Source organism: Polyodon spathula, chromosome 19 (assembly GCF_017654505.1).
Source record: "Polyodon spathula isolate WHYD16114869_AA chromosome 19, ASM1765450v1, whole genome shotgun sequence".
NCBI lineage: Eukaryota > Metazoa > Chordata > Actinopteri > Acipenseriformes > Polyodontidae > Polyodon > Polyodon spathula.
In genome coordinates this window covers 24,528,840-24,631,092 of record NC_054552.1, presented here as the reverse complement: position 1 = coordinate 24,631,092, position 102,253 = coordinate 24,528,840, and the positions used below count along the sequence as shown (strand labels likewise).

General features: G+C 39.6%; 2 protein-coding genes across 2 annotated transcripts; one reads left to right on the top strand and one right to left on the bottom strand.

Moving 5' to 3' along the window:
* The first annotated feature begins 27,075 nt into the window (after nucleotides 1-27,075).
* Nucleotides 27,076-41,158, top strand: rag1 (recombination activating 1). The gene is made up of 3 exons (XM_041218319.1): nucleotides 27,076-27,164; nucleotides 33,388-34,769; nucleotides 39,417-41,158. Exons 2-3 carry the CDS (start codon nucleotides 33,407-33,409, stop codon nucleotides 41,156-41,158), a joined length of 3,105 nt encoding a protein of 1,034 aa, XP_041074253.1. The 5' UTR covers nucleotides 27,076-27,164; nucleotides 33,388-33,406.
* An 18,058-nt stretch (nucleotides 41,159-59,216) lies between these two features.
* rag2 (recombination activating gene 2) lies at nucleotides 59,217-68,623 on the bottom strand. The gene is made up of 2 exons (XM_041219339.1): nucleotides 68,528-68,623; nucleotides 59,217-60,951 (listed from the first exon to the last, which is right to left on the bottom strand). Exon 2 carries the CDS (start codon nucleotides 60,921-60,923, stop codon nucleotides 59,331-59,333), a length of 1,593 nt encoding a protein of 530 aa, XP_041075273.1. The 5' UTR covers nucleotides 60,924-60,951; nucleotides 68,528-68,623; the 3' UTR covers nucleotides 59,217-59,330.
* Nucleotides 68,624-102,253: the final 33,630 nt, after the last annotated feature.

The following is a 102,253-nucleotide window of genomic DNA, read 5'->3' as shown; positions in this document are numbered from 1 at the left end:
TTAAATTTATTTATCTTAAAAGAAAATTGTCCCAAAAATTCAAAAAACAAACAAAAAAGAAAAACCCTGCAACCCTGCTCTGAGCCTCCTGGAGGCACTATATCCCTCTTCTGACACCACGTGTGACAGGCTGGCGAGTGGACAGAGGCACAGAGACAGATAAAAATAATAGTTAAAAATAATAATACTTTTATTCACAATTAAACACAAAATAAAAGGGCACAGGGGCCAAAACAAAGATATAACACATATAACAAAGCAAAACTTACAAAAAAAGGTTTCCAGGCTGGGCAATGCCTTCACTGGACCAGAAGATTCACAAAACACAAAACAGCAAAGCAAAAAAAATAGTGAGCACAACCATCCACTTGCTTCCTCAGCTCCCTCCTCCCCCTAATGGGAAGCTGAAGCCTCGTGTCATGTCAGGTGGCTGGGTGCTGATTGATCGTTAATTACTCCAATCAACCCCAGCCACCTGAACACAATAAACCCAGGCAGGTAGGGGAATTTAACCCCATCCCTGCCAATCTATATAGCTCTGCTCTGCCACAAGCACATATACATTAACATGAAAAACTAATAAAATAGACTTTACGCAATAAACTTCTGTGTAACAAGTGTAGAAAGCTGTATGCACATATACAATTATAAAACATAAATAACTAGTTATAAAAATAGCATAAAACTAAAATATAACATAACTTATCCTGGATTTGGTCAGTCGTTTGGCGCAGGACAATCTAAAAAGGTCTCAGCACCGTCAACAGCAGCATTACAACCAAAATGCACATATTCGGATCTTTTGACTAGGAGACAATGTAATGCTACTTCTTCCTATATCAGAATCCAAACTGTATGCAAAATCTATAATAAAAACATTGTCAGTGTAAAAAAACAAGCTAGAAAATGCAACAGCCGTTTAAAGTGGTGATATCAAACACAAAAGCCCAAGTTAGGAAAAGCAACTGGGGCAACCTTGTCAAGCATCAAGCAAATGGCACAATTGGAAAGGTGCTGAGGCCCAACATTCACACAACTGTTGCTGCTAATTTGGCTTCTTCTTTTGATTGCTCCATTTTATCACTCCACTTTACATTGAAATGCTCATTCCCTTATCAGCTGGGTTGTAACCAGAATAAAGATGCTGACACACATATGTGCCAAGAAAAGTGCTCAACATAGACTGAAGTGTTCTTGGTTATCCTCACAAGTGCTACTATACAGAGAAAGACAAACAGGGAATGGGAGAGGCGTCATCATAGGCGCAGACAAGTATGCTTTGGGAAGACACACGGACAACATGCAGGTAAGGCACAGGTAGACAGGGCACACATGGACAGACTTTTAGCCCATACATATAACAATACGTGAAAGAGCATGAAACAATATATATCCAGCCATTAAGCTGATGAACAAGACCAATAATGGCAACGGGTGCAAGGGATAATGAGAATGCAAGGTAAGTATATGGGAAGTGACAGTTGATGGGGCAGGCATTGCAGATCCAGGGCTGGGGTGTTGGAGGTTTTTTTTTTTGGTTGTGCATTGTCAGTGTTTTTGTTGTAGATGTGACTTTTGAGGTGATAAGGAAATGGTCAGAATCCCCTTGAACTTGTACAAAGAGCATTTCAATGTCCTAACTTGGGCTTTTGTGTTTGATTTTACCACTTTAAACGGCTGTTGCATTTTTCTAACTTGTTTTACATTGATAATGTTTTTGTTATAGATATCACTTCTTTTTATTTCATCAAATAATAAAGCGAGGGAAAGCTATTCGAGAATGTGTATGGTAGACAGACAAGACAAGAGAGTAATAAGGAGAGTAATAAGTATTGAAAGTGTAAACATTGTATTGTTTTAGTTGCAAATGTACATCCATGAGTGGTGAAAACACTATTTTGGTAGGTATTGATATATTGATATTTACGTAGGTACAAAACAACAATGTTATGAATGGTTAAAAAGGTACATATGCATGTCAGTTCTAAAGGGTAGTATACTAACAAATTTTAATGCTGAAAAAAAACATTATTCTCCTTGTTATAGAGGTGTTATGAACTTATGCCAATATGAGGCATTTGTAAAGCATTTGATCTCTTCATAAAAGGCCATATTCATGTCCTTTGCATTTGATGGCCATGGTTTGTCTTCAATGAGTGCATCATTTGCATGCACCCATTTTCCAGTAGCACCCACAGCAAGAAGAGACACATAGTGTCCTGAGGTAACACCCTGTCTTTGGTGTATACTATTGCAAGATACTTGGTAGTTACAAGGGCAGTTCACAGTCCATAAGATGAACGTCCTCTCCAGGCATACGATCAAGCACGGCAGTCTGGATCTGGTTACAGGCATCTACGATAGGCATGACGCAGGTTCAGCCCTCGGGATGAAATAGCTAGGTGGCTATTTTTTTTTTTTAATTAGCAGTGGGAGATAACCACTTCAGCAAGAAGAGTAGAATCTGCCAGAACTGATGAATGCTGTATCTACAATAGATACTAATGAGAGCAAAAGAAATACAAAAGAAAAACAAGGGAAACGCAGATCTTTTCAAGAAAGCTGGGAGTCTTTGTATAAATGGATTTTATATTTTTAAATGCTGCAATAACAATTCTGCTTGTGAAGCAGCCACACTAATTTGACAGAACAGATGATTTATTTGCACTGAGAAGGACCTTATTTTCCCCCATTGGTGCTTGAGCCCCGCAGCACTCACAGAATCACCGCTTGTGCACCTATTATCCGTGAATTAAAGCCTCGTTGTCAAACAAACTGATTATCGCTCACCAATACTGTATTGGCAGAAGAAAAGTGTGTTTTTAAAAAAGTAATTTTGCCATGATAATGTAAACAACACCAAGCTACATACACCAAGCTGTTTATAAATAAGAACTCAACCTTATTCTGAATATTGTGTTATTATGTTTTAAGCAACATACTACGGTAGTGTTCATTATGGTATTTGCTTATTTATTAGTTTTAAAATGTTTAGTAAAATGTGACCTATTGTTTGACCTTATTAGTCCAACTGGTCCCCTTTGCTAATGACATCTTTAGTCAGGGTTGTAACCAAGTATAAATCTCCACATTTTTGTAAAATGACTTTACACTTACTTCTAAAGATGCAATGCTTCAGTAAATTCAAAAGATAAACTTCACATCCCGCGCAGATGGAGAACACAAACGTAAGACACCATTGCGTTTTTTACTGGACCAATCTAGGTAAAGCAGCAATGTGTCCCCCCACCTGGGATTGAACTCACAACCCTCCAATCTGGAGCACAGTGCTGCAAGTGTCTCATATACAGTGCCATAAAAAAGTATTTGCCCCCTGTCTGATCTGCATTTTTGTATATTTTTGACACTAAATGTTATCAGATCTTCAACCAAAATCTAATATTAGATAAACGGGACCTTGAGTGAACAAATAACACAAAATTGTGATACTTATTTCATTTATTTATTAAAGAAAGTTATGCAACACTGTGGCAATGTTGTCCCGCCCCTGTGTGTATTTTGTGTTGTATGTTACGTGTTGTGTGTTACTGTTGGTGTATGGTCGTTGGTACACAGAATATAAATAGGTCTGTGGAACATGAGTTGTTTAAAACGTATATTTGTATTTAGGCACAAGGATTGCACAGCACTTCACATGCAGGTAAAATGTAATAATATGCGAGCACGGGGAATTGGACTTTATTAATTCACAAGCAGTTGTACCGAGACTCCAATTGAATGATTGATTATGAATCGAGTCTCTGTACAGCTGCATAAAAGCAGCATGCTTTCACTCACTCGGGGTTGTGTGTTTGGTGAGTGGAGAACGGGAATGGAGACGGAGGTAATAATAATAATAGTTAAAATACAAGCTCACCGTGTTTTGTCTGTGTAGTACGTTTTGTTTGTCTTTTTGTTTTGGCTACGAGTGCCGTGTCCTGTGTCTTGTTTGTCTTTCAACCTTTTATTTTCTGTCTGTTTCATTATTAAATACTGAGCGAGAACAATCACTCAGCTTCACCAAACCCCACCTCTCTGTTGTTTATTTCCTGGATCTGGTCTGACGTCACCCACTGCAGCCGTCTTTGTGACAAACACCTCAATAACTGGTTCCAGTTATTGAGGTGTTCCTGTAGTTATTGTTCAGTCTCTCAGAGTGCCATGGAGGAATTTTGGCCCACTCCTTCATGCAGAACTGCTTCAACTCAATGACATTTGTGGGTTTTCGAGCATAAACTGCTTGTTTCAGGTCCTGCCACAACATCTCAATGGGGTTTAGGACTGGACTTTGACTTGGCCAAAACTTTAAATTTCTTGCTCTTCCACCATTCTGATGTAAGAACATAAGAACATAAGAAAGTTTACAAACGAGAGGAGGCCATTCGGCCCATCTTGCTCGTTTGGTTGTTAGTAGCTTATTGATCTCAGAATCTCATCAAGCAGCTTCTTGAGGGATCCCAGGGTGTCAGCTTCAACAACATTACTGGGGAGTTGATTCCAGACCCTCACAATTCTCTGTGTAAAAAAGTGCCTCCTATTTTCTGTTCTGTTCCCCTTTGTCTAATCTCCATTTGTGACCCCTGGTCCTTGTTTCTTTTTTCAGGCTGAAAAAGTCCCTTGGGTCGACACTGTCAATACCTTTTAGAATTTTGAATGCTTGAATTAGGTCGCCACGTAGTCTTCTTTGTTCAAGACTGAACAGATTCAATTCTTTTAGCCTGTCTGCATATGACATGCCTTTTAAGCCCGGAATAATTCTGGTCGCTCTTCTTTGCACTCTTTCTAGGGCAGCAATATCTTTTTTATAGCGAGGTGACCAGAACTGCACACAATATTCAAGATGAGGTCTTACTAGTGCATTGTACAGTTTTAACATTACTTCCCTTGATTTAAATTCAACACTTTTCACAATGTATCCGAGCATCTTGTTAGCCTTTTTTATAGCTTCCCCACATTGTCTAGATGAAGACATTTCTGAGTCAACAAAAACTCCTAGGTCTTTTTCATAGATTCCTTCTCCAATTTCAGTATCTCCCATATGATAGTTATACTGTACATTTTTATTTCCTGCGTGCAGTACCTTACACTTTTCTCTATTAAATGTCATTTGCCATGTGTCTGCCCAGTTCTGAATCTTGTCTAGATCATTTTGAATGACCTTTGCTGCTGCAACAGTGTTTGCCACTCCTCCTACTTTTGTGTCATCTGCAAATTTAACAAGTTTGCTTACTATACCAGAATCTAAATCATTAATGTAGATTAGGAATAGCAGAGGACCTAATACTGATCCCTGTGGTACACCGCTGGTTACCACACTCCATTCTGAGGTTTCTCCTCTAATCAGTACTTTCTGTTTTCTACATGTTAACCACTCCCTAATCCATGTACATGTGTTTCCTTGAATTCCAACTGCGTTCAGTTTGAGAATTAATCTTTTGTGCGGGACTTTGTCAAAAGCTTTCTGGAAATCTAAATAAACCATGTCATATGCATTGCAATTATTCATTGTCGATGTTGCATCCTCAAAAAAATCAAGCAAGTTAGTTAGGCACTATCTCCCTTTCCTAAAACCATGTTGACTGTCTCCCAGTACCCTGTTACCATATAGGTAATTTTCCATTTTGGATCTTATTATAGTTTCCATAAGTTTGCATATAATAGAAGTCAGGCTTACTGGTCTGTAGTTACCTGGTTCAGTTTTGTTTCCCTTTTTGTGGATCGGTATTACGTTTGCAATTTTCCAGTCTGTCGGTACCACCCCTGTGTCAAGAGACTGCTGCATGATCTTGGTTAGCGGTTTGTAAATTACTTCTTTCATTTCTTTGAGTACTACTGGGAGGATCTCATCCGGCCCAGGGGATTTGTTTATTTTAAGAGCTCCTAGTCCCTTTAACACTTCTGCCTCAGTTATGCTAAAGTTATTTAAAACTGGATAGGAACTGGATGACATGTGGGGCATGTTGTCAGTATCTTCCTTTGTAAAAACTTGTGAAAAGTAATCATTTAATATATTTGCTATTTTTTTTTTTCTTCATCTACGATTTTGCCATTTGTATCTCTTAAACATTTAACCTCATCTTTGAATGTTCTCTTGCTGTTGTAATATTGGAAAAACATTTTGGAATTGGTTTTAGCCCCCTTAGCAATGTTCATTTCTATTTCTCTCTTGGCCTTTCTAACTTCCTTTTTGACTTGCGTTTGCAGTTCTGTGTACTCTTTCTGTGTACTTTCTTTTTGGTCCTTTTTTAATGCTCTGTAAAGTGCCTTTTTTCGCTGAATATTTTTTTTAATTGATCTATTAAACCATTTTGGCAATTTAGTTTTACATTTAGATTTGTCTACTTTAGGGATGTAATTGTTTTGCGCCTCTAGTACTACATTTTTGAAGAACAGCCATCCTTTTTCTGTGGGTGTTTTCTCTATTTTACTCCAATCTACTTCTGTTAGTCTCTGTTTCATACCTTCATAGTTTGCTTTTCTAAAATTGTAAACCTTAGCTTTAGTCATTTCTTTGGGGGTTTTTAAAAAAATATTTCAAATGAGACCATGTTGTGGTCTGAGTTTGCTAGTGGTTCTCTGACCTCTGTTTTAGTTATTCTGTCTTCGTTATTTGAAAAGACTAAATCAAGGCATGCCTCCCCTCTAGTCGGTGCCTTGACAAATTGTGTTAGGAAGCAGTCATTTGTCATTTCCACCATTTCAATTTCATCTGTCGTGCTCCCCACCAGGTTTTCCCATTTTATATGGGGGAAGTTGAAATCCCCCATTAGTATGGCTTCTCCTTTGCTACACGCATTTCTAATGTCATTGTATAACAGATTATTTTGCTCACCGTCTGAATCTGGCGGTCTATAGCACGCTCCTATTATTATGCCCTTTGAATTTTTTTCCGGTATTCTGACCCATATTGATTTGGCTTTGTTTTCTTTGTCCAGGTTTAACACCTGGGCTTCAAGACTTTTACTTATGTATAGCGCTACCCCTCCTCTTCTGTCCTGCCTGTCTTTCCTATACAGTGTATACCCACAAATATTATATTCGTCCCCATCACTCTCAGACAACCAAGTTTCTGTAACACCTATCACATCATAGTTAGTTGTTAGTGCAGTAGCTTCAAGTTCGAGAATTTTGTTTCTGATACTTCTAGCTTTTAGACAAATACATTTAATGGTTGTCTTACCTGAGTTGTTGTCCTTATTTTGATGTGGTCTTCCTTCTGTTTTTTTGTTGATTTCTCCCCCCTTCCTTTCTAGTTTAAATGCTTCTGAACCTGCTTGAGGATCTTTTCTCCAAGTAGATTGTTTCCCTTTTTATTTAAGTGCAGTCCGTCCCGTCTATACAGATAGTCCTTGTTGTAGAATGTGGTCCAAGGATCAAGGTGGGTGAAGCCTTCCCGTGTGCACCACGTCTTCAGCCATGCGTTTAGATTAATTATTTCCAGCTGTCCATATGGTCCTTTGCAAGGTGCCGGTAGTACACCAGAAAATACCAGTTTTGGTCTTGTCTTTTAATTTTCTTTGTAGCTCTCTGAATTTGTTTTGCAGGGATTTTGGTCCGTCTCTTCCAATGTTGTTTTTACCGATGTGGACGACTACAACCGGATCATCTCCTGTTCGTTCTAGGAGCCTGTCCACGTTCTCAGTGATGTGCTTGACCGAGGCTCCCGGAAGGCAGCACACTGTTGTAGTAAGGGGGTCCAAACTGCGAATTGAACTTGCTGTGTTTCTCAATATGGAGTCCCCAACAATCATGACCTCCCTTCTTTTTGCTGTCCGGTCACCACTGTCAATATCAAAAGGGTCCTGGATGTTGTTCCTTTCGTTCTCGTTGTTGGTTCTGCTCATCAAAATTTTGAAGTGAACCTCAAATGAACTTCATCCTTAATTAAAAAAAGAAAAGTATTTAATTAATATGCAATTGACCATTAAAGCGTGTGTGATTAATGTGACCATTAAAGCAGCCATTAGACTCCCGTTTGAGATCATATTTCCTACGTATGTTGAATATTTCTTTTTAGACTTGGTAGTTTTAACATGTAATTAATATTTAAGCTTTTTTTAAGTGTATTAATATGTTAATTTCGCGGCGGCTGTGAAATAACGATGCAGACAAAGCGCTGTTCCCCCTAATATAGCCTAACTAGGCTCGGTCATTGGTCAATGAAGGTATCCCCTAATTAGCATGCTAGCCCCCCAATCCCCAACTAACTATACTCCCACCCAATTCCAGCTGTACACAGTCAGCACCCACGCACCAATCATCCTTACTAATTTACTACACAATACCAGGCATCTGACTATGTGTTTATCCTCTCCCTCCCCCCCCCCCCCCCCCCCCCCCCCGCTCCCAGTCTTTGATAGCCACCCCACTGCTACAATACTTTGGTATCATGCTATTTTTAAAAGAGTAGTTTAAAACAATGATGGTTAAAAATAAGTATTTCATTAATATGCAATTTGCCATTTACTGAAAGCTGCTCCTTCGCTGCTCTGACCTCACCCAAATTCCTGGGGGACATTACATTCTCTTTATCAGATCTTCCAAAACAGATCAGCTTCGTAAGGTTCAGTACGTTCAATTCTCAAAGATTGACTCTTTTCTCTGTCCTACTTCTGTGATAACCAAATACCTCGCCTCCAGGATTTCCTGTCTTCCTACAGATCCTCTTTTTATTGACTCCTCAAGAACAATTATTACAAGGCATTGTTTTTTCTCTTACCTCAACTTCCTCCTGACTCAGACTGGGCTATACTCAAGTCTCTACTCCTCTCACTCTTTCTGGATCGGAGCAGCCACATCCGCAGCACAAGCAGGAGTCAATCAGCACCTGATAAAAAACATGGGGCGCTGGTCCTCTTCAGCAGTCAAGTTGTGCATCAGATCCTCCCCTTCAGACATTGCAGCAGCTCAAAAGTCCTTTGTTAGGCACCCTCTACGCCAGGTCCACTAGAGGTTTCCTCCCAATAGGGGGGGGGGGGGGGGGGGGGGGGTTCCTCTCTATAGCGCAGATGGCCTCCAATCCATAGCCCGTCATACTAACCTCTCCATGTATTTTCTGTTCTTTACAGCTTTCTCTTATCTATGAGTGCGGCTCAGCGGTCTCTTCCCTATCTTCACGGTGCGGTGTTGCGGGGAGCTGGGGGTCCTTCTTTTGGGGGGGGGGGGGAATGAGTTGCCTCCTGCCCAAGTCACTAACATCCCTGGCAGTTCCTGGTCGGGTAGAGGGAGCCCCTCGCCACAACTATCCAGTCGCAGCTCATGCACTAGTCTCACCAAGGCCACAACCCTGCTATCCCATCTCCCTAGTTTCTTTTCAGGTCCGAGCACCTTTCTGCCCCTTTTGGTGGCCAAGACCCCACCTGCCGAGCCGGGCCTCGTCAAAGGGGGGTTCAATTTTCGTCTCTCCAACACGGACCCAAGACACTTTATCCTAACTCTCCACACCGCCCAGCTGCCAGCTACGCTGTCTTTTATGTCTCTCATCGAGAGTGTCTTTTATGTTTGTCTTGTCATTCTCCTTGTTTGGCCAGCAGCTAAGAGATGTCGCCTGGATAATGACCTGGACTGAGAGCTTTGTCTTTATTTGTTCTGTCTCTCATTCTCAATAGCCGCTCAGCACTGCGTATGCGGCCTGACCCGGTGAGACGTGAGAGTTCAGAGTGTTTTACATTGTATGTCTTGTCCAGCTATTTTCTTCTCAAGCTGTCCAGCTTTATGTCTCTAATTCCTTGTTACACAAGCACCCCCGTTCCTCAAATCAAACCCCTTTTATACTACTCTACTCAAGCCCTTGTAAGCAACCAGTGAATTATTTTTTAATTCAGAAAGCTAAAGTCAGTAGAGTGCTACACTTAAATCCAAGATGGCCACCCGGAAAAAAATGTAGCAGGATTTGGTACGCAAAAAGCATTTTTCTTTTTTTCTGTTTTAATTTTAGATTGTTTAAGTAAAAACTGATAATAATAACCTTTTTTTTTGTTTGTTGTTGAAATCTAAAATTTCATTTGACCACCCTACTCAAAGCAGACGGAGCATCATCAAAGTAATTTAAACTGAAAGTCAAACACTTAACAACCACAAATCATATAAATTAATGTTACTATATTAATAAAAATGTTTGCTTTTATTATTTATTAAATAAAAATTTATGGCATTCTGGTTTTATAATAACAGCGATATCCTGTGAACTTCAGAGCAACACATTGTTTTTATATAAGCAAATAATTAATGGTGAAATAATTATTAGCAGCATCATAAATAATGGATGGTCAGATAAGGCACAAAACCCGAAGATAACAAATGTCTAATAAATCTAAGAAACAATTTTCCTACCTCTTTGGTGTGTTCTCTAAACTCTTTATCACTGCTGTCACTGATGATACTGATTTCTGATATTGATCAGCTCAACCTCGCTGTCTGCGCTGTGTCTGCTGTAATCTTCGGGAACAATATTTCTAAATGTAAATACGCTGATTTTATCCACGCTAAGTAAATACAACCTTGATATTTGTTATTATACGATGAACGTCCCATAAAAACAGTTGCTATAAAAAAAAAAAGAAAATAATAAAAATAAATTGCGTACAAGGCGTTAGGCATGAACGCTGTCGGGAAGCATCCGCTTATTTAGGGTGGGCTCATTTTGGAAACGACAAAATCAATTAGCTTGTATTCTCTACTATTTCACTTTACTGTGATGACAATAAACAAATAAATTAAATAAATCATATAACATCACATTATTATGAAATATCCACACATCATGAATTACCACAACTCTTTCTTTTTTAATTATTATTATTACCGCATTAACAACAACTTGGTGTCTGAGAAACAGTACTTTAAACGACTATAATCATACAGTAAGCAGGGCCTCTACAGAGATTGCGATAAACAGATTCCCACACACGCCAGATTACTGTAAAGTTGCTTACTTTCAACTGACTATTCATTACTGAATATAAAAGCACACCCCTTTATAAACAATCCGACAAGGCGACCCTACAAAGGGTAAATGGAATGAAATGTCAATTTTACCAAACAGATCAGAGATAACTAAATAATTTTAGTCATTTGTTTTTTGTTGTAGTTTCATTATAGTTATTATTAACGAGTATGATTTATTTTTGTTATTAGACATTTTAAAAACAACACTGGCATTAACTCGGCAGAATCCAATAAAAGTGTCTCTAGCCATTTGCTAAAATCATGCCCACGTCAACTTGGTCGTTTGATTTATTAAAAAAAAAAAAAAAACAAGTTGATAATGAAAATTCATAAAACTTACCTCAGTTCAACTTGCACCACCACAGCTTGCTTCAAATATTGTGGTTCATGCTGCCCTGAAAGCAGCTGCATGAAGCGCAAGAAAAGGAGGAGCACTATGATTGCCTGAAAATTAGTTGTATCCAGTCAACAAATCACAATGTGTTTTTTTTTTTATTTAGCTGTCTTCAATTTTTTTAGCAGATGTTTTTGAAGGGGGGTATTTGCCCCCCCCCCCGCGCTAGTTACGCCACTGCATCTTTGCACAGGTAGGGGTATGGTCCGCTGCCAGCCAGAACTTGATCCCAAATTTGACAGGTTTGTTTGACGTGTATTTTGTCAACCGACACCGTTCTTTTGTTGGAAACAGCTGCTTGTCCATGCATTGTTTTATGTTTAGCTTGAAACAGGGAATGCTGATTTCAGTGAAGTTTTTACAAAGTCCTGCTGCCAATGCAAATGCAAAAATCTTGAAAAATTCTTGTAATAGTAACATTATAAGACAGCAAATTATATGCTCACGTAGACAGCCAGATGACAATTCTCCAAGGAATTGATAAAATTACAATAGAGATTTGGATAACACATTGCTAGACTTCAAGAGCAATATTTTATTGAAATACATACTGCTGTAAACTCAGCAGAGGTAGAGATAACAAACAGGCTTGTATACTGTTGGAAAACATGGAACGGGAATTGATTAGCAGTTTGCTATGCATGTGGACTGGCAGAGCTATACTGGTGTTCTTTTCTGAAAAGATACTAATATTGCAGATAGCAGACTGTTTGGTTCAAATTACATGTACTGCTAACAATTGACAGAGCCCTTGCGTCTACAAGCTTCTTGCCCAGCATTGACTGCAAGCTAACAAGATAACAATGGTATGGACCAGAAGGGGCCAGGCTTAAGACTTTTGGAATGCAAAGCATAAAGGGGCTAAAAGGCTCTCAGGGACTGCCGTTGGACCCAAAGGTTCTCAGGGAGAATAAGAGATAATGCCACTGGACTCAAAGGGTGTCCAGCAATATGGAGAAATATGAACAAGGAAGATGACAAAAACTAGATGTATGGACCTTTTGGGGCACCAGGGGTTTGAAGAATGCAGTTCAGAGGTCGTCACACAAGACTACACACACACACACATACACACTAAATGAAATACATATAGTATATGGTAACAGAATAATGTGTTGTACCTTTGCTATTGGTTAAATGTCAGAGAAAGAGGAGGTGGACCATCTATACAGAAGAGTATTTAATGTCATGCAAACATTGTAAGAACGAGTAATCTGTTTGTCTTGTACCTACGACCAGACTCCCTGCATATTTTAATAAACCTAACAACTGATTGAAGAAAATCAGTTCTTGAATCTACTTACTCACCATGCTCTTATTTAAGTTACATCATATACATACACAAAATAGCATATTGTAGGTTGAATTGACAAAAGCATGTATTGTAACACTCTGTCAAAATGACTGTTGTTGGTGGTTCTAGGTAGAAGTGCTTATACAGTACAATGAAAAAGTATTTGCCCCCTGTCTGGTTTTCTGCATTTTTGAATATTTTTGAAACTGAATGTTATCAGATCTTCAATCAAAATTTAATATTAGATAAAAGGGACCCTGAGTGAACAAATAACACAAAATTTTGATACTTCTTACATTTATTTATTAAAGAAAGCTATGCAACACTCAATTCTGGACTTTGACTAGGCCATTCCAAAACTTTAAATCTCTTGTTCTTCAACCATTCTGATGAAGACTTGCTTGTGTATTTTGGATCATTGTCTTGCTGCATGACCCAGCTACACTTTAGCTTCAGCTCAGGATGGATGGCCTGACATTCTCCTGTAGAATTCTCTGATACAGAGCAGAATTCATGGCACTCAGTGTAGTCGAGGGTATACGCAGGTAAATGGCATTTACCCACTTAGAATTTGGGAAAAATTTTGTTTACCCACTTCTCATATAAGGGATACAGAGTTTACTAACTTCTACTCTCCTGTGATGTGCAAATCCTGTGTTAAAGACAACGTATTTTAACAGCAAGCATCTGTGTTGTGTTCAGAGAATGTGAGCGGAGCGAAGCAGTGACAATTCCGTTCACCGCTCATAATAATATTCTCCACTCTGCTCCGCTCTTTCTTTCATTCCACTCAGCTCCCCTGCTCCAGACAAAATGGTATTAATAATAATAATAATAATAATAATAATAATAATAATAATAATTAAAAGTAATAAACTAGCTGTTTTTCCCGCATCGTGTTGCCAATTGCAGATGTATTGCACATTCAGAAAGGAATACCATTTATGTCCTTAATTGCATACCTTGACTCAAGTAAAAAAAACAGCTATGCAAAAAAGCCGACACAAGGTGCTCAGAGAAATTATCTAATTGAATTTGAAGATGCTTTCTCATTTTTATTTCATTTTCATTCTCAAACTTTGCATATGATTCGTATCAAATTCGCTTCATACTGGGGTTATTTGTATCCGAATATCTCATAGGGAGCTCAAAGCAACCCACAAACACATATGAGTGAGTTGACAGGGCTGACGGACCACCCTGTACTAGTGTATGAACTATCCTTAAAAGTGCAGAAAATATAAACTGTGTTCACAGCGCTGTATTCTGATATAAGAACATAAGAACATAAGAACATAAGAAAGTTTACAAACGAGAGGAGGCCATTCGGCCCATCTTGCTCGTTTGGTTGTTAGTAGCTTATTGATCCCAAAATCTCATCAAGCAGCTTCTTGAAGGATCCCAGGGTGTCAGCTTCAACAACATTACTGGGGAGTTGATTCCAGACCCTCACAATTCTCTGTGTAAAAAAGTGCCTCCTATTTTCTGTTCTGAATGCCCCTTTGTCTAACCTCCATTTGTGACCCCTGGTCCTTGTTTCTTTTTTCAGGCTGAAAAAGTCCCTTGGGTCGATACTGTCAATACCTTTTAGAATTTTGAATGCTTGAATTAGGTCGCTACGTAGTCTTCTTTGTTCAAGACTGAACAGATTCAATTCTTTTAGCCTGTCTGCATATGACATGCCTTTTAAGCCTGGAATAATTCTGGTCGCTCTTCTTTGCACTCTTTCTAGAGCAGCAATATCTTTTTATAGCGAGGTGACCAGAACTGCACACAATATTCAAGATGAGGTCTTACTAGTGCATTGTACAGTTCTAACATTACTTCCCTTGATTTAAATTCAACACTTTTCACAATGTATCCGAGCATCTTGTTAGCCTTTTTTATAGCTTCCCCACATTGTCTAGATGAAGACATTTCTGAGTCAACAAAAACTCCTAGGTCTTTTGAATAGATTATTTTTCCAATTTCAGTATCTCCCATATGATATTTATAATGCACATTTTTATTTCCTGCACGCAGTACCTTACACTTTTCTCTATTAAATGTCATTTGCCATGTGTCTTCCCAGTTCTGAATCTTGTCTAGATCATTTTGAATGACCTTTGCTGCTGCAACAGCGTTTGCCACTCCTTCTATTTTTGTGTCGTCTGCAAATTTAACAAGTTTGCTCACTATACCAGAATCTAAATCATTAACGTAGATTAGGAATAGCAGAGGACCTAATACTCCACTGGTTACCTTACTCCATTTTGAGGTTTCTCCTCTAATTAGTACTTTCTGTTTTCTACATGTTAACCACTCCCTAATCCATGTACATGTGTTTCCTTGAATCCCAGCTGCGTTCAGTTTGAGAATTAATCTTTTATGCGAGACTTAGAAACTTAGTTAGACACGATCTCCCTTTCCTAAAACCACGTTGACTGTCTCCCAGGAAACTGTTACCATATAGGTAGTTTTCCATTTTGGATCTTATTATAGTTTCCATAAGTTTGCATATAAGAGAAGTCAGGCTTATTGGTCTGTAGTTAACTGGTTCAGTTTTGTTTCCCTTTTTGTGGATTGGTATTATGTTTGCAATTTTCCAGTCTGTCGGTACAACCCCTGTCTCAAGTGACTGTTGCATGATCTTGGTTAGCGGTTTGTAAATAACTTCTTCCATTTCTTTGAGTCCCTTTAACACTTCTGCCTCATATGGTGTCTGTATCCTCCTTTGTAAATACTTGTGAAAAGTAATCATTTAATATATTTGCTATTTTTTTTTCTTCGTCTATGATTTTGCCATTTGTATCTCTTAGACATTTACCTCCTCTTTGAATGTTATCTTGCTGTTGTAATATTAGAAAAACATTTTGGAATCGGTTTTAGCCCCCTTAGCAATGTTCATTTATATCTCTATCTTGGCCTTTCTAACTTCCTTTTTAACTTGTGTTTGCACACTCTTTCTGTGTACTTTGATTTTGATCCCTTTTAAATGCTCTGTAAAGTGCTTTTTTCCGCTGAATATTTTTTTTAATTGATCTATTAAACCATCTTGGCCATTTTGTTTTAGATTTAGATTTGTCTACTTTTGGGATGTAATTGTTTTGCGCCTCTAGTACTACATTTAAAAAAAAAAAAAACTATAACAAACAGCCATCATTTTTCTGTGGATGTTTTCTCTATTTTACTCCAGTATACTTCTGTTAGTCTCTGTTTCATACCTTCTTAGCTTGCCTTTCTAAAATTGTAAACCTTAGCTTTAGCCATTACTTTTGGGGTTTTAAAAATGACTTCAAATGAGACCATGTTTGGTCTGAGTTTGTCAGTGGTTCTCGGACCTTTGTTTTAGTTATTCAGTCTTTGTTATTTGAAAAGACTAAATCAAGGCATGCCTCCCCTCTATTTGGTACCTTGACAAATTGCATTTCCATCATTTCAATTTCGTCAGTTGTGCTCCCCACCGGGTTTTCCAATTTTATAGTTGAAATCCCCCATTAGTATGGCTTCTCCTTTTCTTCATGTATTTCTAATGTCACTGTATAACAGATTATTTTGCTTGGCGTCTGAATTTAGTGGTCTATAGCATGGTGCTATTATTATGCCCTTTGAATTTTTTTCCGGTATTCTGACCCATATTGATTCTGCTTTATTTTCTTTGGCCATCCTCGTGCCTAAATACAAATATACATTTTAAACCACTCGTGTTACACACATCCATTTATATCCTGTGTACCAATGACTATCACCAACATTAACACACTACATACAACATAAAACAAAAATAAATAGCACAAGGGCGGGGCATTTTGCCACATATACCCACATATACCACATACCCCCCCCCCCCCCCCCCCACATACCACCCCCCCCCCCCCCCCCCCCCCCCCCCCCATGCAAAGCACACCTGGCCTCAACAGCCACCTCCCCCCTCAGTCCCAAACTCCCGGTCACCATTCTGGCCCCAGTTCCATCCCAGGAACAGAGGTAACAATAAGTTCATAGGAGGTGGCAGTGGTGGGAGGTCCTTCACCCACACCTTCTTCGTGGCTGGCAGCTCCCTGTTCCGGGGCTCCCACCACACTTTATCCAGCAGTGAAATTGCTGCAGGGGAGAGTGGTCCCCTGACCTCTCCCCCCTTCTTCATAGCCAGTAACTCCCTGTGGTGGGGCTCCAGCCACACTGACTCCAGCAGCGAAATTGCTGCAGGGGAAGGTGGTCTCCTGACCTCTCCCCCCTTCACAGCCGGCAGCTCCCTCTTATGGGACCCCAGCCACCAGAACTTCTGCAGCAAAATTACTGCAGGGGAAGGTGGTCTCCTGACCTCTCCCCCCCTCTTTATAGCCGGCAGCTCCCTCTGGTGGGGCTCTGGCCACACTGACCCCTGCGGCCAAGCACAGCTGACGACGACCCCTGTCGAAGCAGTTCCAGTGACCCCAGGTGAAGGCAGCAGCTGACCCTCGGGAGGCAAACTTGGGAGGGGAGCCACTGGCCATAGAGGCGGCAGCAGGAGCTCCACTTCTCCCTCGTACCCTGCAACCGGTGGTTCCACAGGCAATGCTGAGCAGCAGGCCACCCCAGGCAATGTGGAGCAGCAGGCCACCCCAGGCGATGCCAGGCAGACATCCTTGGGCGAAGCGAGGTAGGCATCCTTGGGCGAAGCGAGGCAGGCATCCTTGGACAAAGTGAGGCAGGCATCCTTGGGTGATGCGAGGCAGGCATCCTTGCGTGGTGTCGTGCAAGCATCCCCAAGAGTTGATGTGAATGCATCCTTGGGTGGTGTCGTGCAGGCATCCCCGACCGATGACTTCTGGTAAAGGGAGAGGCAGCTCCTGCTGCTCTGCTCCTGCCAGTGAAGGTGGCGGAGGCAGAACCAGCTCCTGCTGCTCTGCTCTTGACTGTGGAAGCGGTGGAGGTGGGAGCAACATGTAGTCTCCTGGCGACAGAAGTGGGAGCAGCGTGCAGTCTCCTGGCAACGGAGGTGGGAGCGGTGTGTAGTCTCCTGGCGACGTAGGTGGGAGTGGCGTGTAGTCTCCTGGCGATGGAGGTGGGAGCAGAAGGTAGTCTACCCTTGTTACAGGGGACTGGTGTGGCTCTCCCTCACTTGCAGGGGACTGGTGTGGCTCTCCCTCTTGCTCTGGAGATGGCAGCGGTGGGACCTCTCCCTCTGATGCTGGAGACAGCTCCTCTCCCTCTGGCTCTGGATGCGAAACCAGCAGGCATTCTTCCTCTGCTGGTGGAGATGGGAGCTGCAAGTAGTCTCCCTTCAGCCCAATGAGGGTGCTGGTTAGGCGTGGCTCTTCCTCCTTGGAATGCAACCTGCTGGGGCAGACCGATATCGGCAGCCAAGTAGTTGGTAACCACGGCTACCGGGTTCACATAGGGCACTGGGTAGTAGTGTTGTTCCCAGCATTCCCAACGTTCCCCATCTCTGGCCCACAGCAGGTCAACAACCTTTGGGAGGTCCTCCCCGTTCCACTCCGGGTCCGACACCCAGTCCAGCATCTCCTCAGAGGATGGGAAAGATTCTGTCTCCTCCCTCCTGTACTGTGGATTCTCCGAGGCCCCTCTCTTGGGCTGTGGACATTCGGACTCCTGCCCCTCAGGCTGTGGAGGTAAAACCAGCATGCATTCTCCCTCTACTGGTGGAGGTGGGAACAACTTGCAGACCCCCGTCTGGGTGATGGACATTCATAGTCCCCCCGACTGGGAGCTGGATGCTCACGGTCCCCCCGGAATCGAGAGTTAGAAAAGCGATGCCCCTGTTCGCAGAGGGGGCACACCAGTAACAGCTGGTTGTATCGCCCTGGGTTCCTAGCCTTCAGGCAGAACTCCTCTGTGTCCTCCTCCTGCTCTCGTTGCTGCCGCTTTCCTTCTCCTGCTTCTTCTCGCCATTTCTTTATTATTATTATTCCCCCCCCACAAAAAACCCAACAGTCCTTTTTTTAACTTATTTTTTTATGTATTTATGTATTTTAATATAATTCAATATTTTTCTTATATGTGCTGAGTTCTTCCTGCATTCTTCTCTCACCCAACGTAAAATACAAGCTTCAAAAGAAACTAAGAAAGCATTCTGCAGATCTGCTAGCCAGGGCCAGGAAGAAATGAACAAGATTGTGTTGATTAGATAAGGATGCCGGCCAAGTGGCTCAAGAAAGTGTGTCTGTTTTTCTAAATGGTCAGACTCTGATAAAATGGCTATCTCTCGCCCAGGTGTTAAATGTCTAAGTGGGTTAGAGAATGTCTTTGAATTAGCTTTGCCAGTTAGCAAACCTTTAAAATTTCTTTTGTGCCTTACAGTGTCATTTGGCACATACATGGTTAAGTCTGTAAAGAATAAGTTACAATTTAAAATGAACAAATAACCAAATATAATTTGTGTTACTCAGGCTTTGAGTAGACATATATAATAAGGTATGGAATTATTCATCTTTTTGTGGGCAACATGAATATGAAGGTTTTATAGAGACAGGAAGGAGCACAGTGGAGTTATTAATAAAATAGACTTTTATTAAGTTATCTTTTAAGAAGATATTTGGTGAACAGCCTTATTCAAGGCATGGACAAGAATTCTTTGAAGACCAAGGACACACCTTTTTCTAAGGACAACTGCCAATGAGGTTACATTTTGGGTCAATCCCAAATGATTGGCTGGTGTCTCAGAACACCTATTTTAAAAGAGTGGAAATCGAATGATTTCTGGGTCTTGATTTTTTCATCCATTCAAGATCTATTCTGGACCTATTCTTTGAGGAATCATCTATATATCTGGAGGCTACAGAAGATGTCTAGTTGGAGAAAACCTTCAACTTAAGAACTTCAATCTGCCTTGGATAAACTTTGAAATGAACTGCAACCAAAAGACAATATCTTTGAAGAGGATTAACTGCAATTGACTTTCTACATGGGATTTTAAAAGAAAAACTTCACACATTGATCTTGGAAATCTAACAATTTGCAACAAAACTCCAGGACTCTTAAATCAAGTTTTGCACATTAATGGATTCTTTTTACAACTGGACTTGCAAATCTTTGAAACATTCCTGCTCTTAAAACCTTTCTTCAAGCTCCACAAGGGTAACTATATAATTCTTAACCTATCAAGATTTGTCTATAGCTATTAGATTTAGAATATCTATTATGTGTTGTCTTTGCTTATCCATATGTGCTATATAATAGAACTCGTTAAAAATCATTATTTCTTACATTGTCTGTGGGTTTTTGTCTGAAACAAGGTGTACTTTTACTGAGAGTAAACATTCATGACTTAATTCTCAACATTTAAGATTAATTCTCAAACTGAACGCAGTAGGGATTCAAGGAAACACATGTACATGGATTAGGGAGTAGTTAACTTGTAGAAAACAGAAAGTACTGATTAGAGGAGAAACCTCAGAATGGAGTGTGGTAACCAGTGGTGTACCACAGGGATCAGTATTAGGTCCTCTGCTATTCCTAATCTACATTAATGATTTAGATTCTGGTATAGTAAGCAAACTTGTTAAATTTGCAGACAACACAAAAATAGGAGGAGTGGCAAACACTGTTGCAGCAGCAAAGGTCATTCAAAATGATCTAGACAAGATTCAGAACTGGGCAGACACATGGCCAATGACATTTAATAGAGAAAAGTGTAAGGTACTGCATGCAGGAAAATGTGCATTATAAATATCATATGGGAGATACTGAAATTGGAAAAATAATCTATGAAAAAGACCTAGGAGTTTTTGTTGACTCAGAAATGTCTTCATCTAGACAATGTGGGGAAGCTATAAAAAAGGCCAACAAGATGCTTGGATACATTGTGAAAAGTGTTGAATTTAAATCAAGGGAAGTAATGTTAAAACTGTACAATGCATTAGTAAGACCTCATCTTGAATATTGTGTTCATTTCTGGTCACCTTGCTATAAAAAAGATATTGCTGCTCTAGAAAGAGTGCAAAGAAGAGCGACCAGAATTATTCCGGGTTTAAAAGGCATGTCATATGCAGACAGGCTAAAAGAACTGAATCTGTTCGACCTGAAAAAAGAAACAAGGACCAGGGGTCAGAAATGGAAATTAGACAGAGGGGCATTCAGAACAGAAAATAGGAGGCACTTTTTTACACAGAGAATTGTGAGGGTCCGGAATCAACTCCCCAGTAATGTTGTTGAAGCTGACACTTGGGATCCTTTAAGAAGCTGCTTGATGAGATTCTGGGATCAATAAGCTACTAACAACCAAACGAGCAAGATGGGCCAAATGGTCTCCTCTCGTTTGTAACCTTTCTTATGTTCTTATGTTCTTAATCAATTCAAATTAAGCCAGAACTGTGAATTAATATTGGACTAATGTATTGCTGTAGTTTATAGCATAATTGGTGAACTATAGTGACTAAGTTCTTTAATAGTAATTTGTGAGGAAACCACGTTGTGATATGACCTTAGATGTAAAAATGTAAATATACATGACAGGTTCCAGCTCTGGTCTGCGTTTAGGGGGTGGTGGTAATCCCACGATCACACGACTTGTCATAAAGACGGCTGTAGTAGGTGACGTCAGACCAGAAACAGGGAGCAACAAAAAACAGGACAGACAGAGACGTGTTGTTTGGTGAAGCTGTGTGCTTGGTTGCGCTCGGCATTTAATAAACAAAATAAAAGACTTAAATAAAAACAGCATACGGCAGTTGATGCCAAAATAAAAGCAAACAAAATGGACTAACACTAAACAAAAAAAGTGGATGAATAGACAAACAAACAAACACAGTGAGACAAATCAATTATTTACTTTCTTTTTTTCTTCTCCACACCCGTTCTCCACTCTCTGAACAAACATGCTGCTTTGATACAGCTGTACTGAGACTCGATTGCTAATCAATCATTCAGTTGGCGTCTCGGTACACCTGCACATGAATTAATCTAGTGAATTTCCCGTGCTAACGTATTACATTTTACCTGCACGTGAAGTGCTGTGCAATCATAGTGCCTAAATACAAATATACATTTTAAACCACTCATGTTACACAGACCAATTTTTATCCAGTGTACCAAAGACTATACACCAAAATTAACACACTACATACAACATAAAACACAAATAAATAGCACAGGGGAGGGGCACTTTGCCACACCTTGTGATTAACACTCTGCTCACCCTGCTACAGACGAAATGGTATTAAAAAAGATATATAATAAGTAAATAAACTAAGCTGTTTTTCCCCCATTGTTTTGCCAGTTGCAGATGAAACGATGTAATGCATATTCAGAAAGGAATACCGCTGCCAAGAGGCTAGTAATTTTTATGGGATACTGCAGTCCATGTATAGTTCATGTATCAACTCACCGGTGGAATAAAGTAAAGTAAATATGACTGTGAAATCCCTATCAAGCACGTGATGGAGCTGTCGTGCTGACTCAACGTCAGCACTTTGGAAGAACTACAGCTCAATAATGGATGCTTTGGGGACTGTCAGGTGACATGCATGAAACTCTTGATACATGACGCGAGGCAACTTCGTTGTGTGGCAAAATGGAGCGCTTGGAGACAGCCTTCATGGCCTGTTTCTGGGATGCCGTCCTACACAGGTTCAAGATGACAAGTGAGCTGTTGCAGAAAAGCAACATTGATTTAAATACTGGAGTCTCTGCTGTCATTAGTGGTATCACTTCGGGATCAGTTTTCAGACTTTGAAAAGACTGCCATGGGTGTTAGAGGTGTGTGCCAAACTTATCAGCTCAACCTTCATTGGATAAGGAAATGGAAAGTATTTGCAGATGAAACTGGGGAGCATAAAGTCACAATTGAGGGGAACCACAAATTTCAAGTTCAGACTTTCAACCTTTCCAAACATGTTTGTTGCCTTGAGATTTTTCTTGACTCTACCTGTAACTAATTGTGAGGGTGAACGATCATTTTTGCAAATGGCAAGATTAAAAAATAAACCCAGAACAAGTATGTGTCAGAAACGCCTTAGTGCGCTTTCATTGACGACTATTGAGTCCGAACTTGTCAGAGAGCTGGACTTTGATGAAGTGGTGACTGAATTCTCAAGGAAGAAATCAAGAAAGAGGCCGATCTTCTAAGATAAGAGGCACATTTATTTATTATTACTTGCTGTTATGCTCGCTGCTGGTATGTATGAATTAATTACATTTATAGATGGTGTGCGGTTCATTTTTCATTGGCTGCTGTAGCCTACCAAACAATCAATTGAATTTTGTAACTGACATAGTTTTACATATATCTAGCTGAGGTTGAGTTGATAGGAGGGGTGGGAGGGTCCCATGATGCGTTCGTGCCCAGGAGCCCAGAATTTGTTAATCTGGCCCTGGTGAGTACAATATAAAAAAAAAAAAAAAAAAAAAAAAAAAAAAAACAGTATTAACAATAAAAAGTTTGTGGTAACAGGAAGAGGAATCGTGTATCTGGAACCTACTTACCAAAACAAACAAAGTGTATGTGGATATAGCAGGACGACAACTGGAGCTCCTGTTTAAACGAAAAGATAATTGTGACCTACCCTATCCAGAAATGGAAGATCCCTACTGGATTATCAGCAACGGAGAAAAACGCTGCAAACAAATAGTGAGTACACCTTCCCTTGTGCTATGTTGATATGATGTATTAAAACAATCTTTTGTGAAAGGACACTAAGTCTTGCAGTGGACACTTTTTATATTAAAAAAAAAAAAAAAAAAAAAAAAAAACAAGTTTATCATGGACTGTGTTAGTAGCGCGCAGTACCCCGTAAACCTAAAGGAGCCAGCGCTGGGTTAAACAAACAAGTTTAGTAATATATATATATATTTTTGAACTGCAGTGGCAGTACTGCACTGTGTATTATTTGGGTGATACCTGGAATAAATAACCAGTTTAATTAACTGCTAGAACCTTAAATCAGAGTCAGGAGTGAAGAAAGAAGCAGGTTGTGATTATAATTCATAGAAATAAAAACACTGCTACAAACTCAGTATGCTACACTGTTAAGGACTGTAGTTATTCAAAATAAAAGGAACACTGCAACCAATGCATTAAAGTAACAGAAATCACCGTGTGGTTCGTATATTTTATTTCAAAGATTGTGTAACAAACACCTGATAGGGGCAAAGGGCCCAGGACTAGAGTTGCTTTTGAGCTGGGTTCCACAAGAGGGCACTGTCCTGTAAAACAAAGGAAATAATAATTAAGATGAATGTGGAAAGTCATTACTGGAGTGCAGTGACTCCATGCTTAGTGTGTGTGTGAGTAGTATATCTTCTTCAGGTTCCCTGATTCCCTGCCTACTTACCTGTTGCATTCTGGGCCACTTCATTGTACAGAGGCATTCCAGTTACTGTGGTAAAAATACCAGTGTCACCCTCTCCCTACTGTTTGAAATATTGTTTAATAAAATGTACATTTGGTTCAGATTCTGACTCCTCTCTGTGTACATATATATATATATATATATATATATATATATATATATATATATATATATATATATATATATATACAGTACCAGTCAAAAAAGTACACTTGCTGGAAACTAGGTTTTTTTCATAATTGACAATGTTTTACGTCATATACGTTTCTGTAAATACTTGAAAATGAAAACACATGTTACAGTAAACAAAACAAAACATAAGGAGTATCAAAGCAATGTTCAAGAAAATTAAAAATTGTCTATAAATCTTGGATTCCTCAAAATAGCCACCTTTTGCCTTAATAATAGCTTCACAAACACGAGGCATTCGGCTACAAGTTTCAGCAGGAAATCACCTGTCTTCCTAGCTCTTCTGCAGCAATTCCCAAAGATGTAGGGCACTTGTGGGTAGCTTTGCTTTGACTCTTCTGTCCAGTTCGTCCCATACAAGTTCTGTGGGATTGAGGTCTGGAGACTGGGCGTGCCAGGCCATTAGATTGAGTTGTCCTTCACTTTCCTTCTTTACCAGATAGTTCTTGCACAACTTTGAGGTGTGTTTCGGGTCATTGTTGCTGAAGAATGAAAGACTGCCCAACTAGCCATAATCCTGATGGAATGACTTGCCTTTGAAGAATGCTATGATAGCCATGCTGGTTGAGCTTGCCATGGACTTGGTAAAGATCACCAACTCTGTCACCAGCAAAGCAGCCCCAGACCATAACAATGCCATGCTTGACAGTGGGAACCACACATGCAGAACTCATGCGCTCACCCTCTCTGCGTCTTACAAATACTCGGCGTTTGGACCCAAATATTCAAATTTTGACTCATCGGTCCATAAGACTGACTTCCACTCCTTAAACTTCCAGTTTCTGTGTTTTTTGGCCCAGGCAAGTCTCTTCCTCTTATTCTGCACTCTTAACAATGGTTTCTTTGCAGCAATTCTTCCAGTTAGGCAAGCTTCACGCAATCTCCTCTGAACAGTTGATGTTGAAACATCTATACTTCTAGTAGCATTTAGATGAGTTTGTATTTCAGGGGCAGTTAATCGCCGGTTTTGCAGACTTGTGACTCGAATGAACTTGTTCTCTGATTCTGAGGTCACCCTTGGCCTGTCTGACCTTCTTCGGTTCTCATGAGTGCCAGTTTCTTTAAATAGTTTGATGGTCTTGGCCACAGCAGTTACAGTCACTTGCAAAGTTCTTGCGATTTGTCTTAAAGATTGACCTTCATTTCTTAAAGTAATTACAGATTGTCTTTTTTCTTTATTTAACTGAGCGTATTTTGCCATTTTCTGCTTCCTTACATTCAGGAATGACAAACTTGTGCCTGTGGTACCTATATTTATGGTAATCATGGACCCTGACCTGTTAACAATAATTGGTGACAAAAGGTTAATTAGGTAACATGCTAGTTAACTCAGAGAACATCTAACAAAGACACTTTTATACTGAGGCCAGTGTTCTAACACCGTGTTATACACATTTCAGCCTTTAAACTGACTTGGCCTTCAGACTGAAATCTGCTTGCTTTGGGTGACCATTTCATTGAAAAAGACAAGATTTACATTTTCATTTAAAAACAAAATTTTTGAATGCAATTCAATTATGACTATCAGCTTATATAAGTGCATGTATCATATAATGAAATATTAAGTGTTTATAGACAAGTTTATACAGTTAAAAGCATAGATAATCATGAAAAACCTGGTTTCAAGCAGGTGTACTCAAACTTTTGTACTGGTATATATATATATATATATATATATATATATATATATATCATATATATATATAATATATATATATCACTTATCGTATTTATATGATGGTATACCATATAATTGTTATTTGTATTACACAAGAGACATGTTATGTCATACCATTGCTTATATCTATACATGTTATACGAAATTGTCACTACAGCACTGTATGTATGTATATATATATATATATATATATATATATATATATATATATATATATATATATATATATATTATATTTATATATTTAAATACTTACCGTTCTGCATAGCAAAAGCCAGACCGCTGGCTTGTGTATTGAACATGCCATGTCAGATCCTGTGTCCTGGAAAGCATCAATCTTAGTAAGGTAGGGTGTAACCAATACTTACTGCTATTAGAATTATAACCCTAACCCAATACTTACTGCTATTATAATTATAACCCTAACGCAAGTATTGTGAGGGCACATCCACCATAATAAATGTAAAGTGTGGTACAACTGTACAACTTTACTGCTTGAATACAGCAGGATAATTAAAATGAACCCATGGGAATAAATATAATTTTATTTTTTTATTTTTAAAGGGGTAAATTATTTTTGTAACTTTGCATGGTAAATCCCTTACATGGGATGAACATCTGGTACATTTGAAGTCTGTGTTCAACAGAATTAACAATGCAGGCCTTACCAACCCTGAGAAGTGTGCTTTGGCGAGGATGGAGACAAGGCATCTGGGCTATATCCTTGGGAATGGGGGTCCTCAACTGAAAGAGGAAGCAGCCCAATCTTACCCACCCCCAACTACAGAAAAATAAATGCAGCCTTTTCTGGGGTACCGGCGGTTTATTATCGTAGATGTTTCAAGCAGAGCGGCCGTATTGGCGGACTGAACCAAAAAGGAATCAAGATAAAAAAAGTCTGGAACAAGCAGGGAAAGGTTAGCATGCAAATGAGCCTGTGGGCAAATTAGTCTTATATTTGAGCTATAAGGCCACCAGTGTTGAATTGCCTGCTAGAATGGCCCCAAAACTAACCCACATTCTTTCTTTGAACACCTGTTTGGGGCACATTTCTTAAAGCGACAACAACAGTAAAGGAGCAGGTGAGGGTGTTATCAGTCTTATCTTGGATTGTGGGCAAGCCAGCAGAGGCTCAGGTGCGGTAGCATGCGTTGGTATTTGTGTGTGTGTGTGTGTGTGTGTGTGTGTGCGTATATATATATATATATATATATATATATATATATATATATATATATATATATTTATATCCCTCCAACGCTCCATCAGGTACACTCTCTTTACTGCAGTACACAGAGTGGAAGTTACCACAAGCTCCCCAAGCCTTGTGCACTCATGCAGAGCCTGCTTTGACAGCAGATGTGAGGAGTTCTTAATAGACAGAAAAACAAGGTAAGAAAACAGAATAGTGTTGTTGTAATAGTAAGTGACTATGTGGAAGTATGCAATGTTTATGACAAAAAAGAACTGAACAAAATAACTGGAAGAGCTTGTAAAGCATATCATTATGCAGGGACTGAATGGAAACCAAGAACATGGTAAGAGCTGCCTGTTTATTATTATTATTATTATGTATTTAAATTGTTTAAATCACTATTAAACAGTGGAAGGTTGACTATGTAAAAACGTGCACTATGTTTAACTATATTACTTTGTGATATCATGGGTTTTCAGGTGTCTATTTAGCCTGTGTATTTTTCTCCTAAAAGCCATGTCATGAGGGCAATACCTGAACAGAACAGACTGAACTATTGCTATTGGGTTAATACAATACCTGTACAGAATAGAATGAACTGTTGCTATTGGGTTAATACAATACCTGAACAGAACAGACTGAACTATTGCTATTGGGTTAATACTATGGCATTACCAAGCTTTCAAAACAATTGGGATAACACATAATCATTATTTACAAAATCTTGTCTCGTTACTTATTAAAAACTGTATCTTTGCTGTACTACTTTGTAGTGTGAAAGCTAGGGTGGCTGCACTGGAAGAATGTCTTGGGTTCGATTCCCAGGCGGGGTTTATATTGCAAACTTTAAAAAAAAATATAATGAATTTTATTTATGTGTAACAAACACATTTTTTATGTGAAAAAATGTAGTTGATATACACTTTGTTTATTTCTTAGCCCACACCCTTATTTCGATACGCTTTTATTGTAAAAACACAAGCCAAGTTAGTAGAAACAATTGGGGCGGTTTTACAGTTGTGCCTATTTGCTTTGTGCTGGGCAAGGTTGCCCCAGTGGTTTCTTGAAACTTGGCTTGTGTTTTTGACATCACCACTTTAAATGGCTGGGCACTTTTGATAACTTGGCATTTTTTCCACATTTCCAACGTGTTTTTGTTTCAGATTATAATAGTCTATAATGTGATATTTTAATATTTATAATGCAATATTTAGTAACAATTGTAAGTCACCCTGGATGAGGGTGTGGGCTAAGAAATAAATAAATAAATAAATAAATAAATAATAATAATACAGACTCCAAGCATGACCAGCCTAGTACCACCTGAGCATACATACTGTTCATTCTAAAACGGGCCTAGGTGTGATGGAGAACTCAAAAATCTAATAATCTTATCAAGACACTGTCTTGCATTTTAAAATATAGGCTTTTCATTTTCTTTTTAGTACAATTATAAATCTTGATTGACGAAATGGACAGGTGATTTCACATGACCTGGCCTGCCTGTATGAAAAGAAAAGAAAAACAAATACATTTTGTATGAAAAACATTGCTTAAGCCAGTAAACACTGAGATAATTTGATTAAATAAGTTTGAATCTGAACGTTTTAGACAAAGAAATAAAGGACACGTGCTAGAAAAGTTTTATAACACTACTTAGTTTAGTTTGAGACCCCTGGTCCTTGTTTCTTTTTTCAAGTCGTGTAGTCTTCTTTGTTCAAGACTGAACAGATTCAGTTCTTTTAGCCTGTCTACATATGACATGCCTTTTAAACCCGGAATAATTCTGGTCTCTCTTCTTTGCACTCTTTCTAAAGCAGCAATATCTTTTTTGTAGCATGGTGACCAGAATGGAGCACAATATTCTGGATGAGGTCTTATAAATGCACTGTACAGATTTAACAGTACTTCCCTTGATTTAAATTCAACACTTGTCACAATATATCCAAGCATCTTGTTGACCTTTTTTATAGCTTCCACACATTGTCTAGATGAAGACATTTTTGAGTCAACATAAACTCCTAGGTCTTTTTCATAGATTCTTTCTTCAATTTCAGTATCTCAATATTATATTTATAATGCACATTTTTATAGCCTGCGTGCAGTAGCTTATACTTGTCTCTATTAAATGTCATTGCCATGTGTCTGCCCAGTTCTGAATCTTGTCTAGATCATTTTGAATGACCTTTGCTGCTTGCAGCATTGTTTGCCACTCCTGCTATTTTTGTGTCATCTGCAAATTTAACAAGTATGCTTACTATACTAGAATCTAAATCATTAATGTAGATTAGGAATAGCAGAGGACCTAGTACTAATCCCTGTGGTACAACACTGGTTACCTCAACCATTTTGAGGTTTCTCCTCTAATCAGCACATGTTAACCACTCCCTAATCGATGTACATGCATTTCCTTAAATCCCTACTGCGTTCAGTTTGAGTATTAATCATATGTTTTGCAATTATCCATTGTCGATGTTGCATCCTTAAAAAATTCAAGTATTTTAGTTAGACACAATTTCTCCTTCCTAAAACCATGCTGGCTGTTACCATATAGGTAATTTTCCATTTTGGATCTTATTATATTTTCCATAAGTTTACATATAATAGAAGTCAGACTTATTGGTCTGTAGTTACCTGGTTTGGTTTTGTTTCCCTTTTTTTGTGCATCGGTATTACGTTTGCAATTCTCCAGTCTGTTGGTACAACCCCTGTGTCAAGAGACTGTTACATGAACTTGGTTTGTGGTTTGAAAATAACTTTTTTCATTCCTTTGAGTACTATTGAGATGATCTCATCCGGCCCAGGGGATTTGTTTATTTCAAGAGCTCCTAGTCCCTTTAACACTTCTGCCTTGGTTATGCTACAGTTATTTAAAACTGGATAGGAACAGGTTGACATGTGGGGCATGTTATCGGTATCTTCCTTTGTAAAAACTTGTGAAAAGTAATCATTTAATGTATTTGCTATTTTTTTTCTTCATCTATGATTTTGCCATTTGTATCTCTTAGACATTTAACCTACAATAATATACAATAAAATACAATCAAATATTAAAAAAAAAACATCCAAAAACAAAGATGAAAAAAACAACATTAACAAAACTCTAAAATAGGCAGTTCCAATATACAAAAAGGCCTCTGCGTAAAGATGCGTTTTAAACTCTGATTTAGGTGCATTTATTGAGTCAGCATTATGGATTTCAATTGGAAGATTGTTCCATAATACAGGTGCATAATGATCAAAAGCTCTTCCACCACAAGAGCTGCATTTTTCATACATTCCAGATTAATGGAACACAGATTATGATGTTTGAACTGCTGCTGATGCTACAGTTCAAACAAATATGATGTATCAGTGTTACACAATTTCACAATCTTTATGAAAGGAAAACTGCAAAATGGTTTTTCATTAGTTTTGTAACATTACAACAAAGCAGATTAATTTTTCTTAAAACATACCTATATACATGAAAAAAGTCGTCTTTGTTTAGCCATCAACTGTATCATTAATTCATTTTAGATTTGATATTCAGAGAATAAAAAACAAGCTGCAATCTTTTACAGCTAAAAAACAATTATTTATTATAAAAAACATGAAACACAATGTGTTTCAAGAATACATGTCTTCATCAGGTGTTAGTAAGTAAGGGTTTTATTAAAGGGTTACTAAAAGTTTTACTACTTTTGTGTCATTTTAAGCCCATGTTGGAAATCAAAGGTTTACCATAGTAAAGGTATGGCAAAGTGTATTAAAGCATGAAAGCATAGGTAAGTATTATAAAGACCAGAAAGGTATGGCTAAGCATATTAGTAAATATGGCAAACCAGGGTAAACTATGGTAAATACATAGTAGAACCACGGGAAAGGCATGGGAAACTAGTAAACAGAATGGTTTATTTGTTAAATAAAGGCCAAGAGAGAAATAGAAATGAACATTGCTAAAGAAGCTAAAACCAATTCCAAAATGTTTTTCCAATATTACAACAGCAAGAGAACATTCAAAGAGGAGATTAAATGTTTAAGAGATACAAATGGCAAAATCATAGAGGAAGAAAAAAAAATAGCAAATATGTTAAATGATTACTTTTCACAAGTTTTTACAAAGGAAGATACTGACAACATGCCCCACATGTCATCCAGTTCCTATCCAGTTTTAAATAACTTTAGCATAACTGAGGCAGAAGTGTTAAAGGGACTAGGAGCTCTTAAAATAAACAAATCCCCTGGGCCGGATGAGATCCTCCCAGTAGTACTCAAAGAAATGAAAGAAGTAATTTACAAACCGCTAACCAAGATCATGCAGCAGTCTCTTGACACAGGGGTATGACCGACAGACTGGAAAATTGCAAACGTAATACCGATCCACAAAAAGGGAAACAAAACTGAACCAGGTAACTACAGACCAGTAAGCCTGACTTCTATTATATGCAAACTTATGGAAACTATAATAAGATCCAAAATGGAAAATTACCTATATGGTAACAGGGTACTGGGAGACAGTCAACATGGTTTTAGGAAAGGGAGATCGTGCCTAACTAACTTGCTTGATTTTTTTGAGGATGCAACATCGATAATGGATAATTGCAAAGCATATGACATGGTTTATTTAGATTTCCAGAAAGCTTTTGACAAAGTCCCGCACAAAAGATTAATTCTCAAACTGAACGCAGTTGGGATTCAAGGAAACACATGTACATGGATTAGGGAGTGGTTAACATGTAGAAAACAGAAAGTACTGATTAGAGGAGAAACCTCAGAATGGAGTGTGGTAACCAGCGGTGTACCACAGGGATCAGTATTAGGTCCTCTGCTATTCCTAATCTACATTAATGATTTAGATTCTGGTATAGTAAGCAAACTTGTTAAATTTGCAGACGACACAAAAGTAGGAGGAGTGGCAAACACTGTTGCAGCAGCAAAGGTCATTCAAAATGATCTAGACAAGATTCAGAACTGGGCAGACACATGGCAAATGACATTTAATAGAGAAAAGTGTAAGGTACTGCACGCAGGAAATAAAAATGTACATTATAAATATCATATGGGAGATATTGAAATTGGAGAAGGAATCTATGAAAAAGACCTAGGAGTTTTTGTTGACTCAGAAATGTCTTCATCTAGGCAATGTGGGGAAGCTATAAAAAAGGCTAACAAGATACTCGGATACATTGTGAAAAGTGTTGAATTTAAATCAAGGGAAGTAATGTTAAAACTGTACAATGCACTTGTAAGACCTCATCTTGAATATTGTGTGCAGTTCTGGTCACCTCGCTATAAAAAAGATATTGCTGCTCTAGAAAGAGTGCAAAGAAGAGCGACCAGAATTATTCCGGGCTTAAAAGGCATGTCATATGCAGACAGGCTAAAAGAATTGAATCTGTTCAGTCTTGAACAAAGAAGACTACGTGGCGACATAATTCAAGCATTCAAAATTCTAAAAGGTATTGACAGTGTCGACGCAAGGGACTTTTTCAGCCTGAAAAAAGAAACAAGGACCAGGGGTCACAAATGGAGTTTAGAAAAAGGGGCATTCAGAACAGAAAATAGGAGACACTTTTTTACACAGAGAATTGTGAGGGTCTGGAATCAACTCCCCAGTAATGTTGTTGAAGCTGACACCCTGGGATCCTTCAAGAAGCTGCTTGATGAGATTTTGGGATCAATAAGCTACTAACAACCAAACGAGCAAGATGGGCCGAATGGCCTCCTCTCGTTTGTAAACTTTCTTATGTTCTTATGTTCTTAAACTATTTTCTCTACATTTCAATATACTTTGATTCTTTCTTAAATTCTTAAAAGGCTGGGCATAATAGAAACATGAAATATCTACTGAAATAGGCCACTTTTCGTTTTTAATTAGTTTTAAATTATTGTGTTCATGTAAATGCACTGAATGACTGTTTATCTATTTAGACCATGCTTCCTGCCTCTGTCACTGTTAGCCGTTGACCTGCCTCCAGTTTTGTGACAGTTTGGAATAAAAACACCCCACATTGTTATCATATTATAGTTTGGTGTAGACAGGAAATCGTGTGGTTTGTGTTTTTGCACTTTGTCCCTTACAAGAAGTTTTCCCTTTTAAAAAAATCTTAAAAACTATATACAAGACTACTAGTAATTTACTGCCTCCCAGTGCACAATAAAAACAGCTGCCCCTCCAATAAAACAAATGTATATTATAAAGTACAAAAAGAGGGACAGTACCACTCCTGTGCTGGGACTAGTAGTAAAAAAAGTGATTATGAAGACAATTGGTGTTTGGAGGAAACATCAAGACTAAAAATGTCCAACACTTTTAAACCTGAATAATTCAATGAGCCATTGTATACATACACAAGTGTCAGAAAGTTATTATTTCACATGAATGGTTTCTTGTAGTCAAAGCATATTCAACAGTCTTTTATCTTATTTAATTTTCAGGATTTGTTCAGTGGTTACAATGTCAGACACTCCTCTGCGCTCCATTCCTGCAGAGATCCAGCACCCCTACTCTAAGTTTTCTGACTGGAAGTTCAAACTCTTTCGGATTAAATCCTTTGAGAGCGCTCCTTTGGCCCAAGACAAAGAAAAACAGCCAGTAGAACAGACAGTATCACAGTCTCCAGAAGAAGCTGAGATGGCAGATGAGGAACCTCCCTCCGCTAGTGTTATGAAAGTTTGTTTAGGTGGGAAGTCGCTTGATAACAACCGAGTGGACCTGAAGATCATGGAGATTGAAATGCACATGATGCACTTAAGACGTCTATGTAGACTGTGTGGTGGTGCATTGAAAAGAGACAGGACCAACCTGGAGCATGAGGTCCAAGGTACTTTGGACGAGATGAGCCGAGAGGCACTGAAAAAGATGGGTTGTAAGGCCAGGGCCTGGCCAGAGGTCATATTGAAGGTTTTTAAGGTAGACGTGACTGGAGATCTGGAGACTGTCCACCCCATATTTTTCTGTCATGGTTGCTGTAAGGTCGCTATCAGAGGAGGTGGCTTCTGCTGCTTCTCTCGAACCCGAGTTCCCCAGTGGATGCCTCACTCTGCACAGTGCAGATTGTGCTTCCGGGTTGTGGGTTCTCTTAAAAGAAAGATCAAGCCCCAGGCCGCTCAGCTAGCCAAGAGAGCTAAAGTGGACCTGAAGGAAAACAGACTTCATCGATCCAATGCTCACAATCAAGCAAAATTCTGGCCCAAATCTCAAAGTCAAAGGAGCTTCTGGGTTAAGAAGATAACCCGCTGCAAGAAGGTTCACCTCAACTCCAAGCTCTTGGCAGTCGACTATCCTGTTGACTTTGTGCGGTCTGTCTCCTGCCAGGTCTGTAATCATTTGCTGGCCGACCCTGTCCAGTCCTCTTGCAAGCATCTCTTTTGCAGGACCTGTATCCTGAAGTACATCTGGGCTCTGGGAACGCACTGCCCTGCTTGTAGGGAACCCTGCATCCCGTCAGATTTGGTGACCCCAGCCAAAGCTTTCGTGAATGTTATTTACTCACTGGTGATCCGGTGTCCTTTCGAAGGCTGTAAGGAGCAGGTGAGGCTGGAAGACTATGGAACCCACACTCTCAGTCATCAAGAGGTCAAAGGCAGTGAAGTCTATTCACCCATCAATAAGGGGGGGCGCCCGAGGCAGCACCTCCTCTCTCTAACCCGAAGGGCCCAGAAACACAGACTGAAGGAGCTAAAGCACCAAGTGAAGGTCTTTGCAGATAAAGAGGAAGGAGGGGACATCAAGTCTGTCTGCCTAACACTCTTCCTACTGGCCCTGAGAGCTGGCAACGAGCACAGACAGGCTGATGAACTAGAGGCAATCATGCAAGGTGAAATAGCTAATTCAAAGTTTTTCTATAGCTGTTATTTGTAAAGTTGCAAAAATCTCTCTCTCTCTCTCTCTCTCTCTCTCTCTCTCTCTCTCTGAGTCAGCTGCCCTCAGTTTTTAAATCATCAGAAACCAGTATCTGTCTCTCATGTCCTGTAGTGGTCTCTCATTATTATTAATACAGTAACATTTTGGAAATGGTCTTTTTTTCAGAACACTGGGAAACATTACAAAGTACTTCAGAAACCATACAAACTTTTTTTTTAACATAATATTTAATTATTTTTTGTTAAGTATTTTTTAAAATTATTTTATTATTATTAAAATGCGTTATTCTTTGACCCAAGGGACCTTACAATACTTTCTTAATGTTTTGTTGAAAAATATTGATAGTTGACCATGATGGGAGTTACAATGCCTATAGGAAGTATTTACCTCCCTTGGACATTTTCACAGGTTGTTGTGTTTCAACCTGAAATCTTCATACATTTAAATAGGATTTTTTCCTTTGATTTATACAAACTACTCAACACTTTGAAGAGGCAAGATCATTTTTATTGTGAAATATTGGTTAATGAAAAATCAAAAAAATAAAAACTGAAATGTCTTGGTTAGATAACTATTCAGCTCCCCCCACCCCCCCCGTCAAGCAGTCAATACTTGGTAGAACCATCTTTGGCAGCAATTACAGCTGTGAGTCTTTTGGGGTAAGTCATAGCAAAGGGGGTGAATACTTATTTAATGAAGACTTTTCAGTTTTTTTTAAATTGATTTGTCGCCCCCCCCCCCCCCTATTTTTTCACACATTGAAAGTGTTGAGTAGGTTGTGTAAATCAAAGGGGGAAAAAAAAAATCCCATTTAAATGCATTAAGATTTCAGGTTGTAACACAACAAACTGGGAAAACGTCCAAGGAAGGTGAATACTTCTTGTAGGCACTGTATGAATCCCGAGCCGAAGGCGAGAGCCCTAACGAACTTGAATTTGTATTGATTTGTCGTGTACCTTTCCATTGAGTAAAGATTTCTCTAAATCCCTAACATTTTTTAAATAAAAAACAAGGATGACATACATACTGTATAAAGAGAAAAACAATGAGTTTTGATTTAGTAAACTTTTTTAAACCCCTATTTGTAATCTGGCCATTGCCTGAGAAATGAGTGTACAATGGTCTAAACTGCTTGTCATTGGAGCATCATTTGAGCTGACAGGGAGTGGATTGGCTGGTGTGGTAGTGACAGGAACAGGATTCACTGGATTGGTTGGATTTGAGTCTTGTTTGGAGGATCATGCCAAGGATAGTATTGTAGACCAATTGTTTTTTTGCTGAATATTTGCTGTCCAATAGCTGCAAATTGAGCTTTCATTATGGTGCCTGTTACAGATTTCTTTTGTCTCCAGACCAGCGTCCAATAGAAGTTGAACAGCTATATATATATTAAAACACATGAGACAGAATCAATATTGTAGTATAACTATGTTAAATAGTTTGGATTTACAGTGTTTGTGTCTTTCTTACAAGTTTCTCTGAAGCAGGCGGTGATGTATTTTCTCTCCACGCTGCCAAAACATTCTCCGCCCTTTGGACAATGAATACCCCTCTTAGTGACATCACATGAAAAAAAAAAAAAAACTATCAGGAAGTGAACGTCAGTCCCTCCCCTATCCAATGATATGTGTTTCAATCCTGTACTGCAAAGTATAGTGGCCCTATAAGTAATCAAAACAAAGTGTTTTTTGATTGTGGTTCCACGATCGCGGTACTAGAAGCCCACTTCAGTATGATCATGTTAACACTAGAACAACCACGTTTATAGACATACCATGACCGGTCAATTTGAAGGTCGTATTAAAAACAACATAATATTATAATGAAAGGACAAACAATTGAATATAAGTCTTAGTTTTATTCAGGAACGTCATATAAAGCATCTACACAACCAAAACAATGTATATAATCGGACATTTGAACAGAAATGTGTTTATATACAGATATAATACACAACACGCAACCTCAAAAAGTGGTAAAAAATGGAATAAACAAATCATATATGCATACAAAACTGTACAACTGAGATGATGTAAATAAGACAAGTTTTCAAACTGTTTGGAAACGAGTAGCTATCGCACTGATAAATCAATTAAATTGGCAGGGTATGGGATTTGTGGTTTATAATGTGTGATTAACAGTGGGCAATGGAGACCAATAAACTGCATTCCCAGAGTACATTACAATTGAGCTCTGAGAAAGTATGCGTTTGTACAAACATACTATAATCGAAATTACATGACTAAATAAACATTTGAACAGAATGGGCTTCAATTACAATCGTTTACAAAGTCTTAAGTGCTGGCACAAATCACACCTGTGCTTTTCAAAATATGCAGCGCACTTACCACAGACTCTCTTTGCCCAATTGGCACAGTTATTAACAGTAACCCAGGCTTCTGCACCAAATGCTCCAATGGCATATAGTAGTACAGTGAACACTTCTAATTACTCCAAGGGCATTTACCATGGTGGTGTCCAGTGTTGGTGTCCAGTCTACTTCACAGCCAGATTGTCGTTGTCTATCTTTGCTGCCACAGAATCGATGTTTGGTAAAATGTGCAGTAGTTCCAAACACTGCTTTGCTGTTTTGCATCTTAACAATCCATTTGCAATGTGTATTGGGGTAACTATTAATTTCTTAGAAAAACAAGTTTTATACTAACCAGACTGCTGACATACAACCTGGCACCGTGAGCTGTTAAGGCTGATTGATGAGATATCAGGAGGCTCGCTGAAGCAATAGAAATGTCAACAGACTGCTCACTTGATGTTGTCCGATGCATTTGTTGTTCTGTCTACAAACGAACCGCTCACTCACAGTTTTTTAGGGTATTTTTGTTGTCACCCATTGACATGCTTACTCGCTCAGCTATCTCATTCGCTAATGTACACGGTTACATGTAAATGCTGCATGCATGCACAACCAGACCATTTATAGATACATGTATTGTATTGTATTTTCAGTGCATGACAAACTACATTTTTAAGGAAAGGAAGCTTTTTTACATCCATTTCCAAGATTTCATGGACTTTTTTTCAAATTGATGATTTTCACATTTTACGTGACATCCATAACAAAATTGTAGCCTTAACTGCCTGTAGCTGTTTTTATTTCAATAACCACATTTATTTTAAACTATATAATTTACAATAATAATAAATGCAATAACTGACTCTATTGTCATTTAGCAGTTGGTTTAAACAATTTAACAACAAGGCTGGATTGTAAATAAATATAAAACTATAAAGAAAATCCACAAAAAAAGAAAACATGGTTTTTATGCTGGGTTTTAATAATAATAATAATAATAATAATAATAATAATAATAATAATAATAATAATAATAATAATAATAATAATAATCAGTAGCAGCATCAGTAGTCAACAAACTTAAATGAGATGGATTAAGTAATTGTATCAATTAAATATGCAATGAAAACCAAGATTAACTGAGATAAACAAATCTCAAGATTAATCACGATTCATTCTTTATTCGCTTGATAGCCCTAGTTTAAATGCATATAAATTCAGATTCCTTAATAAGTTCGATACACTACTGGCCTGATTTCAGTCATGGTATCATTTTATATGGCTGTTTGAGAGAATGAGTTAAAACCATATATGGTATATTAATCACAATGGCATGTTTTGGAAAATACACAATGAAAAACATGATTACCATATTCCTTCAAATTTAAGTATTTTTTAAACCATTTTAAGCTTCTCAAAAATATCCTGCATCTTACATTTTAGTACAGTAGTGATGAGTGTATTAAAATTGCCAACGAAAGACGTCACTGCCCGAATACACAAGCAGCAACGTGACTTACTGCCAAGAAAAGACAAACCAAAATATTACTGCCCAATCTCGAATCATCCATGATATAAAGGAAGCCATTTTCAAAAAAGCATAATTAGCTTCTGAGGAATTTCGACATGCAAAGCAATACCACAGTTCACAAAATTTGGTGGCAGATGGCGGCAAATGGCCTTCATATGCATAATTATTTATTTTACTATGTATTTATTTAGGTGGTTGCAGTGGCTCTCAAAAGAATTCACCCTCCTTGGACCACAATCTAATTGAGAATATGTGGAAAGAGTTGAAAATTGCTTTTCACCAAAGGTCCCCATCCAACTTGACAGAGCTTGAGTGATTTTGCTAAGAAGAATGGACAAAAATTGTAGTGTCCAGATGTGCAAAGCTGGTAGAGACTTATCCAAATAGACTCACGGTTGTAATTGCTGCCAAAGGTGCCAAAGGGGCTGAATACTTATGCAATCCAATTATTTTCTGTTTTGTATTTGTATTTTTGTAATTAATTTAGAACAATTTGTAGATTTTATTTTTCACTTTGACATTATGGACATTTTTGTGTTAATCAGTGGTAAAAACCCCTAATTAAATCCATTTTGATTCCATGTTGTAACACAATAAAATGTGGAAAAGTCCAAGGGGGGTGAATACTTTTGAGAGCCACTGTATATTACGGTAGAATACAATAATTATATTAATGCAAAATAATAATAGTGTGTGTTCCAAATGTGCGTATGTTTACTAAGTTGTAACATCTGTGCTTTACATTCTTTCTATAGGTAGAGGATCCGGATTGCACCCAGCTGTTTGTCTAGCCATTCGGGTGAACACCTTCCTGAGCTGCAGTCAGTACCATAAAATGTACAGGACAGTAAAAGCAACCAGCGGAAGGCAGATCTTTCAACCCTTGCATGCCCTTCGTAATGCAGAAAAGGTTTTGCTGCCAGGATACCACCCGTTTGAGTGGCAGCCAGCCCTGAAGAATGTCTCTAGCAGCACAGATGTGGGGATTATTGATGGGTTGTCAGGCTGGACAGTTTCTGTGGAGGACTCTCAAATGGACACTATTGCTCGCAGGTTCCGCTATGATGCTGCCTTGGTTTCAGCCTTAAAAGACCTAGAGGAGGACATCCTGGAAGGCATTAATGAGCAAGGACTGGACGAATTCTCCACAGAGGTCTTCTCAGTGGTGATCAAGGAATCATGTGATGGAATGGGCGATGTGAGTGAGAAACACGGAGGTGGACCATCGCTCCCAGAGAAAGCTATCCGCTTCTCCTTCACCATCATGTCTATTGCCACCAAGAACGAAGATGGAGAAAACATAAATGTCTTCCAGGAACACAAGCCAAACTCAGAGCTCTGCTGCAAACCCATGTGTTTGATGTTTGCAGATGAATCTGACCATGAGACACTGACAGCTATTCTGGGTCCAGTGCTGGCCGAACGGGAAGCCATGAAAGAGAGTCGCCTGATCCTGGAGATTGGTGGCCTGTCTAGGTCTTTTCGATTTATCTTTAGGGGCACAGGGTATGACGAGAAGCTGGTGAGGGATGTTGAAGGATTGGAGGCCTCAGGGTCAACCTATATCTGTACCCTTTGTGATGCCACCAGAGCCGAAGCTGCCCAGAATATGGTTCTTCACTCTGTCACCAGGAACCATGAGGAAAACCTAGATCGCTATGAGATATGGCGGTCCAATCCCTACTCAGAGTCAGTGGATGAACTCCGTGACAGAGTGAAGGGAGTTTCAGCTAAGCCCTTTATGGAAACCCAGCCTTCCATTGATGCCCTGCACTGTGACATTGGCAATGCCACAGAGTTCTACAAAATATTCCAGGATGAAATAGGGGAAGTCTACCAGAATTACAACCCTACCCACGAGGAGAGGAAAAGGTGGCAATCTGCCCTAGATAAACAGCTGAGGAAGAAGATGAACCTTAGACCTGTCATGAGGATGAATGGCAATTTTGCCCGCAAGTTGATGACTAAGGAGACAGTAGAAGCTGTTTGTGAGCTTGTCCCATCTCAAGAACGAAGAGAGGCCCTCAGGGAGCTTGTGCACCTGTACCTCCAAATGAAGCCTGTCTGGCGTGCCAACTGCCCAGCCAAAGAGTGCCCAGACTTGCTCTGCCGTTACAGCTTCAACTCACAGCGCTTTGCAGAGCTCCTCTCCACTACCTTCAAGTACAGATATGATGGAAAGATCACCAACTACCTCCACAAGACCTTGGCCCATGTGCCTGAGATCATTGAAAGGGAGGGTTCCATAGGCGCCTGGGCCAGTGAGGGCAATGAGTCCGGGAACAAGCTCTTCCGTCGGTTCCGGAAGATGAACGCCAGGCAGTCCAAGTGCTATGAGCTGGAGGACATTCTCAAGCATCACTGGCTTTATACTTCCAAGTACCTCCAAAAGTTTATGGAGGCACATAAGAACTCAGCCAAAGCCTTAGAGGCCACAATAAATCCTGTAGATACCCAGGATGATGCTATTAATCTGATAGACTCCTTGGAGATTTGATCAAGCCAAAACTATTTGAGAAAAGGGCTGTTCTACCTAGAAGTGTTTCACATCAGTCATCTACAGGTATCCTATGGGCTTGGAAGTTTGAAGGCAGAGTTCTTCAAATAGGCTATACCAGTCAGGTTAGAGGAAAACATTCTGAACTAATTCAGTTTTACTAGTGGAAGGGTTTGGTCCTGATTGAGCCAACCTGGTTGGTTTAACACTAGAAGGACCAGAGATATACCTAGAAGCCCTGCAGCAGTCTTTCTTGAGTATGTCACATAATCATTTGAACAACCAAAGTATATGTATATGAACATTTATTTTACAAATCAAAACAAGAAAATGTAAGTAATCATCTGAACAGACATTGGTTTACAACATACATATTAATAAAACTGAAATGATAGCAATACATTTTTTACTTTTCAACAGCAAAGACTTTATCAGATGAGAAAAAAGCAACTGAACAACATAGATATAAATAAATCTAAGCACACAGCATAAGAAGTTATAAAAAAGTCTAATTTATTTTTCTTTTTTTTGACAAAAGCATATTCCTTTACCTTGAGTCTAAGGCTGTTCACAATCAGCACAGATAATTGTGCTCCCCCTGCTGCCTTTCTGCACAGGGCACAGCTGTCAGAAGTTTTATTTTTATTGCACTTGCCAACCTGGCATTGGCGTCTCTTGCGGCTCTCAGCGGGGTTGCCAGCTTCAGCTGTGGGTACACGCTTGGCAGTCTCCCTCTGTTCCAAATGCTTCTTGCGAAGTTCCTGTGCTAACTGTAAAATATATTCTCTCCTTGCTATATTCTTCTCTGTGCATTCTTTGTAAAATACCCAGGAGTTGATGGCTGCTAGGTCCAATACATTGTAAAACACCTGAACAGGCCACCGTCGGGAGCCAGCTTTCACGGAATACTTCCATGCCATCTGATCCAAAACATCAACTCCATATTGTGTTGCGTAGTAAAACTCCACGGTCTCTGGTATTTATTTTCACTAGTCCCGATGCTAATTGACTGACCAAAGCAGTGCAGCTGGCAAGCAGAGATCCAACCTTTCAAAAGACTGATTGAAAACAATAGACTGTCAGTCATTCACTCAGGCAGAGAGTAGAGACTAATTTGATTACAGCTAAACACATTGCAGACTGGTAAATAAAAATAATAATACCATTCTGTATAATCAAAATACAATAGTTTTCTGCGTGGCAGTCAATATGACTGCTCCTGGGGCTTTTAGGTATAATGTAATATATCTCCTTTATTTCTGTACTCCCAGGTTTCATGCTTTATGAGAATATTTAATACATACGGCAGAAAGGTACACGAACGCGCAGCCCCATATGTATTACACGACTGGAGAAAATTACATTTTAAAACCAAAAAACTTCAATATGACTGCTGCAGGGCTTCTAGTGTTAAGTTGTTTGTAGAAAACATGGTGGAAATGGGCTATGTCTGTTATAGACTATTTTGGCCCATAATTTCTCTGACCACAATTAAAGAGTGTAAGTGAAATAAAAAAAACAAAAAAAAACAAAAAAAAAGATATGTTTGCACAAAGGTTATTTAGGTACAAAGAAGCCAGCTGGATATGGATTTTGTTTGGAAAATATGGTTAAATTGCATTTATTACAGACTGAGGCTATGATAGACCATTAGTATCAAAGACTTTTTAAAACTCTGAATTTTAATTATTGAATTTTATGTTCTTCCCAATCACAATTTCTGTTTTTATTTGGAAACTGTGATAGTTATCCTTTGGTAGACCAACTGTTGTTTTGTTTAGGAGAGTTAAGGTAAGGTCATAGAAAGGAAAATAGCTACATCAATTTTATTGTAATATGCCCTATTCACAGGCCCTCACCCATTTCGGGTTACTCTGATAACTCCGGTAGTTTTGTTTTTCAACTGTTTGAAAGCAGTTGAGCAAAGTTTAATATTAGTTGATTGTGTTTCATACTTGAGTTAATGAACAATTTATCTTGAAAGATGTTAACATTTTTGCTGGGATGGTAATTTAAAGAAAATTGTCACTAGAACATGTTTAAAACTAGTTTCATGGTTAAAATACATGTGTCTTGGTAATTTTTTTTTTAATAGATGTGAAAAAGGTTTGAATATCTATTTTGTTATTGTTGCACTACATTATTAACTTGAAGAATTTAGTCTAGTGCAGTGGTTTTCAAACTTGTTAGGCCTCGTACCCCTTTCCAAATAATCTAGTCTACTGCATACCCCCATCTGAGATAGGGTCAGAATATACCTGTGAAAACAGGAACAAATATGGACTTTTCTAATTACTAGCTTAAGTACTTACAAAACCTAGTATATAAATATATATATATATATATATATATATATATATATATATATATATATATATATATACGTGTGTATAATATATATAACGTCTCCGCCGGTTTTCAGCCATGGTGATCTGCAATAAGTGTTTTATACCGCCAAGTTTTTTTTGTTATTTTTTAAATTAATGAGTTGTAAGATACATTAGTTGAAACAGTATTCACTACTAATGTAATTTGGGCAAGAGCAGTAAAACACATTATTAACCAGCAAGTCACAAGGTATTTTGCTTTATTACAGCAGCTTAGATTCACTTGTGTACCAGTTTTCTGCGTATGGAAACCACATTTTCACAAAATTTCACTAGTAATGTTCAAAAACAGCATGAGTTCTTTACACGTAGCTATTACATATCAACCCCCATTTTTCCCATTCATTTGCATGACGTTGGGTAAAAAGCCTGGTTTACTTGAGTGAAATAAACTGAGCAAATGGAAACCTAAAAATACATGTTAGACATGCAGTCAATCAGGCAGTCAAAAATGACTTTTATCTAAATGCTTACATGTTAAAGTGTTTAGTGCAGTAGTCTGTTTGTGTTATCAGCTATAAGACAATTAAAGCTTGTTGATGTGCACTCGCTGTATGATATGAGCACACTCAATAGGTCTGGAGTAGGGAAACCAATTCTGAACACTTTTCCCAATCCCAGGAATTTGGGATTGATTTGTTTTTTTTAAATCCTGGTATTCCATTTTTGTAATAATAATAATAATATTGTGCTTTTGCTTTTATTAATAATTATCGGTGTGGAGATGTAGGGTAATGCACTCATACGACAATGCAGTTCTTCAGTGATTTAATTAATAATGAAATAAACACTTACAAGTATTGCAAGTAAAGATAACAGTCGTGTCGCGGCAGCTCCAGCTCAGAACAAGTGAGTGATTTCTCTGTCTAAGCAGGGCCGCCCAGCTGCCTGCTCAACTCAGTAATTCTGTTATTTAAAAATGTAATCGTAGATAAAACACTAAACTGATTAAACTACTAACACTGAATATTTATACTCCAGATTGTAAACTTACCTAGTAAATACAATACATTTTTAAAAGAAGCACCATCGTACAATGACAATCTGAGTTGTTTTTGTTTTTAGCCCACAGACTGCAGTCACCACTGCTCTGCTATTTAGATATGTAAATTAGCCATGTGTGCACTCAAACCTCAAGAACAGAAAGGAAAGGTACACCAGTACAGCTGCAGTTTTATTTGAAAGGAGATTCAACATTGTTGATTTGATTGCTAAGTTGAAAAGTACTGTCCAACATTACAGGTTTTTCTTGTGTACCCCCTGACGAGAGGTCGCTTACCCCAGTTTGAAAACCACTGGTCTAGTGGGTAGATATACATGTCCACTTAAGACAATGCAGCCTAGTTAGATTTTGCTATGCAATTGTTTTCTTTATTGGTGAAAGGAGAATCTTCTAGGGATTTGTAGTTAATCAGTGATATTCATAAAGAATTGTGGGCAAAAAGTGCAGGCCGTGTTATTGAGATATATCAGTTCAATGTCTGTTGTTTGTAGCTGTTTTTTTAATAGGTAGCATTATTGTATTTTAAGAAAACTATAACCCACTCAGAATCGTAAACACAGATTCAATTTTGATGCCTCAATTTTAAGAAATCACAGGGTTACTCTTATTTTGTAACTAAATAATAATTAATGGCTCGTCTTGAAATGCAGATTTAAAAATAGGCTGCTCTATTTACAAACGGTTTAATTCAAAGGTTGTTTCTTGGGAGAATACAAGATGGTGTGGCTTTTTTATTTCAATAATTCTGACCTCTTGTGTTAGCATCTGACAACTGACAGTTTTTCTGCTAGATACAGGTTTTTCTGTTAGATGCCTAGATACAAGTTTTACTATTTTCCATAAGGAACGTAACCGACTAACTTTTTTATTTTTTATTATCATGTAATATAACGTTACTTTGGTGACACTAGCGTTCGAGATCACAAAAGTAACTGTACCTTTGTTTCATGCATTCCCAGGTTTTACTTTGTTTATCATATAATACTAATTCATATGTTGAATTATATATCTCTCATTTAAAAATAGAATTGTTCATGTTTTTTAAATGATTAAGTTTATTCCTGTTAGATCGATACTACTGTGTATGTATATTTGGTTTCATTGTACTCTGTTTTAATGGGCAAAATGAACTGCACAAAAATGTGCAAACTGAAATGTTTTCACGTCATTAGTTTTTGTATTTCTTTAAAGAGCAAACTACCTCATAGTGCTGCAATAAGTATCATTGGAAAGGGACCTAGAGAGTTTTCTGAGTGCAACATAAAAGAAACCCATATGTTTTTTGGTCGATGATTAAAAGTGCTTAGATTGATTTGCAGTTAGTTAATTGAAAAACAATTGGTTGTACATTAAACAAACATAGTATTGTTTCTTATTTCTAAGTAGGTGGTTCAACCTACCAATCTTTCTCTACTGGAAATTCTTCTTCTTCTTCTTCTTCTTCTTATTATTAATAATCATAGTAGTCAAGCTGTGGTAACAGTATTATGTTCTCCTTAAAGATTTGACCAACCACTTCTAATTAATTACTTGAACAAATTAACACCTCAAATTAAGGAAAGAAAACAACAAAATCTTGAAAAATGTACTATGAACAACAATACCAGCATAAGTGGACTTTAGCAGAAGCCTCATATTTACACATTTTACTGCGCAGTCATGCTTTTGCAATGTTCTATGTACTGTCTTTATATATTTATTTACTTTTATATTTTAATTTAAAGTCAACCAAAAAATAAAATGTTGTGCACTGATGTTTTGCAGTTTTAAGTTAAAGTTTTTATTTTCAAAACCTATTTTATTGTAAGTTACTAGGTATTGCAATACAGGGCCCTATTACAGTTTTAACATGGGAGTTGCTATCCTGACTACTTCTCTTTGACTACCTTATTATACCTTCATGGTGGTTTCACAGATCTGCATCCCCTACATACTATGGCCATATTTAAAAATAAAAAAGCTTTAAATACTGTGTTTTAAAAGCTTTGTGAATACGGGCCACTGACTTTAATTGACTGGGTTACATGTGTTTTATTAAAACCTAATGTTATGTTTTATTATAATATTTGTATTATTATTATTATTATTATTATTATTATTATTATTTATTGCACTTTCATTTAAATTAGTAAATGATTTGATTCTTGAGTTTGACTAATCACTGTACATTTGTTCAATTATCCTGTACTGTTATGCGTTTTTACTATTTAATCTCATTCCTGTATTAATAAAATAAGTCAAACAAACTAACTGGTATATTCTGTTACAATAGATCCCTCTCAACATATCTGTATGAGTGGGTGTTTATAAATACAAACTATCCTCCATTCATTTTTCATCAGTATAGACTGCAATGGGAATAAACTCTCATAGTCTGAATAATTAAGGTTCTGTTAAGAACTTAAAGTTTACAAACGAGAGGAAGCCATTCGGCCCATCTTGCTCTTTTGGTTGTTAGTAGCTTATTGATCCCAGAATATCATCAAGCAGCTTCTTGAAGGATCCCAGGGTGTCAGCTTCAACAACATTACTGGGGAGTTGATTCCAGACCCTCACAATTATCTGTGTAAAAAAGTGTCTCCTATTTTCTGTTCTGAATGCCCCTTTGTCTAATCTCTATTTGTGACCCCTGGTCCTTGTTTCTTTTTTCAGGTCGAAAAAGTCCCTTGGGTCAACATTGTCAATACCTTTTAGAATTTTGAATGCTTGAATTAGGTCGCCGTGTAGTCTTCTTTGTTCAAGACAGAACAGATTCAATTCTTTTAGCCTTTCTGCATATGACATGCCTTTTAAGCCTGGAATAATTCTGGTCGCTCTTCTTTGCACTCTTTCTAGAGCAGCAATATCTTTGTTATAGCGAGGTGACCAGAACTGAACACAATATTCAAGATGAGGTCTTACTAGTGCATTGTACAGCTTTAACATTACTTCCCTTGATTTAAATTCAACACTTTTCACAATGTATCTGAGCATCTTGTTAGCCTTTTTTATAGCTTCCCCACATTGTCTAGATGAAGACATTTCTGAGTCAACAAAAACTCCTAGGTCTTTTTCATAGATTCCTTCTCCAATTTCAGTATCTCCCATATGATATTTATAATGTACATTTTTATTTCCTGCATGCAGTACCTTACACTTTTCTCTATTAAATGTCATTTGCCATGTGTCTGCCCAGTTCTGAATCTTGTCTAGATCATTTTGAATGACCTTTGCTGCTGCAACAGTGTTTGCCACTCCTCCTATTTTTGTGTCGTCTGCAAATTTAACAAGTTTGCTTACTATACCAGATTCTAAATCATTAATGTAGATTAGGAATAGCAGAGGACCTAATACTGATCCCTGTGGTACACCACTGGTTACCACACTCCATTCTGAGGTTTTTCCTCTAAACAGTATTTTCTGTTTTCTACATGTTAACCGCTCCCTAATCCATGTACATGTGTTTCCTTGAATCCCAACTGCGTTCAGTTTTGAGAATTAATCTTTTGTGCGGGACTTTGTCAAAAGCTTTCTGGAAATCTAAATAAACCATGTCATATGCTTTGCAATTATCCATTATCGATGTTGCATCCTCAAAAAAATCAAGCAAGTTAGTTAGACACGATCTCCCTTTCCTAAAACCATGTTGACTGTCTCCCAGGACCCTGTTACCATATAGGTAATTTTCCATTTTGGATCTTATTATAGTTTCCATAAGTTTGCATATAATAGAAGTCAGGCTTACTGGTCTGTAGTTACCTGGTTCAGTTTTGTTTCCCTTTTTGTGGATCGGTATTACGTTTGCAATTTTCCAGTCTGTCGGTACCACCCCTGTGTCAAGAGACTGTTGCATGATCTTGGTTAGCGGTTTGTAAATAACTTCTTTCATTTCTTTGATTACTATTGGGAGGATCTCATTCGGCCCAGGGGATTTGTTTATTTTAAGAGCTCCTAGTCCCTTTAACACTTCTGCCTCAGTTATGCTAAAGTTATTTAAAACTGGATAGGAACTGGATGACATGTGGGGCATGTTGTCAGTATCTTCCTTTGTAAAAACTTGTGAAAAGTAATCATTTAATATATTTGCTATTTTTTTTCTTCATTTACGATTTTGCCATTTGTATCTCTTAAACATTTGACCTCCTCTTTGAATGTTCTCTTGCTGTTGTAATATTGGAAAAACATTTTGGAATTGGTTTTAGCCCCCTTAGCAATGTTCATTTCTATTTCTCTCTTGGCCTTTCTAACTTCCTTTTTGACTCTATTAAATTGATCTATTAAACCATTTTGGCCATTTAGTTTTACATTTAGATTTGTCTATTTTAGGGATGTAATTGTTTTGTGCCTCTAGTACTACATTTCTGAAGAACAACCATCCTTTTTCTGTGGGTGTTTTCTCTATTTTACTCTAATCTACTTCCGTTAGTCTCTGTTTCATACCTTCATAGTTTGCCTTTCTAAAATTGTCAACCTTAGCTTTAGTCATTACTTTTGGGGTTTTAAAAATGACTTCAAATGAGACCATGCTGTGGTCTGAGTTTGCCAGTGGTTTTCTGACCTCTGTTTTAGTTATTCTGTCTTCGTTATTTGAAAAGACTAAATCAAGGCATGCCTCCCCTCTAGTCGGTGCCTTGACAAATTGTGTTAGGAAGCAGTCATTTTTCATTTCCACCATTTCTATTTCATCCTTCATGCTACACACCGGGTTTTCCCATTTTATATGGGGGAAGTTGAAATCCCCCATTAGTATGGCTTCTCCTTTGCTACACACATTTCTATTGTCATTGTATAACAGATTATTTTGCTCACCGTCTGAATCTGGCAGTTTATAGCATGCTCCTATTATTATGCCCTTTGAATTTTTGTCCGTTATTCTGACCCATATTGATTCGGCTTTATTTTCTTTGTCCAGGTTTAACCCCTGGGCTTCAAGACTGTTTCTTATGTATAGCGCTACCCCTCCTTCTCTTCTGTCCTGCCTGTCTTTCCTATACAGTGTATACCCACAAATATTATTTTCGTCCCCATCACTTTCAGACAACCAAGTTTCAGTAACACTGTGGCAAAGTGGTGAATACGTGCAGTTGAGTGCAGTGCAGAGTAGATAAATGACACAGACGATGATATACAGGTGCAAGGGTGTTTATTAAATGAATTCAATGTCCAGAGCCTTATAGCAAACCTGCAAATAATAATAATGTTGGAAGTGGTACAGCGGCGTGTATCACTTCTAATTTATAATCCCACGGGTTTGACCCGTAACCCAAAGTCCAGTTCTTTCACCCACACAAAACACAAAACACAGACACAGTTCTGACAGTGCGTGATTTTAGTGCTCGTGGTGCAAAGAGACGGTTCCTGTAGTGGAAAGGTGAATGGTGATATTCGGGTTTTACGCTGGCCTGCGGCTGCAGCTCCAGATCGTGCTCAGTAGTCTTAGTGAAAACAACACAAGACAAACAGTGTTAATACACAAACAAGCAGGACACTCACGGTTTTGGTATTCAAATGGGCTCCTTCTGGGTTATTTAGCATAACCATCTGCAAAGGAACAGATCACAAAGCCACGCCCCCCTATTTATACCCTCGCCCATGACCCCTAGGTTAATGAGTGCCTCCGCTCCTCCAATCCTCAGGTGCCACGTCGTTTACCGTCTGGGTCAGCGAGCTTGGGTGCTGTAGCTCCGCCCCTTTCCTAAATGGCCGACTTCCACATACCCTTCGGAATAAATTGTCTTGCCATTTGTTTAAGGTTACTCTGTTCCTTCTTTCTAGTGCCATCACCGGTCAGGAAGGAGATCTAACACCAAGCGTCATTCGATCTCTGTCACAAACACCTATCACATCATAGTTACTTGTTAGTGCAGTAGCTTCAAGTTCTAGAATTTTGTTTCTGATACTTCTAGCATTTAGATAAATACATTTAATGGTTGTCTTACCTGAGTTGTTGTCCTTGTTTTGATGCGGTCTCCCTTCTGTTTTTTTGTTGATTTCTCTCCCCTTCCTTTCTAGTTTAAATGCTTCTGAACCTGCTCGAGGATCTTTTCTCCAAGTAGACTGGTTCTCTTGTTATTTAAGTGCAGTCCATCCCGTCTATACAGATAGTCCTTGTTGTAGAATGTGGTCCAATGATCAAGATAGGTGAAGCCTTCCCGTGTGCATCACGTCTTCAGCCATGCGTTTTGATTAATTATTTCCAGCTGTCCATATGGTCCTTTGCAAGGTGCCTGTAGTATACCAGAAAATACCACAGTTTTGGTTTTCTCTTTTAATTTCCTTCCTAGCTCTCTGAATTTGTTTTGCAGGGATTTTGGCCTGTCTCTTCCAATGTTGTTTGTACCGATGTGGACGACTACTACCGGGTCGTCTCCTTTTCGTTCTAGGAGCCTGTCCACATTCTCAGTGATGTGCTTGACCGAGGCTCCCGGAAGGCAGCACACTATTGTAGTAAGGGGGTCCAAACTGCAAATTGAACTTGCTGTGTTTCTCAATATGGAGTCCCCAATAATCATGACCTCCCTTCTTTTTGCTGTCTGGTCACATCTGTCAATAGGGTCCTGGATGCACTGCTTCTCTGAAATACAGACAGGACATCCACCTAACTGCACTTCACACTACTCTCAGTAAACTCTACTAGCATTTTGGTGTTTTTACAGTATATGTGTCAGTTTGTGCCTTTACAGAACAGTGGGAAATAGGGCTCAATGTGACAAGTACAATCTTTTTTTTTTTTTTTTTTTTTTTTTTGGTGCAAAATAAATGTGTTTTTTTCATACCGCAGTTCATACAGTTTTAAAAGGTTGGCTCCCATGACAATCTGCACTAGGCTCATAGAGTGATCGGAAATTGATACAAATACTAATAACCAGACAAAATAGCATTGGGATACTATTATATTACCATACTTTATCCCAAAGAAACCCAGAGAACTGCTAGCATACCACATATAGTCATATACATACCAGCACAGCAGTGTTTGGCCTGCATGCAAACCAACTCACATTCTGAAAGAAAGAAGGAGACAAGAGAATGCTATGCATCCAATAAATTAACATGCGTATCACTAGAACATTTCATGTGGACTGCTGTGGTTTATAAATAACAAACATGAATGGCAGTATAGGGAACAGATGTGTTGTGGAGGGGGTTATATTGGTTCGTGGAAGCTATAGCAGGAAGGTATATTGATCTTTTGTATGCATTATAGAGTACATAGTTAATTACTTTATGTAGTGCACATGCCTCCACTCTTTTCAGATATTTTGACTTGTGTAGTCTCTTTTAGTGCAGAAAACTACTAAACAGACATGTGCTCCATGTTATGTTGTTAACTGCACGATAACTGCATGAATGTCAAATTAATAATTGGTAACCGGGTAGTAAAACAAAATAAAACATACTGTGTGTAATTTATCATAAAAATCCAAACATACCAAATGAATGCACCATAGTAAATGAATACAAGGCTATGCATATGAAAACCTGCATAGCGATAGTGAAGGCATATAACTTACAAACTAAAGTAAAACAGATTGCTGTCTGTGCCTGTTTAAACTAAGCAAAAAAAACCAAACAAACAATAAAATTCACTACAATGCCCACGTGGCATGGTTTATTGCTTAATCCCCACCTTCTATCCAACCTGATAAGTGAACAAACATGGGGAAAATATTTAGCATCTGTATTATAATTAAACACCCATGTCTACACAAAGTCAAATGTACTTGTGTGTCTAACCCTGAGCAACTCATTGTTGCTTTCTTTTTTACACACTTATGTAGAAAGAAAATATTGGATTTAAATTAATGAATAACTTTGACTGTTTATTAGATATTTGTTGGTACCAGTACAAATTATTTGAGTCCTTATTTTTAACCAGTTTAAAAGTGCACATATTCCTGTTAAAACAACAATATACTTACCTTGAATATTTTCTTTTGTGTATGAAGGATTTGTATGGGAATTTTCTGTTTGTAAGAATTCTGCCTTTGCCTAAGGGTTGGAATGAGGTCACGTGACCCTACCTCCTTACAGAACAAAGGGAGAAAATAGCATTCTTAAAATACTTTATAAATAAAAGGAAATACACCAATGGTCTTGATGGTACATTGAGGATGATATTTCTGGTAGGCCCATGGTCATTACAACTGGTGTCAGGAGTGGACACAGGTACCCCGGCACGCATTTGTCGGACTGTAGCCTGGTGAGCAAGTCCGGGGCAGACTTGAGGCTGGCAGGGGAGAGTGTAGCTTGCACAGGGGAAGGCAGCAGCAGGGCTGATAGGTGATGTAATACAGAAATATAACCCTGATATACGCTCCTTGCAAAAGAGTCGGCTCTTTTGTACAGCGGTATCGGCGCTGTGCTTTAGTGCGAAAGGTCCGGGATTCGTGCTCGCCCTCCGCCTGTGTGTGGATTGCCTCGCTCTGTGTGATGCGCCTGCCTGCGGGAACCGAGAGCGCTACATATATATATATATATATATATATATATATATATATATATATATATATAGTACTGTGCAAAAGTTTTAGGCAGGTGTGAAAAAATGCTGTAAAGTAAGAATGCTTTCAAAAATAGACATGTTAATAGTTTATATTTATCAATTAACAAAATGCAAAGTGAGTGAACAGAAGAAAAATCTACATCAAATCAATATTTGGTGTGACCACCCTTTGCCTTCAAAACAGCATCAATTCTTCTAGGTACACTTGCACACAGTTTTTGAAGGAACTCGGCAGGTAGGTTGGCCCAAACATCTTGGAGAACTAACCACAGTTCTTCTGTGGATTTAGGCAGCCTCAGTTGCTTCTCTCTCTTCATGTAATCCCAGACAGACTTGATGATGTTGAGATCAGGGCTCTGTGGGGGCCATACCATCACTTCCAGGACTCCTGTTCTTCTTTACGCTGAAGATAGTTCTTAATGACTTTCGCTGTATGTTTGGGGTCGTTGTCATGCTGCAGAATAAATTTGGGGCCAATCAGATGCCTCCCTGATGGTATTGCATGATGGATAAGTATCTGCCTGTACTTCTCAGCATTGAGGAGACCATGAATTCTGACCAAATCCACAACTCCATTTGCAGAAATGCAGCCCCAAACTTCAAAGGAACCTCCACCATGCTTCACTGTTGCCTGCAGACACTCATTTGTGTACCACTCTCCAGCCCTTTGGCGAACAAACTGCCTTCTGCTACAGCCAAATATTTCAAATTTTGACTCATCAGTCCAGAGCACCTGCTGCCATTTTTCTGCACCCCAGTTCCTGTGTTTTTGTGCATAGTTGAGTTGCTTGGCCTTGTTTCCACGTCGGAGGTATGGCTTTTTGGCCGCAAGTCTTCCATGAAGGCCACTTCTGACCAGACTTCTCCGGACAGTAGATGGGTGTACCAGGGTCCCACTGTTTTCTGTCAATTCTGAGCTGATGGCATTGCTGGACATCTTCCGACTGCGAAGGGAAGTAAGCATGATGTGTCTTTCATCTGCTGCAGTAAGTTTCCTTGGCCGACCACTGCATCTAAGGACCTCAACGTTGCCCGTTTCTTTGTGCTTTTTCAAATGAGCTTGGACAGCACATCTGGAAACCCCTGACTGCCTTGAAATTTCTGCCAGGGAGACCTTGCTGATGCAGTATAACTACCTTGTGTCTTGTTGCTGTGCTCAGTCTTGCCATGGTGTATGACTTTTGACAGTAAACTGTCTTCAGCAACCTCACCTTGTTAGCTGAGTTTGGCTGTTCCTCACCCAATTTTATTCCTCTATACAGCTGTTTCTGTTTCAGTTAATGATTGTGTTTCAACCTACGTATTGAATTAATGATCATTAGCACCTGCTTGGTTTAATTGTTTAATCATACACCTGACTATATGCCTACAAAATCCCTGACTTTGTGCAAGTGTACCTAGAAGAATTGATGCTGTTTTGAAGGCAAAGGGTGATCACACTAAGTATGGATTTGATGTAGATTTTTCTTCTGTTCACTCACTTTGCATTTTGTTAATTGATAAATATAAACTATTAACATGTCTATTTTTTTTTAAAGCATTCTTACTTTACAGCATTTTTTCACACCTGCCTAAAACTTTTGCACAGTATATATATATATATATATATATATATATATATATATATATATATATATATATATATATATATATATATATATATATATATATATATATATATATATATATATATATATTAGTGGGAACAACCGGAACCAACAGATGCTAACCCACCCAGGACTTTCTGGAACTGCATTATGTCTTGCAGAAAACTAATGTTAAGCATGTATTTGTCTTTTTGAACAAATCCTGTTCAATGAATTTGCTCAAGCCTGGTGGTGTTAGTAGATGGCAGTAATAATACAGCGTCACTAATTTAATACATATTTTGATTTTTTTATTCTTGATAGATGCTACTGAACCCTTTCCTCCCTAAATAAATGACCATATACAGGCATTAATATGACCACTTTGTGTTTTAGTGCTTGTCGTTTGGCAACAATAAATCATAAATTAAAAACCAACATATCCATAGAAAGTAAGTAGCCTCTTCCAATGATATAATATATTTTGTTGTGGAATGTATTTTTTTTTTTTAATAAGCCATGCCCCCCCAAAAAATCATAAAAAAGATATAATAATCTTAATATACAGTATAAAGAAGAAAGTCTGTCTGTTCCTTTATGCATGCGGACCCCACAGGAGCCAGTGCAGCTGAACTTTGCATGGCCTCCTCTTTATCCAGGGGAATGTCGAGGACTATGTTTGGATCCAAAATTTTGACCCTTGAGTGCTTTGTTTAGTAACACTGGATCACTACTGTAACCATGTATCTCAAATTAAAGAAACCCACAAAACCAAAAAAAAAATTTAAAAGAACAATTTAAAAAAATAAAAAAATAAATAAAAAAAAATAAAATAAAGTTTTAAAAAGGGAAAGGGGTATTGTGTGACACCCAAGATTGCTAAATTAGAGGAAACCATAAGGCTACCGTTCCACAATTTGTCATGCTTGAAATATTAAAATATTTAATTTTTCTGGGCAATGCTGGGTACTTCAGCTAGTAAATCATATTTTTAAAATACTGGCAATTTTGACCCCTTTCTAGGATAGACATTTTATGAGGACTTCAAATTTTAAAAAATCAGATATCAAATATCTTCTACTGTTGATGAGCTACAAGATTTTGTCCAAACTATGGTCTGTATGACAAAATTGTCTATTTTCAGCACTGTCAGCTATTTTATGGAAGTAGTCCAGACTAAGCAAAATATTAAAGTACATGTTGAATGACAAGAGGTTTGGTTTAATTATATTTTAATAACAACTGACATGGACTTGACTGGTGATCGCCATTACAGTACTAAATAAAAAACCAGACAGGACCTGCTAACAGGAACTACCACAACTAGTACGGTGGCCCATTGGTACACATCTAGCTGGAATGCGTACAGAATATTCTACAGTATGTAAAAAAAAAAATCTTATGTAAAACCTTTTAACCTTGAATTGTATAAATAAAAACCAGAAGAAAATGTAGTTGTTTTATTCAATTATTCAATAACTGCATTATGAAGAGAATAAATCATTTATACACAAGTGCTATAGAATTCAATATAACAACCAATAGCAAAAAAAAAGTCTAGAGAGAAAAATGAACAATAAATGGTGACAAAGCAGTAATTTTTACAAATTTTGTCTCTTTATATCGACACACAACCTTAGTGCTGTTGTTTTGTAGTTTTAACTATTTCGATTGATAGAAATACAAACAGCACAATACTGTGTATATGGCTTGATTATTGATTTATATCAAGATCTGGTGGTATTGTGTTAAACTGTATTACAGTATGCTGCAGTTTTGATCGACCTTGGCTGACTGAGAAATATGTCCGGGTTTAGTCTGTGGAAAAGGTGGCAACCCTAAGAATAAATCATATTTATAAACAGAAGGCACAGGTGTCGTTGTCCATCAAATCAACAGTACGAAGGTCACTCTTGAAATCAGGACTTAAAGGATGTGTTGCAGTAAGAATACTATTAAGGGGAACAAGACTAAAAGTCTAAAATACGCACAAGAACACAGAAATTAGAGGTATTATACATAAGAACATAAGAAAGTTTACAAACGAGAGGAGGCCATTTGGCCCATCTTGCTCGTTTGGTTGTTAGTAGCTTATTGATCCCAAAATCTCCTCAAGCAGCTTCTTGAAGGATCCCAGGGTGTCAGCTTCAACAACATTACTGGGGAGTTGATTCCAGACCCTCACAATTCTCTGTGTAAAAAAGTGTCTCCTATTTTCTGTTCTGAATGCCCCTTTGCTCTAAACTCCATTTGTGACCCCTGGTCCTTGTTTCTTTTTTCAGGCTGAAAAAGTCCCTTGCGTCGACACTGTCAATACCTTTTAGAATTTTGAATGCTTGAATTAGGTCGCCACGTAGTCTTCTTTGTTCAAGACTGAACAGATTCAATTCTTTTAGCCTGTCTGCATATGACATGCCTTTTAAGCCCGGAATAATTCTGGTCGCTCTTCTTTGCACTCTTTCTAGAGCAGCAATATCTTTTTTATAGCGAGGTGACCAGAACTGCACACAATATTCAAGATGATTATGCATTGTACAGTTTTAACCACTTCCCTTGAAAATTCAACACTTTTCACAATGTATCCGAGATCTTGTTAGCTTTTTTATAGCTTCCCCACATTCTAGATGACATTTTTCAACAAAAACTCCTTCTTTTTCATAGATTCCTTCTCAATTTTATCTCCCATATGATATTTATGAATTTTTATTTCCTGCGTGCAGTACCTTACACTTTTCTCTATTAAATGTCATTTGCCATGTTCTGCCCAGTTAAATCTTGTCTAGATCATTTTGATGACCTTTGCTGCTGCAACAGTGTTTGCCACTCCTCTACTTTTGTGAGTCTGCAAATTTAAATGCAACCAGAATCTAAATCATTAATGTAGATTAGGAATAGCACAGCAGTGTACCGCTGGTTATCCATTCTGATATACTTTCTGGCTACATGTTAACCACTCCCATCCATGTACATGTGTTTCTTGAATCCCAACTGGTTCAGTTTGGTAATGTCTCCTTTATCAAGATAAAGGCTGGATAGCTGTAGTCTAAGTGCTGATGTCATGTTGTATTTTATTTTCATTACTGGAAGAGCAACCCATGCATTAAGGAGCACATACTGGTCCCTGTTTACCAAAGCTGTCAACCCCTAGGGTGCAATTTGCACCATTTTGTGACAGGCAGAATCAGTAACTGTATTGTGTTTGCATCAATACTGGGCATTATTCAGACCCCTGTGTCAAAAAAAAAAAAAAAAACTGGATGTAATGTGCACTCCTCTGTGCTAAAATCACAATTGTTTATGGTAAGAATAGCCAGAAACAATTATAGGCTATTAAATTAATTTAAATATGATAGCCATATAAATTGCACTTACCAAACAGTATTAAAAAGATGTCTTTAGGGGGCTCCCGAGTGGCGCATCACAGCAATAAGTATATACTTTATGGCTCTGTACAAACTCCCTGGTAATTGGTATGTCTCCTTTATCAAGATAAAGGCTGGATAGCTGTAGTCTAAGTGCTGATGTCATGTTGTATTTTATTTTCATTACTGGAAGAGCAACCCATGCATTAAGGAGCACATACTGGTCCCTGTTTACCAAAGCTGTCAACCCCTAGGGTGCAATTTGCACCATTTTGTGACAGGCAGAATCAGTAACTGTATTGTGTTTGCATCAATACTGGGCATTATTCAGAATAAAAAAAAAAAAAAAACTGGATGTAATGTGCACTCCTCTGTGCTAAAATCACAATTGTTTATGGTAAGAATAGCCAGAAACAATTATAGGCTATTAAATTAATTTAAATATGATAGCCATATAAATTGCACTTACCAAACAGTATTAAAAAGATGTCTTTAGGGGGCTCCCGAGTGGCGCATCTATACCCAAGCGCTCGTAAACCCCCGCTGGTGCACATTTGCAGATCGTTTTACGGGGGATAATCATACCATTAAACAGTCAGGGTTTCAACCCGCCGAATAACCGAGTTCCCAAACAGGTGCTCCAAATAAAGCCGGTGCCAAGGCTTGGTCATCCCCTTTGCCGACCAAGGGCGTACTCGAGGAGGAGGAGGTTTGTGTACCAGGTGTTCCGCGCTCATCGCGCACCAGTGACCCTGGGTGAGTCTGCAGTGTGTAAAAAAGTGGGCGGCTAATGGCACACGCTTCGGAGGACGGCGTGTGTTAATCTTCGCCCCTCCCGAGTCAGCGCAGGGGTGGTAGCGGTGAGCTGAGCCAAACAAAATCATTGGACACTACTAAATTTGGGAGAAAACAACAGCAGCAAAAAAACAAAAAACGAATTGACGACGACTAAATTTAAAAAAACCAAAACAAAAAAAATGTCTTTTAATACATGTGAATAAACTCAGAAACCTCTATAGAAACAGTAAAACAGTACAACAATTAATGAACACAGAATCGTATTTATTTAATCAAAATCGGCTTTAAAAAACAAGTTTTAAATACATTGTGAATTAAAGTTTGTTTTATTTGTATTCAGTGGAATTTGTGATGCTTGTCCTTTCCAAAATGTCAACATTAAAGCAGTTTACCACTTAACGTAAGCTAAATAAAAAGAGAATATAAATGTTGTCTCAATAAGTGTTCACAAAACAGATTACATATTTAGTAGAGGGAATTATTTTTTAAAGCAATGATGAGTTTACATCATAATTACAGTAGTAAGGTCAACCGTCTTCTGCATACACAGGTCATTCAAACAGCCTTCTGATGAAAGATTTCTTGGCTGGGGACATCTTCAGCTTGACGGGTACCTTTCGGTGCTGGTTCTTCATTGGTGGGTTTTTGAGTGGCAGCAGCTTTTGCTGAGGTGTTTGCAGCCCCTGAACCACTTCCATGTGATCCATACAGAAGTACTTGGTATTCTCCTGGGAGAGGCAGACCAGAAGATCCTCTGAGAGATCCATGCACAGGGCATGGACCCAGTGGCCTTCCTCTCCCTTGGAGCAGAAGATCATGGCAGGCTTGTTGAGCTCAGTGGAATAGTTGGGGACCCAGGTATTAATGTCCACCTGGCATCTTAGGCAGCACTTGACCCAGTAACCTGTCTGGGATTCATCTTCCTCATCTTCTTCATTGTAGGTGTCATCATCTACATCATCATCCTGTAATTCGTCAGCCTCTCTACTGAAGTAGAACTCTTCTGAGTCTTCCAATGGGGCAGAGTCCTCTTGTTCTTGGTCAGTAGACTCTTGGCTGCAGGTCTGTCCAAGCTCCTCTTCTTGCCTAAATTTGACAATATAGAAGTAGTTGGACTCTGATAAAGCTTGCCTCCCTTCTGCAGGAACTCCCATGAGCACTGATCCTTCACCCATGCTGCCTCCAAACCAAGTCTTGCTCTGCCTGATCTCTCCGGTCCACTCAGGAGTTTCTCTTGTCATTATATGGATCCCGTTGTCGTCCAGGACCACTGTGTTGCACTCAAACCGTTTGTGGCTTTCTGATGTGTAGCCCCCTATTATGACAAACTCATAGTCTGGACCCAGTCGTGTCACAATGGCACTGGTTAGGGAGAGGCCATAGGGCAAGATCTCGCAGCTGAGTGCCGGGCTGCCGAGCAGGAGTTCCACTCGCAGCCTGAATAGCCGAGGAGGGCGGGAGTTGCTGGCCAGGGTGTGACCACCTAGGAGGTAGACCGAGTCCTTTCTGGAGAGGGATACATGAAAGGACTGTCCATCTGTCAACTCCTGCAAAGTATAGGAAGTGCAGCAGCCAAAATCAAGGTCGATGAGATAGACGTGGGGAGAGCAGTCAATCATGCTGTTCCAGTTTTCTGTGGTCCTCTGCCCAGGAGGCATGTAGGACCTACCTCCAAAGAGCACACAGGCCCTTTTCCCGTGGCTGTAAACCATGTTGATTGTGTGGCCATAGCGGGCCTCTGGAATCTCTCCCACCAGCTCTTTCTCCTCACACTGGAGGGTGACCTTTTTGTTAGAACCTCGGCTTTCCAGAGACATAATGTAGAGATGGTCAGAAAGTTCATTGTTGGGAGTCTTGCCACCGTGGATGAGGTATTGCTCTTTTTCACAAGGGTTTTCAGGTGCCAGTTGGGTCACAGCTGGGCATCGCAAGGGAGGCAGGTAGCAGGAGTCATTGCAAAAGGAGACTGGGCGCAGCTTCAGTTCTCCTTGTTTGTGTCGGACATTGAATACACCTGTGGGGCAAGAGCGCTTGGGCCAGCCCTTCTGACCAAACAGGAACACATCTCCATCAAAGTTCATCAGGGAGAACCCAGGGTGGATCAAGCTGGCACTGTTAACGACTGACACCAAATGCAGAGACATGTCCTCCACCGGCTGCCCTTTCTAGTTGCTGTTTAAAACAAAACAACGTTAAAGGAAATTAGTTGAGGTCATTGAATATATAACATTGTATAGACATTGCATATGCTTGGAGAATCATCTTGATGTCAATAAAGCTAACTAACCACTATGCACGCTTCCTTAAATGAGTAATAATCACAGTTTTAAAATACATTTCCTTACCTCTTATAAGCACTAGCAACATTATCTTAAATGGCTATGTTGAATTTACTTTGCTTCTTTATTTGCATGTAATTTATAATTTATGGATATTCATACAGAATTAACCTGCTGCTGTTTCCTGGTACCCAAGCACTTCCTATGCTCTCTATGAATTTCTGTCCAATGGTTTTGCTGGTTTCAGACCAGATCTGTAGCGTTCTACTTTAAAAACCATGCATATTACAGGTTAATGTTGGATTCCCATAACTAGGGCTAGGAGTTTGTCACGGAAAATTTGAACATAAATCATGGAGCAGTCATGGTCAATGCGTTCAGAATCACAGAAAAAATGACAGAGGGAGAATATAGTCACAGGGATAAAAAAATAAATAAAATAACTGTCTTTAATAAAAGCATATTGCAGCATTGGTGCGCACAGGTTCAGCAAAGAAGGACAAGAAAAGCAAATGAAATTTCAATGTGTTACGTTTTTTATTTGCTCTGCAACGGTGACTATCTAACAGTAGCATTTATAAGCGCTGAACTAAGCAGAGAAGAAAGACTCAGACATGAGAAAGAGTAAGCAGACAAGACGTGTAACCCACTTTGGGGGTGAGAAATACGCACACAAGGATAACACAAAGAGGGTGTGGGGCAGACAAGAGACATTTACATTAAATTAAGTGCAACAATACGACAATTAAACAAGTGGAACAATCATTTCAATTAAAAAGAGAAAACCCTTCAATGTCCTGCAACGAATGCTGGCAGTTAGTGTAGTACAGACACACACACACTGAATTTATGAACTGTTAACATAACTTTCAAGAAGTATTTAATTGAAGAGCTTAGCTTGACTCAGAATTTTTTTTTGTTCTCCAAAAAAAATAAAATAAATAAAACAACAGGACATCAAAGTACGAAGCTGGAGCTAGTTCAAATATGTAATTATTTATTCAAACTAATAAACAATTGTCACAAAGGCAGCTGTAGTGGGTGACGTCAGACCAGAAACGAGGAACCAACACAAAAATAAACCGAGAGGTGGAGTTTTGGTGAAGCTGAGCGCTTGCTTGCGCTCAGCATTTAATAAATGAACAGACAGACAAACAAAACACAGGACACGGCACTGGTAGCCAAAACAAAGAGATGAAACAAAATGGACTAACACTAAACAAACAGTGGACTAACAGACAAACACGGTGAGTCAAGACAGTTCTAACTATGTTATTTTACTTTGTTTACTCTCCTTCTCCACACCCGTTCTCCACTCACCAAACACACAATCTCGAGTAAGTGAAAAAGTGAGGTTGCGGATGCAACCCCGGTTGTCTTGAAGAGAAAATAGCCATCAACTAATGGGTATCGCCGTCAGGTGATAGGATTATGCTCAGCTTAATATAAAAGCTGCCTTTAGGCCTCCATCGCTCTGACGTCAGCGCCCCACCCTTCGGGTGCTGAATGACTATGCAGAGAGTAGGAAGACCAGCCTCTTTTGCTTCTGGCCACAAGGGCTACTGAAGCGACCTCGCTGCTTGATGGCTATTTTCTCTTTCAGAGAACCGGGGTTGCATCCGCAACCTTACATTCGCTCAATTTGAAAATAGCCATCAACTAATGGGTACTGTGTACCAAAGCAGTCACGAGGGAGACCATGTGGCAGTAGGACAGGATTGGTCTAGATGTAAAAAATATACACGGAACAGAACAGAGGGTCTTTAACAGTACGATATCGTACCGGGATACTCTTACCACATGGGTAACGCTGGAGAGTGTACTCAAAGAGTACAGCAGTCTAATCCAGATTAACACTAAGCAGTCTCTACCACTGGTGGACCGAGAAGCTCCAAAAAAGTGGAGCAGAGGAATCCAGCACATTCAATCTGTAGAACCTCATGAAAGTGTCTGGCATAGCCCAGATAGCCGCAGCACCTATTTCAGACACTGAGACAATTTGAAAGACGACCCAGGACGTCACCATACTCCTGGTAGAATGCGCCTTCAATTGCCCTGGAGGGGAAAGGCCAGCAGATTCATAAGCCAGAGTAATGGCGTACACTATCCAATGGGACAGGCGCTGTTTAGACAATGCCTGACCGAGCATCCTAGATCCATAGCACACAAACGACTGTTCAGTGTGTCTGACACTCCTTGTATGGTCAATATAGCACCTCAATGTTCGCACCAGGCAGAGCGTGTGCAATCGTTGGTTCCAGAGAAGAGAAGGGAGGAGGATGGAATGCCATCAACTCCACAGATTGGTTAACGTGGAACGGGGATGTTACTTTCGGCAAAAATGCAGAGTTTGGTCGCATGGAGACTCTAGACCCATCTCCAGCTAAGCGAGTGCAAGAAGGGTGCACTGAAAGTGCATGCAGCTCACTCATCTGTTTTGCTGAAGCAATAACCAGCAAAAACGCAGTCTTTAAGGACATGAGCTTCAGATCCACAGTGCCGATGACAGCCCTAGATCTGACAGGTTTTCCCGTTCAGGTGCCAGACCCATAGCTGCATCAGCTGGGGGTTCGGGTGCCACAGATTGCCCTGGGCCTGAGACAGGAGATCCGCCCGCAGGGGGATCTGCCTCGACTGGCTATGCAGGAGTTGCACAAGGGATGAAAACCAGGTCCTTCAGGGCCACTGAGATGCTACCAGAAGCACTGTAGCTTTCTCTACCCTGACCTTCTCTAGGAAGGCGAGGAGCAGTGGTATCGGTGGGAATGCATATTTGAGACAAGCAGGCCACTCGTGGGCCAGGGCGTCAACTCCTAAGGAACTGTCGAGGTCTCTCATCGAGAACCAAAGAGGGAGTTGGCCCGGTATGTGGACTGCTTGAAGAGAAGCCAGCCGGGGCTGCGACCACAGTAACAGTCGAACCACCATGCGGTGAAGGCTTGGAAATCTCAAGCCACCCTGGCGGTTGATATATGCCACGACCGTGGTGTTGTCTGACCGCACCAGCACGTGTTTGTTCCGGACCACCGGAAGAAAGTGCTGTAGGGCGAGATCTACTGCCTTGAGTTCCAGGACATTGATGTGTGCTAAGGCCTAAGGCCCAGTCCACACTCCCCGAGTCCCCACACCATTCCAGACTGCGCCTCAGCCATGGTTGGTCTGTGGTGATTACTTCCTCCGGAAGATGGGACCCATGGTTGTCCCTGAACAAGGTTGGAGGGGATCCTCCACCAGCGAAGGGTTCTCCAGCAGGACTGGGATATCAACAGCCTGCGATGTCTGTTTCATTGCGGGTGAGGCGCAAAAAAGTTGAACCAGGCCTGGAAAGGCCTTTGGTGGAGAAGGCCCAAAGGAAGGGCCTGCGAGGCAGCAGCCATCAACCCCAGCATGCGCTGACACTGCTCCATGCTTACTGTCTCTCTCAACCTGAATAGGGAGAGGCAAGACTCTATTGCGGTAACTCTCTGAGTTGTTAATGTGGCCTTCATAGACACAGAGTCTAGGTGGATGCCCAGAAAATCTGATTGCTGGCTTGGTGTGAGGCGGCACTTTTGCAGGTTCATCCTGAGACCGAGCCACTGGAGGTGGTCTGAGACCAACGCCGTATGTCCCAGGACTTGCTCCTGTGACTGAGCGCAGACTAGTCAATTGTCTAGATAATTCATCAGTCGAACGCCCTGAACCTGCAGGATGGCCAGAGTGGCTTCCATGCACTTGGAAAAGGTGCGAGGAGCAAGGGACAGGCTGAAGGGCAGTACGCAGTATTCATAGAACCTGCCCTGAAACGCAAAGCGAAGGCATTTCCAGTGCCCAGGCCTGATGGGTATGTGAAAGTATGCATCCTTCAGGTCCATGGTGGTAAACCAATCGCCCAGCCGAATGGCCTGGATGACATGGTGGTGCGTGAGCATTTTAAAACGTAACACCCGAAGGTGTTTGTTCAGAAGTCTCAGATCCAAGATAGGGCAGAACCGGCCGTCCTTCTTGGGCACTAGGAAGTACTTTGAATAGAACCCCTTTCTGCAAGTGTCCTTTACTGTACTGGCTTAACTGAGGAGAACCAGGAGCCCTGGGGCTCCTTGTCTCTGGGCCATTCCACCCGTAGACATTGAGCCGCTCACTCAACCAAAGCCTCAAAACGCTGGCCATGGAGATACCTCCCGTTCCTGTTGCAGCTCGTCCACCGAGCTGCAAGAAGGTCCCTCCTGCACAAGCTTGTAGTCACCAGATGCCTGCAGAGAGAGGATGTCCTCTTCATAGTCTGAGATGGCCTCAGGCTCAAGTTCAAGCTCAGGCTCAGGCTCAGGCTCAACAGTCGGTATGTGTGGCTGGGGAACCGGCACAGCCGTGGTGCCAGGGGCCGACAACATACTCATCATGAGTGACTGTTGTTCCATCACCACCTCCATAAATCGACCAATCTGGTCCCTGAGGGCTGAGATCCCGCTAGGCTGTTTGTCTAGGGAAACCTGGGGCATGCACACTTCTGCACGGGAGGTGAACGCTCCTTAGGAGGGGAGAGCCGAAGCTGCCCCATACTCCTGGTAGGTGAGTGAGAGTGTCACCCGAGAGACGGTGAGGGCTGCAGGCGGGCAGGAGATAATGCTGTACTACCTGGAGGGGGAACAGACTCAGAATGAGATCCCCTGCTAGAAAGAGATCCCAGCCCCACTTCCCTGTTGGCTCTAGCCTTTAGGACCCACCTCTGGAACTAAAGCAGCATGTTCTGGACCCAGGCATGAAACACAGAATTCATGCGGGTCCTCTGGGGGCATTTTTTGGCTACAAGAGCCACAGTCATGGAAACCCGACATATCGCACAGCACTTGCCCGGATTGCACGGTGGGTACAAATGTGCACAGGGCACAGGAGCGGGTATGCGCACAGGATGCATGATAAGTGCACGGGCACAGAACAGATGTGCATTGATGAGAGCATGGGGTGCTCGGATGCGTGGGCGCACAGGCACTAATATGCACGGAGAGCGCAAAAGCCATAGGTGCGCGGATAGATGTACCGGCACAGATGTGCACGGGTGTGCATGGGCACAGGTGTGTGCGGCTACACGGAGGTGCACAGGTATGCACGGGGTGCACGGATGTGCACAGGTGTGCCCGGGGTGCACGGGCACTGGTGTGTGCGGAGCACAGGTGTGCACGGCATGGATGTGCCTTATATGCATGGGGTGCACGGATGTACATGGTCATGGGTGTGCGCGGAGCACAGGTGTGCACAGGGTGCACGGCTTGGATATGCCTTATATGCACAGAGTGCAAGGGCATGGATGTGCATGGGGCACGGTGCACAGGAGTGCACAGATGTGCATGGGGCACACATGTGTACGGGGCACGGGTGTGCATGGGAGTGCATGGGAGCACGTGTCGCTGTGAGAGTGTGGTGAGACACACTTGGGGAATAATCCCTCAGAAAACCTGATTAAAATTTAGATTGGAAGATCTATGCCAACACACAGGGAAAAAACTCCATGTGCAGCTAGTGTCTGAAGCAGGGTCTAATAAAGACTGCTGCTGAGTATTAGCAGGCTATGATCTAAAAAGATCGCTGCTGTAGTGTTCCGTCTGGCCCAAGGCCAACACTCACACACCTCGTGTTTCTATCTGAAAAAAAGAAAAACAAATGTTAGTACAAGTAATAAAATATACAGGTAATAACAATAAGCTCTCAAAGTAATAAATAATAACAGTAAGCGAGACAGACTCCGAGTCAGCAAGCTGAAAAGAGCGAAAAAGCTCGAACAAGCAACTCAGCCGAGTGCTTAAGGGGCAGTGCCCTTCAGTGAGATAAACCCCAGGAAGGGGCAGCCGCCAGCTTCCCGTGCACAATTAAGGCAACGGAGGGTACAAACACTGAATTTTATTTTTTTAATAATCAGAGTGTTGTAGAACAACTAACAGATTACGCTCAATCCCGATCAGAAGCTGAAAGCAAAAGAGGCTGGGCTTCCTATGCTCTGCATAGTCATTCAGCACCCGATGGGGCGATGGGGCATTAGTTGATGGCTATTTTTGAATTGAAAGAGAACATGCTGCTTTTATGCAGCTGTATCGATACTCGATTGCTAATCAATCATTCAATTGGAGTCTCGGTACAACTGCACGTGAATTAATAAAGTGCAATTCCCCATGCTCGCATATTATTACATTTATCTGCATGTGAAGTGCTGTGCAATCCTTGTGCCTAAATACAAATATACATTTTAAACACTCGTCCGCATACCCCATATTACATCCCGTGTACCAATGACTATACACCAACATTAACACACTATTACGGAACATACAACACCGAAATACACACAGGGGCGGGGCAACATTGCCACAATGATAAATGCATTTTTTTGTAAATGATAAATTTAATGTTAATAAGAAACACTTTCCAATAAAATCACACAATTTACTGACATCCTTGCAAGTTACGCACATCAGCAAAAATCGAGGACACTAGCAAAAGTCACGGAATCCATGACACCCGCAACCATCGTGACTAAATCCCAGCCCTACCTATAAATTATATGTTTTCAAATGAAATATTCAGAATAGTTTTTACTGTGTGTGAAAAAACAATCCTCTGGACTCTGTCAGACCTGAGGTCAATCATAATTGCAATTACAATGTACTGGTAATTGTAGTTGAGCCATTGCACCCTGCATCATTGCCATTATACCATATAATTCATCCATTACAGTTCAGTTTGTCAGTTTGTTTGTCATTCAGCCCATCACTACTCATCAGGTTCCTGTAGCTAGATTTTTTGAGCAGACTTTTAACAAACACGTTAAGCAAGTTGAGCAAACATTTTCACTCTTCAGTAAAACATTCTCTTCTGCTTTCCTCAGTTATTTCCTGATCAAAATGTCTCTATTTAAATGTAAAGGTTCTTTATAAATACTATACTGTAATTCTTGGCATTGGAATGGTTATTCATGGGTACCAAGAGCTTCAGATTTACAGTTCTAACCAGCTGACCATTTCCATTTATGATTCAGATCTTGAACTGCTGCAACAAAGGTTGTGTCTTTACTTAACAAATATTTCGAACTAAATCATCAAAAGTCTTTTAATTATGAAACAAATCTGTCTTTCCAAAACCAAGAATATTGTAGTGTCTGTGTTCAATGCATTAAAACAGTACTATGTTGTCAGTTGACTGGAATCAATTGACATGGTAAGTTTCAGTGAAATCAGCGAGATAGTTTCACACATACAAAAATTGCTGGTTTTCAAAGTAGAAATATTTTTGTTGTAATGATTTTTCATTTGTATACAGTATACAGAGTATATACAGTAGGCTTACTTCACAATGGTTTATAATTTTGCTTATCTTGGTACACTAATACATTTAACTGATCATTTTCCAAAGTGCACATACGGTACAACATACTGAAATCAAGAAAGGGACAAGTACAGCCCTGGGAATTTCAAAAGTGATTCATTCATTAAAAAACATACCTAAAGCAAGGTTTTTAAAGTTGGAGTACACCACAGAAATGGTCCCTTCTTGAAAGCGTTTGATTGCCTCTGCTCAAACTCCACACTCTCTGCAGCACGCAGACAGACAGAGTGCAGTTTAGAGAAGAGATTTACAGATGAGAGTTCTAGGGCAACTGGCTGTGACTTCAGCAGATGGGCTGGTTCATTTCAAACACGCACAGCTTTCATCAGTTTGGGTTTAGTCCGTACATTAATTCTCAACATGAAGGTTTTGTTCCATTAACTTCAGTCCACAATGTGTGTACATTCAAAATACACATTGTATTGATCAGTTATCCTCTGCAGAGTTTGCCAATGTATTTCTGTTGTTCCATTCACAGTAAAAAAAACCAAAAAAAAAAACAGAGGGCTCTCATTATCACATAATAACCGCACTGCACACATAAAGGTTACACATATTTGTCGATGGGACACAAGGAGTGTATGTTTAAAGTGAAGATTGTTGCAAAATCAAGCAACTTATCATGTTAACCATGTAGAATGAGACAGACACACACACCATTGGCATCCCTACAGATCCCTATTTTTTATAAGGAACTTAACTGGAATGCTTTAAAATTCTGTGCACTTTGAGTCTGAAATGATTACATGTAGACTACATAAAACTAAACAAGTGGCATATTGTCTGCTACTGGATGTTATGCTTTATGTTAATCATTTGGTGCCTTTTTAGAAAGCCAGATTCCTCAATCTTTCAGACTCCCATGATACTAAGGTTTACCCTGGATGACGGTTATTGTGTCCCAGCTGGGACCTTTAATATGAGCTGAGATGTCGCAAAGCTGTATGTGACGTGCCAAGTCCACCTGTTGTTGGGTTTGTCTCTTAGTGCATTGTGGTTTTTGGTATGCATTGTAGTGGCTTAGACATGGAGAATCCTCATCACAAGAAGTCAGTTAACAGATGTCTCAGCTGCCGTGCATTGAGCTTCAATTCTAACCAGGGGGAGGCACACAGTAAAGCATTAGTCAGGGGTTAGGGTTAGAGTTAATGCAGTGCATTGAGCTTCAGTTCTAACCAGGGGGAGGTACAAGGTAAAGCATTGTTCAGGGTCTTACAGACAGACTGAGCTACTTGGTCTTTTTAAGGAATTAAATCTATTCTTCAGACCTGCCTGATTGTGGTCTGGGTATGGAAGTAAAGGTAAAAAATGTATATCCCACTCAACTGTTATGCATATTGGTTTTGTGAGATGGTTTGCTCATTAAAATGATTTGTATATTTGTCTATTAAAAGATCCCAATATCTTTTGAGATGAGTTGGACAAAATGACAACGAAGTATCTACCTGCCATCATCACAAGTAAGCATATGGTTTTAATTTAGGCCAAGATATGCATGAATCAATATATCATATATCAATATATCTGAATGTATTACAAATATATTTGAATAAATGAAAATCAGTAATTACCAAATACTATTTTCTAGTGTGTTTGACAAGCATTGGTAAAAGATAATTATAATAAGCCATCACTTCACTGGAATATTGTTTGCACAATAGGCATTTGGCCAGAAGGGCAGCGAAGTGCAACGAAGTGTGTTGCCAAATAACAGCATTGTTTCCTGTTTTTTTTTTTTTTTTGTATTGTCTGCTCTTACTGTATAATATTGATATCTCTCCTGGGAGGTTAAGGTCTACATGGAGCAGATGTGATATATTCAAAGAATTGTTTTTTATGAGAAAGAAAGAAAAAGAACATACAAGACATATCTGACCACATGTGCCTTGTGAACGTTACACAGAAGACAACAACAACTTAGCACCTGCATGCTGGCACTGAAGTGACATAATTTACAAAGCTTTAAATGATGCTTGCAGGATCAGAGGTCTGTGTGAACCTCACTGCTTCATTGGAACACAATGAAATATAATGCCATAATTTACAAAACTGTCTCAGGCAGGACCAGAGGTCTGCAGAAACCTCTAATGTGAACCACGTTAATTTCTATTTTCTGGTTATTACTGTTTCCAAAACTATCTTCCTTAACTATTTCATTACTACATAAACTTTAAGAAAGACTACCATAGGATAGCTAATTAAATAATATGGATCTTTTACTGATAAATACAACATGTATATGTATATACTGTAGATAGACAGATTACACCGTGTAACAATTTTTTTTATTTATTTTTGTTCCTGGGTAGTAAGTGTTATTTCCTAATTGCTTATGCCTCAAAAGTATAGAAAATGACTATTATTCCCCACAAACTTTGCTTTTGTGACCAGGACAGTGATATTTAAAAAAATCACTATTTCCAATGGGAAAACGGGCAAATGTGTGTCTTTTTGTTCACATAAAGTCAGAAAAAAACAACATATGAATCCAAATTAACATGTATTTATACTAAAGTAATACAAAAATGACTACAAAAGATTTAGAAGTGAGTAGTTTTCGAGATTTACGATTATACTGTATTTACAGTATAATCGTAAATCTCGAAAAATTATTCTTATTATTCATTCATGTAAAACATTGCACTTCACAATCCACATTATTTTGTCCTATTTTCACAATACACTTTTAGAATAATGAAAAATATAAAACATGCAGGGTACAGACAATTGTAAATCTGATTGTTTGAGGTCATTGACACACAGAAACCCACATAAATTGTGTAATTTAGGGAGTTAGTGATCATGTTATTATGACACATGGTTCTAAAATAGCAAATTATCATTAAAATAGCAAATTATCATCTCACGGTCATCAAATGTCAAATCCAAAGTGGCTCCACACCTGAAAATAAACCTTAGGGTATGTAGGAACACTGTAGAACATTTCATGCCTTTATCCAAAAATGAACAATGCTTTTGTTTATCAGCTGTAGTTGTGGCTCCTTTTACCACATGAAACAGTGCAGTTAACACAAGAAAGCCAATGTTGCAGATTCCAGATACAGAAAATAATGTTTGTATGAATATTGCTGATAGTGTTTGGAGAAATATAACTTGTTTAACATCAGTCAGTAATATATGAAAGGTCCCTTATTAATTCTATAGCACCACTGTATTCTGAGTTTATTGGTTTTACTTAGAATACTGGTGAAATAATTAGCCTGATAGCAAACACTGTGGGAATGCTAATGCAGTTACTGAACATGTTACAAATCACAAGGACTATGATATCCTAGTGTTAAGTCCGTATAGCCAGTCTTCAAGGAGAATATGTCATGTGCTTAGTGATGTCATTGCCGATTCTATTGATGATGTCATATGTGATTTCAAGTGTGACAGTAAACATACACATAAGAGTGCAGACTTAAGGTTGCGTGGCTACCTTAACTTGCTTTTTCCCAACCTTTTGAACTTTTGCAACCAAACCTTAACGTTACTTTAACAAAGTTTTAGTCATTGAATATATATATATATACACACACACACACACACACACACACACACACACACACACACAGTGCCGAGAAAGTTTGTGAACCCCAGTGATAATTATGGAAATTCCATAGTTTTACCATGATAGCCTTGAATCAAAGCCAATCTTTTCTTAAATATCCAATAGGGTTTATATTAACCAATTCCATGTCTTTTGAAACAAAATGATGTATGAATTAGACAAGCAATGAGTAATTAATATTTCAGGGTATGTGAAAAAGTAAGTGAACCCCTGGTATTATCAGCTCAATTAAGGGGATAATTAGAATCAGGTATTTAAATAATTAGGTAGATCTTCAGGGGTGAGTTTGGGAGGCCCCACCCAATATAAAGATCAGAAACTTTCTGAGTTTGGTCTTGACCATACAGGGTGTGGAAACACCTCACGTCACAATCAAAAGGAATCGCCGAGGACCTCAGAAAAATAGTTATTTGGCTCATCAGTTTAGAAAGAGTTACAAAACCATTTCTAAGGATTTGGGGCTCCACCAATCCCCTGTTAGACAAATGGAGAAAGTTCAACACCAGAGTCACTCTACCCAGGAGCAGGTACCAAAATCTCCCCAAGAACAAGCTGGAAAATCATCAAGGAAGTCACAAAGAACCCCAGAGTAACATTCAAGGATCTGCAGGCCACTCTTGCCTTGGCTAATGTGAGTGTTCATGAACAAGACAAGACTGAACAAGAATGGTGATCACGGAAGGATAGCCAGGAGGAAACCACTGCTCTCTAAAAAGAACATTGCCACCCATCTGAAGTTCGCCAAGGAGCACAGAGATGATCCACAAGTCTTCTGGAACAGTTCTCTGGACAGATGAGTCAAAAGGTAGAAATTTTTGGCCTCAATGAGAAACAGTATGTTTGGCAAAAAACAAGCACTGGGTTCGAACAGAAGAACCTCTGCGTGGGAGAAGTACGGGCGTGGAAAAGTGCAGAGCAGCTTAGAAGCAGTAAGGAGAAATTATATCTTTAATTGCTTTAATCAGAAAACACAGGACATTGGGAAAACACTGCAGCTCAAAGTCAAACAGCCGCGTATGTTTTTCTGATAACAAACAAGCTGAAACTCGGAGCAGCTGATTCAAATTCAGCACCATTCTGAGACACGGGGGAGGGGAGGAGCCAACAGAACAGCAGAACAACGCAGCTGTAAACGAGACAGCGTGGGAGACAACAACTCAGGTAAGACAACCATCAAATGTACTTATCGAAACACTAGAAGTATCAGAAACAAAATTTTAGAACTTGAAGCTACTGCACTAACAGGTAACTATGATGTGATAGGTGTTACAGAAACTTGGTTGTCTGAGAGTGATGGGGACGAATATAATATTTGTGGGTATACACTGTATAGGAAAGACAGGCAGGACAGAAGAGGAGGAGGGGTAGCGCTATACATAAGAAAAAGTCTTGAAGCCCAGGTGTTAAACCTGGACAAAGAAAACAAAGCCAAATCAATATGGGTCAGAATACCGGACAAAAATTCAAAGGGCATAATAATAGGTGCGTGCTATAGACTGCCAGATTCAGACGGTGAGCAAAATAATCTGTTATACAATGACATTAGAAATGCGTGTAGCAAAGGAGAAGCCATACTAATGGGGGATTTCAACTTCCCCCATATAAAATGGGAAAAACCAATGGGTAGCACGACGGACGAAACTGAAATGGTGGAAATGACAAATCACTGCTTCCTAACACAATTTGTCAAGGCACAGACTAGAGGGGAGGCATGCCTTGATTTAGTCTTTTCAAATAACAAAGACAGAATAACTAAGACAGAGGTCAGAGAACCACTAGCAAACTCAGACCACAACATTTTCTCATTTGAAATGCTTTTTAAAACCCCAAAAGTAATGACTAAAGCTAAGGTTTACAATTTTAGAAAAGCAAACCATGAAGGTATGAAACAGAGACTTACAGAAGTAGACTGGAGTAAAATAGAGAAAACACCCACAGAAGAAGGATGGTTGTTCTTCAAAAATGTAGTACTAGAGGCTCAAAACAATTACATCCCTAAAGCAGATAAATCTAAATGTAAAACTAAATTGCCAAAATGGTTTAATAGATCAATTTAAAAAAATATTCAGCGAAAAAAGGCACTTTACAGAGCATTAAAAAAGGACCAAAAAGAAAGTACGCAGAAAGAGTACACAGAACTGCAAACGCAGGTCAAAAAGGAAGTTAGAAAGGCCAAGAGAGAAATAGAAATGAGCATTGCTAAGGGAGCTAAAACCAATTCCAAAATGTTATTCCAATATTAAAACAGCAAGAGAACATTCAAAGAGGAGGTTAAATGTCTAAGAGATACAAATGGCAAAATCATATATGAAGAAAAAGAAAATAGCAAATATATTAAATAAGAACATAAGAACATAAGAAAGTTTACAAACGAGAGGAGGCCATTCGGCCCATCTTGCTCGTTTGGTTGTTATTAGCTTATTGATCCCAAAATCTCATCAAGCAGCTTCTTGAAGGATCCCAGGGTGTCAGCTTCAACAACATTAATGGGGAGTTGATTCCAGACCCTCACAATTCTCTGTGTAAAAAAGTGTCTCCTATTTTCTGTTCTGAATGTCCCTTTTTCTAAACTCCATTTGTGACCCCTGGTCCTTGTTTCTTTTTTCAGGCTGAAAAAGTCCCTTGCGTCGACACTGTCAATACCTTTTAGAATTTTGAATGCTTGAATTAGGTCGCCACGTAGTCTTCTTTGTTCAAGACTGAACAGATTCAATTCTTTTAGCCTGTCTGCATATGACATGCCTTTTAAGCCCGGAATAATTCTGGTCGCTCTTCTTTGCACTCTTTCTAGAGCAGCAATATCTTTTTTATAGCGAGGTGACCAGAACTGCACACAATATTCAAGATGAGGTCTTACAAGTGCATTGTACAGTTTTAACATTACTTCCCTTGATTTAAATTCAACACTTTTCACAATGTATCCGAGTATCTTGTTAGCCTTTTTTATAGCTTCCCCACATTGCCTAGATGAAGACATTTCTGAGTCAACAAAAACTCCTAGGTCTTTTTCATAGATTCCTTCTCCAATTTCAATATCTCCCATATGATATTTATAATGTACATTTTTATTTCCTGCATGCAGTACCTTACACTTTTCTCTATTAAATGTCATTTGCCATGTATCTGCCCAGTTCTGAATCTTGTCTAGATCATTTTGAATGACCTTTGCTGCTGCAACAGTGTTTGCCACTCCTCCTACTTTTGTGTCGTCTGCAAATTTAACAAGTTTGCTTACTATACCAGAATCTAAATCATTAATGTAGATTAGGAATAGCAGAGGACCTAATACTGATCCCTGTGGTACTCCGCTGGTTACCTCACTCCATTCTGAGGTTTTTCCTCTAATCAGTACTTTCTGTTTTCTACTTGTTAACCACTCCTTAATCCATGTACATGTGTTTCCTTCAATCCCAACTGCGTTCAGTTTGAGAATTAATCTTTTGTGCGGGACTTTGTCAAAAGCTTTCTGGAAATCTAAATAAACCATGTCATATGCTTTGCAATTATCCATTATCGATGTTGTCATCCTCAAAAAAATCAAGCAAGTTAGTTAGGCACGATCTCCCTTTCCTAAAACCATGTTGACTGTCTCCCAGTACCCTGTTACCATATAGGTAATTTTCCATTTTGGCTCTTATTATAGTTTCCATAAGTTTGCATATAATAGAAGTCAGGCTTACTGGTCTGTAGTTACCTGGTTCAGTTTTGTTTCCCTTTTTGTGGATCGGTATTACGTTTGCAATTTTCCAGTCTGTCGGTACCACCCCTGTGTCAAGAGACTGCTGCATGATCTTGGTTAGAGGTTTGTAAATTACTTCTTTCATTTCTTTGAGTACTACTGGGAGGATCTCATCCGGCCCAGGGGATTTGTTTATTTTAAGAGCTCCTAGTCCCTTTAACACTTCTGCCTCTGTTATGCTAAAGTTATTTAAAACTGGATAGGAACTGGATGACATGTGGGGCATGTTGTCAGTATCTTCCTTTGTAAAAACTTGTGAAAAGTAATCATTTAACATATTTGCTATTTTTTTTTCTTCCCCTACGATTTTGCCATTTGTATCTCTTAAACATTTAATCTCCTCTTTGAATGTTCTCTTGCTGTTGTAATATTGGAAAGGGAAGTAATGTTAAAACTGTACAATGCACTTGTAAGACCTCATCTTGAATATTGTGTGCAGTTCTGGTCACCTCGCTATAAAAAAGATATTGCTGCTCTAGAAAGAGTGCAAAGAAGAGCGACCAGAATTATTCCGGGCTTAAAAGGCATGTCATATGCAGACAGGCTAATTGAATCTGTTCAGTCTTGAACAAAGAAGACTACGTGGCGACCTAATTCAAGCATTCAAAATTCTAAAAGGTATTGACAGTGTCGACCCAAGGGACTTTTTCAGCCTGAAAAAAGAAACAAGGACCAGGAGTCACAAATGGAGATTAGAAAAAGGGGCATTCAGAACAGAAAATAGGAGACACTTTTTTACACAGAGAATTGTGAGGGTCTGGAATCAACTCCCCAGTAATGTTGTTGAAGCTGACACCCTGGGATCCTTCAAGAAGCTGCTTGATGAGATTTTGGGATCAATAAGCTACTAACAACCAAACGAGCAAGATGGGCCGAATGGCCTCCTCTCGTTTGTAAACTTTCTTATGTTCTTATGTTCTTAAAAACATTTTGGAATTGGTTTTAGCTCCCTTAGCAATGTTCATTTCTATTTCTCTCTTGGCCTTTCTAACTTCCTTTTTGACTTGCATTTGCAGTTCTGTGTACTCTTTCTGTGTACTTTCTTTTTGGTCCTTTTTAAATGCTCTGTAAAGTGCCTTTTTTCTCTGAATATTTTTTTTTAATTGATCTATTAAAACCATTTTGGCAATTTAGTTTTACATTTAGATTTGTCTACTTTAGGGATATAATTGTTTTGCGCCTCTAGTACTACATTTTTGAAGAACAACCATCCTTCTTCTGTGGGTGTTTTCTCTATTTTACTCCAATCTACTTCTGTTAGTCTCTGTTTCATGCCTTCATAGTTTGCTTTTCTAAAATTGTAAACCTTAGCTTTAGTCTTTACTTTTGAGGATTTAAAAAACACTTCAAATGAGACCATGTTGTGGTCTGAGTTTGCCAGTGGTTCTCTGACCTCTGTTTTAGTTATTCTGTCTTCGTTATTTGAAAAGACTAAATCAAGGCATGCCTCCCCTCTAGTCGGTGCCTTGACAAATTGTGTTAGGAAGCAGTCATTTGTCATTTCCACCATTTCAATTTCATCCTTCGCGCTACCCACCGGGTTTTTCACCATTTTATTTGGGGGAAGTTGAAACCCCCCATTAGTATGGCTTCTCCTTTGCTACACACATTTCTAATGTCATTGTATAACAGATTATTTTGCTCACCATCTGAATTTGGCGGTCTATAGCATGCTCCTATTATTATGCCTTTTGAATTTTTGTCTGTTATTCTGACCCATATTGATTCGGTTTTATTTTCTTTGTCCATAACACCTGGGCTTCAATACTGTTTCTTATGTATAGCGCTACCCCTCCACCTCTTCTGTCCTGCCTGTCTTTCCTATACAGTGTATACCCACAAAATATTATATTCGTCCCCATCACTCTCAGATAACCACGTTTCTGTATCACCTATCACATCATAGTTACTTGTTAGTGCAGTAGCTTCAAGTTCTAGAATTTTGTTTCTGATACTTCTAGCATTTAGATAAATACATTTAATGGTTGTCTTAACTGAGTTGTTTGTTCTTGTTTTGATGTGGTCTCCCTTCTGTTTTTTTGTTGATTTCTCCCCCCTTCCTTTCTAGTTTAAATGCTTCCGAACCTGCTCGAGGATCTTTTCTCCAAATAGACTGGTTCCCTTTTTATTTAAGTGCAGTCCATCCCGTCTATACAGATAGTCCTCGTTGTAGAATGTGGTCCAATGATCAAGATAGGCGAAGCCTTCCCGTGTGCACCACGTCTTCAACCATTCGTTTTGATTAATTATTTCCAGCTGTCCATATGGTCCTTTGCAAGGTGCGGGTAGTATACCAGAAAATACCACAGTTTTGGTTTTCTCTTTTAATTTCCTTCCTAGCTCTCTGAATTTATTTTGCAGGGATTTTGGTCTGTCTCTTCCAATGTTGTTTGTACCGATGTGGACGACTACTACCGGGTCGTCTCCTGTTCGTTCTAGGAGCCTGTCCACGTTTTCAGTGATGTGCTTGACCGAGGCTCCCGGAAGGCAGCACACTGTTGTAGTAAGGGGGTCCAAACTGCGAACTGAACTTGCTGTGTTTGATTACTTTTCACAAGTTTTTACAAAGGAGGATACTGTCATCCAGATCCTATCCAGTTTTAAATAACTTTAGCATAACCGAGGCAGAAGTGTTAAAGGGACTAGAAGCTCTTAAAATAAACAAATCCCCTGGGCCGGATGAGATCCTCCCAGTAGTACTCAAAGAAATGAAAGAAGTAATTTACAAACCGCTAACCAATATCATGCAGCAGTCTCTTGACACAGGGGTGGTACCGACAGACTGGAAAATTGCAAACGTAATACCGATCCACAAAAAGGGAAACAAAACTGAACCAGGTAACTACAGACCAGTAAGCCTGACTTCTATTATATGCAAACTTATGGAAACTATAATACGATCCAAAATGGAAAATTACCTATATGGTGACAGTATCCTGGGAGACAGTCAACATAGTTTGAGGATAATCGTATAATCGTAAATCTCGAAAAACTACTCACTTCTAAATTTTTTGTAGTCATTTTTGTATTACTTTAGTATAAATACATGTTAATTTTGATTCATATGTTGTTTTTTTCTGACTTTACGTGAACGAAAAGACACACATTTTCCCGTTTTCCCATTGGAAATAGTGATATTTTTAAATATCACTGTCCTTGTCACAAAAGCAAAGTTTGTGGGGAATAATAGCCATTTTCTATACTTTTGAGGCATAAGCAATTAGGAAATAACACTTACTACCCAGGAACAAAAATTGTGTTACATAGTGTAATGGAAGCTATTTGGTCATTCCTGTTATTCACCGTAATTTTGTTCTTCTGCACAGCAGTAAACTTGGCATTGTGTCGCTTTGTAACGGTCCTGTGTGGTTTGGTTTCCCAAAGCGTAAATTGGACTGCAATCATTCTTCCTGCTGACTGAGTAAGTTCATGTTTCATGACTGGAGAAGTTTTGCATTGCCTACATTTGCTACCAAGAATCGTTACTCATTTGTCATTTCTATAAATGAGTTCTTCCAAACACATGGAATCTGTACCAGCAGGTACATGTAGAGGGTAAACATGCAACACCTGTCGGTGTGATGAGCAGCAGTTACATCTAGTACATACAATGTCATGACTTATTGTGACTGAAACCATGCGAGATACTTCAGGACAAACTTCAGACAATTTAGTGAGCAACATCTCACTGCTAACCTCTATGAAGGCTTTTCCTAAGAAGTGACAAATATCCACATTAGTTAGAGATGCAGTGGATGGCAAGTGATCATAGTTGTGAACAAAGCTCCTGATAGCCTCTTCTTGACTTGAGTTAGGGCAATAAATCCCTCTGAGCCTACTGTAATCTGCAACTGCAGCTGGAGATGCCTTAATGCAGATGGGGTCAACAAGTTGATAAGATCGACACCACTTAAGTATGTAACTCTGGAAAGTGCACCAAAACTTTATCCAGGTGGAGGAAATGGAGTTACCAAGATCAATCCTTGAGCACCAATGACTGGGAACTGCTCTCGAACAATGTAAACTCTGTCCATGATTTCAAACTTTGAGCGCAAATGTTCAAAGTTATGGGTGACTCCATTGTTCAATTTGATGGGTTATGGTTTTGACCAGTGGCAAAGTTAATATTCTTGCAAAACACCCGTTTTCAGCCTATTTTGACTCGTATGGTAGTTTCCAATCCAGCTGTATGACTGCAGTCAGCCTTGTAGGCATTCTTTTTTTTTCAACACATTTATCTGGAAGTTACAAGGGCAATGCATAGTCCATAAGATGAACGTCCTCTCCAGGCATACAATCAAGCATGGCAGTCTGGATCTGGTTACAGGCATCTACAGTAGACATGACGCAGGTTGAGCTTGCATCTTTGTTATCATGTGTCTTTCATGTGTTTGATAATTTGTTTTTTGTAGCTGGAAATATCTCCACAGGTATCAATCATAAAGTCAACAATCTGTGATCAGCTTGGTTGGTGGCGCCAAGTCAGGCACGGATAAGGAGGTTACCAAAAGTTCTGTCCTGTTTCTTGTGCATATTAAGTGTGAGTTGATCATGCACAAACAAATTCCACAGATCCCACGGAGCCAGTCAATTTGTACAATTCCTCTTGAGTAACTGGCACATAAGGTGGATTCTGGTGCACAGATGGAAGCTGTAGCAAATCCCCCAGAAGTAAGATGTTGATTTTTCCAAAGCAGCTATCATCTGTGTTAGCAGTCTGGAAAATCTCACATAGACAAAGATGGATGTACAATAAGGTGACATTGGAAATCATGGACATCTCATTAGTAATGAGGAAGGTCACATCTCGCATGTCTGTATGAAGGCATTTCAGTACCTCATCAGAGAGGTTACAATACCCCAGTGTTTTTCCATGCTCCACTGGAAGCATTGGTAGTCTGTGACTGGTCATCCCATTGATATTGTAAGCTGCAACTTACGTATTTGCTTTGATTGCCATTTCTTTTCTCAAGCTTTGTTTTATCCATGATGTGACAGTTTGAATGAAAAAAGTCTTCCCTGTGTCTCCAGTGCCGCTCACAAACATACAGAGGATGGGGGTGTTTGTTTCAATTTGTTTTTGCAAAGTTTTGGCAATGTGGTCAAACACTCTCTGCTGATCTTTATTAAGACGCTTGAACATGTCTTCTACATTTTGTACTAGAGGTTCTGCCACCACGTTTCTGAATTCATCTATTGCCTCTGCAGCCTGCAAAGGAGCAAAGTTAATTTGATTTTCAGGTCCTTCTGTTTCAAGCTAATTGTCCTCTTCAGCCTCTATTTTCTTTTGTTTCTGCTCTTTTAGTCGGGTTAACTCCTCATCAGCTGCAGCTATTTGTTGTAGTTGGTCATGATAGGCCATAGCTTTTTGAAGTCTATCCCTACAAGCATGGAAGGCTTCCACATAGGAATGGCACCCTTCAGGAAGAAGGTCTGTTTTGTCCTTCCATAGTTTGAAAAGTCAGAGGATAAAGTGAATATCCATATTGCCTTCCCAAGCTAGCAAAATGGCTGGATTGTAGTAATTGGTTTTGACTTCTGCACTACTCCGTGGTAGATCATAGAGTGTGCGATGAGGTTTGAGTGCTTTCCAGCCAGCAATGGCCTTAGCCACATCTCGTATTACCTCCATTGTTTGTTCTTTTCTGGGAAATCCAAAGCGACAAACTACCACCACCTTGTTTTTTATTTTCTTGAATCTTAGACAGTACTTGTTACATTTATGTTGCCGCCATTTCAAGACGCGGTCTCTGAGTACAGCTGCTATCATATCGTGGTACCGGTGACATGTTTATTAATGTACTATGCAAATTGTGAGTTGGGGAAAACATCAATAGGTGATGCATCTTCTAAGGTGTAACTTTTCCCAGAAGGCCATTTGGGGACGTGATAAAATGCAGGATTGCAAGAAACTTGTTGTGCATGAACCGAGATGCACTGACAGGATCTTGTGCGACAAGTTCACTGATGGGCATGTTTGCAAACCCTGGTCCATTCACCTCCTTTATGTATTGTCCCAGTTCAGTCGAGGTCCTTTTAATCAGGCAAAGATTGGACTAATGCTGCAGGTGAAAGATATATTGCTGATTGAGCCTAAATTGCGCATGTCTTCCCAAATAGTTTTGGACTTTGTTAGTGCACTGTGTGCTGAGAAACTGACACTGACAGCACTAGACGGGAAGACAGAGGAAAACAATTCTCACAGCTGTGTCACCTTGCTGGCCATTAAGATCCGTATGAAATTGACACAGATGACACAAATAAAATGTTTATTTTATTGTGCATTACATATGTTGCTGTTTACAATAATGCTGGCTGGCTATGAATTACTATGTACAATAATTAATGTACTCACATACACATGTGGTCTTCAAGTCCCAATTTAAAGACAGCATGTTTCACTGTAGCCCTCACTTACAATATTGTCTCACCTGAAAGACATAGCACAAGGAGGTTAAGTGACTTGCTCAGGGTCACACAGTGAGTGAGGGGCTGAGATGGGATTTGAACCCAGGATCTCCAGGTTATAAGCCCGTTTCTAATGAGAGCAAAACAAATGCAAAAGAAAAACAATGGAACCGCAGATCATTTCAAGAAAGATGGGTGACTTTGTATAAATTGATTTTATATTTGTAAATGCTGCAATAACAATTCTGCTTGTGAAGCATCCACACTATAATTTGACAGAACAGGTGATTTATTTGCACTGTGCAGGACCATGTTTTCTCCCATTGATGTTTGAGCCCTGCAGCACTCATGGAATCATCGCCTGTGCACCTATTATCAGTGATTAAAGCCTGGCAAACAAACTGATTATCGCTCACCAATACTGTATTGGTAGAAGAAAAGCGTGTTTTTAAAAAGTAATTTCAGCTTTCAATCACTTAAAATAAGCTGACAATAATCGAAACACCAAGCTACAGACAGGGAGTCCCAGGCTTTAAAAGTGTTACTGTTTACAAATAAGAACTCAACTTTATTATGAATATTGTGTACTATATTTTAAGCAATACTACGATAGTATTCATTATGGTAATTGTTTGTTTATTAGTTTTAAAATGTTTAGTAAAACGTGACCTATTGTTTGACCTCGTTAGTACAACCGGCACCCTTTGCTAACGACATCTTCAGTCAGGGTCATAACCAAGTATAAATCTCCACATTCTTGTAAAATGACTTTACACTTACTTCTCAAGATGCAACATGCTTCAGTAAACTCAAACGATAGACTTCACATCCCATACAGAGGGAGAACACAAATGTAAAACAAGTGGGGCTGGCATTGCAAGGGAGATGAAGTGAGGGTTCCTAGTTCCGATCGAGTGACAGTTTTCAACATTATTTGTGAATGCTTATTCACCTTTGCTACACCCTGTTAGAAAATTGACTTCCCTGCATTTTTTTTTAATTATTCATTATTTAATCATAAAATTACAATTTACAGGACTAAATATGCTACTATACCTCCATAATAGGGTCACACGACTGTGATACTGCACACCGATTGGCTCAGCGAACAATGTAGGATTTTGCTAAATTAGAAGCCTTAGAGACACTGTGAGATGAATGATCCTGCTTTTAGCTCAGTGTTTTCATCTAAACCCTTCATCTCTCTCTCTCTCTCTCTCTCTCTCTATATATATATATATATATATATACACACACACACACACACACAATGCCTATAGAAAGCCTACACCCCCTTGAACTTTTTTCACATTTTGTTGTGTCAATGCCTCAGAGTTTCATGCATTTAAATGAGGATTATTTTTCCATACTCCACACTGTTAAGTGGAAAAAAGTTTTTATTGAGAAAAAAATATATATTGAGAGGAACGGTAGTTCCTTGTACAAGGTAGAAAAACTACCGTGAGTCTCTATACAGCTCCAGGATTTTAGCTGTTTTCACCATGTTGCAGCGGCAAAATTAAATCACTTAGAATTACCATCTGTACCAGTACCAAAAGTCTGAAACTTTCTTATATCAAATGTGAAAAAAAAAAACGTAAATACCTCTTATACACAATGAGATATAAGTCGTCAAACTAAGGTAAAACTGTTATTCTCCTTCTTCCTCTTCCGTTTACTTTAAGCGTGTGTAGTGACTATTCAAACAGAAAAGCTCAATAACTGAACATCTATTAGTCATGTAATTCCACATGTTGGTCAACGTCAAAACAAACCAGGGATTGCAAGCAGTTTGATATTATATTAAACAACATATTTCTGTTTGAAAACAGCACATATCGCAGAAAAAAAAAAAAAAAAAAAATTTAAAAAAAAAAAAGAATTATCACGGTTTGAACTTGCAACATGACATGCTTGAAGAGCACATAGTCTTAGCCACTGCACCACCTGCCAGTTGTTGAAATGCACTCATTTTTTAAACTTACATCAATGCCTGATCAGCTTTTGAGGAAAAACCTCAGAATGGAGTGTGGTAACCAGCGGTGTACCACAGGGATCAGTATTAGGTCCTCTGCTATTCCTAATCTACATTAATGATTTAGATTCTGGTATAGTAAGCAAACTTGTTAAATTTGCAGACGACACAAAAGTAGGAGGAGTGGCAAACACTGTTGCAGCAGCAAAGGTCATTCAAAATGATCTAGACAAGATTCAGAACTGGGCAGACACATGGCAAATGACATTTAATAGAGAAAAGTGTAAGGTACTGCACGCAGGAAATAAAAATGTACATTATAAATATCATATGGGAGATATTGAAATTGGAGAAGGAATCTATGAAAAAGACCTAGGAGTTTTTGTTGACTCAGAAATGTCTTCATCTAGACAATGTGGGGAAGCTATAAAAAAGGCTAACAAGATGCTCGGATACATTGTGAAAAGTGTTGAATTTAAATCAAGGGAAGTAATGTTAAAACTGTACAATGCACTTGTAAGACCTCATCTTGAATATTGTGTGCAGTTCTGGTCACCTCGCTATAAAAAAGATATTGCTGCTCTAGAAAGAGTGCAAAGAAGAGCGACCAGAATTATTCCGGGCTTAAAAGGCATGTCATATGCAGACAGGCTAAAAGAATTGAATCTGTTCAGTCTTGAACAAAGAAGACTACGTGGCGACCTAATTCAAGCATTCAAAATTCTAAAAGGTATTGACAGTGTCGACCCAAGGGACTTTTTCAGCCTGAAAAAAGAAACAAGGACCAGGGGTCACAAATGGAGTTTAGAAAAAGGGGCATTCAGAACAGAAAATAGGAGACACTTTTTTACACAGAGAATTGTGAGGGTCTGGAATCAACTCCCCAGTAATGTTGTTGAAGCTGACACCCTGGGATCCTTCAAGAAGCTGCTTGATGAGATTTTGGGATCAATAAGCTACTAACAACCAAACGAGCAAGATGGGCCGAATGGCCTCCTCTCGTTTGTAAACTTTCTTATGTTCTTATGTTCTTAAAACTGGTTTCTGCTCGATTCTAGAATTGCTCTATTTCCGGTTTGAAAATTTCTGGTTTCCTGTTTGGTAGAATGTAGTGCTCCCGGCAGATTGTCCCCCCAAGTACTGATTTAGGATCAGTGAGAGGAACAAAAAACGAAAAACACCTTGTCATTGAGTCCTGATAGTGGGAAGGCAAACTGTACATAACTGTACCATAACCCTATACGTAACCTTAACTTAACTTTACAGGTACATTTTAAACAGCTTCGATATAAAAATGAAAACGCAAACTCAAATACAATCAAATAAAACATCATATCTAACATTTGCATAACAGAAACACCATATTTAAAAAAACAAACAAACAAACAAACAAAAAACATAAAAGTCTTTATTTTCGCGCATATAATGCATGACGTAAAAAAATAAAAAATAAAAACTGTAATAAAATAAACATTTCAAAAGAAGATACTGTGTAAACAGGTATAAACGTATATAGTGCATACACCATTATAAAAACGAAGTAATTATTTAAAAAAAATAACATGAAAGGCTTTTTTTCACATTAGCCTACTGCACGACTTCAAAAAATGAAAACTATAATAAACATTTCAAAAGAACTGTATCCAGGTTGAACTGCGTTTCTCTGCCGCTTTGTAGCTTTCTGACTGAAATGTTTCTACCAAAGCATCATAAGATGATATTTTCCCTGTGCATACATTGCACTCTGAAATGAAGAAATTGACGGCTGCCATATCCAGTACATTTTAAGATACAGCAACTGGGCACCGGTGATTGCTTTCACGGAAAACTAAGTTTTGCGCAGGTGGTGGAAACTCTTCTCGCTTTGTTTACTGTTCCACCCAGGCTGTGTTTTTTCTTCTTCAACCGTTTTTAATTACAGTGAAATAAAAATTGTCATTGGTAACATTCATCCCTTTTCCTAAGCACGGTTACATTAGCCTAAGTAACACATTGCCCCCCAGTCTCTGACCAGCTGGAAGAGTTTCATCTTTGCACAGGTAGGGGTATGGTTCGCTGCCAACCAAAGCTTGACTTGATCCCAAATTTGGCAGTTTTTTTTGACGTGTATTGTGTCCACCGACACCGTGCTTTTGTCGAAACAACCGCTGATCTTTAACGCACGCAGAGTATTGGCGAGCACGGCTAGACTGACTCGCCGCTGCCACCTGTTGGCAAATGGAGTGCCGTACTCGGAGCAAGTTTTCTACATAGTAGTCAGGGATCCAGAATGATACAAGAAGTCTAAAAATGAAGGCACCTGACTCAGTCTGCTATAAGTATCAATCCAGTTTTTTTTTTTTTTTTTTTTTAAGTTTAGACCTTCAGGAACAAGAATCAAGAGGCCTGCTTTGTCGGAACTCTTGCAAAATATGAAAAAAAAACGCTATTTCAATGATGTCAACTTTTTTTTTTCAAAAAAAAAAAAAAAAAAGACAGAAAATCAAAAAACATGTAAAAAGTCTTAAGTTTTCTTTGATTTCAACATTGTTTTATATCACAGATAAACATTGTTTTTAAGATAGGAGTCAATAAAAAAAATAAAAAAATTATATAGACTTGCACAGTAAATAGAACACTTTTTGGACCTTTTCCAATGTTTACACAAATGTTTGTTAGTTCTCTTTATAACTTAATAAATTCTTCTGTTAAACAGCTTATTTGTGCTTGTTTTGAATAGAAAGCATTTCTAAAGGTATTTTTTAAAACTAGAAATGGTAGCTTTTGTAAGCAAAAAAAAAAAAAAAAAAGCATATTGGTAGCATGATGACACATTGCATAAAAACTGCTGAAGTATCCTACATGTCAAGTCAGCTGGTCAGCTGAACTGTAGGGTGGAATTTAAGGGTGTTTTAAACTGAACATTCTGCTCAACAGTTTAACAGCACTGATTGATTATACTTTCATCAGCAGGTTAGTGGCCTAAGATTTTTTGTTACTGTTACATTTGAGCATTACACATTTATTTTATAACTGGATGCCTTGAATGTATTTTTTCTCCTTATTATAATCTAAATTGTATTGTAAATAAGTTAACTGTTCCAGTCTCTAGCTTTGGAGATAGTGGTGATGCCTTTCCATATATCCTGTGGTGCATGTCATACTTAAATATTTAATCATATCTTAAGAACTGGTCATTGAATTAGAATGAAACTTGGTATGGACATTCCTTAGCAACAAGCAATTAATGTTGTTACAAATTAATAAAGACTTTATTTTCAGAAAGTAACATTTAATCAAACCTGTTTTATGTATATAACTGGTTATTCCATTTGTAGTACTATGCATTAGCATAATATGTTAGTGTGGTTTCAAAATGTAATGTATGGGACGGAAGTAGCAGGGGAAGTACTTAATACCAGTTGACCTAATCATGTATTTTTCTACAGAAGAGACGGAAATATTCAGAATGTTCCACTACATCCACTAGTGGGCCTGAAAAAGATCTGTTACGAACATGCTGTTCGACACCATCTCCTATCCATCTAAAAGAAAACTGCTTTCTTTGCGACAGAAAGCATGACAAATCAGGTAACTGGCACCTTATAAACATTTTTCAGGTTAATGTGTAGCAGAGGATGCTGGGAGTGAGAAATATGGTAGGGGAAAGCTGAATTATTATTGTTGTGTTTCATTATTAGTTATTGTTATGTTCCAATATTGTTAAATGCACTACCCTGTAATTGTTATTACCCTTCTGGTGTTATTTGTGTATTATGTGGACGTCACCTTAAGAGGTAGAGTAGTGCTCTGGGGTAGGGAAGGGCTGTCTGTGACTACATGGGTGTGTGTGGATGGTACTGATGTGCTGTTAACTGTGTAATAAACTGCATTAAATGTCAGATCCTTTGTGTGTGTGTCTCCATGAATTCTCGTGCTTGCGGAAGTATTATAAATGTATAAATAAATTAAGAAATAGCAAACCAGAAAAATACGTGTCATATTAAATGATTTGGCTGATGTGTTTTTCCACAGCAATTGACATTTATATACCTATATAAAAAGTACAAGGTTTATGTAAAAAAAAAAAAAAAAAAAAAAAAAAAAAAAAAAAATATATATATATATATATATATATAAAGACAAAGGATAGTTCCTCATACAAGTTAGAAAAACTTGTCGGATTAGCGGTTAGAGCACTGTGCTCCTGACTGGAGGGTTGTGAGTGCAATCACAGATGTGGGACACATTGCTGCTGGTCCAGTTAAAAACCAGACTGTATAAATGGGTAATGTATGTCACAACTGTAAGTTGGCCTGCATAAGTGTGCCTGCTAAAAATAATAATATGAGATTGTCTTGCAATACCAGGTACGTTTCTTTGGAGTTTTACTCAGTGGTGTAGTTGAGGGTATATGCAGGTAAACAACGGTTACCCACTTGGAATTTGGGCAATACATTGTTTACTCACTTCTCATATAAGGGATACAGAGTTGAGTTCAGAGCATGTAAGCAGAGCGAAGCGGTGACAATTCCATTCACCGCTCATAATAATATCCTCCGCTCTTTCTTTAATTCTGCTCAGCTCCCCTGTTCCAGACAAAATGGTATTATATATATAAAGTAAATAAACTAGCTGTTTTCCCCCATACTGTTCCCGACTGCAGATGAAAAGATGAATTGTACATTCAGAAAGGAGTACCATTTAATTGTCCTTATAAATTGCATACCTTGACCCAAGTAAAACAAAAAAAAAAAAACAGCTATGCAAAAAAGCCAAAATAAAGTGAGAAGTTGTAGCGGTGGCTTAAAGATTAGCTGCATTACTATGTGTTTAAAATGAAAGGGACTGCTACTTTATTGATCCTCCCGGCTCCACCCCCGAGAGGGCAGAGGTCAGTTTACCAGCACAAATGGGCTGCTATGTGTGAGTGCACTTTTTCTTCATGATTCAGTAGACAAGCAGTGCAGAGCAGTGCAGGAGAGCCAGTCACAGAGAAAAGTGAAACCAACCAAACTCAGCTAAAGTTTATCAAGCACCCCAAAGGGAAGCTAGGAAGGTTCCAGAGACAGTGTTAGCCGGCAGGGAAGTCCAGGAGCCACAGCCTAAGGAGTTGAGAAAGACAGTTTGCTATATTTAAAAAGGCCTTAAACTAAAACGTTCAATGAGTTTGTGGACTATTGTGACTGTGAATTAGCCTAAGTCTGGACTTAGTGAAATTACAGAGACTGAACTGATTTTATTTAAAAGTTATATGATTATTTGCAAACATTTTGTGTTGTTTTGTAAAGTATAGGTTACATAGACTGATTCCAATAAGCAGTGTCTTTTTGTTTGGTTCTATTTAAGAATTATTAAAAGGGCAGTTTTGCTGTAAAGTTCTGAATAAAATTAAGAAATAATTATCAGGGGCAGCTGCAAGTTGGAGACAGTCTAAACAGTGAAACTCTGAATGTAATTGCTCTTCCAGTGATAAGGCTTACTGTGGATATCAGTGAACTGAATAGGTTAGTGGGATTTTATGGGTTTATGTCTCATTGAATGTAACCAAGTGGAAACCTGTGACTCCCAGTTTCTGTGTTGAACCAAAACACACATAGACAAATAAACTGTTTATTTGTTGCTAACTTTTATCTTGTCCTTGACTTTTATATAAGTAAGCCACTTAATAATCAAAGTAACAGGGTTAAGTTTAATAAATAATAAATAGAATAACACACCTGCTGTAATATTATAGATTTAACGGTAAAGAGAATATTGGCACAGACAGGGAGGTGTTACAAAGTTATCTAATTGAATTCAAAGACATACATACATTTAAAACTTTGCATATGATTCGTATCAAATTAGCTTCATACAGGGCTGTCACAAAGAACGCTGCAGTGGTGACATCACACCAGAAACAGGAACCAACACAAAATAAACAGAGAGGTGGAGTTTTGGTGAAGCTGAGCACTTGCTTGCGCTCAGCATTTAATAAATTAACGGACAGAAAATAAAAGGTTGTAAGACAAACAAAACACAGGACACGGCACTTTAGTCAAAACAAAGAGACAAACAAAATGGACTACACAGACAAACACGGTGAGCTGAAATCAATTATTACGTTACTTTTACTTTCTTCTCTCCACACCCGTTCTCCACTCACTGAACACACAACCCAGAGTGAGTGAAAACATACTGCTTTTATGCAGCTGTACCGAGACTCGATTGCTAATCAATCGTTCAATTGGAGTCTCGGTACAACTGCACGTGAATTAATAAAAGTACAATTCCCCATACTCACATATTATTATATTTTACCTGCATGTGAAGTGCTGTGCAATCCTCATTCCTAAATACCAATATACATTTTAAACACTTGTGTTACACAGACCCATTTATATCCCGTGTACCAATGACTATACACCAACATTAAAACACTACACACAACATACAACACAGAAATACAGGGGCGGGGCAACATTGCCACAAGGGCTTATTTGTATCAGGGTATTTCATAGGGAGCTCAAAGCAACCCACGAACACATATGAGTGTATGAACGATCCTTAATTTAAGACTGCAGAAAATATAAACTGTGTTCACAGCACTGTATGCTGCATAAATGTAGAACTGTATAAGACCAATAACCGCAGAGAGATGGACACAACACACATGACTTTTCTCACATTTTTATATGGCACAAATGCAGCTCCACAATCGGGAATATATACAGTGCCTTGCAAAAGTATTCAGACCCCGGACCAATTCTCTCATATTACTGAATTACAAATGGTACATTGAAATTTCGTTCTGTTCGATATTTTATTTTAAAACACTGAAACTCAAAATCAATTATTGTAAGGTGACATTGGTTTTATGCTGGGAAATATTTTTAAGAAAAATAAAAAACTGAAATATCTTGCTTGCATAAGTATTCAACCCCCACACATTAATATTTGGTAGAGCCACCTTTCGCTGCAATAACAGCTTTAAGTCTTTTGGGGTAAGTATGTACCAGCTTTGCACACAGTGTCGGAGTGATTTTGGCCCATTCTTCTTGGCAGATTTGCTCCAGGCTGTTCAGGTTGTTTGGATGACGCTTGTAGACCGCAATTTTCAAATAGTGCCACAGATTCTCAATGGGATTGAGATCAGGACTTTGACTGGGCCATTGTAGGACATTCACCTTTTTGTTCTTGAGCCACTCCAATGTTGCTTTGGCCTTGTGCTTGGGATCATTGTCCTGCTGAAAGTTGAATTTCCTCCCAAGCTTCAGTTTTTTAGCAGGCTGAAGCAGATTCTCTTGCAGTATTTTCCTGTATTTTGCTCCATCCATTCTTCCTTCAATTGTAACAAGATGCCTAGTCCCTGCTGATGAGAAACATCCCCACAGCATGATACTGTCACCATCATACTTCACTGTAGGGATGGAGTGTCTTGAGGCATGGGCAGTGTTAGGTTTGCACCACACATAGTGCTTTGAGTTTTGGTCAGAAAGCTCTGTCTTGGTCTCATCTGACCACAAAACCTTTTCCCACATTGCAGCTGGGTCACTCTCATGCTTTCTGGCAAACTCCAGACGTGCTTTCAGATGGTACTTTTTGAGTAACGGCTTCTTTCTTGCCACCCTCCCATACAGGCCAGTGTTATGAAGAGCTCTTGATATGGTTGCCTGGTGCACCATTACTCCACTCCCAGCCACTGAACTCTGTAGCTCCTTCAAAGTGATTGTTGGCCTCTCTGTGGCTTCTCTCACAAGTCTCCTTCTTGTTTGAGCACTGAGTTTTGAGGGACGGCCTTTTCTTGGCAGTGCCTGGGTGGTGTGATGCAGCTTCCACTTCCTGATTATTGTGCTCACTGGGATATCCAAACACTTGGATATTATTTTGTACCCTTTTCCTAATCTATGCATTTGTATTACTTTATCTCTAACTTCTGTAGAATGCTCTTTGGTCTTCATTTTCCTTCAGATTCACAGCCTTACCAATGATCCTTCAACAGTGGGGTTTTTATCAAGAAAATGTGACAGCAACTTTAAAGGTTCACAGGTGGAGGCCAATGGTAAGGTAATTATGTCCTCGTTAGGGTAATTTCTTTCATCGGTGGAAACTGGGAGCTTCCACAGCACAGGGGTTGAATACTTATGCAAGCAAGATATTTCAGTTTTTTATTTTTCTTAAAAATATTTGCCAACATAAATCCAATGTCCCCTTACAATAATTGATTCTGAATTTCAGTGTTTAAAAATAAAATATTAAACTGAACGAAATTTCAATGTACCATTTGTAATTCGGTAATATGAGAGAATTAGTCAGGGGTCTGAATACTTTTGCAAGCCACTGTATATATATACCATATTACTTTAATTTGGCGGCCCTTAAACAAGGGCGGCGATTATACGAAGGCGGCCTTTATTAATAATACTATGCTTTACAAAAGCTGCAATATTTTATTACCTGATTCGAGGCATTTTAGAAGCTGCGCGTGATAGGCTCCGATCTGCAGCACTATACTCCTGTGTGTTTTGGGGCTTGATTGTAGTACATTTACTGACAGTTACCAAGAGTCTACTAGGTAGGAGTTGGAAGGTCAGGGGAGTACTGTACCAGCGAATCAGAAGTGCGTATTGGTTGTTAAGGGGTGGGACAATGCTGGTGTCACAGTTAAGTCCAAGAATGTGATGTAGATGTTTTTCTGCACCAAAAATAACATCAGAATATCAGCTTGATTTCTGTAAAAACTCAATATATCCTACTCGGTTATTTTGTTTTCCTCACTGTAACTTGCTTGTTTGTAATTTCTCTGCAAGAGAAACTGAAACTTAATCTTATCATAGGTAGTAAGCACATTGTTTTTATTTGTATGGGACTGAGTACGGGAATTACAATTGAACTGAAAATAAAACAACAAAACCACCTATAACTTCAGAAGGACTGCTGTTCTGTTCGTAGTTTATTTTGGATTTTCTTTCAGAACTGTACCATAAAATAAAATGTGCTTACTATGTGTGTGTATATTAGTTCCCTTTCAATTCGAAAATAACCATCAAGGTATGGGATATTGCAGTCAGGCAGTAGGATTGGCTGAGCTTAATAGCAAAGCTTCCGATAGGCCTTTGCGAGCGCTGCATATAGTAAGCTCCCAGGGGGAAGGGCTTACACGTCAGACTCTCTTCCTCTTTTGCCTTCAGCCTTGTAGGACTTTGAGCTGGTAAGTTCTCTCTGAGAGATTTAGTTCCACTGATTGTACTCAACAGCCTTGAGCTTGAGAAGCTGGCTACCACTCCTTCTCTGAGTTTATTTCAGTGTTCACTCCTTTGAGCATTATATATATATATATATATATATATATATATATATATATATATATATATATATATATATATATATATATATATATAATATATATCTTTTACTTTCACGCTTTGCTTCGGCATTGTGTTCTTTCCGCTTTGGCCCTCCGTCTTCCTTCTTCTTATTAGAATTAAACAAGTTAAACGAGGCAATCTTCCCAGCGACAGCGAGTGGAAGCGACAGCGAGTGGGAGAAGTACAGGCGTGGAAAAGTACAGAGCAGTTTCGAAGCAGTAAGGAGAAATTGCATCTTGAATTGCTTTAATCAGAAAACAGAGGACATTGGGGAAACACAGCAGCAGCTCAAAGTCAAACAGCCGCGTGTGTTTTTCTGATAACAAACAAGCTGAAACTCGGAGCAGCTGATTCAAATTCAGCGCCGTTTTGAGACACGGGCGAGGGGAGGAGCCAACAGCACAGCAGAACAACGCAGTTAAACGAGGCAGTCTTCCCAGCGACAGCGAGTGGAAGCGACAGCGAGTGGGAGAAGTACAGGCGTGGAAAAGTACAGAGCAGTTTCGAAGCAGTAAGAAAGCAGGTTGACAGCTGCAGAAGAAACTAAACTTCAAAAAAAAAAACCTCAACATGGTCTTCAAGCCAGTAATCTGTGACACCTGCTTGATGTGGGAAATCCGAGAAAACCCAGCGGAGCTAAACCAAGTGTGCGTAAAGTGCCGCGCGATCCAGGATTTGCATAAACTAGTAAGTATGCTAGAAATGGAGCTGGAAGAAGTGAGACAGCAAAAGGATCTTGAGGAACTGGCACACCCACAATTCATGGAAGTCTGCATCACCCCTAACAGACTGAAAGCCACCAGGGAGATAGAAGGTCAGAACAGCTGGGTTCAGGTAGGCAGAAGCAGGAAAAAAAAGAAACTTCGTCAAACACAACCACCAGAAATCAAAACAACCAACAGATTTGAGTCACTTCAGAATTTTGATGAGCAGAACCAACAACAAGAGAATGAAAGGAACAACATCCAGGACCCTATTGACAGTGGTGACCAGACAGCAAAAAGAAGGGAGGTCATGATTGTTGGGGACTCCATATTGAGAAACACAGCAAGTTCAATTCGCAGTTTGGACCCCCTTACTACAACAGTGTGCTGCCTTCCGGGAGCCTCGGTCAAGCACATCACTGAAAACGTGGACAGGCTCCTAGAACGAACAGGAGACGACCCGGTAGTAGTCGTCCACATCGGTACAAACAACATTGGAAGAGACAGACCAAAATCCCTGCAAAACAAATTCAGAGAGCTAGGAAGGAAATTAAAAGAGAAAACCAAAACTGTGGTATTTTCTGGTATACTTCCCGCACCTTGCAAAGGACCATATGGACAGCTGGAAATAATTAATCAAAACGAATGGCTGAAGACGTGGTGCACACGGGAAGGCTTCACCTATCTTGATCATTGGACCACATTCTACAACGAGGACTATCTGTATAGACGGGATGGACTGCATTTAAATAACAAGGGAACTAGTCTACTTGGAGAAAAGATCCTCGAGCAGGTTCGGAAGCATTTAAACTAGAAAGGAAGGGGGGAGAAATCAACAAAAAAACAGAAGGGAGACCGCATCAAAACAAGAACAACAACTCAGGTAAGACAACCATTAAATGTATTTATCTAAATGCTAGAAGTATCAGAAACAAAATTCTAGAACTTGAAGCTACTGCACTAACAGGTAACTATGATGTGATAGGTGTTACAGAAACGTGGTTATCTGAGAGTGATGGGGACGAATATAATATTTGTGGGTATACACTGTATAGGAAAGACAGGCAGGACAGAAGAGGAGGAGGGGTAGCGCTATACATAAGAAACAGTCTTGAAGCCCAGGTGTTAAACCTGGACAAAGAAAATAAAACCGAATCAATATGGGTCAGAATAACAGACAAAAATTCAAAAGGCATAATAATAGGAGCATGCTATAGACTGCCAGATTCAGACGGTGAGCAAAATAATCTGTTATACAATGACATTAGAAATGTGTGTAGCAAAGGAGAAGCCATACTAATGGGGGATTTCAACTTCCCCCAAATAAAATGGGAAAACCCGGTGGGTAGCGCGAAGGATGAAATAGAAATGGTGGAAATGACAAATGACTGCTTCCTAACACAATTTGTGAAGGCACCGACTAGAGGGGAGGCATGCCTTGATTTAGTCTTTTCAAATAACGAAGATAGAATAACTAAAACAGAGGTCAGAGAACCACTGGCAAACTCAGACCACAACATGGTCTCATTTGAAGTGTTTTTTAAATCCCCAAAAGTAATGACTAAAGCTAAGGTTTACAATTTTAGAAAAGCAAACTATGAAGGTATGAAACAGAGACTAACAGAAGTAGATTGGAGTAAAATAGAGAAAACACCCACAGAAGAAGGATGGTTGTTCTTCAAAAATGTAGTACTAGAGGCGCAAAACAATTATATCCCTAAAGTAGACAAATCTAAATGTAAAACTAAATTGCCAAAATGGTTTAATAGATCAATTAAAAAAAAAATATTCAGCGAAAAAAGGCACTTTACAGAGCATTAAAAAAGGACCAAAAAGAAAGTACGCAGAAAGAGTACACAGAACTGCAAACGCAAGTCAAAAAGGAAGTTAGAAAGGCCAAGAGAGAAATAGAAATGAACATTGCTAAGGGAGCTAAAACCAATTCCAAAATGTTTTTCCAATATTACAACAGCAAGAGAACATTCAAAGAGGAGATTAAATGTTTAAGAGATACAAATGGCAAAATCGTAGAGGAAGAAAAAAAAATAGCAAATATGTTAAATGATTACTTTTCACAAGTTTTTACAAAGGAAGATACTGACAACATGCCCCACATGTCATCCAGTTCCTGTCCAGTTTTAAATAACTTTAGCATAACTGAGGCAGAAGTGTTAAAGGGACTAGGAGCTCTTAAAATAAACAAATCCCCTGGGCCGGATGAGATCCTCCCAGTAGTACTCAAAGAAATGAAAGAAGTAATTTACAAACCGCTAACCAAGATCATGCAGCAGTCTCTTGACACAGGGGTGGTACCGACAGACTGGAAAATTGCAAACGTAATACCGATCCACAAAAAGGGAAACAAAACTGAACCAGGTAACTACAGACCAGTAAGCCTGACTTCTATTATATGCAAACTTATGGAAACTATAATAAGATCCAAAATGGAAAATTACCTATATGGTAACAGGGTACTGGGAGACAGTCAACATGGTTTTAGGAAAGGGAGATCGTGCCTAACTAACTTGCTTGATTTTTTTGAGGATGCAACATCGATAATGGATAATTGCAAAGCATATGACATGGTTTATTTAGATTTCCAGAAAGCTTTTGACAAAGTCCCGCACAAAAGATTAATTCTCAAACTGAACGCAGTTGGGATTCAAGGAAACACATGTACATGGATTAGGGAGTGGTTAACATGTAGAAAACAGAAAGTACTGATTCGAGGAAAAACCTCAGAATGGAGTGTGGTAACCAGTGGTGTACCACAGGGATCAGTATTAGGTCCGCTGCTATTCCTAATCTACATTAATGATTTAGATTCTGGTATAGTAAGCAAACTTGTTAAATTTGCAGACGACACAAAAGTAGGAGGAGTGGCAAACACTGTTGCAGCAGCAAAGGTCATTCAAAATGATCTAGACAAGATTCAGAACTGGGCAGACACATGGCAAATGACATTTAATAGAGAAAAGTGTAAGGTACTGCACGCAGGAAATAAAAATGTACATTATAAATATCATATGGGAGATATTGAAATTGGAGAAGGAATCTATGAAAAAGACCTAGGAGTTTTTGTTGACTCAGAAATGTCTTCATCTAGACAATGTGGGGAAGCTATAAAAAAGGCTAACAAGATGCTCGGATACATTGTGAAAAGTGTTGAATTTAAATCAAGGGAAGTAATGTTAAAACTGTACAATGCACTTGTAAGACCTCATCTTGAATATTGTGTGCAGTTCTGGTCACCTCGCTATAAAAAAGATATTGCTGCTCTAGAAAGAGTGCAAAGAAGAGCGACCAGAATTATTCCGGGTTTAAAAGGCATGTCATATGCAGACAGGCTAAAAGAATTGAATCTGTTCAGTCTTGAACAAAGAAGACTACGTGGCGACCTAATTCAAGCATTCAAAATTCAAAAAAGAAACAAGGACCAGGGGTCACAAATGGAGTTTAGAAAAAGGGGCATTCAGAACAGAAAATAGGAGGCACTATTTTACACAGAGAATCGTGAGGGTCTGGAATCAACTCCCCAGTAATGTTGTTGAAGCTGACACCCTGGGATCCTTCAAGAAGCTGCTTGATGAGATTTTGGGATCAATAAGCTACTAACAACCAAACGAGCAAGATGGGCCGAATGGCCTCCTCTCGTTTGTAAACTTTCTTATGTTCTTAGTTCTTATGTTCTTGATTAATTATAATAATAAATATATATATATATATATATATATATATATATATATATATATATATATATATATATATATATATATATATATATATATATATATATATATATATATATATATATATATATATATATATATATATATATATATATATATTTGTTATATATATATATATATATATATTTTTGTTGGGTTTTTGTATTGTCTATTCTTCCCCAGGTACTCACCATTCCCCCACTCCTAAAACTACTACCCGCGGATTTGGTACATCTCACCGCGTGGTCGCTGTTTTCGGTAGCTATGCTACGAATATTTGCACACAGTGTGGCTGCAGTTCCTCAAAAAAAAAAAAAAGTACTTTTTTTCCCATACAACACATGAGGAACATTACCGCCAACGACACTTTCAGTTGCCCCTTACCAAACAGGTAAGTATAGCACAACACCATTGTCTTTTGACTAGACACTGTACTAGCACTTAGTGTCTCCGCTCTGTGGGTCAGCTGACGCGTCGGCGTCTAGTGCATAGCGTCTTCATGCTCAGTACACGTGCTTCAGCGTTTTCAGTGTCGGCGCTTTGGCGCTTTGGTGTAGCGCTTCGGCGCATTGTGCTTAGTGCCTCGGCACTTTGGGCTTGGTGCACACACCTCTGCGCTCAGCGTTAGACACTCGGCCCATCAATGCCTCTATGCTCGGCGCACGCTCCTCGACTCTCGACTCTTCCGCATTCGATGCTCGGCGCATCAACGCCTCTATGCTCGGTGCACGCACCTCGACACTTGCTGCTTCGACGCTCCCGCGCTCGACTCTCGGTGCATTAATACCTCGACGCTCGGCGCACGCACCTCGACGCTCGGCGCACGCACCTTGACGCTCGACACTTTGGCGTTCGATGCTCGGTGCATCGACGCCTCGACGCTCAGTACACTTACCTCGACGCTCGGCGCATTGATCAGGGCACACCCCTTGACGCTCACGACGCATCCCATCATTGACATGTCTGGGTTTCACCGTTGCGTCACCTGCCAGGCAAAATTGCCGGCAAGTGACCTGCATGTAGACTGTGTGGCGTGCCTGGGACCAGAGCACGCGGCGTCTGCCTTGCAAGACAGATCATTTTGTACATTGTGTGCTAACTTTCAGAAGCGCACTCTTTGCCAGAGGGCGAGGAAAGAAGTAGGGAGCCACTCCCCCTCCTCTGGGTCGTCTTACACAGTGTCTGCTCTACCATTGTTTACAGCGACTCCGCCTGTCAAACTGCAGCTATCCAGGAGCCCCTCCCAGCTTACAGCTGGTCAGAGATCCCCAGATTGTAGATGTGCTCGGGAACGCTCTCGTAGCCCGTCTATCTGACCCCGAGGCCCCTCCCCTCACAGGGAACGCTCTCGCCGGTCACGGTCTCGCTCCGTGTCACCCCGTCATAGGGGACGCTCTCGTTCCCCTCGTCAGGACAGACGTTATAGGGATGGCAGAGCTCACGTCTAAGATGTCCCAGTTTATGGACGTGATGATGGGTCAGTAATCGCTACTCATGTCACTGACAAAGATGGTACCACAGGCCACTGACGCACAGGTCGGGCCGACAGCCATCCAACCGGCTCTGTCTGCCCCAGTCGCCCAACAACCCCAAGGGGTTTGGGATGTAGATGCCATTTTCAAGGATGCTTCAGAAGGGGAGCCTCTCATTGAGGAGGACAGTGTGGAAGCTGAACTAACCTCTCACAACTCAGAGCAAGACACTGAGTTGGAGGTGTTGGACACCAATGATCCCTTGTGGTCACTGGTGGAGCGAGCAACTCGCCACCTAGGGATTGAGTGGCCAGCCGTAGAATTACCTCTGCAGGTCACTGTTTGAGTCGCCGTCTGTGCGGTCTCCACAGCCCAGGACGCTCCTAGCCTTCCCTGATTTTATTATGGAGGTGCAATCCACCTGGGGGGCCCCAGCTTCTTCACCAGCAACTTCGTGGAAGGCTTCTGCGTTTGCCATGCAGGGAGCGAGTGAGGCGGGACTGGCGTCCTTCCCACCAGTCGATGTCGCCTTCGCGGCCCTAGTCAAGACACCAATGCTCTCGGGCCTAACTAAAGACCCTGCATGTCCTAACAGGCAGTGCTGACCACAGAGGTTCATTTAAAGAAGGTCTATTCAGCAGCTACAGAGGCAGTTAGATTGTCCAACATGGCCAGCCTCCTTTCAGTCTACCAGGCGTCGCTGGTGAAAGATCTCCCAGAGCACCTTTCGGCGTCTCTGAGGGCGGAATTGGCGTTGGTCGCTCAATTCCTTGTCAAGATAGCCCAGCTAAATGCTCTGGCCCAGGGCAGGAGTATTGCATCCCTAGTGGTTGCCAGAAGGCAGCTCTGGCTCTCGCAGGCGAGAGTTCAAGAGCCTGACAAGGCCCCATTATTAGATGCTCCCATCACACCGGGGCACACGTTTGGCCCAGCAGTGGAGGAGATGCTACAGCGGTCTGCTAAAGCCTGGGAGGCATCTCAGCAGATGGCTAAGATGTGGCCGCATAAGCCCTTCCAGCCTAAGCGCCAACAAGTGCATCAGTGGCGTAGAACACCACCACAGCACCTACCGTGGAAGAAGGGTGCTAAGACACCTCCTTCAGCTGCAGCAGTGAGCGGACAGCCTCCATTTACAGGACCGCAGCGCGAAGGGTGGCGCCCTAAGGGAGGTTGCAGACCACGTCCCCATGGTTCTGGCCAGCCTCCTTGCGAACAAGCACAGCCAAAACAGCCCTGAAATCTTCAGGCAGCTGTTAACCCACTCCTACACTGTCCCACAGCTCCAGTTCTGGCAACAGTGCGCCAACGACATCTGGGTGCGCAAGACTATATCCACTGGGTACACCCTTCAGTTCCGGTTAAAGCCTTCCCTCTTCAGGGGGGTGGTCATAACTGCGGTAAAGGACTCGGTTCAGTCCTCAGCTCTGAATGTGGAAATACAGGCATTGCTCAGGAAGCGTGCCATTCAACAAGTAGACCCTGCTCTGTTCGACCAGGGGTTCTATTCCAAATACTACGCTGGTGGAAAGTTCCGTCAAACATCCGCCAGGGCGTGCGCTTGGGTCCCATCTTCCGGAGGGAGGTGGTTACGACCGACACTTCCAACCAAGGTTGGTGAGCAGTGTGGAACGGCTCAGGGACCCGCGGAGTGTGGTCAGGACCCTGGAGCTCAGAGCAGTGGACCTTGCCCTTCAACACTTCTTGCCAGTACTTCTAGGCAAGCATGTGTTGGTGCGGTCAGACAACACCATGGTTGTGGCGTATATCAACCGCCAGGGCTGCCTACGGTCCCCTCGCCTTCACCGGATGATAACACGGCTGTTGCTATGGGCACAGCTGTGTTTGACCTCTCTGCGCGTGGTTCACCTACTGGGCAGAGTCAATTATGCAGCGGCTCTCCTATCCAGAGGAGGCCGTCTTGCAGAGGAATGGCTTCTCCACCCCCAGGTAGTAGAACGCGTCTAGCGCAAGTAGATCTCTTCTCTTTGTGAGAGACCACGCATTTCCCCCTATGGTTCTCGGTGAGGGACCTCGACAGCCCTATAGGAGTCAATGCACTGGCTCACGATTGGCCGCCAGGGCTCCTATATGCATTTCCACCGATTCCAATGCTCCCCGCCTTCTTAGAGAAGGTCAGGGTAGAGCAAGCGACAGTGATCCTGGTTGCTCCTCGGTGGCCTCGGAGGATATGGTTTCCGAGCTTGGTGCAGTTGCTACACGGTCAGCCGCGGGAGCTGCCCCTGCGAGCAGACCTATTATCCCAGGCCGAAGGACGGCTTTGGCACCCGAACCCCAAGCTCATGCAGTTATGGGCTTGGCCCCTGAACGGGAGCGCCTGTCAGCCAGGGCTTTCGACGGCGGTGATTTCGACCATTCAGAGTGCTAGAGCGCCCTCTACTAGGTCGCAGTATACGTACAAGTGGCAGTTGTTCCAAGACTGGTGTCTGGCGGGGGGCCATGACCCAATATCTTGTCCTATGGCAGTGATATTACAGTTTCTACAGAAACTGTTAGATGAAGGGAAATCTCCCTCTACACTTAAACTGTATTTAGCCATATCATCTTGCCATGTACGCATTGACAGGTTATCACCAGGTTGCCATTTTCTGGCATCACAGTTCCTTAAGGGCGTAAGATGTTTGCGACCTCCGAGAACGACCAGTTTACCGTCATGGAGCCTTGACGTGGTGCTAGAAGCCCTTACCAAGGCACCGTTCGAGCCTCTCTACACTGTGGATATGAAGCTCATGTCCATGAAAACCACGTTTCTGCTGTCAGTGGTATCAGCCAAATGCGTCAGCGAGTTACATACACTGTCAGTGCATCCATCATGTATTCGCTTTGCAGGAGATAGTTCTAAGGTCTCCATGCGCCCAAATCCAGCCTTTTTACCGAAGGTCATGTCCCCATTTC

Excerpts from the sequence above, each read along its gene's own strand:
- rag1 (XM_041218319.1), top strand. The coding sequence starts at position 33,407 with ATGTCAGACACTCCTCTGCGCTCCATTCCTGCAGAGATCCAGCACCCC. Across the intron at positions 34,770-39,416 it reads ACTAGAGGCAATCATGCAAG|GTAGAGGATCCGGATTGCAC; the intron begins GTGAAATAGCTA and ends TTCTTTCTATAG.
- rag2 (XM_041219339.1), bottom strand. The coding sequence starts at position 60,923 with ATGTCTCTGCATTTGGTGTCAGTCGTTAACAGTGCCAGCTTGATCCAC.